Consider the following 110,126-nt stretch of genomic DNA (forward strand, 5'->3'; position numbering starts at 1 on the left):
CTCATGTTTCAACATGATAATGCATGGCCCCATGTCGCAAGGATCTGTACACAATTCCTGGAAGCTGAAAATGTTCCAGTTCTTCCATGGCCTGCATACTCACCAGACATGTCACCCATTGAGCAAGTTTGGTATGTTCTGGATTGACGTGTACGACAGTGTGTTCCAGTTCACACCAATGTCCAGCAACTTCCCACAGCCATTGAAGAGGAGTGGGACAACATTCCGCAGGCCACAATCAACAGGAGATGTGTCACGCTGCACGAGGCAAATGGTGGTCACATCAGATAATGACTGGTTTTCTGATCCCGCCCCTACCTTTATTTTTAACGTACTGTATCTGTGACCAACAAAGGTATATTTGTATACCCAGTCATGTGAAATCCATAGATTTGGGCCTAATGAATTTATTTCAATTGACTGATTTCTTTAAATAAACTTCAACTCAGTAAAATCTTTAAATTGTAGAAGCGGTGCTCCTAGTGGCCGGAGACTTTAAAACTGGCAAACTTTTACCTCAACAATCATTTTACCTCATTTCTATCAGCATGTCACATGTGCAACCAGAGGGAAAAAAAACTCTAGAAAAACTTTACTCTGCACACAGAGACACGTACAAAGTTATCCCTCATCCTCCATTTGACAAATCTGACCATAATTCTATCCTCTTGATTCCTGCGTACAAGCAAAAACTAAAGCAGGAAGTACCAGTGACTCACTCAATACGGAAGTGGTCAGATGTCTTCACTAACATTTTCAACCTCTCCCTGACCAAGTCTGTAACACCTACAAGTTTAAAGCAGACCACCATAGTCCCTGTGTCCAAGAAGCCAAGGTGACTCTGCTTAAATGACTACCGCCCCGTAGCACGCACGTCTGTAGCCATGAAGTGCATTGAAAGGCCAACACCAACATCCCGTTAACCCTAGACCCACTCCAATTTGCATACCGCCCCAACAGATCCACAGATGTCGCAATCTCAATTGCACTCCATGAGGCCCTTCCCAACCAAAAAGAAACACCTACGTGAGAATAGTGTTCATTGACTACAGCTCAGAGTTCAACTACATAGTGCCCACAAAGCTCATCACTAAGCTAAGGATCCTGGGACTAAACACCTCCCTCCAACAACTGGATCCAAGCGGTACCATTGCATCAAGTCTGGAACCAACATGACCATGAACAGCTTTTATCTCCAAGCCATAAGACTCCTAAATAGTTAGTCCAGGTAGTTATTGGTTAACTTTTTATCTGCATTGACCCTTTTTGCACTAACTCTTGTGACTCATCCCATATTCTGCTTGCTGTTTATTGTCTATCCTATAGCCTAGTCACTATATGTTATTTTACATTTTTCAATTATTCCATTTTTTTCTCTCTGCACTGTTGGGAAGGGCACGTAAATATGCATTTCATTGTTAGTCTACACCTGCTGTTTACAAAACACTATCCCTGTCTGCCACTTCTCACCACTCCAATGGGGCAACAAGTGAAATCACCCAGTAAAATACTACTCGGGTTATAGTCTAAAAGTATTTGGATTTAAATATGCTTCAGTATCAAAAGTAAATGTAATTGCTAAAATATACTTAAGCATTAAAAATATAAATCATTTCACGTTCCTTATATTAAGCAAACCAGACAACACAATTATATTGTTTTTATTTTATTTACAGATAGCCAGGGGCACACTCAAACACTCAGACATAATTTACAAATGAACTATTTGTGTTTGCCCACCAGATCAGAGGCAGTAGGGATGACCAGGGATGTTCTCTTGATCAGTGTGTGATTTGGACCATTTTCCTGTCCTGCTAAGCATTAGAAGTACTTTTGGGTGTCAGTTAAAATGTATGGAGTAGAAAGTACTGTATATTATTTTGTTTAAGAATGTAGTGTAGTAAAAGTTATACAAAATATATAAATAGTAAAGAACTTACCCGCAAAACTACTTAAGTAGTACTTTAAAGTATTTTAACTCACTGTAAGTACTTTACACCACTGATCATAGTGAGGATATTAATAATGAGATGTGCAGTACCATTTTGTTCCAATATTTGATTTATTTAAAAACATTTCATGAAATAACTAAAAAAGTGAAAACTTCATTGTTAGTTTGCCTAAGCATGACCATCATCCACATACCAATTGTTGTACCAAACTTTCTTTGTGTCAGCAATTGGACATTGTTTTTAGTGGGGGGGCTAGTTACCCCACATGTTACTAAGAGTGATTTGTACAGCAGTAGATATATTAGAGTGGGTTATGTCAATAATCCAGTATATAAATAAATATATGGTGTGTATAAACAGTGTAACTAAAACCCAATGTATGGTAGTAGAAATATTGCAATGAGCTATGCCGAGAATACAGTACTAAAATACGTAGAACAAAACCCCATGGCAAAATGGATAGAATTACAGGGAATTAGCTTCTGGACCATAGTACGGAATATAAATAATATGTATGTGAATGGTGTGTAGAGACAGTATAGACCGTATGTGAATATAAAAGCAGTAGTTATATAGGATGAGTTATGACTACAGTAGAATACAGTATATACATATTAAGTGGGTAAAACAGTATGTAAACATTATTAAAGTGACCAGTCTCTAAGGTGCAGGGTAGAGGTGCACGGTAGAGTACCGGTAGGCTAGTAACAGTGACTAAGTGTACTGGGCAGAGGCCGGCTAGTGATGACTGTTTAACAGTCTGATGGCTTGGAGATAGAAGCTGTTCATCAGTCTCTCATGCCCAGCTTTGATGCACTTGTACTTTCTCTGCCTTCTAAATGGTAACGGGGTGAACAGGCTGTGGCTCGAGTGGCTGAGGTCCTTGATTAACTACTTGGCCTCCCTGTGACACTTTGTTTGTAATTACAGGTAGATGACAGTGTAAAAATCCAATATGAATTACCGTGACCTTCAAAGCAGTGCATTCCAAATAGTTTAATCAAAGGGTTGTGCGTGTTTGAGGATAAATGATATGTGCACTGGCATGCAAGTATTACACAAATTGAAGAGTACTGTTTTTTTTAATCAATCAACATCAGGATATATCTATAGATGGGCAGATGAGGATTTCTTTCAATCATTAATACAAGGATTTGTCTGGACATTCTTATTGATCTCTGTGTGGTAACACTAATGATTTTTCTAGTCATGTTGTTTGAGATCATTTATATGAATACTACCCATAACCTACATTGGCAGCCAGCCAGCCAGCATGCCACACACACACACACACACACACACACACACACACACACACACACACACACACACACACACTGCATAGTCCTACTGACACACTCACTTTGACAATATTCATTGACAAAGAAGACATCAAATGTGAATCATTATGTCCTGCTAATGTAGTCTATAGTCTCCATACAACATAATCCATTTAATGTGGAGGTGGAACTGTTAATGACAACGTGCTGCAGCCCTATTTTCTTGAGCGCAGTTGATTTTGGCGGAAGAAGACACGTCCGCTGAGTACGCTGGAATGAAACAAAACGGAGTTGAGCCGGAGTTGAGCCCGTGGAGGCGGTACTTAGTCTAGCGCCATCAGTAAACTCATGTCAGTAGTAGGCTATTCAGCCGTTAGTCACTTGGCTGGAAGAAGGGAATACTACATGACAGAAGAAAGACACCTCTGCCCAATTCTATTGGAACAGTCGTTGGTTTTATTGGGGAAAAATATGCGACCTTCACGACTTAAAAGAACGTGATGGGGAAAGGAATACATTTTTTAAAAGAGTATTGTAACTCGACGTCCATTGGAGGAAACCAGTTACTGTCTTTAGGCTTACTACTAGTTCTGTGTTTTATCAGATCAACGTTAGGTTTTCATGGAGCATGTTCTTTATTATTAGCCTACCTGTACAGGTCTAATGTCTTAGTTAAAGACATTTAGCTGTAGGTAGGTAAGCTGCCTTGACGGGCACAGGCTAGATGGGATTCAAGGTTTTTCAAAAAAATGTGATGGGAGTCCTTCTCAAGGAGGGTAACGTTAACATGTTTATCTCGGGTATCAGATACGATAATTGTGGATACATTTTCAGCAAAACCCGACGTCATTGACTTGTTTTCTTTATCGGCAAAAGTTGTGTCTGTTTAATTAAATCAACCACATGAGCGGCGTCTAAATTAAGGACGCGTTCGGAGGGGTGAAAGGCGACGCGAAGAACATTTCCCGACAACGAGAAAATACAGTTTAATTCAAATTCTCTGGAATTGTCGCTGTCCAACACAAGGAAATGGAAAGTGAGGTTTTTACGCCATTGTTGGAACAATTTCTGCTCACGCCATTGGTCGCCTGGGTAAGGCACCCTAATTAACCATTCTATGGGAATTTGAGCAAAGCAATTAATCAGGGTATCCAAAATAAATGCCCTGTTTAACAAGTGATTTGGTTTTGCTGACAGGTTTGGTGTGTATTGTCATATTTTTCAGGTTAAGGCGGCTGGGCATTCATCAGGAAACGATGGCACCAAACTATCGGAATACATTGAATTGTTGGATGGCATTTATTTAAACGAGATCATGCTTGAGATGTAAGTAGTAGCCTGTCTGTCATTTATGGGTGCTCTCTGTCTTTCATGAATGAATGGCCACGCATGCTTCTGATCCATTGGCCACTCTCATCAAGTTTTGCCCAGCACTGTAGGTTACGGTGGATTCATGACACAAATTCAGGACAAAACATGTTAAACGAGTTCCACAGACACATTTCACTAGTGAAGTATGTCAGCCATCGATGCAACTAGATTAGGTGGTCTAATCAGAATGAGTTGTAGGTATTTTGAAGCAGACCGTTTCACGAGTTCTGTATTGATGGCGGAGTCTGCAGCAGGTCATCTTCCACTCGAGCAGTCAGTCACTGACATGTCAGAATGTGAATTGCAATCTGCAGCCTGCTGAAGACCTCCTCTCCCGGGCGCTTGCTCTTCTTGCCTGCTAGAATAATACAGAGGGCAGCTATTCTACCTCACTCACCCAGCCTACCCCTTGAGGAGAAGTAGAAATGAGGAATCCATCCATCTCTGCCATGACCACTGACACGCACTATACAAAAGAAGCTGGTTTCCACCCATGCTTTTGTCTGGGCTAGGTTTGCATTAAAAGGTAGCCTATGTCAACTTTGGCCTACTTATCCTGTATGAGTAGAATGAACCCTAACCCAAGTTATTTATTATGGGCATTATCACTCTGGATTCAAAATCAGATGGCAGACATCAAATAAATTCATTTTTTGTTATTGCAGAGCACTTTCTTCTCACACTATGAGCTTGTTACTTCTCACACATTCTATTAACAGGTCTAATCTCTACTGGCCCAGAGTATCAGTTAGCTCACAGTTTCCAGGTACTAGCTGTGCTCATGCTGCCTTGGCAACACTCATCAGGCCTCAAATCTTACTAGGTTGCCAATGACCTTGCAAACTCTACTCGGGTGTGTGTTTTTTTTTTTTTTTTTTTTTTTTTTTTTGGCAAATTTGGTATTGTATTCATATCCATTACTCCAGTCATACCAGTAGGCCTTGTTTATAATTGCCAATATAATCAGTCAAAGACTAATATTTGGATTTGTTGATTTTCATCCCAAGAGCAGTTTTCAGTTTAAATGAACTGTAGTTTAGCTTTGCTTGTCTGGCCAGCAGGGTGTTGGGGCTGGCCAGTCACTTCATCCTAGCTCTTTGTGTGTGTGTGTGTGCGTGCGTGCGTGCACGCGTGCACAGTCAGTTTTGGGCAGCTGTTGGCACTCGTCTGCCCAGCAAGACTCCCACACAGAAGGCACATTGTCAAAATCTGTTGGGAAGCAGGTCTTTGTCTCACTCTCCGTTTCGTCAAGGCTACATATTCATCTTCCGTTGGCTGGTTTAAGATATTCACTGGTAAATATTTACCTTGTGCTGGATGAAGTTATTATTATTCCCCCCCATGTTTGTCCTTGGTTTAGTTGATTCGGCCATATCAAAACTCAGACTTCCAGTTTATTTAGTGAAGTTGTACAAAAGTGTAGATTTAGTTCATGTTAACCATGTTACAGCTCATATGACTTCAGTTTATTCAACATGCCATTTCTACTAAACTTAATGTTGTCTGCAGTGACGCTGAGTTTGTATGCAGAGTGGAGAGCTGCGTTAAGTGATGAAAAAGATTAACTGCCCAGCGGGTCTGTAAAGTTGATGGCTTTGCCCAACAATACGCACTCTCACTGCCCAAGTCTGTGTTGAAACTCCTGCCGAGTGCTGTTATCGTGGGTGTAACGGTAGGCATACTTGGTATTGACCTGCCTATGATCAATGTAGCCTCGTAAAGGGGTGCTCAGTCTTGTCCATGAGCAGCCATTAGAAAGATAAATGGATGTCTGATAGATCAAACAATCCATTTAAAACCACATTTCTACTAGGCGTACAGGCATCATCCATCTAGCACAGAGCTGTGTAGACCTTCAGATTCGCATGCTTTGAAGTAGAGGGTGTATCATGTACTGCATAAAATGAACATGTAACGAGTTGCAGTGCTTGATGTACAAATAGTGAGTTTGGCTTACTACCATTTGAATCTTCTCGTGTTGAATACTGTATGTGTGTGGTTCATCATGTACTGTACACAGATAAGGGCTCCAAATGATTTAAGCATCTGTATGTTTATTTTGTAGTATCTCTCCAAGCTGTTGACAGGGAGGCAGGCAGACTTAAGTTGTCCAGGAAGCACAGAGGCCCTGCTGGATTATCTAACGGCTAGTTGGACTCACAGATGGCATGGTGTCACTGTCCTGCGCCTCAGTCACTACTGCCCAGCCAATTAGACCACCTTTCAGCAATGTACTGTAGGTCTGTTTTCTTGTGTGGAGCACAGACTGGACAGAAGTGAAATTTCTCTCTTCTCATTGCATTGGTCAAAAAGCAGGTTCTTATTTTTTCTGGTTGTACTGGCATACATTACAATGGTTCAGGTCCACTGTTGTAATAAGGTGAATGGCTGCATTTTCAGTGTCTGGGATGGTTGACCTCAAGGCCAAATTGTAGCACAATTTAGAGCTAAACCTGTTTTTGAAGCTAAATTTATGTATCAAGGGTAACTACATCCCCCTCAATTCTGGAAGTGATATTGTTAGTGTGCTGTTTTCCACTTCAGTGCTCAAATACATCACCCCAGTCCATGAAACTCAGATAAATGAGACTAATGAGCATGTGACACACACACACACACGTTAATTCCACCTGAAGCTGTGCAGCAGCTGTAGGGAAACCAAATGCTCATTGTTCCTGAGCCTCTCCCTCAACACCTCCAGTCAGGACAAAATCACAGACGAGTGCGGCCCACTTCCAACGCGACATGGCCACTTAACGCAGTGGTGCAGCAGTTTAGAGGAAGCTCTGTTGAAGGACAACAGTTGAATTAACTTAATCCATATAGGATTAAAATCTCCAGCAGCTCCCCAATTCACACAAAGAGGTTGTTGTTTTTTTTCAACTGGAAAAAAAACGGGTGATAAGACAGGACGGCATCACAACCACCACCTCTGCAACACTGCTGAACCACAACACGTCTCCATGCACGCTGTCTCCCTGTGTTTTCACTGAGCAGCATGCTTCCTGCTTTTGTTTTCTCTCCTGCTTAGGAAGACTGGGTATAGTTTGGATTCTTGCTGGACGGCTGGTGTATATTTGTTGAATTTCCCTAAGCTAGGTTATTTTTCCTTTGGAGATCAAAGGCTTCAGTCATAGGCTACCACTGACAGCCAGCAAGACAGACATCCCACACCATGCTGCTTTCCCGTTATCTGCCACAGACCAAACATTAATGACCATCCTCCCTGCGTCGCATCTCCCACTCTTCCGGGCCGACATTCCGTTTATCTGCCTGAACCAAGACCTCTCCGTGTCTACCTATGGTTGGTGTGAACACAACAGAGCTCGTGGTTCTGTTTTTGGATGGTAATGTAAACAGTGGGCATTTATTATTATGCCTGATGTCTTGTGCTTCACTCACATGGTCACTAGACTACGGTATTGAAGGAGGATGTTATAAGCTGGAAAAAAGCCCTGTGAGTCAGACATGCAGGAAGCAGCTGTTGTGACCTTGAAAGGGTACTGCTTTAACAAGGCCATGCAGAGACTCACAGGAATAGGAACGAACGGCCCTATGGAAATGTACATGAATGACACACAGCTTCATACAGAACCAAACTACCTGTTAAAGCACAAGGCCACGAAAATAAGGCCGAGGTGCAGAACCTACTGCAGCTGTTCCCTCTCCCTGGATATTATAACGTGTGCTGTACTGTAGAAAGAGTATGTTACAGTAGATTGCCGTGATACCGGTTGTGGCTTTCAGGAGCTTTGAGCTGAAAAATGGAAATGATTGGGCAACACTATAGCAGCTCCATGAGACACACACACACTGTCATCCTGCCTGCATAGTTCTGAACACCGCCTCACCATAGTGGGACAACTGTAGTCATCATCCACATTCCTCTCTGGTGATTCCCCCAGCTAGCCCTCCATGTGCCTGGGAAGTAATCACTCCTCCCCACTAGTGTGTTTGGACTGAGAGGCTCACTGGCTCTGTCCTCCTCGTGCTGGGCAGCCTGCCCCTGCTCTACTCTCTGCTCCCGTTGACTTTGATGCCGCATGTCAGAAGTAGGTTATTTCCCAATGCAACGCAGGAGCGCCCTGGGCAGTACTGTGCTCTGCATTGACTATTGACTTGTATGTTGACTCCCCATTGTCTGAAGCCTATATGATCATCGTGGTACATTATTTGGGTTTTGTCTACCTCACAAAGTGCCCTATTCAGGTTCCTGCAGTCACTAACACTGGGGGTGATGTAGTCCAATGAGGGAGGAGGAGTAGAGAAGGCCTCGGCCTAAAAAAACTGAGCCACGGCGGGATTGGGTTTTGTGTTTTCAAGGCACATTGAATTGGCTGTGTTTCTGGCTCTGTGATGTATAGAGAAGTTAGTTACTAAATTAGCATCCTCCTTCCCAGCTCCCTATGTGCAGCCAATGCTCGGCTTGAAAGGATTTCAGCTCCCTCCATGCTATTTAATTAGGGGTTAAGATGACCCCACCCCCAAAGTGCTCCTCTAGAGAGGCTCTGAGTGAGCGGTGGGGTCATGTGGCCAGTGCTATTCAAAGTGCCCTTAAAGTGGACCCTGTCTTTCTGATTTGCAAGACTGAGGGGACAGTGTGTGTGTGTGGGAGCATAGCTGATCAAAATGCCTATTGACACCCGCTCCCCTTCTCAGGACAGTTGCTTTCATAAAAAATCATGAATGTTGTCATTTTATTTATCATAGTTCAATGATAGCTCTCTGGTCTTATGAAGTGCCATTCAAATTTTTATAGGCCAACTGCTAAGTCTTAACAATACAGGGGGTTTCAGGAAGATGCTGGAAACTCTGTTTATTCTATTTTATCAGTTGCTTGGCAACGGGCCTATTTTTCCATTATGAGTATTATGACCGAGGCGCATTAAAGAGGTTCATTTTATCCCTCACCGAGTGTTCTAATTCCATGGAAGCCAAATCTAGAACAGAGTTAATGGTGAGGGGAGAAATTGTGCAAGGTTCATTTGAAATTAGCCGTGTACACATGAGGTTGTGTTAGACATGAATGCTGAAAGCTTGGATCACAGATGCAGGCATGTATGACTGCACGCACATGCTACACATGTACATGCACTCATGCAGGTAAACACACAACCCTGTTTACAATAGATTTAACCTCTCTGGGATATGTGGGACGGTAGGGTCCCACCTTGCCAACAGCCAGTGAAATTGCAGGGCGCCAAATTCAAAACAACAGAAATCCCATAATTAAAATTCCTCAAACATACACGTATTTTACACCATTTTAAAGATACACTTGTTGTAAATCCAGCCACAGTGTCCGATTTTCAAAAAGGCTTTACGACGAAAGCACAGCAAACGATTATGTTAGGTTAGTACCTAGTCACAGAAAAACACAGCCATTTTTCCAGCCAAAGAGAGGAGTCACAAAAAGCAGAAATAGAGAAAATTAATCACTAACCTTTGATCTTCATCAGATGACATTCATACGACTTCATGTTACACAATTCATGTATGTTTTGTTCGATTAAGTTCATATTTATATCCAAAAATCTCAGTTTACATTGGCGCGTTAGGTTCAATAATGTCTTGCTTCCAAAGTATCCGGTGATTTTGCAGAGAGCCACATCAATTTACAGAAATACTCATCATAAATGTTGATGACAATACAAGTGTTATGCATGGAATTATAGATACACTTCTCCTTAATGCAACCGCTGTGTCAGATTTCAAAAAAGCTTTACCAAAAAAGCACACCATGCAATAATCTGAGTACAGCGCTCCGACAACAAAATAAAGCCTTACAGATATCCGCCATGTTGTGGAGTCAACATAAGTCAGAAATAGCATTATAAATATTCACTTACCTTTGATCTTCATCAGAATGCACTCCCAGGAATCCCAGTTCCACAATAAATGTTTGATTTGTTCGATAAAGTCCATCTATGTCCAAGTACCTCCTTTTTGTTTGCACGTTTAGTACACAATCCAAACTCACGAGGCGCGGGCAAGTCCAGGCATACGTTCAGACAAAGTCCTATTACAGTTCTTAGAAACATGTCAAATTATGTATAGAATCAATAGGATGTTGAGGATGTTGAGGATGTTTAGGATGTTTTTAACATAAATCTTCAATAATGTTCCAACCGGAGAATTCCTTTGTCTGTAGAAATGCGATGGAACGCAGGTTGCTCTCACGTGAGAGCACGTGATCAGCTCATGGCACTCTGCCGAGACCCCTCACTCAATCAGCTCTCATTCCCCCCCTCCTTCACAGTAGAAGCCTCAAACAACATTCTGAAGACTGTTGACATTTGGTGGAAGCCTTAGGAAGTGCAATAGGACCCCATTGACACTGTATATTCGATAAGCAATGACATGGAAAAACTACAAACCTCAGATTTCCCACTTCCTGATTTTCTCAGGTTTTTGCCTGCCATATGAGTTCTGTTGTACTCACAGACATCATTCAAACAGTTTTAGAAACTTCAGTGTTTTCTATCCAAATCTACTAATAATATGCATATATTAGCAACTGGGCCTGAGTAGCAGGCAGTTTACTCTGGGCACCTTATTCATCCAAGCTACTCAATACTGCCCCCCAGTCCCAAAGAAGTTAATGAACATGCCATGCCATTTGGGTTTAATGGCCATACAACAAATTTAGAGATTTTGTTGTCAAAAATAATTGTCCCATCCTCCAACATTGGGAGATCATTCGCTTTATCAGCGACGCTTTTAAATCTCCAGACCAGTAGATCATTGGAACGCTGCATGGACGCACCATCAGATTGGCTTCAGTAAGAAATGAGGTCAGAGGAGAGCATCCAGAGACTGAACTGAAGCCATCTGGCCAGTGAAGGAGCCCAGTGGAGGCCTGCGTGTGTTTAATCTCTGAGCTTGTAAACCATGTTGGTCCAAAACCTTTTGGTTGATGATCATCAAAGCACAGCTCTGAACTAACAGACAGTAGATGAGAGGGACTCAGAAATTGGGTCAACCTTGGTGGTCTGTGAGGACAGATGAGGGGAAATTCCTCTGCTTTTGTCCTGTCAGTGTTCAAGAATTCAATTCAATACCCCTTTTTTTTGAATTTCAGGTAGTTTCATAATGTATTCCTCATAAAGTGTAATGAATGTAGTTTTGAAAATAATAATGCTAAATGATTTAGAATGCATGATTAATGACTAAAATGTTGATTCATTAAAGGCAGATTGTTGGAATTGCATTGACATTTTTTACATTTTAGTCATTTAGCAGACACTCTTATCCAGGGTGACTTACAAGAGCAATCGGAGTTAAGTGCCTTGCTCAAGGGCACATCGGCAGGTATTTCACCTAGTCGGCTAGTAGAATGTCATGCATTCCTCATACACTCAGAGCAAGGAAAATACGTATTGTTCTGAAGTTCCACACCCATGCTTAGTATGTCTGGAATGTCTGTTAATGCAGGTTGACACTCCTGATAACAGTTACGCTCCTAGCCCTGGGGCAGCACATCTCAATAGTACTCCTTGACTATACTAGAATGCACTCCCTCTGTGATTCTCACACCAGACTCTCGAGTAATAGTTAAGTGAGTTGTTTTCACTACAAACTGTCCTGGAACACAGACAAACGTTCCAAAGTTTAGACCAGGGCTCTCCAACCCTGTTCCTGGAGAGCTACTGTCCTGTAGGTTTTCGCTCCAACTGTAATCTAGTGTACCTGATTTGTTATAATTAGCTGGTTGATCAGCTGAATCAGGTTTGTTACAACTGGGGTTGGATTGAACATCTACAGGAAGGTAGCTCACCTGGAACAGGGTTGGAGAGTCCTGGTTTAGTTTTAGCTCTGTTCGTACTGGGGTCATCAACACAACCATGAGAAATGTCAAACACTGATTTAACACTGTACTGCTAATGCAGCATTTTACTGACTGACTGAAAGGCAGAAAGACAATTTACAAACGGATTTGTCTACTCTGCTCTTATTCTCATCTATTTTTTCCCCACAGAAATCCAAAAGCCACTGTTCAAAGAACCAACAAGAAAGTGAACAATGACTCAACACTGCGCATACAAAACCTCTCCATCCTGATCCGGCAGATAAAGTCGTACTACCAGGTGAGTGGGCAGTTAACCCTAAAGCTCTAATGGAAAAATGATACAGATTACATCTGGTGCTGAGGTCTGGTTCATTGTGCTGATCTGTTAAAGCCATTAGCTTCTTTGCTCTTTGGGATCAATGACATTTTCTACCCTGAGGTTTGTCAGCAAGACACGTTTCAGTGGAGACTGCCTTGTGTGTACACACACACACACACACACACACGTGCACAAAATCAAGTTTAAACTAGCCTATAAACAAATACACACACATTGGAAAATAAGTATAAACACACACATATTTGAAGATGTCTGTGGCTGGTGTGATGTGGCAAGGGGACCTCCATCCAGATGTCACGGAGGCTTCTATAAATGGAAGGGAACTGCATGCAGACATGTTAGACATTTTTGGAGCTGAAACGCAGCACACTAATGTGGTTCTCCGTCTCACGCTTTGACTAATGAAGATCTGGGATGTATTTTGGTTTCAGTTTTGTGAGCGCTCAGAACAGTATTAAAACGGACACACTATGAGGAGTTACTTACCCACTATAGTAACTTTAAAAGCTGTCTGCCAGTAGTGTTTCAGTTTCGCTGCTTGGCTGATGTTTTCACTGCATTAGATCATATCAGGTTACCCAGCAGAACAGTCTGACACAGCCATGGGAAATCCTCTCCTCAATCCGGACAGAGATGTTCCCTCCAGTCGGCCACCATCGATCTTCCTATCGTCATCTGCAAGTCTCAAAGCAGAAATTACGCAGTCACATCCCATAAGCCCAATGCTCATCAACATACCATATTGTAGAGTAGGATGATGACCAGGACTCTGGACACTGCTATTACATGCTTGGCTAAGCGACCTTCCTGGAACATCTCACTACGCAGGGCCATTGTTTATCGACATTAATGTCATAAGCCTTGAAAGCTCTGCTAGGCCCTCTCAAAATGTCTTTCAAAATAATCTGTCACAAAGCCAAGAGTCTTAATACCCTTATTAGCCGCTTGGGTTAAGTAAGAACATCAACTCTCCAAGTGGCCATGTCAAGCTGAAAGCATTAGCCTTAGATGCACAATGAATGCTTCTACGGTGGGTGTCATCAATCTTTTCCTAGCCTTTCCTGCCTTTGTGCTAACCTCATGTTTTATATATTGTCAATCCAGTGAAGCCACCACTGTTTGTAGCAAGTCTCTCAATTGTCGTTGTGGCTTTACCACCCACAATCAACTACTCTGTTAACTGGAAACGCCATGCTATTTTCCTTTCATGTGGACGGCAGTGATTCTTGTGGTGTTTTGTGTAGACCTGCGTAGTCCGTTTGACTTGTTTGAAATCCACTTGATTACCTCATTCACATTCATCAAGGGTTGAGATTTGATGGAGGGCTGGCCTTTGGTGTGAATGACAACTACTTGACTGAGATCAGTGGACCAGCTGCCAGCAAACACTGCTTGGCTTTTTTTTACGTTTCTTTCGTGACTTTCAGCAATTATAATATTATATATATATTAGCTGATTAGTGAACACAAGTAATTGCTCCACTGAAACAAGAACAGCCCAGTCTTATGATATTGGTTAATGTGTAAGAATGATTTCAGATTAAAGGTCTGGTCAACAGACACCTTGATTTTATTGAGGTCTTGAATTGAAGCGTCCTCCAGCACACTACTCCTTATTCCTAGGCTCTGGATTGCCTACTATCCAGCCTTAAGTTGCTATATCTGCCCTGTCTAAGGTTCACCCTGGTGCTTCAGTGCTGCTGGTTATAGACCTCTATGACTGGCCTGCCTGGCTGATCCTAAACTAGGCTAGTGGAAAACAGGCCAGCGGGCCCCAACCATTCACCACTGGGGCTGATCAAAGTCTAGAGAGAGGCACTTTGACATTGAACAATGTCTTTGCTTTTCTTTGCTGTGGTCCCAGTTGTTCCTGCTTTTTAATTCATCCCTTTTTAATCTTACGTGTTCTAGATGGAAATGTAATCAATTCTCTAGGTTTTCAACTAATGGAGTTAACATCATACTAAAGTGGGCACGTAGACGCTGCAGGGCTCATTTGGCATATAGGGTGGTTATGTTGGCAGCTCTACCATCCTTTTGTCTGTCGATTCTGCACTGTAGCTTCACTCTTGAATCTCGGGAGGAGGAACATTATTAAGCTACTGATCGTGCTGACTCCGCTCAAAGTTTCCTGCAACTGAACAAATGTAATACTTAAGCTAACACTCCTCTTCAGAGCTCCGGTGTCAGACTACAGACCTCCATTCCTCTGGGATCCCATATATCCATCCACCCATCCTATTAGTGCACCAGTGTCTTGGGACATGTGGAAAATGACTTTGTGCAGAGGTTGTTAAAGTGGAGTGGCCTATAGTTCCATAATGTCTTTCATATATATTTTAATTTATTTATTCAGTCCGCTCTCATCGGCATGCATAATATGCATTTTGTCATGTTTCTGCTATTGCACTTATCTGCTTAAATATTTGTAGTCGCTCATTGAGTGCTATTGCTGTTGTCATGGATACTGTGTTACTACGGTATGACACTGTATTGCGGCTGGGTTTTGTAGGAAGGAACAATGCTCATGACTTGTTTCTGTCAGAAGGAATGATTGATTAGAACCAACGCTTTCCTAGTTCTGACTTTTTATTACACTAGGAGTGCACAAGATTTTCATTTAAAGAATGGCATCTCCTTTTATTTACGAAGTAGGCTATTGATTCTTTGTCATGTTCTTTCAGGATCCTCATTACTCAACTGCACGTAATACCTTCCTTAGCTAGGCTTTGGTCATAAGGATCAGGGCCTGTGGTAATCATTGGTGGCTGCATCGCTCCCAGGTACTTCGTAGTCCACTGAATTCAACTGTGAGGAGTGCTTTCCAAATACTCAACAGTTCACTGAGTACTACCTGGTGATTCAGAGTCCAGAGTCCAGAAGGTGGTTTTGAGATCTAACTTATTAACTCTATTTCACACTGGAAATGGTAATTTTACATTTTTCCGAACATTTTAAGTGCATTCCTAGTAATGATATTTGGGTTTGCCAGTATTGTTGATTGGTCATATGAAGGTTTCTCTTCTTGGTTACTCAATCCAAATGATTGTTAGGCCTATTTATTTGGTGGTCTCTGTTTGGCATGCATGCAGATTTTTCTGGAGCTCTTGCCAGCCAAACAAATTCCATGTGCGTAGCTTCACGTCAAGTAAAAAAATAAAAAGATGACTTAGCCCTACACTTTTCAGTACCGATGTGAATTGAAGAGTGGACCTGCTGTGTAACATCACCCTTTAGCACTGCTTTGCTTTGGGGTGTGTTAAGGCAGTAGCTCGTTTTGTTTTCACTGCATTAAAGGGAACAGCGCTCCATTCACACACAGGGCCTGGTCCTCAGGGCACTGAGCCTAATGTATCTTTTGACCTCACCCCTACCCCATGCCCATTTTAGAAGCCATTTAAAGATGAGTTGGCACACTCACAGCTCACATCCTCTCTGCTATCATCCAAATGCTAAATAATCCTCCACATATGACACTTTAATGCTGTATGTCTCTATCTATCCCCGGAGTAGTGGACCTTGTTTTGGAGGCTCCAGGGGACTGAGTTCCCCTAGCGGCTGAGGCTTGCTGACCTACACAAAGACAGTCTGTTAGTGGGCCAGAGGGCTGAGATGGCGAGAGCAGAGCATAGGATGGATGTTGTTGTTTTTGTCTTGGACTTCATCATGGAAATATTTAAGTGTGTGTTAATATGGGAAAGGTTCAAGCCAGAGGTTCTTTTGCTTTCTTTGAATCATCGGCAATTCACAACATTTATTTAATTTTGGAACTGCGTATGCCTGATCCCTAAGGGATTTCTTTCATGGCCTTTGCATTTGAAACATGAGCAGATCAGTTTATTAGGGCATGTAGGCTACTTGTAGCTCGGGGCTAAATGCATCTACTCATGCAATCTCACATGCTAAGCCTAAATGTCCTGTTGATGTCAGAGCTGTGCCGATAGCTGGTACATGCACATCATCGCCAGTCTTTCTTTGCAGGGTTGTCATTTTGTTGGTTTATTTTTTTATTTGGCAGATGCAATATAGATTGAGGCCAGAATTCAATTCATAGCACAGCACGCTGGACAGCTGACATTGCAGCTTTTAATGGCCTTTCCCCTGACTTTCGCAGAGATCACATTCACGGTAAAGGCCGTCACGTCAGCTCCATCAGAAATTAGCGCAGATCTAACGTGGATCGGATCAAACCAAGCCTTTATCTAGATTCTGCATTGCTGTGTAGCCAATGCCCCTAAAGCCACACGGGAGCAAAGTATAATAGAGAATAGCATCATGACTATCTATACAAAAAAAGATTGTCAGTGACCTCGCCGTGTTCAGAGAAATTATAATTGGATGAGTACTGCCCCTGTCTTAATATAGCTTAATGAGAGGTTTTTAATTCATGAAAGCGTATTCCGCAGAAGAGCTTGGCGAGTGTTCTATTAAGCCTCGACCAAGGTTGATAATTGGTGCAATCACCCCTCTGTGGCCTCCTCATAGATCATATAAAGGGGGATGTCTGCCTGAGGACATCCCTGTGACAGAGTAAAAGATCTGTCACCATGACCTGCTTTAGTACAGAAATACGAGAGTTCGGTACTCTCGCACCTTGAGTTACACCACTCTTTCTATCTATAGTAAGTATTGTCATGATATTACAGTACAGACACTCCAGCAGGTGCACTTCTCCATAGTCAAATTACACTGTAGTTGTCTTAATGAGCATGTGTAAAAGAACAGCACATTTCAAGATGAATTTAGATTAAAGTAGAAAGAAAAGAGCCTGATCTGTAGGAGAGACAGGGCAGTGTTGGTACCTGCCACCAGATGCTAGTCTCTTGAGTGGTGGCAGTGTGGGCCAAGGCTGTCCTCGTGGAGGTGCCTCTATCTTGGTCATGAGCAACAGCAGCATCCCCAGGGGGCTATATTAAAACCACTCTAACTGATAGCTCTGGAAACAAAGGGAGGACAGGACTAATAGCTATGTACTCTCCTCCTTCGCATGCATGAAGTCTGTCCATCTGACTGGGTCCTTCGGTTTCTCGTTTGGCCTCGCTAACAAGGGTCATTGACAGTCTGACTCGTGGGGTAGTTTGATCAGTTGGTGGTGGTACTACTGACTGTGACCGCTGGTATTATAACATGGATGCGTTGATGAGATGTTTGTCATGTATCCAAATCAGCGCTAAAGCTATGAAATTTGGTATGTGTACAGTCATTTACGGCCAGAGGATTTGATTCTGACCTACATTACAGCACATCTGATATAACCAAGCACATTAGAGACCATGTTTTATGCCACTATTCACACAGGGAGGTATTCTGAAATCTTTGCCCTGAACTCATTAAATTAGAGATTAATTTATGTGAAAGTCCCACTTGTGCACGCTTATCTCAGCTCTGAATTGGACCTACAATCCTGTCTAAAGGTTTATTGTTCTCCAGCTTTTCTTGAAATACTCAACAATAGGAGCGCTTTCCTTGTCTGTCACATGTGGTGAGAGACTGGTGTGTTACAGTGTGAGAGAGGAAGCCTGCTGTGGTGCAGCTCGTTTCCATGTAGCTGCTCCCGCTCTTACCTCTCTCCTGCTTTTCTCTCTCCTCTCTGCATGTCCTCTTCTCCTTCTGCTATCTGACCAGCTTAAGCCTGTCTACATATTCGTAATCACATCACGTTTGCACTGCACCGTAGAGGAGTTAAGTCTGCACTGCCTTCTCCAGAAGTGTGTGCATGCGCATGTGTGTGCGAGCGAGACGCCCAGGGAAGATTCACCAGGCTGGGGAGAATAAACTCCATCGATGTTGCTAAGGCAACCCACTGTGTGCAGAACAGTTGTGATTCAAGCATTGAGTTGGTAAGCAAGCAAGCCACCATCCACCCCTTCCCCAACTCTCACGCTACTGCACACTTTCCCCCGTTTGAGAGGTGCCGGTAGTGGAACCTGGGGAGTTGGGGGTAGTGAGCTGCTTAAACAGACTGGGTTCCTGTGAGAAACACAGCCGTCTCAGAGCAAACCTCACCTTTCTCCTTCCCTCCCTTCCTGTGAGGAAGAGAAGGGAGGAGGGAAATCTGCATTCTGCATACGGCAGCAGAATACTGTATTAGGGAGAGGCTAGTATATCAGCAAGCATGGTTTGTCAGCAGAGCACACTGTCTCATAAGTATACTCCAGTCTATCGGGATAAAGAACACTGTCTAGTTGGCATACAGTGTCAACAGGATCCACATACTGGCATAATGAGGGTTGTGGTTATTTTTGAGCAACTGCATTTTTTTTAACACCTTGTTATTGCAAAAAATGTTCTGTTTTGATGCACTGTGAGAACACGGTTTCATCTCAGCAATACATAGTACTACAGAACTGAAAGTGTAGCACTTCAGTAACACCCTATCTGATTGTAATGTGACCCAGTCTTGAAGAGCAATGAACTCTGAGCTGATCTATAATTCAGGAGTACACAGTGTGATGAGGAAGTGTAAGCTAATCACAGCATACTGTAACTTTCTCTCTCTCCACACTGGCACATCTGCCTAAACTGCTTTACAGATGGACTATTTTCTCACCATGAATATTAAGTTGCAGATGTGAGAAGTAAAACAAATCACAAGACAGGCATGTACCGAGTGCTGTTTTTGTTGCCCTCCTGCCTGGCACCATGGAGCGTGCCACTGGATGATGGAGGCTTTTCCATTTCAAAGAGGAGTATGTATTCCTGCCACCACATGCTCAGTGTCTCCCCTATATGCATCGCAGCTGCTAAATTGTGGATGCCACTGTAAAAATAAAGAATTTTAAAAAACAATGTCAAATTATAGACGGGTTGGTTGTTTAGCAACAAAACCGACACGTGGGCAACTGGGGCAACAGACTGGTTTGGCTTAGATTGTTGACATGTAAACTGTATGTAGTTTCCAAATGTTTATTGAAAATCAGCGGTTAAAGCAAGGCGGTTCGGTAAAATAAATAGTGGGGTATGCCGTCGAGGTTGACCGATTAATCGGAATGGCCCATTTTTCAAGTTTTCATAACAATCGGAAATCTTTATTTTTGGACACCGATTTGGCCCCCCAATTAAAAAAAATACATTTTATTTATTTATTTTTTACACCTTTATTTAACTAGGCAAGTCAGTTAACACATTCTTATTTTCAATGATGGCCTAGGAACGGTGGGTTAACTGCCCTGTTCAGGGGCAGAACGACAGATTTTTACCGTGTCAGCTCGGGGATTCAATCTTGCAACCTTACCGTTACTAGTCCAACGCTCTAACCACCTGCCTTACATTGCACTCCACGAGGAGTCTGCCTGTTACACGAATGCAGCAAGAAGCCAAGGTAAGTTGCTAGCTAGCATTAAACTTATCTTATAAAAAACAATCAATCATAATCACTAGTTAACTACACATGGTAGATGATATTACTAGTTTATCTAGCGTGTCCTGCTTTGCATATAACCGATGCGGTGCGCATTCGCAAAAAAGGACTGTCTTTGCTCCAACGTGTACCTAACCATAAACATCAATGCCTTTCTTAAAATCAATACACAAGTGTATATATTTTTAAACCTGCATATTTAGTTAATATTGCATGAACATTAATTTGTGTCACTTCTCTTGCAACAAAGTCAGGGTATATGCAGCAGTTTGGGCCACCTGGCTCGTTGCGAACTCTGAAGACTTTCTTCCTAACAAAGACAGCCAACTTCGCCAAACGGGATGATTTAACAAAAGCCCATTTGCGAAAAAAGCACAATCGTTGAACGACTGTACCTAACCATAAACGTCAATGCCTTTCTTAAAATAAATACACAGAGGTATATCTTTTTAAACCTGCATATTTAGCTAAAATAAATCCAGGTTAGCAAGCAATATTTACCAGGTGAAATTGTGTCACTTCTCTTGCGTTCATTGCACGCAGTCAGAGTATATGCAACAGTTTGGGCCGCCTGGCTCGTTGCAAACTAATTTGCCAGAATTTTACGTAACTATGACATAACATTGAAGGTTGTGCAATGTAACAAGAATATTTAGACTTAGGCATGCCACCCGTTAGATAAAATACAGAACGGTTCCGTATTTCACTGAAAGACTAAATGTTTTGTTTTCGAGATGATAGTTTCTGGATTCAACCATATTAATGACCTAAGGCTCGTATTTCTGTGTGTTACTATGTTATAATGAAGTCTATGATTTGATAGAGCAGTCTTACTGAGCGATGGCAGGCTCGTAAGCATTAAGTGCGTTTTGCCAGCAGCTCTTCGCAATGCTGTTTATGACTTCAAGCCTATCAACTCCCAAGATTAGGCTGGTGGAACCAATGTGAAATGGCTAGCTAGTTAGCGGGGTGTGCGCTAATAGCATTTAAAACGTCACTCGCTCTGAGACTTGGAGTAGTTGTTCCCCTTGCTCTGCAAGGTCCGCGGCTTTTGTGGAGCGATGGGTAACGCTGCTTCGAGGGTGGCTGTTGTCGACGTGTTCCTGGTTCGAGCCCAGGTAGGAGCGAGGAGAGGGAAGGACGCTATACTGTTACACTGGCAATACTAAAGTGCTTCTAAGAACACCGAATAGTCAAAGGTTAATGAAATACAAATGGTATAGAGGGAAATAGTCCTATAATTCCTATAATAACTACAACCTAAAACTTCTTACCTGGGAATATTGAAGGAACCACCAGCTTTCATATGTTCTCATGTTCTGAGCAAGGAACTTAAACGTTAGCTTTCTTACATGGCACATATTGTACTTTTACTTCTCCAACACTTTGTTTTTGCATTATTTAAACCAAATTGAACATGTTTCATTATTTATTTGAGGCTAAAATGATTTTATTGATGTATAATACTAAGTTAAAATAAGTGTTCATTCAGTATTGTTGTAATTGTCATTATTACAAATACATTTAAAAAATCGGCCAATTTAATCGGTATCGGCTTTTTTTGGTCCTCCAATTATTGGTATCGGTGTAAAAATCATAATCTGTCGACCTCTAGTATGCCGTACCAGTAAAACATGAGCCTATCACAAGAACTGCAGGCTATTGCACCACTATTTACCATCACTGAATGTTGAGGCATGAAAGATGAGCGAATGGGCTTAAACGGGTGGTAGGCCTATAGCTTACCCTCCAAAATGTGATGTGGTTCGACGAGAACACTGATATTTTGCCTAGGCAGAGATGAGTGGCCGACACTGAGACGCGCGGACAGCAGTGGAGCAATTAATTCTGTCGCCAAAATTGTAACCGATGTCTCTTTCCATTCACCACTGGTTGGTGTCTGGAAATGTGTTGCGAGTGGATCAACGTGCATGAGTAGTCTAGTGAAGGAGCCCTTTGAAGTGATTTTGACAATCATATAAAAACATGACTGGTTGTGTTTATGCCACAGCATATATACAGTTAACTCATTTTTTTAACCACTCCACAAATTTCTTGTTAACAAACTATAGTTTTGGCAAGTCGGTTAGGACATCTACATTGTGCACGAGGCAAGTAATTTTCCCAACAATTGTTTACAGACAGATTATTTCACTTATAATTCACTATCACAATTCCAGTGGGTCAGAAGTTGACTACTTTTTAAACCGCTTGGAAAATTCCAGATAGTTGTCATGACTTTAGAAGTTTCTGATAGACTAAATGACGTCAATTGGAGGTGTACCTGTGGATGTATTTCAAGGCCTACCTTCAAACTCAGTGCCTCTTTGCTTGACATCATGGGAAAATCGAAAGAAATCAGCCAAGACCTCAGGATTTTTTTTTGTAGATCACAAGTCTGGTTCATCCTTGGGAGCAATTTCCAAATGCTTTAAGGTACCACATTCATCTGTACAAACAACAGTTCGCAAGTATAAACACCATACCACGCAGCCATCATACCGCAATGGAAGGAGATGCTTTCTGTCTCCTAGAGATGAATGTACTTTGGTGAGAGAAATGCAAATCAATCCCAGAACAACAGCAAAGGACCTTGTGGAGATGCTGGAGGAAACGGGTACAAATGTATCTATATCCACAGTAAAACAAGTCCTATATCGACAACCTGAATGGCCGCTCAGCATGGAAGAAGCCACTGTTCCAAAACCACCATAAAAAAGCCTGACTATTGTTTGCAACTGCACATGGGGACAAAGATCGTTCTTTTTAGAGAAATGTCCTCTTGTCTAATGATACAAAAATAGAACTGTTTGGCCATAATGACCATTGTTATGTTTAGAGGAAAATGGAGGCTTGCAAGCTGAAGAAACACCATTCCAACCGTGAAGCACAGGGGTGGCTGTATCATGTTGTGGGGGTGCTTTGCTGCAGGAGGGACTGGTGCACTTCACAAAATAGATGGCATCATGAGGGAGGAAAAGTCTGGATTTATTGAAGCTAAAGTCGGGTATTTAAATCTTGGTCGAAAATGGGTCTTCCAAGTGTACAATGACCCCAAGCATACTTACAAAGTTGTGGCAAAATGGCTTAAGGACAACAAAGTGAAGGTATTGGAGTGGCCATCACAAAGACCTGACTTCAATCCCATAGAAAATTTGTGGGCAGAACTGAAAAAGCGTGTAGGAGCAAGGATGCCTACCAACCTGACTCAGTTACACCAGCTTTGTCAGGAGGAATGGGCCAAAATTCACCCAACTTATTGTGGGAAGCTTGTGGAAGGCTACCCTAAACGTTTGACCAAAGTTAACCAATTTAAAGGCAATGCTACCAAATACGAATTGAGTGTATGTAAACTTCTCACCCAATGGGAATGTGATGAAAGAAATGAAAGCTAAAATAAATAATTCTCTCCACTATTATTCTGACATTTCACATTCTTAAAATAAAGTGGTGATCCTAACTGACCTAAGACAGGGAATTTTTACTAGGATTAAATGTCAGGAACTGTGAAACAGAGTTTTTAAATGTATACTTGTGTATGTAAACTTCTGACTTCAACTGTATTTTTTAAAATGTAAAATGTATCCTTTTATTTAACTAGGCAAATCGGGTTAAGAATAAATTCTTATTTACGATGACGGCTTATACCGGCGAAACCCGGACGATGGCACAATTTTGCACCTCCCAATGGGACTCCCAATCATGGCCGGTTGTGACAGCCTGGATTCGAACCAGGGTGTCTGTAGTGATGCCTGTAGCACTAAGATTCACCACTCGGGAGCCCCAATTAAGGTAATACATTTTAAAAGTTAAATGACAAATCTTTGACTAGAGATGCTTTTGAATTAATAGGGATTATAAATATAAATCCAGGATTAGGCAGCTGCCTGGAGCGGCGGTTTGACAAGGGCGGCATTTTTCTAGCTCAACTGACCAAAACGCACATCCAACACCTCACATTATTCTTTCCATAAACAATATCTTCTCTCACTCAGTGACATGAAGGCTATTTAGGTGAGTGCTGATGCCGCCCCATGATAAGCAATGCCCACTTTGCCAAAGGCAGTGCTGCAAAATATTTATATTTTCCATGCCCAGCGTTCCTCTCCAGGGTGCTGATGGAGAAACGCAGCGCTGCGGCTCTCCACCAACGCTCCATCAAATTAATTTAACATAAATTAGATCTATGTAGCCTGCAGTAGAAAGAGTAGTAGCCTATGGGGTTTTTCTGTAGCCCTAGACTGGAGACCAAATGTATTGCAATGTCATGAGACAGACACTTTTTAAATCATTAACTTATTAATGAGGAGAGAGAGTGTGCAGGAACAAAAAGAGTGCGGTCAACAAGAATTGCAAGCGGGCAGACATCAGCTATGGAGCGGCTGAGGCATAAACAGAGGTGGACAGCAAATGGTGCTGAAAGTAATTTCATTTTTTTTTATTTGACTGAACACCAAAAGGCCATTGTTGGAGCCCATTTATTCCAATCTATCTAAAAAATAAAAAAAATGTAAGCCCTTCAAAGTTGCTTTTAACCGTATAGAAGCAGAAAGGGGGCATTAACCAGACATACTGTATGTTTCTCAGTTCACCATGTAACAATTCACTGCCTCCCTCTTCACAAGTTCTGTGCCAGGAACACCAGCCTATTGACAGTTTCAGGCTTCAAAGTTGCCCTCTGGCTTGTGACCAAATTGCCCCCATTGCTAAATGCTCTCTGAGGGCTTGTGGCAGGGATGCATAAGTATTTCTTTGTCAGACAACTCACTTGTGGGAAGTTGGATGCGTGAACTCGCCACCACTTCTAAGGATCAGCCTCACTGTCTGCTGCCATCATCAGAGTGTAGCTGTCCAGCTCTTGCTCGGTGGCTGATCTCTGGGTTCTTAAGGTAGGTGCACTGCTGGTTTTCTTTTAAAGATGCTCCCAAGGCTCTTCTTGGACTTCTTTGCTGATTGTGGAGCAGTGGCAGCTTCTTTCTCACTCTGGTCCTCTTCAAGAGAGAAGTCTCCCATGGCTGTGTTCCCTACCAGGAGGGCTTCTGTCTCGGGCAGCTCTCACCTTCACCTCCACCAGCTTCTCAGTGGTCATGTAGGTGGTCTTGAACCTTGGGTGCAGAAATGTAGCCATGGTGAGCAGCTCATCTGTTTCAGGGTTGGTGCATTTGTCATTCAGGTAATTGAGGACATTCATAATCTCTTGGGTCAGTTTGGCTTCGCCCTCCATTTGATTTTTAGAACCTCCGTCTTGAACAAATTGAGGATCGGCTTCAGATAGTACACACTCATGTATTTCTTTCCTGACAGGGCATCTGTGAAATCCTGGAGGGGCTGCAGTGATGGATTTAAAGGCATCAATGTCTTGCCCGGAGGGTGCAAGGTGCTGTTTTTTTAACCTGCTGCCAGAACTTGTGTGATGGCCTTTTCCTGCACCTTGACTCTTCCCATCATCTGCAGTCGAGATCCCCACTTTGTCGGGGATTCTGTGATGAGTTTGTGGAGGGTCAGGCTCTGTTTACCCTGTGCACTTGTCTGGGCCTTCTGCTTCTTTTAACTTTAGGAAAATGTGCTGACCACTTTCTTGCACACTCCAGTGGCCCAGGAAACCAGAGGTTTGTTTTGGACACTCCTCTCTGAAAAAATAAAAAGGTGAAAATTATTCAATAGAAATAACATTGCATCTGCTATAATTAAAGCATGGACACTGGACATGATTACAAATGTAATCCATTTATAGATTTACAACTGTGATTAAGAGACCTATGTTGCATTAGAAAACAGGATAGCCTTCTCAATAAAGTATTACTGAAAGAAAGAGGATAGATGCATATATTGAAACCATAGGCAATTGTATCAATTATAATTAAGCAAGTTAATCCATGTAATGTTGGGTTATTGCACACGTGAACAAATGACAAATGTTATAGATTTGCGTAGCTGTATATATTCAGTGTAACATATAAGAAAGATCAGACCGTGTAGTCAGCTATAACTTTAAATAGAGAACTTAACTATAGTTCTGCATTTTTTTTCTTTATTTTTAAGTTATGTAATTGTTCTACCTAGCTCTGTGTTTTGGACATTTTTAAACTTACCAATAGCAATGTATAGCCTGTGTCCGGAATACCCTAGTCTTGTCCATTTGTTTAGCTCCAATGCTTTGACCATGTTCGATCCGCTGTCTGTAGTCCTACATACTTGACGTGACTCTTTCAGGCCCCAGGAAGAAAGTGCCTCCCTCAGCCCAGCTGCAATTCTTTCTCCGGTGTGAACATCTGGGAAATAAGAGGTTTGAAGGAATTGGCTTTGCAGCTTCCAGTTGTCGTCAATGTAATGAATCGTGAGGTTAATGTATGGCTCTGTGTATGGCTTGATCATAAGTCGGCAGTGGTAAAGAAGAATGCAGCGTTAGGGATTTCGTTGTCAGGACAGCGTTGCCATTCTGTGTAGAGTTCTGGCTGACATGTTTTGTGATGCTCGGGATCTCGTATCTTGGGTCTTGCATTCAAATCAACTTTCTGAAACTGTCTTTCGCCACAGTTGAATTGGTTCCATGGCTTTCGCTATGTGATACTTAACTGCATTTGTTATCTCATTCCACTTCTTCTTGCTCTTCTTGTCCTAGGGAGTACCACTAATGAATGATGCCTTGAGTTATAGCTGAGTGCAGGTCTGACTTGAAGATGTCTTGAGACTTGCTCCGGGTGTTTGTTGCAAGCATTCTGCTAGATTCTTCATATTCGCGCTAGAGGTTGACCGATTTATGATTTTTCAATGCTGATACCGATTATTGGAGGACCCAAAAAAGCTGATGCCGTATATTTTTTTTTGTATATATATATATATATATATATATATATATATATATATATATATATATATATATATATATATATATATATATATATATATATATATATATATATATATATATATTTGTAATGACAATTACAACAATACTGAATTAACACTTATTTTAACTTAATATAATACATCAATAAAATCAATTTAGCCAAATAAATAATGAAACGTGTTCAATTTGATTTAAATAATGCAAAAACAGTGTTGGAGAAGAAAGTAAAAATGCCATATGTGCCAGGTAAAAAAAGCTAACGTTTAAGTTCCTTGCTCAGAACATATGAAAACTGGTGGTTCAATATTCCCAGTTAAGACGTTTTAGGATGTAGTTATTATAGGAATTATGACGGGTCGACTATTTCTCTCTCTACCATTTTGTATTTCATATACCTTTGACTATTGGATGTTCTAATAGGCACTTTAGTATTGACCGCCTAATCTCAGGATTTGATAGGCTTGAAGTCATAAACAACACTGTGCTTCAAGCATTGCTAAGAGCTGCTGTCAAACGCAGTAAAGTTTCAATGAATGCTTATGAGCCTGCTGCTGCCTACCACCGCTCAGTCAGACTGTTATATCAAGTCATAGACTTAATTATAATATAATAAACACAAATACGAGCCTTTGGTAATTTAATATGGTCAAATCCGGAAACTATAATTTCCAAAACAAAACGTTTTCTCTTTCAGGGAAATACGGAACTGTTCCGTATTTTATCAAACGGGTGGCAACCTTAAGTCTAAATATTTCTGTTACATTGCACAAACTTCAGCCGAGTGATAGAGATACTCTCAATGATCGGCTATGAAAAGCCAACTGACATTTTACTCCCGAGGTGCTGACCTCTGTGGCACCCTCGACAACTACTGTGATTATTATTATTATTTGACCATGCTGGTCATTTATGAACATTTTGGCCATGTTCTGTTATAATCTCCACCCGGCACAGCCAGAAGAGGACTGGCCACCCCTCATAGCCTGGTTCCTCTCGGTTTCTTCCTAGGTTTTGGCCTTTTCTAGGGAGTTTTTCCTAGCCACTGTGCTTCTACACCTGCATTGCTTGCTGTTTGGGGTTTTAGGCTGGGTTTCTGTACAGCACTTTGAGATATCAGCTGATGTAAGAAGGGCTATATAAATACATTTGATTGAAGTTATGTCATAGTTATGTAATATTTTAGCATATTAGTTCCCAACGTCCCAGGCGCCCCAAACTGCTGCATATACCCTGACTCTGCTTGCACTGGAACGCAAGCGAAGTGACACAATTTCCCTAGTTAATATTGCCTGCTAACATGAATTTCTTATAACTACATATGCAGGTTAAAAAATATACTTGTGTATTGATTTTAAGAAAGGCATTGATGTTTATGGTTAGGTTCATTGGTGAAACGATTTTGCTTTTTTTCGCGGATGGGCTTTTGCTAAATCATCACCCGTTTAGTGAAGTAAACTGTGATTCGATAAATTAACAGGCACCGCACTGCATTGGTTATATGCAACGCAGGACAAGCTAGTTAACCTAGTAATATCATCAACCATGTGTAGTTAACTAGTAATTATGTGAAGTTTTTTTATAAGATACGTTTAATGCTAGCTAGCAACTTACATTGGCTCCTTGCTGCACTTGCGTAAAAGGTGGTCAGCCTGCCACGCAGTCTCCTCACGGATTGCAATATAATTGGCGTCCAAAAATGCAGATTACCGATTGATATGAACTTGAAATCGGCCCTAATTATTCGGCCATGCCGATTTTAATCGGTTGACCTCTAATTCGCGCACACATTCAGTGTTTTCAGGTAGTGAAATATATTGCTTGTGTTTCCACCTCTGGCTAGCATAATGCATTGACACAACTGGTTATCTTAAAGCGAAACCAGTTCCAAACCACAGAGGCCCCCTTTTACTTTTTTTATTTTCTAACCAATTCTTCGTCCTGCAAATCAACCTCAACTGTTATTTTCCTTGTCTTCGGTCATCCTCAATGCTTGCCTACACGTTTACACTTTTGCTAACGAAAGGAGTTTACTTCACTAAATGTTTGCGTACTCTGCAGTTGTGCATACTTGTTTGTAAACTTTGATTGGTAGGCAGATTGCGTGTAACATCCATGCTTCTAGTTTTTTTTTCTTTGCTAAAAAAGGCTATGTTTTTAGTAAAAGAGAAACAATTTGAGGCCGTAACACATGCCTGAAATCTTGAATGAAACAACGGCTTATTTTATTAATTCATCATGACATGCACGACATGGCAAAATCCATATCATGGCAAAACGTCATACCGGTATTCGTGTTCATCCCGCTATACCGCCCACCCCTACAAAGGATGTGACGCTGATGCTTATGGGGATATGTTATTTGTATCTGAAATTCTGATGCTGCCTTGAATTTTGAGGAGACACAAAATGGACCTATTCTGTCCCTAATTAATTGAGCTTTTCACTTTCTGACAAGATGTTAAAAACCAGGAAGCTTTTAGGGAAGCCCTTCTCTTGGGTTAAGCTACGGATGAGTAGCCCAGAGTTGAAGCTTATATTTTTCTGCATCAGGTGAGCAGCCTCTGTCAGGGTGGATGAGTAACTTTTGAGTGTCATGTTTAGATTCATACGGATGTCTAATATTATTGAATTATTTGCAAACCGCAACCGTTTCATTGGAAATAAAACACTTGGGATTGACATTGGAGAAATATGGTAAGAATGCCTATTTCGCTGTCTATTCTTCCCTGAAACTTATATTTTCATTATCCACCTTTTTTGAGACTTTTGCAGAGCGACATTTTCTCTTGATTGCAAGCTGTTTTTCCTCAATCAATGCACCAAGAAATATATATAAAAAAACAAGATTTTTAGCAGTGTAATCAGATTGAAAATATTAGGATATATTATTGACATTGAACTGATTTATATAGCCTACTAACCAGATGTTAATTGTTTAATTTGTAGCAAAGGCCTATGAATTGAGCTGCTATTATGTTCTGCCGACTTAGCTGAGAAAATATGGTCCTAAGTACAAACCGTAACAAATTACGGCTTCCAGTCACATCGTTGTGCACGTAACATTTGTGACATTGTTAGCCAACCCGTCTATAGATGTAGGCCCCAGGAAGACCCTCCCCCCTGCGCTAGACCCCATTCACATGGCGCAGCACAGCTCCCAGAATATCAGCTTTCAAACTGGATTTCGTAGCTAAGCTAAAACGCTAATTGTGCTCATAGATTATGCATGTGTGAACTACACATTGAGACATGCATCCGAAAGTGGGAGGTTTAAAAAATATTTAATAGTCCTAAATTTCCAGAGCATGTCTTTAATATGCTAACCTTGTTTTAGCAGCGACTCATTCAGCCTTTTAATTTAGCAATTAGTCCTATGCTGCTTGTTTTGCTTTGCCTAATCAAGCGTCCATAATGAAACATCATGGAGTTTATCATTCATTGGCCAATCTGTGCACCTCCCACTGCTCTATTTAGAATCCAACCCCCCCCCCCACTTCAAGCATTTATTCAGGGATTTAAATAGTGAGATTTCATAAACCAAACAAAGGAATACACTTGAGGTCGTTTTAGCCTGGATCTGAGGCTTTCCATTCCCTGTGTTTTCTCTCTTTGCAATAGCAGATAGTTCATCTTCTTAACCTAAATAGAGAGAGGTGACAGCCAGTCCACCAACCTTATCTCCTCTCTAACATACACTCAGGCTTTTGACTCAGTGCCTGACAGTGCTACAGTATGTGATTGCATTACAAACGTGTCTGTTGTAAGGGACAGGTGTGTGTGTGTGTGTGTGTGTGTCGGGCAGGTGAGGCAGCAGCTAGAAGGGACGTGTGTGTGTGGTGGAGAGAAGGGTGTTTGTATTTATTCCTCTTTGGGTTTAGTGGCGCCAGAGAAGATGGCTGCAGTTAACTAATTGTTCAGTTTAAAAAATAAATCATTATTTGTAGCTTTTGTACATAATGTTTATGTCTCTTATGATCAAAAGAGCTTCTGGATATCAGAACAGCAATTACTCACCTCATTTTTTCTTTAACGAGTCCTACGCAAAGAATTTACTTCAGACACTGGACAGCTCCCAAATCCCCATCATTCGCATGAAGAAGAGACAGATGTAGGTTGTTGTGCCTGGTAATTAATCAGATGGCGACTGGATAACCCGCATCTGCCATCAGTCTTGTTAGCCAACGTGCAATAATTGGATAATAAACTGGATGAGCTCCGATCAAGACTATCCTACCAAAAGGACATTTTTAAAAACGAATCTTATGTTTCACCGAGACGTGGCTGAACTACAACATGGATAACATACAGCTGGCTGGGTTTTCCGTGCATCGGCAAGATAGAACAGCTGCCTCCGATGAGACAAGGGGTGGCGGTCTGTCTATTTGTCAATAACAGCTGGTGCACGAAATCTAATATTATTGAAGTCTCAAGGTTTTGCTCACCTGAGGTAGAGTATCTCATGATAAGCTGTAAACCACACTATTTACCACGAGTTTTCATCATATATATTTTTCGGAAGCTGTCTATTTACCACCACAAACAGATGCTGGCACTAAGACCCAACTCAACGAGCTGTATAAAACCATAAGCAAACGAGAATGCTTATCCAAATGTGGCGCTCTGGGTGGCCAGGGACTTTAATGCAGGGAAACTTAAATCCGTTTTACTTAATTTCTACCAGCATGTCACGTGCAACCAGAGGGGAAAATAACTCTAGACCACCTTTACACCACACACAGAGATGTGTACAAATCTCTCTCTTGCCCTCCAGTTAGCACATCTGACCATAACTCTATCCTCCTGATTCCTGCTTACAAGCAAAAACTAAAGCAGGAAGCACCAGTGACTCACTCAGTATGGAAGTGGTCAGATGACGCGTATGCTAAGCTACAGGACTGTTTTTCTAGCACATACTGGAATATGTTCCGGGATTCTTCGGATGATATGGTGTACTCCTCAATGCCAGTCACAGGCTTCATCAATAAGTGCATCGATGACGTCGTCCCCACAGTCACCGTACATACATGCCCCAACCAGAAGCCATGGATTACAGGCAACATCTGTACTGAGCTAAAGGATAGAGCTGCCGCTTTCAAGGAGCGGGACTCTAACCCTGACGCTTGTAATAAATCCCGCTATTCTCTCCAACAAACCATCAAACGGGCAAGCGTTAACACAGGACTAAGCTTGAATCCTACTACACCAGCTCCGACTCGCATCGGATGTGGCAGGGCTTGCAAACTATTACGGACTACAAAGGGAAGCACAGCCACGAGCTGCCAAGTGACACGCGCTAAACAGACAAGCTAAATTACTTCTATGCTCGCTTCGAGGTAAGCAACACTGAAGCCTACATGAGAGGACTAGCTGTTCTGGAAGAATGTGTGATCGCTCTCCGTAGCCGATATGAGTAAGACATTTTAAACAGGTCAACATTCACAAGGCCATGGCCAGACTGATTACCAGAACATGTACTCCGAGCATGCGTTGACCAACTGACTGTCTTCACTGACATTTTCAACCTGTCCTTGACCGAGGCAGTATTATACCAAGATTTTCAAGCAGACCACCCTGTGCCCAAGAACACCAAGGTAATCTGCCTAAATGACTACTGACCCGTAAGCACTCATTTGTAGTCATGAAGTACTTTGAAACGCTTGTCATGGCTCACATCAACACCATTATCCCCAAAACCTAGACCCACTCCAAACCTAGACCCACTCCAAAAACCTAGACCCACTTGCATACCGCCCCAACAGATCCACAGATGACGCAATCTCGATTGCACTCCAAGGACAAAAGGAACACCTACATGAGAATTAGAGGTGAAACGGTTCACAAAACTCATGGTACAATACGGTACAGAGGTGTCACGGTTCGGTATGGTTTCTATGATATATCGACAAAATAAATGCCTGAGAAATGTGATTTGTATTTAAATTTTCCATTTTATTATAATAGTAAACATGGGTAGCTTGAAAACAAAGGGACTACAAAAAACAGCAGTGGCTGCCGTATAACATAACATGAAATTAAATTTAAAACAGAACTTCAACAAGAGTGCATAGTCCAGCAGCATATATCAAAATTAAGTGCCTTAAACAAAATAGGACTACTTGAGATTGGTTACTCAATCTGATAAAAATGATTTAACTTTTTTCCCAAGTTTTTCTTTAAGAAGATTAGTCTATCTACATTTTCTGGAATGAGCACAGATCGGCTTGCTGTGACAATGTCAGCCTCTGTGGAGAATACCCTCTCGCGAGGGACAGAGGTCCCAGGCACAGCCAGGTAGCACCTTGCTAATATGGCAACATGACGATATATTAACTCCTTGGTCTTCCACCATGTAAGTGGATCAGCATCCAGGGGAATACAGTCCACTTCCCTGTATGAGGTCACCACCTCCTCGATGACCTTGACCTTTGACTTGGTTCCCTGCTCCTGGGTTGGGAACAACTCCCCCAAAAAGCCCAGCCATGACAGACTTCTTTTCTGGAGGAGAATGCCTGTCATCTGCCGTCTCTGGAGAGGGGTTGGCGCCTGTGGTATCTGTGGCTTGACCCTGCAGAATTCAATTATATGAACATCTCTGAAGTGGCTTGAAGATATGATTTGTTGTTTGAAATGTATATTAGACACAAGACTTTAATAGTTAACTTACTAATAAGCTAAATGTCACATTAACAAAATAAATACAATACCTGTTGTATATTGGTCACATTCTCTGCTGTGAGTTCATTGTAGACTCTGACGAGCAGCAGCATCCAGGTGTAACAGGGACTTGATCTGGGGGTCCAAAGCGGTGCTCTTGTGTAAGAAGTCTTGGACACCAGGGTCAGCATATCTAGGCTCCAGGTTAACTCTGATAGCAGTCTTGACATCCCTTACTGCGAGTTCATCTTCATCAGATGCCACTATTGATTTCAGGATCATTGTTTACATAGGACCATGGAAACTGACGGAATGCTTGCAGTGCATCTCAGTGTTGTGACTGTTTTGAGAGGTTTGCACACTTTGATAACTTCCTCTGCTAGTCTTATGTCATTTTCAGACAGTCACAATATCTTTTGACATTCTTCCTCACGGCTTGACACCGCAACTTTCTGCTCAAGGTATCTCTCAACCATGTCATGGCTTGAATTCCATCTAGCAGGGACATCTTGGATTAGTTTGTGGTTTGGCAGCTCCAGCATCTCTTGTTTTGTCTTGAAAACATGTGCAGGAGTTGTGCTTTTATGAAAGAAGGATACCACCTTCCTGATCTTTGCTAGGAGGCGAGAGATTGGATTCACTGACATTGCTTTTTGAGATGCTATATTAAGGATGCTTTGCTCACATTACATCTGTGGCCCCAATCCAGCTAGTGCAACTGCTTTTACAATATTTCTAGCGTTGTTAGTGGTCACAGGAATCGTTACATTATCCCCCTCCAACTTCCACAAGGCAACTACTACCCTTAGCTCTTACCCCAAGTTTACACTGTTGTGACTACTCTCATGGGGACGTCCAGGTTTTCTTAACAGCTTTTACCCCCAAGCCATAAGACTCCTGAACAGCTAACCAAATGGCTTCGTGGACTATTTGCGTTGACTGTTATTTTATTGTTGCGCTATAATTATTATTATTTCTTTTTTCATTTGTATTTATTTGTTTACTTCAGTTTATTTAGTAAATACTTTCTTAACACGTATTAGTAAGCATTTCATTGTATTCAGCGTATGTGACAAATAACATTTTATTTGGTAGTTATCCAAGGCCATAGTTTCTGTCTTGGGATCTGACTCAGCAGTCAGCACCTTATGCCACAAAATGATTGTGGTGGGATAGCATTTGATGGCAAATCACATGTTATTCCATTCGATCTATTCTATTCTGGAAGCATGGGGGAAAAAATGTGAAGGTACTCCCTTCCTGTGGTGTTAGCCGTATAATTATCCATCCACCCTTCACCAGCATAGCAGCAGTACAGGGTGGAGCAGCAGCTTGACACTCATCCTGACTGACACACAAAACCATGGCAACCGTGTAAAATTCTCACCTTGTAACCCCTGGAAACGAATGACCTTGAGCCCTTTGTCCCCTGGCGCTCGTTAGTGTGACCGGCATCTACCACACGTCTGAGGTTAGGGGGTGCTGTGGATAGGGAGAGTGTGTCTGGTGGCTGAAGCATCAGTATTTTGTCCACTCTTGTCTGTTTTTCCTCGTGCCATGTTATACACATCATATAGGGCTACAACTGTAAATCTCTCTCAAAAGACGACCCTATTATTGACCAGATGTGACCAATGGACAAAATAATTTCCACCTTGGGCCTCCCGAGTGGCGCACCGGTCTAAGGCAGTCCTAGCGGCGTCTCTACAGATCCGGGTCCGATCCCGGAATGTGTCGCCGTAGGCTGCGACCGGGAGGCAGCGCACAGCTGACCCTGCGTCTTCTGGGTTTGTGGATGGTTTGGCCGGCTTGGATGTCCTTGTTCCATCGCACTTTAGCACTGTTCTTAGCTTTGCACACTCTCTGCATTCAAGATGTCATCAAGGGGTGACTATTTGAAGAATCTCTAATATATAAAATATATTTAGATTTGTTTAACACTTTTTTTTTTTTTTTGTGACTACATGATTCCATAGTTTTGTTTAAACTATTATTCTACAATGTAAAAAATTAAGAAAAACCCTGGACTGAGTAGGTCTCCAGACTTTTGACTGTGAAATGTCAGAATAAAGTGACTTACTTACATTCTTAAAATAAAGTAGTGATCCTAACGTAAGACAGGGAATTTTTACTAGGATTGAATGTCCGGAATTGTGAAACTGAGTTTAAATGTATTTGGCTAAGGTGTATGTAAACTTCCAACTTCAACTGGATGTATATATATGTGTGTGTGTGTGTGTGTATACACATACATACATACATACATACATACATACAGTGGGGCAAAAAAGGGCAAGGGCATTGAAGATGAAACGTGGCTGGGTCTTTCAGCATGACAATGATCCCAAACACACCGCCCGGGCAACGAAGGAGTGGCTTCGTAAGAAGCATTTCAAGGTCCTGGAGTGGCCTAGCCAGTCTCCAGATCTCAACCCCATAGAAAATCTTTGGAGGGAGTTGAAAGTCCGTGTTGCCCAGCAACAGCCCCAAAACATCACTGCTCTAGAGGAGATCTGCATGGAGGAATGGGCCAAAATACCAGCAACAGTGTGTGTGAAAACCTTGTGAAGACTCACAGAAAATGTTTCACCTCTGTCATTGCCAACAAAGGGTATATAACAAAGTATTGAGAAACTTGTGTTATTGACCAAATATTTATTTTCCACCATAATTTGCAAATACATTCATTAAAAATCCTACACTGTGATTTTCTGGATTTTCTTTCTTCTCATTTTGTCTGTCATAGTTGAAATGTACTTATGCTGAAAATTACAGTCCTCATCTTTTTAAGTGGGAGAACTTGCACAATTGGTGGCTGACTAAATACTTTTTTGCCCCACTGTACACACACAGAGAAATGCATATATACACTCTCGCTCGCTCCACCGGTCAAAAGTTTTAAAACACCTACTCATTCAAGAATTGTTTTATTTTATTTTTGCTCGCTGGACAAATGACAAGGTCAGGCCACCGTCCCACATTCTTTAATGTTTACTTTGGGTTGGAGTTCTTCGGCTCAAGTCCCGACATAGGCTTTAATTACTATTAATTATGCTTACACCGTAAGCAAGTTCATTATCCAAGGTTATTTTCCAAACGGAGGCCAGTCAGTCTGGCAGTCTGTTAGAGATTACACAGGCCCTAGAACAGCACTGCCCACGCGTCTCATTCCAGTCCCACCAGTTCAACAGACTTCTTCACTACTGAATCAATAGTTAAAGCTGTTTAATGGAAGGTCTCCCTCATTTAGTGAGTACTTGGCTTTTTATATAATAGATGACATAATAGATGAAGACGTGTGTGTGCCGACCTCGGACAAACAAATGTTTGTTTCTCTGTAATACTACTAGCCACCTAGCTAAAGCCAACTTTATAACATTGCTAACTCGGATAGGTTCCCAACCTCGACTAATTACCAAGAAGCCATTTCAGGCTATCAATCAAGTTTGAGTAGCTAGGTTTGTGGACTTAACTAAATGTACTGAATAGGACTCACATTTTAAAATATTTTACCCAGATTTTAGCAGAGATGGAGAAGCACATTTAGTTTATTTAAAAATATATATTTTTTAAAAGAACCACTAGTCTGGAGGATTCAGACTGCAAGGGATACATGCGGGCCCCGACAGAGCATTGCGGCGTGGTCTGCATTTTTCAGGCTGCGGTTGGGAGCAGTCGGTCAGATCAGATGCAAGTTGTCCTGCTCCTTAAAGGTAGGCTATAACATGTATCTCGAAAGTGCAAGTGTCCACTCTGCACTCTTCAAACTACATCTTGCCTATTTGTTGATATAGCCCAAGAATACCTACCGATAGCCTAATTATAATGGGCCCAGTGAGAATCTCTGGTAATTTAACCTATTTCTTAGGTTATTTTTGTGCATTTTGATATTGACTATAGGGTGCAATGTTGCTGTCAAGTGAGCTTTGTCGTCACATAGTTCTAAAATAACATAGCGAGACTGCGGTTGAGTTCCAGACCATTTCTTGCGGTAGCAGGTGGGAGTCGGACACAGACAGCAGGTGTGGGCGGGGGCAGGCGGGAGCGAGATGAATAAATCTGTGTAAATCCGCACAGACCTCTAATACAGAAAGCTGAAGAGGTATGCTTAGAAGTGCATAACATTTTACATTGAATGTAAGCATAATGATTATGGCTCTCGATTGCAGGAACAGGATTTTGGGTGTTTGAAAAATGCTAAATTATCCAACTTTGGGGAATGGCAGTCAGTGAAAACAATATGTACACTTGTCAGGATGTATAAAATCCCGTGAACATCTGTAATAACTGATACTGTAATAAGTATTTTATGTTTTGTTCTTCCAGGAGACCCTCCAGCAGCTGGTGGCGATGCCTCTCCCCAACGTGCTGGTGCTGGGCAGGAACCCTCTCAGTGGTACGTCCTTCATCTGACTGACCTGCCAACAATGCAAACTGTTACAGACTGTTGCATGTCATGGCTGATCAGTGTGTAATACACATTCTGTTACACTGGGATATGATGTGCTTTTTAAACCCTTTATAACTTCATTATTATGCAACGTACGTGTAGGTTGTTTGCATTTCACATTCCCCTTTTATCTTGAAATCAGTTTTCCTTGTGTGTAGATTTGATTTCCCCCAGCTAGAATTTAGTTTATTGAATCTTGAATCGTTCTGCTACTGTGAAATCTAGCTAGTATCTGCGTCTAGAGTGAAGACCTAGACAACACAGCCATGAAATTCAATACTCCTATGTGCAAAGTATTATCAGACCAACTCAAAGTCCTGAACCAAAACATGTGGCATTCCAGTCTCTTTCCAATGACCTTTGACCCTGGTGGTGTGCAGCAGTGCTGGTATCTGGAGCCATCTGAAAGTGATTGACCATGTGGCTTTTATTATGCAGTCATTAAGGCTCAATGGGGTATGGGCCTATTATCAGTACTATGGGAATCCACCCCAGGCTCTGATTATTAACCCACTCTGTGCTCAACACCACAAAACCCCACTCCTCTGAGCCCACTAACTAACTCATCTGGTCGTCCCCACCCCAGACTGTCTGACTTCCACACTGAATATCACTTCGATTCAGTCTGATCCAGCTTCAAAATGGAAAGCACTTTGACCAGCTAGAACACAATGTGCTCTTAAAGGCTCATCTCCTGTTCAATGTGGACAGTCATGCCTTGTCTGTGTCTTTCTAGTGAAACCACTTCTACTTGGGTGCAACGATCAAGCCTTTATTTCAGAGACTGGACACGGGTGTCCGTTGCCTGCCACGTGGAGAGCAGTTTGTACCTACTTTGTATTGCTGACATTGTTCGATTCTATTGTGGTCGTTTAGATGCCAGAGGAGTGTCTCTCTTCAGGAACAATGGCAACCGTATGGAGATATGTGCTCTCCAGGTGGAGGCAGGGCAGAGTGGCAGTCATCAGCAACGCTGTGTGGGGTTGTGGGAAGGTCAGGAAACCTGAAGTCACATTTAGAAACCTGAAGATAGTTAGAGCACCTGGGGCCTCATTTATAACCGTTACATAAATTGAACACTAAATATCTGTGTGTGCCATTTCTGAAAAGACTGCAAAAATATTGAGATTGATAAACCTGGCGCACGCCATACATGCGTTTATACATCATACCTGCCGTAAAAGAAAGTGCAAGCGTGAACAAGCATTATAACTGCATCTGAAAAATGCCCATCATTCACCTTTTATGGGGACAATAACACCCTTATTTGTTCTATGGTTTGGAAGTATTGGAAATAGGCCAAGATGGTATCTAAAGGAAAATTTAATGGCAAACTTGATCAAATGTCTTTGGAGGGGTTAGCAGACTGCGTGTTTCATTTTTGCAGTGACATTTGCTTTATCTGACTGTTTCTGAAGGTCAAAAACAATAGCAAATTGTTGTGGACCAGTAAACAGATGGTTTGAATGCAATCATGTTTTGCTTTCACTTTTTCCCGAACCTAAATATTCTGCACTGCCCACAAATTCTGAAACATTGTCTACTCTGGGGGGAAAAAATAAACAACAGTAGACCTACGTACAGTGGTAGCCTATACATTTCAACGCAAAATATTAACATCATGTTCACCTGTTAATCTTATGAACTGTGCTCCCTGTCGGATGCAAAGAGCAAAAACTTGAAATGACAGAAGTCTATCTAATAGGCCCAATTTAAATTAGATGCGTGCATGGTAATTTGTTGTGTAGCCACGTCGGGAATATGAGCTCCACTGTCTCAGCACAAGGATACTACTTTTGCCTGCAATGTAATACTTCAACCAATAGAAACTGTGTACACGTGGTCTAAAGTTTGCGGGAGGATAAGCACATTCTCACTTCAAGCTCAGTTTTTATAAATGGCAAGTTTTGCGTGATCTGGGCACACGCATACGCACAAAATATGCTATGTTTATAAATGAGGCCCTTGGGGAAATAAGTGATTTATAAAATCAGTTTCAGTTGGAAGTGAAATTAGCAAAAGTATGGTATTTTATCAGAGGAACCATGAGTAGTCCCTGACTCACGTTATAGACATATATAATGAATAACAATTATTGGGCCAATTGACAAAATACACTGACTGTACAAAACATTAGTAACACCTGCTCTTTCCATGACATAGACTGACCAGGTGAAAGCTATGATCCCTTATTGATGTCACTTGTTAAAGAAAGGTTTTTAAGCCTCGAGTCAATTGAGACATGGATTGTGTATGTGTGCCTTTCAGAGGGTGAATTGGCAAGACAAAAGATTCAAGTGCCTTTGAATGGGGTGTGGTAGTAGGTGCTGGGCGCACTGGTTTGAGTGTGTCAAGAACTGTGACGCTGCTGGGTTTTTCACCTGTATGCCCCAGTGTCACTGAGGCCTTGTGCCCCTGCTCCCTGTGAACAATGGCTGGGCAGGAAGGGTTGCAGCAATGAGGGGTAAGTCACTGTCTGTGCGCCCCTGTGAGTTTCCTGCCAGGAAGAGCGGAGTGTAGCGACCGAGGGAAGGAGCCACACTAGGCGCATACAGCACTATCATAACAAAGCCTGCAGAGCCAGGGCTTCTGAAGGGAAATTTCCATCTATTTTTAAACCACCCCCTCTCTCCTCTTGCTCTCTTTCTAATTCTCTCGCCACATCTTGCTCTCTCCCCCATCTCTCTCTTTCTCTCGCATGCTTGCTCGCCATGCTTGGTTCAGTCAGCTTCTTAAATTATTCATCCTGCGCCTGCCTGCTCCTTTATCTTCAGCGCTCAAGAAGATTTGCCTTTCTAAATCACTGTACATGCTTCTGTGTGTAGGCTCTACTGTGTGTGTGTATGAATCCTTCTTAAGGCTTTCAGTTTGAAGAAAAAGCATTTAGAAGGCATTCGCAACAGCTGGCCTTGTGTACTCAGAATAGAATCCAGAACGGACTACTCTCATATTCCCTAAAGGACCACACATACCACACAGATTGTGGATCTGCCGCTTGTTCGGTGTGGTGTGTTAGATACCACCCGCTGATGAACATCCCGACTGCCAACATTTTTGCGCAATTCTACATGAAGAATGGTTGGCAAATTATGGCCTGCAATCTGTTCAGAGGTGCTAAGTACTCTTGGCCGACAAAAGCTATTGTATGTCCTAGCCTTTATAGATGTTGTTTAGCTTTGATGGGCCTCAACATTTTCAAATCGTCGTCCATTCCGTCCATATCCTATCTATCAGAATATTATCTTGAGTTATTCATTGCGACCTTAACACTTTTTTTATATGAATAGACTTGGGCATTTTGACATGTCCCTCTGTCACTGTCTAGGAAGATATTTAACCCAAACATTTCTCCCTAGTTATTTTGTTACTTTGACAGTCATTTCTGAATATTATTTTGTGTGATTTTAATTTCAAGGTCAACCCTGTTACTTAACTCTTGTTTTAATATGGTGAATTTATATATATTTTTCCCCTAAAGAAACATTGAACATCATACTGTAAGGTTGTGAATATAGGCCAGTAGTTATTTTTCTTACTGATGGTGCTTCAGTCTGGGCCACAAACATTGTTAGTTTAGCTGAGACCTGTGTTTTGATCCTCTGGATGTCCTGTGTGGACATCTGTAAGGATTCCAGATGGCATAGGGGGAATCGGGTCTTCAAGGATGGTGTCATTAGGATGAGTGAAACACTGATGTCATAATGAGTTGTTTATTAGCCACAGATATAAGCCAGCTCAGCTGAAGTGTTACAGGTCATCATTTTTATCATGGCTTTTATAATCAGTTGACTTGACACTATAGCAGTACATTTAACACCAAATGCCCCTTAGAAGCATTATTGCGTTGTATACGGTGCATTTAGAAAGTATTCAGACCACTTGGCTTCTTCCACATGTTATAGTCTTATTCTAAAATTAATTAAATTGTCCCCCCCCTCATCAATTTACACACACTACCCCATAATGACCAAGCAAAACTGAAATATCACAATTACATACATACACAGACCCTTTACTCAGTACTTTGTTGAAGCACCTTTTGGCAGCGATTACAGCCTCAAGTCTTCTTGGGTATGACACTACCGTACAAGCTTTGCACACCTGTATTTGGGGAGTTTCTTCCATTCTTCTCTGGAGATCCTCTCAAGCTCTGTCAGGTTGGATGGGATGTGTCGCTGCACAGCTATTTTCAGGTATCTCCAGAGATGTTAGATCGGATTTAATTCCGGGCTCTGGCTGGGCCATTCAAGGACAGACTTGTCCCGAAGCCACTCCTGCATTGTCTTGGCTGTGTGCCTAGGGTCGTTGTCCTGTTGGTAGGTGAACCTTCGCCCCAGTCTGATGTGCTGAGCTCTCTGGAGCAAGTTTTCATCAAGAATCTCTCTGTACTGCGCTCCATTTATCTTTCCTTCGATCCTGCAGCTGAAAAATAATCCCCAGCATGCTGCTGCCACCACCATGCTTCACCATAGGGATGGTGCCAGGTTTCCTCCAAACGTGAATCTTGGCATTCAGGCCAAAGAGTTCAATCTTGGTTTCATCAGACCAGAGAATCTTGTTTCTCATGGTCTGGGATAGAGGTCGACCGATTGATCAGAATTGCTGATTAATTAGGGGTGATTTCAAGTTCTCATAACAATCGGTAATCTGCATTTTTGGACACCGATTGTGGCTGATTTTTAAAATAAAAATGTAGTATTTTTTTATTTTCTTTTACACCTTTATTTAACTAGGCAAATTAGTTGAGAACACATTCTTATTTTCAATGACGGCCTAGGAACAGTGGGTTAACTGCCTCGTTCAGGGGCAGAACGACAGATTTTTACCTTGTCAGCTCGGGGATTTGATCTTGCAATCTTCTGGTTACTAGTCCAACGCTCTAACCACCTGCCTTACATTGCACTCCACGAGGAGCCTGCGTGGCAGGCTGACTACCTGTTACGTGAGTGCAGCAAGAAGCCAAGGTAAGTTGCTTGCTAGCATTAAACTTATCTTATAAAAAAAACTATCAGCCGTAACATAATCACTAGTTAACTACACATGGTTGATGATATTACTAGTTTATCTAGCGTGTCCTGCGTTGCATATAATCGATGCTGTGCCTGTTAATTTCTCATCGAATCACAGCCTACTTTAACACGCTCATTTGCGAAAAAAGCACTGTCGTTGCACCAATGTGTACCTAACCATAAACATCAATGCCTTTCTTTAAAATCAATACACAAGTATATATTTTTAAACCTGCATATTTAGTTAAGATTTCCTGCTAACATGACTTTCTTTTAACTAGGGAAAATGTGTCACTTCTCTTGCGTTCAGTGCAAGCAGAGTCAGGGTATATGCAGCAGTTTAGGCTGCCTGGCTGCCTCGTTGTGAACTGTGTGAAGACCATTTATTCCTAACAAAGCCTGTAATTAATTTGCCAGAATTGTACATAATTATGACATAACAGTGAAGGTTGTACAATGTAACAGCAATATTTAGACTTAGGGATGCCACCCGTTATGTAAAATACGGAACGGTTCCGTATTTCACTGAAAGAATAAACATTTTGGTTTCGAAATGATAGTTTCCGGATTTTACCATATTAATGACCTAAGGCTCGTATTTCTGTGTGTTATTAAGTCTGATTTGATAGAGCAGTCTGAGTGGTTGTAGGCAGCAGCAGGCTCGTAAACATTCATTCAAACAGCACTTTCGTGCGTTTGCCAGCAGCTCTTCGCTGTGCTTCAAGTATTGAGCTGTTTATGACTTCAAGCCTATCAACTCCTGAGATTAGGCTTGTGTAACCGATGTGAAATGGTTAGCGTGGTGCGCGCTAATAGCGTTTCAATTGGTGACAGCACTCGCTCTGAGACCTTGAAGTAGTTGTTCCCCTTGCTCTGCAAGGGCCGCGGCATTTGTGGAGCAATGGATAACAATGCTTCGAGTGTGGCTGTTTTTGACCTGTTCCTGGTTCGAGCCCAGGTAGGGGCGAGGAGAGGGATGGAAGCTATACTGTTACACTGGCAATACTAAAGTGCCTATAAGAACATCCAATAGTCAAAGGTATATGAAATACAAATGGTATAGAGAGAAATAGTCCTATTATTCCTATAATAACCTCAACCTAAAACTTCTTACCAGGGAATATTGAAGACTCATGTTAAAAGGAACCACCAGCTTTCATATGTTCTCATGTTCTGAGCAAGGAACTTAAACGTTAGCTTTTTTTACATGGCACATATTGCACTTTTACTTCTCCAACACTTTGTTTTTGCATTATTTAAACCAAATTGAACATGTTTCATTATTTATTTGAGGCTAAATTGATTTTATTGATGTATTATACTAAGTTAAAATAAGTGTTCATTCAGTATTGTTGTAATTGTCATTATTACAAATAAATACATAGAAATTGTCCGATTTAAATCGGAATCGGCTTTTTTTGGTTCTCAAATAATCGGTCGATCTCTAGTCTGGGAGTCTTTAGGTTCCTTTTGGCAAACTCCAAGCGGACTGTCGTGCCATTTTACTTAGGAGTTGCTTCCGTCTGGCCACTCTACCATAAAGGTCTGATTGGTGGAGTGCTGCAGAGATGGTTGTCCTTCTGGAAGGTTTATCCCATCTCCCCAGAGGAACCTTGGAGCTCTGTCAAAGTGACCATTGTGTTCTTGGTCACCTCCCTGACCAAGACCCTTCTCCCCTGATTGCTCAATTTTGCCCCTGGCCAGCTCAAGGAAGAGTATTGTTGGTTCCAAACTTGTTCCATATCAGATTGATGGATGCCACTGTGTTCTTGGGGACCTTCAATATTGCAGACATGTTTTGTTACCTTTCCCCAGATCTGTGCCTCAACACAATCCTGTCTCGGAGCTCAACGAACAATTCCTTCAACCTCATGGGTTGGTTTTTGCTCTGACATGCACTGTCAACTGTGGGACCTTATAGACAGGTGTGTGCCTTTCCAAATCATGTCAAATAATTTGAATTTACCAAAGGTGGACTCCAATCATGTTGTGGAAACATCTCAAGGATGATCAATGGAAACCGAATGCACCTGAGCTCAATTTCGATTCTAATCGTAAAGGGTCAGATTACTTATGTAAGGTGTTTCTTTTATTTTTTTTATTTTGTATGCATTTGCAAAAAAATGACTGTTTTTGCTTTGTCATTATGTGGTATTGTGTGTGTGTGTGTGTGGATTTGAGATGGGGAAAACAATTTGATCTATGGCTGTAACGTAACATCATGTGGAAAAAGTCAAGTGTTCTGATTACTTTCCGAATGCACTGGAGGCTACATCCAATAGTTCAACCTTCCAAACCCTCTACCTCTGTCACTACACACCCACATGGAGGAAACGAATGCACCATAACATACACTAAGAACAAAATATTGCCATTTGATATTATGGCTGTCCATGAAGATGTTGTTCCTACTGGTGGGGATTTACAGTAGTTGTTATTGCTGTGTGGCCCTTTTTTTCTGAATAGACATGCCTTGTTGTCAAAGCCTGTTAGTAATCTGTGTTTATGTCCTTGGGGCTGATGAGCTGGCTTCACGCACGCAGGCTGGCTGGCTGGCTGGCTGGCTGGCTGGCTGGCTGGCTGGCTGGCTGGCTGGCTGGCTGGCTGGCTGGCTGGCTGGCTATTTTACAATTGTACAGATTACCTCAACCTTGTTGAGCTTCCTACCAGCTGTGTAATCATTTCCTCTACATGTGGCTTGGCATCATACCATACCTAGCTGATTGGATGCTGAAAATTACAGTACAATCTTTTTGGTTAAGGACCTCACATTATAAGCATGCGATAGTAGGTTTGCATGTATGTAATAGGGTTACTTGAATGGCTCATCTCAGTGCTGTAGTAAGTATCCTATCTGTGTGACCGGGCTGGGGGGCAGATATTTTTTTGCAAAATGATACAGCAAAAGCTTATGGAATTTGGTTGTGATTTATGAAATGAATTTGAAACGAGGCAAAATGCCAGGGACAAGAACTACAGTCAATGAAAATATGTATGGTAGTAAAATCAATGGTAGTAAAACACTATTTGACAATCTGTCTGCAGAGCAAGGTCTGGAGGAGATGAGGAAGCTGTTGTTGCTGTTGCTTGGCTGTGCTGTCCAGGTAAGTCCTACTGTACACATCATCCCCTTAATCATCTACTGTCAATAGTCTACCATTTACCATTTCCTGTAGGATTAACACTCACTCTTCTATTGATTTGAGTAGCTCTTACTCACTAGTTCCTGACCATCAATAACCTTCGGCTCTATTGTTCAGATGAGTGTTAACACAACTACAGTTGTATGAGTAAAATGAGTCATTCTCACTCAGACTAGCATTCACTTCCTCTTCCTCAGCAGAGTTGGCACTATGACAGGTGGTCTGTCTTCTGTCCTGGCAGCAGGCCAGAGAAGGGTCAGAGGGTGTGTCTGCTCAATGGGAGGCTCTGTATGCCCTGACCCGACCCTTGTCTCTGTCTTTGCCCTGGGCCTGGCTGGAGTAGCACTGATGATGCGTCATACTTAACCCCTGGCCAGAGAGACGCTAACCTCAGTCATTCTCGTGCACACTTAGCTCACTGTTTTAGGGAGTTCTGACCTAGGATACTTCTTCAAGGACTCCTGATAGGGAAATATGTGTGAAGTCAGTGTTGATTTAAATGTTTTTTTCTAGATCATAATTGTTAGGTGACACTGTTCTATTACAGGGTAACTTTTTTGTTTTGCAAAAAAACTTTGGTGGGGAAGTCCGTTGCGGGTCGGTTATGGCCTGCGGGCCACCTGTTGCTGACCCCTGATCTACATATTCCTTCACAGGCATTTTTCCTCAAAGCCAACCAATTAGAACCCAGGCCATTATCCTGTTAAGACCATATAATAATTCAATGCTGAAGCATTCAAAAATAAACTAATGGGACCGGCGCCATTGATAACTACTGCGCCATTGATAACTACTAGTGCCGTTGCTAACTAGTCAAGCTAGTTCCATGAATTGTAAAGAGTTATGAGATATTAGAACCCTGTTGTCTTTACCTTGTAATCTTCAACCTCAACGTTGGCTAGCTGGCTAGATGTCTTTTTTTCTGGCATTCGCTTAAAATGCATTTTTCACCATCCTGATATCTGTTTCAGAATGCTTGCCTTCTGCCTAGGCAGCGTAGCTACAATATTTTAGCTGCTCCCATGGTTGATTCAGAGTGGTAGAACCTCTGTATTGTGACGCTGGTGTCTTCAGCTTCCCATCTTCAACCTAGCCTGTGTTTAGGGAGCTGACCTCGCAAAGACCTCTCTAATTCCACTCTCCAGACTGTCATCCAACCCCCAAACTGCCTCCTTTTGTTTGCAGTGTGAGAAGAAAGAAGAGTACATCGAGAGGATCCAGACCCTAGACTTTGACACAAAAGCTGCCATAGCATCTCACATCCAAGAGGTATGAGAGACAGATGTATAGAAGATATATCTATATATCTCATTTTGTGAAGGCATCCAGTTCAAACATAAACCCTTGCGTCTCGTGTGTCTGTTTTGGGCCAGCTTTTAGTAAAAAGGAAACTTTAGTTATTGTAGGACGGATCTGTGAGCTTTTCAGCCACATTTATGTCACTGCCCTCCACAGCAGTTTGAGTCAAAGTAAATTAGTTTGCTTCCCATTGCTTTCAACACATTTGTTCTGTGTATTGACTGGCAGAGTGTGACGCCGCTAATGCTGTTGTTTTAAAGGTGACCCACAACCAGGAGAATGTTGTGGACCTACAGTGGCTGGAGGGGGGTGACCTGCCCCCAGAGGACCTGGACTCCTTCTCCAGGAACATGGCCTTCCATCTCAAACGCCTGGTGGACGAGAGAGACGACCAGCTGGAGGTACATGTCTGAAACTGGGCACATTGGTACCTTTTTAACTCCACTCAAGTGGTTAGAGCGTTGGGCCAGTAACCAAAAGGTTGCTAGATCGAATCCCAGAGCTGACAAGGTAAAAATTTGTTCTGCTCCTGAACAAGTCAGTTAACCCATTGTTCCTAGGCCGTCATTGTAAATAAGAATTTGTTCTTAACTGACTTGCCTAGTTAAATAAAGGTAAAATAAAATGCATAAAATGTTGTCTCAATGAGTTAACGGCCTGTAGAGAGTCTGTATGGTGCTATGGTGTCTGCATTTGTATGGCGTGTGCGTCAGTTTGTGTGTATGGTTGGGGTATGTGTGAATTGAACCCAGAGCAGTCTGATTAAGGACAGCCCACCCGTACAGTTGCCAAAGCCTGGTAGAGCAGCAGTCCCAGCATCCTATGGGCTAGAGGGGCAGGGAGAAGGAGGTGGGATTATAAGGATCTCCACTGGAGGCTAGACGTTCTTCATTAAAAGCCCATTTCATTGTGTAGCCACTGGGTTATGAACGGACGATGAGAGAGAGAGGAGGGATGATATGTTGTCACAGACCATTTTAAACCAATGCCCTTTTGCTACTATTATCTCCAAACCCAGCCTAATATACCTTTGTTGTGTGCCGATACTTGAGCCTTAACTGCATTAGTACTGGACTTTTCATTATGTTTGGGCTTTCCATTTAAGTGACTGATCCTGGTGGCTAGGTGCTGCTTCTCCTCCTTTGAGGTCCGTCCTAATCAGTCATCTCCCTAAGCTCACACCTCCCAGACTGAGCAGACAGAACAGCAGGGGAGCCTGACGCAAATAGGTGCTACTGTTCAATAACAAGGTGTCACGGTAGACAATATATAGACTGCAATCCACACTGTCAGTATACTCAATCTTCAATACCCTGTCTGACAACTGCTTTGTCTTTCATTGTGATCAATGATCTAACACTGTTGAAAGCAATTTGATGAGAGCCTTGTTTTCACCCATCCAAATCTGTTAAGATTACTTGGGCTGATCATTTCAAGTAAGTAAGGAGGGAGGGATACATGTGTTAAATATAGAAGATGAGTGCAGGATACATGATCAGGGTCCTGGTCTGTGAGTTGTCTACAGGGATGCAAGCTTGTTCCTTTTTGGCAATATTTGCCATTTTGATCTTAAATTATTGAGATCATTGAGGGGTGTGAAAAGAGCTTCTCTCTGTGTGATCACTAAATAATGGTGTATGTTTCTCATATTGAAATTGACTGAGCACAGAATGCATGCATAACACTTTGTATTCAGGATATTTCTGGGCAATTTTACTGTAGTGCCTTATTTTAAACAGGATGCATGTTTTGGAGTATTTGTATTCTGTACAGGTGCCTTTCTTTTCACTCTCTCAATTAGGTTAGTATTGTGGAGTAATTACAATGTTGATCCGTCCTCAGTTTGCCTCTAACCCTGTGTGGTATCACGATACTACTCTGTTTTATGAAACTTGGCCATCGTTAGTAATATTTTGGTGTAGTGACAACCCCACTCTGAAAATAGTCCGTTTACACAGAGAATGTTTTGTCACCACCTTGGGCCTTCACCAGTTTGGTCTAACTGTTATGGTGTTGCGTGTCCTTCCAGACCATTGTGGAGCTGACCCAGGAGAGGGACTGTGGACTGTACTCTCCTCCGCCCCTCTTTGCCCAGTCGCCCAACGACTCTCCTAGCTTGCGCCGCACAGAGAGCCGCCAGCACCTGTCTGTGGAGCTGGCCGACGCCAAGGCCAAGATCAGACGCCTGCGCCAGGAGCTGTAAGTACCCTCATTTGGCCTTTCTCCAGCTCCATTGGCCCTTTTTAGTAAGTCTGTGGTAGACTGCAAACACTGTTGGACCTCCCAGGATCTCTTAACACATCATTGGTTCTCACAAGTTCTATAAGCTTTGTACAAGTATCCTAAGAGTACTGTTGGTGCCTCGTGTAGTCTAGCAGAGTGTCTCTAAATGTGACACTCTGCATTCATCTACTGCTGTCTCGTGACTGCCTAGTAATGGAAAACAACCCAGTACGGTGTGTCATTGGAGCTAGGAACCGTGACTCAGCTCTGTCTTTGAGTATCCCATTCTCTGTTCACCAGTTCATGGAGCACTCTAATACTGACCGGAGAGAACCGCAAAAGCAGGACGCTAATTACGGAACTTAAAGTTTTATGTCAGCGATTATTGTTAAAGAAGAATACATTTCCTCTTGCCTCTCAGTAGGAAACAAATGGTTCTACACTACTGTTCTGATGCCGTAGTGCTAGACCTTCATTGTTGTCATAAATAATGGAACTTCCTCTTCAGAGTCCATTAACCCTGGGCAGAGACAAAGGCCAGTGGTCAGTTTATCAAAGGGAGGGGTTTTTAACGAGAAGCATTCTCTGTTTCAGACGGAAGTGTTTTCTAGGATGCAAAAAACTGAGGTGCTGACTCTGGAATCTCTTAATCAAGTCCATCATAACATTGATGTGGTTTGTCCAGTGATACGGTTGGGGTTTTGTAATGCAGGCTTCTTAGTGCTGGGTCAAAACGGTTTTGAGGTACACTACATTAACAAGAGTATGTCATACCTTCCCCAAACTGTTGCACAGATTTGTCTAGAATTTCTTTGTTTGCTGTAGCTTTAAGACTGCCCTTCACTAGAACTAAGGGGCCACCAAACTTTACAGTTGCGACTATGAATTGGGGCAGGTCTTCGTCTGACATCCACCAAATGTCCGTTGGACTGCCAGATGGTGAAGTATGATTCATCACTCCAGAGATCTTGTTTCCGCTGTGCTAGAGTCCAATGGTGGCGTGCTTTACACCACTCCAACACCTGGCATTGTGCATGGTGATCTTAGGCTTGTGTGCGGCTGCTTGGCCATGGAAACCCATTTCATGATGCTCCCGACAAACAGTTCTTGTGCTGACGTTGCTTCCAGGGGCAGTTTGGAACTCAATTTTTACACGCCTCAGCGGTCCCGTTCTGTGAGATTGTGAGGCATACCACTTTGCGGCTGAGCTGTTGTTGCTCCTAGATGTTTCTACTTCACAATAACAGTACTTACAGTTGACTGGGGCAGCTCTAGCATGGCAGAAATCTGACGAACTGATTTGGATGGGTGGCATCCTATGACTGTGCCATGTTGCAAGTCACGGAGCTCTTCAGTAATGCCATTCTACTGCCAATGTTTGTCTATGGCGACTGTGTGCTCGATTTTATACACCTGTCAGCAACGGTCAAAAGTTTGGGGTCACTTAGAAATGTCCTTGTTTTTGAAACAAAAAACACTTTTAGTTTTTGTTCCATTTTAAAACAAGACACTAAAGTACTTGTTCTCTTGCTCAGTTGTGCACATGGGCCTCCCACTCCTCTTTCTATTCTGGTTAGGGACAGTTTGCACTGTTCTGTGAAGGCAGTAGTACACAGCGTTGTTCGAGATCTTCAGTTTCTTGGCAATTTCTCACATGGAATAAATAGCCTTCAAGTCTCAGAACAAGAATAGACTGACAAATTTCAGAAGAAAGTGCTTTGTTTCTGGCCATTTTGAGCCTGTGATCGAACCCACAAATGCTGATGCTCCAGATACTCAACTAGTCTAAAGAAGGCCAGTTTTATTGCTTCTTTAATTGGCACAACAGTTTTCAGCTGTGCTAACATAATTGCAAAAGGGTTTTCTAATGATCAATTAGTCTTTTAAAAAGAAGCTTGGATTAGCTAACACAACGTGCCATTGGCACACAGGAGAGATAGTTGTTGATAATGGGCCTCTGTACACCTATGTGTATATATTCCATAAAAAATCCAGCTACAATAGTAATTTACAACATTAACAATGTCTACGCTGTATTTCTGATCAGTTTGATGATATTTTAATGGACAAAAACAAGGACATTTCTAATTTTATTTAATTTATTTCCCCTTTATTTAACCAGGTAGGCTAGTTGAGAACAAGTTCTCATTTGCAACTGCGACCTGGCCAAGATAAAGCATAGCAGTGTGAACAAACAACGACACAGAGTTACACATGGAGTAAACAATAAACAAGTCAATAACATAGTAGAAAAAAATAATCTATATACATTGTGTGCAAAAGGTATGAGGTAGGCAGGCAATAAGGAGGTAGGCAATAAATAGGCCATAGGAGTGAATAATTACAATTTAGCAGATTAACACTGGAGTGATAAATGATCAGATGAACATGTGCAGGTAGAGATAATGGTGTGCAAAAGAGCAGAAAAATAAATAAAATAAAAACAGTATTTATTTTATTTTACCTTTATTTAACCAGGTAGGCAAGTTGAGAACAAGTTCTCATTTACAATTGCGACCTGGCCAAGATAAAGCAAAGCAGTTCGACAGATACAACGACACAGAGTTACACATGGAGTAAAACAAACATACAGTCAATAATACAGTATAAACAAGTCTATATACAATGTGAGCAAATGAGGTGAGAAGGGAGGTAAAGGCAAAAAATGCCATGGTGGCAAGGTAAATACAATATAGCAAGTAAAACACTGGAATGGTAGTTTTGCAATGGAAGAATGTGCAAAGTAGAAATAAAAATAATGGGGTGCAAAGGAGCAAAATAAATAAATTAAATACAGTTGGGAAAGAGGTAGTTGTTTGGGCTAAATTATAGGTGGGCTATGTACAGGTGCAGTAATCTGTGAGCTGCTCTGACAGTTGGTGCTTAAAGCTAGTGAGGGAGATAAGTGTTTCCAGTTTCAGAGATTTTTGTAGCTCGTTCCAGTCATTGGCAGCAGAGAACTGGAAAGAGAGGCGGCCAAAGAAATAATTGGTTTTGGGGGTGACTAGAGAGATATACCTGCTGGAGCGTGTGCTACAGGTGGGAGATGCTATGGTGACCAACGAGCTGAGATAAGGGGGGACTTTACCTAGCAGGGTCTTGTAGATGACATGGAGCCAGTGGGTTTGGCGACGAGTATGAAGCGAGGGCCAGCCAACGAGAGCGTACAGGTCGCAATGGTGGGTAGTATATGGGGCTTTGGTGACAAAACGGATTGCACTGTGATAGACTGCATCCAATTTGTTGAGTAGGGTATTGGAGGCTATTTTGTAAATGACATCGCCAAAGTCGAGGATTGGTAGGATGGTCAGTTTTACAAGGGTATGTTTGGCAGCATGAGTGAAGGATGCTTTGTTGCGAAATAGGAAGCCAATTCTAGATTTAACTTTGGATTGGAGATGTTTGATATGGGTCTGGAAGGAGAGTTTACAGTCTAACCAGACACCTAAGTATTTGTAGTTGTCCACGTATTCTAAGTCAGAGCCGTCCAGAGTAGTGATGTTGGACAGGCGGGTAGGTGCAGGTAGCGATCGGTTGAAGAGCATGCATTTAGTTTTACTTGTATTTAAGAGCAATTGGAGGCCACGGAAGGAGAGTTGTATGGCATTGAAGCTTGCCTGGAGGGTTGTTAACACAGTGTCCAAAGGAGGGCCGGAAGTATACAGAATGGTGTCGTCTGCGTAGAGGTGGATCAGAGACTCACCAGCAGCAAGAGCGACCTCATTGATGTATACAGAGAAGAGAGTCGGTCCAGGAATTGAACCCTGTGGCACCCCCATAGAGACTGCCAGAGGTCCGGACAACAGACCCTCCGATTTGACACACTGAACTCTATCAGAGAAGTAGTTGGTGAACCAGGCGAGGCAATCATTTGAGAAACCAAGGCTGTTGAGTCTGCCGATGAGGATGTGGTGATTGACAGAGTCGAAAGCCTTGGCCAGATCAATGAATACAGCTGCACAGTAATGTTTCTTATCGATGGCGGTTAAGATATCGTTTAGGACCTTGAGCGTGGCTGAGGTGCACCCATGACCAGCTCTGAAACCAGATTGCATAGCAGAGAAGGTATGGTGAGATTCGAAATGGTCGGTAATCTGTTTGTTGACTTGGCTTTCGAAGACCTTAGAAAGGCATGGTAGGATAGATATAGGTCTGTAGCAGTTTGGGTCATGAGTGTCCCCCCCCTTTGAAGAGGGGGATGACCGCAGCTGCTTTCCAATCTTTGGGAATCTCAGACGACACGAAAGAGAGGTTGAACAGGCTATTAATGGGGGTGGCAACAATTTCGGCAGATAATTTTAGAAAGAAAGGGTCCAGATTGTCTAGCCCGGCTGATTTATAGGGGTCCAGACTTTGCAGCTCTTTCAGAACATCAGCTGAATGGATTTGGGAGAAGGAGAAATGGGGAAGGCTTGGGCGAGTTGCTGTTGGGGGTGCAGTGCTGTTGACAGGGGTAGGAGTAGCCAGGTGGGTATGGGGATGAGGTAGGTAAATTGGGTGGGCTATATACCGATGGACTATGTACAGCTGCAGCGATCGGTTTGCTGCTCAGATAGCAAATGTTTAAAGTTGGTTAGGGAGATAAAAGATAAAAACCCCAAACTTTTGAACTGTAGTATGTATGTATGTATATTTGTTTTATATATATCACACAAGCACGCACAATACCATTCAAAAGTTGGGACACCTACTCATTCATGAGTTGTCTTTATTTTTACTATTTTCTCTTTTATAGAATAATAGTTTAGACATCAAAACTATGAAATAACATTTAGAATCATGTAGTCACCAATAAAGCGTTAACCTCTCTGGGATATTTGGGAAGGTAGCGTCCCACCAAGCCAACAGCCAGTGAATGTGCAGGGCGCCAAAATTCAAATCAACAAAAATCTCATAATTAAAATTCCTCAAGCATACAAGTATTTTACACCATTTTAAAGATACAATTCTTGTTAATCCAGCTACAGTGTTTGATTTCAAAAAGGCTTTACAGCGAAAGCACCACAAACGATTGTTAGGTCACCACCAAGTCACAGAAAAACACAGCCATTTTTCCAGCCAAAGAGAGGAGTCACAAAAAGCAGAAATATAGATTAAATGAATCACTAACCTTTGATCTTCATCAGATGACACTCATAGGACTTCATGTTACACAATACATGTATGTTTTGTTCAATAAAGTGCATATTTATATTCAAAAATCTCATTTTACATTGGCGCGTAACGTTCAGTAGTTCCAAAACATGCGGTGATTTTGCGGAGAGCCACATCAATTCACAGAAATACTCATAATAAACATTGATAAAAGATACAGCTATTATACATGGAACTTAAGATCAACTTCTCCTTAATGCAACCGCTGTGTCAGATTTTAAAAAATGTTTACGGAAAAAGCACACTGCAATTATCCGAGTACGGCGCTCAGAGACAGCCAAAGAGATCCCTCATGTTGTGTGGTCAACATTAGTCAGAAATAGCATTATAAATATTCACTTACCTTTGATCTTAATCCGAATGCACTCCCAGGAATCCCAGTTCCACAATAAATGTTTGATTTGTTTGATAAAGTTCATCATTTATGTCCAAATACCTTCCGTTGTTAGGGTGTTTGGTGAACAAAGCCAAACGCGCGTGCAAGTCCAGACGAAAGGTCGGACGAAAAGTCCAAAAAGTTATATTACAGGTTGTAGAAACATGTCAAACGAAGTATAGAATCAATCTTTAGGATGTTTTTAACATATATCTTCAATAATGTTCCAACCGGAGAATTCCTTTGTCTGTAGAAAAGCAATGGAACGCAAGCTAACTTTCAATTCGACCATGAATGCCTGATTTCACAGTCTCCTCTGAACAGTTGATATTGATGTGTCTGTTACTTGAACTCTGTTACTTGAATGTGTCTATTACTTGCAGCACACTTTATTTGGGCTGCAATTTCTGAGGTGCAGTAAACTCTAATGAACCTGTCCTCTGCAGCAGATGTAACTCTGGGTATTCCTTTCCTGTGGTGGTCCTCATGAGAACCAGTTTCATCATAGCACTTGATGGTTTTTGCAACTGCACTTAAAGAAACATTCAAAGTTATCGAAATGTTCTGTATTGACTGACCTTCATGTTTTAAAGTAATGGACTGTTGTTTCTCTTTTCTTATTTGAGCTGTTTTTGCCTTAATATGGATTTGGTCTTTTACCAAATAGGGCTGTCTTTTGTATACCACCCCTACCTTGTCACAACAGAACTGATTTGCTCAAACGCATTAAGAAGGAAAGAAATATTAACAAGGCACACCTATTACTTGGAATGCATTCCAGGTGACTACATCATGAAGCTTGGTTGAGAGAATGCCAAGAGTGTGCAAAGCTGTCATCGAGGCAAAGGGTGGCTACTTTGAAGAATCTCAAATATTAAATACATTTTGATTTGTTTAATACTTTTTTGTTTACTACATTATTCCATATGTGTTATTTCATAGTTTTAAATGTCTTCACTGTTATTCTACAATGTAGAAAATAGTAAAAATAAGGAAACCCTTTCACTGGTACTGTATGTATGTGCTGTGTATCTTTTTTTATGGTGATCATAATTCCAGAAGATATCCAGAATATAAGAGTGACGCGGCAGACTACTTCTCTACAGGAGTGCGAGTGCATATACTGTAGTCTTGTGTATGTGTGTGGAGATGTTATTGCCGTAGATGGCCACAGACCCCTCCAGTCACCCAGTCCTGATGCTGGGTCAGATGTCTGAGGATTTGACCCAGATGTGATGATGCCGTGCAGAGGCATGTTCTTTTTTTAAATGTGTTTTTGACCTACTTACGCAGTTCCTATTGAATTCCACTTGCTTTCTTCCGATTTCTGGCCGTTGTTGACTCTGGCGCACCAACACTAGAGGGAAGGGGAGCTAGCCATTCTCCGCCAAAGGCATGCTTTAAAACACAAATAGAGATTTAGTTCTACTGAAGGTCCATTTGAGGGCACAGTAAAGTGACCATGTTGACCATACATACTGCAGAATGTCTTAATGATCATGTTTTTTTTAAAGCTTAAATATGAAACCTGGTGTTAAGAGGAATAGAATAGGAATAGATTGTGTAGAAATAGATTATGATATAGCCCCTAAAGACCCAATCTCAATCCTGTCAGGTTCTGTGGAACTACAGTTAGGTGCATTTTCTATTGTGAATGTTAGACTGTAAAATGCAGGTAGACCATGGTACCATGGTTGTCAGTGTGACTCAGCTGCTGCAGGCTCAGTGCTGTCACCCACAGTGGATGAGCAGCTTTCTGTTCGGCCTAGGCTGTCAACTACTCTCTTTGTTAGGGCCTTAATGAAACGTGGAATACAGTGAAAGGTGTGTTGCTGCTGAGGCTGAATGTCTGATGACAGTATCTATGGTGGGATGAGATGAAAGGACTCCAAACACAAGAGGTACACACTTGGAGTGTGTGCTCACCAAAAGCAGCTGAAGTAACAGCAGCGTAACGTGAGTTTTATTCCATGCTCGAAGCTAGCTGCTCAAGCCTCTGATTTCTACAAGCACATCACAGGAAGCATATAACCCTGATGATAATACCTACAAGCAGCCAAGCCAGTACAGATCACTAATCTAGCAGGCCGTCGTAAGTTATGTTCAGTGGACCAAGGAGACTGGAAAGCATCTCCACTCATCTGAAGAATGTACAGGTCTCTTCAAAGCTGTGTGTGCCACATTCTTAATTCCTCACCGACCAGGAGCTTGCAGGACTGGCCTCCCTCAGCCTCATCAAGTCCCAACCTTTATTTTGGTTGCATTGCCTGTCTAATGTAGTGTCACAATCACGCAAACCCATTAACTGTTGAATATGCTGTTGTCAGATGAGCTCTATATGCTGCTAATGCTGGGTTGAGGGGGTTTGAAGTCCGTCTAGTCAGAGACTGAGCGAGGAGAGGAATCTGTTGGCCTGTTGCTCACTTAACATCTGGTTATCTGGATTTGCTCTGTTACAAAGAGCTGGTGGAACTAAAGCAAAGCAGCACGACAGTTAGAGATTTGCATGTCATAGGGGAGCTTATTGTGAGGTCATTTGTAGGTTGTGTTTCTGGTCCTACTTTGTATATTTTCAGTTGAGCTATGTTTGTTATCCTGAGGAAATGGTTGTTCTGTTGAAGTTGTAAAATAACACACAGGCGTTTTTGTTTTTTCCACTCAAGATCATTGACTTGCCTCTGAAGGAAAATGTATGCTTGGTTCTTTTCTTCCAAGTACAAATCAGGTTTTCATATGATCAAAAAGACAGAAGATGTACTCACACACTATCATTTCAATTGTTCATTACACATATAAAGTAATTATCCTCACCTGCAGAGTCTGAATAGCTCCTAATAATGTCAAATATAATCCACTATGGACTGTATCATTTGGTAATTAACCACACCCCCAACCCACACAGGCAGAAGTCAACAAGCTGACTTGACCCGGTAAGGACAGAGGTCTGTGGATTCCTATCTGCTGGGTAAACATCTTGGTTTGTACTAACCAATGAGTTACATGGCCCAAGTAAAAATTCCAGTTTTTCAAGACTACTTTAGAGAAAACAGAAATAAATATAGCTGTGAACAGCAATAAACAGGATTCATAGGATGACACAAAGCAAGCACTTTAGTTCCTAGATGATATATTCCTTTATGTGCAATCAGTGAAGGCATTACCATGTGTATCTCTCATTGTTGAGGTTTACTTTATTGAAGTCAAAAGCATATTTAGAATAGTGTTGGAGCACAATCCATTGTACAGCAAACCTATTCACACACTATAGCAATTGATTTATTCAAGACATTCACAGCAATTTAGAATAAAATGTTGGTATTTGTTCATTTTCACACACTAGCAATAAACTAATATACAGTACATTCAGAAAGTATTCCATACCCCTTGACTTTTTCCCCATTTTGTTACATTACAGCCTCATTCTAAAACATATTAAATGTTTTCCTCATCCGTCTACACACCAATACCCCATAATGACAGTGAAAACAGAAAACAGTCACAGAAATGTGACTAACTGGAATAATGTGTCCCTGAACAAAGGGGGGTGTCAAAATCCAAAGTAACAGTCAGTATTTGGTGTGGCCACCAGCTGCATTAAGTACTGCAGTGCATCTCCTCCTCATGGACTGCACCAGGTTTTCCAGTTCTTGCTGTGAGATAGTATGGCTGGTGGCATTGTCATGCTGGAGGGTCATGTCAGGATGGGATGAGCCTGCAGGAAGGGTACCACATGAGAGGGGAGGATGTCTTCCCTGCAATGACGACAAGTTCAGTCCGATGATGCTGTGACACACCTCCCCAGACCATGACTGACACTCCACCTCCAAATCGATCCTGCTCCAGAGTACATGCCTCGGTGTAACGCTCATTCCTTCGACGATAAACGCAAATCCAGCTATCACCCCTGGTGAGACAAAAGCGCGACTCGTCAGTGAAGAGCACTTTTTGCCAGTCCTGTCTGGTCCAGCGACGGTGGGTTTGTACCCGTAGACAACGTTGTTGCCGGCAATGTCTGGTGAGGACCTGCCTTACAACAGGCCTACAAGCCCCTCAGCCTATTGCGGACAGTCTGAGTACTGATGGAGGGAACTTGCGTTCCTGGTGTATCTAGGGCAGTTGTTGTAGCCGCCTGTCCGCAGGTGTGATGTTCGGATGTACTGATCCTGTGCAGGTGTTGTTACACGTGGTCTGCCACTGCGAGGACCATCAGCTGTCCGTCCTGTCTCCCTGTAGCGCTGTCTTAGGCGTCTCACAGTATGGACATTGCAATTTATTTCTCTAGCAACATCTGCAGTCCTCATGCCCACCTTGCAGCATGCCGAAGGCACATTCACGTTGATGAGCAGGCACCCTGGGCATCTTTCTTTTGGTGTTTTTCCAGAGTCAGTAGAAAGGCCTCTTTAGTGTCCTAAGTTTTCATAACTGTGACCTTAATTACCTACCGTTTGGAAGCTGTTAGTGTCTTAACGACCGCTCCACGGGTGCATGTTCATTAATAGTTTATGGTTTATTGAACCATGGGAAACGGTGTTTAAACACCTTTACAATGAAGATCTGTGAAGTTATTTGGATTTTTACAAATTATCTTTGAAAGACAGGGTCCTGAAATAGGGACATTTCTTTTTTTGCTGAGTTTAGTTACTCCACAATACTAAGCTAATTGACAGAGTGTAAAGGAAGCCTGTACAGAATAAAAATATTCCAAAACATGAATCCTGTATGGCACTCTAGTAAATTTGCAAAAAATGTTGCAAATAATTTAAATGTTTATCCTGAATACAAAGCGTAATGTTTTGGGGCAAATCCAACACACATCATTGAGTACCACTCTTCATATTTTCGAGCATGGTGGTGGCTTCATCATGTTATGGGTATGCTTGTCATTGACAAGGACAAGGGAGTTTTTTAGTGGATAGAAAGAATCGGAATAAAGCTAAGCACAGGCAAATTCCTAGAGGAAAACCTGATTGTCTACTTTCCAACAGACACTAGGAGACAAATTCACCTTTCAGCAGGACAAACTAGAACACAAGGCCAATTATACACTGGAGTGGCTTACCAAGACGACATTGAATGCTCCTGAGTGGCCTAGTTACAGTTTGACCTAAATTGGCTTGAAAATGGCTGTCTAGTAATTATCAACAACCAACTTGGAAAAGCGTGCAGAATTTGAAAAAGAATAGCAAATATTGTACAATCCCAGGTGTGCAAAGCTCTCATAGCTGTAATTGCTGCCAAAGGTGATTTTATATAAATGAGAGATTTCTGTGTTCGTCAGTACATTTTTAATTCAGGCTCTAACACAACAAAATGTGGAATAAGGGGTATGAATACTTTTCTGAAGGCACTGCATGTAATGTAATAGAATGAACAGTACCTGTGAAATAAATACAAATCAAACAAACCACTTCCATCTTCAGCTCTTATTTATTTCTGTGTGTCAGTAGAGTCACTCCCCATTCTCCACCATCGAGCTCTGCTTTCCAGTCTTATAAAAGGCAGACTGTTGAATCTCCCTCCAGTACCATGGACACTTGGGCTAGGCAGTAGATATTTTCCTGCCACTCCAGGAAAGCCGGTATGTGTTGGAGGGCTGTTAGGGCCTTTCAGTGGCTGGTGGCAGAACTTGTACAGACGGCCGGCGGTATCCACTCGCTTCTGGATATCCCTGTGGTTCTTGGCCAGTAGCCCATCAATAGCCATTGGCCGTGGCCTTGGTCCAGGACGAACTGCTGTCTTGTTGCCGCCCAGGGAGAAGCTTTCAGGGGCAGGCGTGGCGTGGCGTGGCTGGCAGAAGTCTGTGCTGCTGGGGCCGGATCGTTTTCAGCAGGGAGGAGAGAAGAGAGTCATGCATGTCCGTCCTCTCCTGAAATAGACAAAGAATTACCTTAAGTGATAATAATCGCACAGCTAAACTACATGAGTGGTGGAGAGGTAACTGTGTGATCATGTCGCTATGCTTTTTTTTGCGTTCAGTCACTAGGCACATGGAGCTTTTTTACGTTGTCTTTTTGTAAACGTTTAACTTGCTTTATCGTGTCTGTTAGTAATGCACGGTTTGACTCAAGAGAAAACAATGCATTAAAAATGAAGTATGAGGACACCGCTTCAAATCAGCGGATTTGAGTATTTCAGCCACACCTGTTGCTGACAGGTGTATAAAATTGAGCACACAGCCATGTAATCTCCCTAGACAAACATTGGCAGTAGAATGGCCTGTAGTGAAGAGCTCAGTGACTTTCAACGTGGCACCGTCATAGGATGCCACCTTTCCAACAAGTCAGTTTGTCACATTTCTGCATGCTCGAGCTGCCCCGGTCTACTGTGTTTTGTTATTGTGAATTAGAAACATCTAGGAGCAACAATGGCTAAGCCGCAAAGTTGTAGGCCACACAAGCTCACAGGACGGGGCCGCCGAGAGCTGAAGAACGCTATAGTAATAGCCATGATTTTGGAATGAGATGTTCGACGAGCAGATACTTTTGGCCATGTAGTATAGAATTTTTGTACAATTCATATTAAGGTACATGTATATATATTTTATATCTGGCGTTAGTGCGTAATCATAATCTTTAGGGCCTAAGTGTACGAGCACCAATGCATGCCAATTACCAAATGCTTTTGGGAACTTGGGCAGAAATAGTTTACATCGATCCACTGAGGCAAAAGCCGAGATAAAGGCACTTTACCGATGTCAACTAGATTCAAGCATTCATTCTATCGATGTATGACATATATTTTCTGGTGAGCAAGGGTTTATTTAGTCTTCTAGGGCAACAGGTAATGACAGAAGAAAACCTGCATGTACTGTATCTGAATATATTTGCAAATCGTATGTGTGATTTTGTGACTGCGTCAACCTGACCTTGTAGGACATTCAGTGATTAGCTTTGGCATCAAATACTATCAAAAGTACAGTAAAAGGATATTAAACATTCAGATCTGGATTGACAAGGAGGCTAAATCGTGTGAAGTTACAATCTCTAGGGCTTAGTCTACACAAGTTGAATAAAGGATGCAAGTGTGTAAGCACCTCTTAACCATTTGTGGTTCTTGCATGTTATTGTTCAACGCGAACAACAGTTGGGAATTGAAACGATTGATCTGTTTCTCAGTAATCCTGTTAATAATGCAACCAGGTGTATCTCATCTGATTGAGGATTGCTGACGATATCCATGTCTATCTGCATCGTTCCTACATTGCGTATCATGTGTTTCCCAAAACACCACGTAGCGTGAATCGTCTCTGTGCGTCATTGGAGCATGTGTTGATACTGACAGGATGGAAAGAAAGGCAGAACTGCTCTCGGTTTCAGCTTTCTCCATTCAAACCGTACCCCAACATTATAATTATCTCGCAATACTGACGACGGATCAGCTCCTAGAGAGATATTGCCACCTACAGCTGCAAATTGTGAGGCGGCTTATTCTAATGCTTACCCAATAAAAGTAATTGCGCACATGTTAGGCTACACATCATGAAATATGAGACAAATTACAGACAGTAGCCTAGCTAGCCTACAAGGAGCAAAATATAACTCATTTGATTGCACATTAAATGTAAATTGATGGGGTTGAAATAGGCCTATAGCCTACTGTATTTATATTTTAATGTAGTCATCTGTTTTCATTTGAAGCATGTTTTATACGTCACTTGTTTGTACCAATGTACCAAGAACATTGGCAACTTTGTAGTCAACTTTGTTCTGGAGTTATCAGCTGCCACAGAGAGACTGATAAACCATGTGATTCTGTGTTTAGCAGAGCTCTTCTGTGTATAAAGTGACGCGGGAGGGCAAAAAAGCATCTAACGACGCACTTATATGGTCTACGAGTGGTCTGAGGCAGGCATTAGATTATGATCGTTTTCAAGTGCAACGTTAATAATGATGGTTTTGGGAAACAGCTTGGATTTATTGACGCGCCTACAAAGGATCTAACGATTAGCTTAGCCTTAAAGACATGCGGCAGTACATTGACGTCTAAGAAAGTATTTTATAAAACTCCTGCATTGGCTGGATGTTTAGTTCACACATGCAGAATTACTGTCTAACTCAATTAGACACAAAATTCCTAGTTTGAAACTACTATTTTCTTGAAGCTGTGCCATGCCATTTCCCCGCACGTGGGTCAGCCCCATAGCAATTTGAGTTCTAGCCAATGAGCTTCAACCCCTTGCATTTGAGTGACAGCTAGCAAGAGGCCTAACCAGCATTTGTCAATGAGCGCGAGAGAGAGACACTTTTCGGGGACACTTTTTTTGGCTCATTAGTGCTACTTTCAGAACTACTAGCTAAAATGTACATGGCCCTCCATCTGCGTGAATGTGTGGGGTGTCTCTTTAATGTTAATTTAACCATTTTCAGACCAATGAATAACAGAAGAGTAGGGTGGTGACTTTCATTCAGTTATACTGTACCCCATATCAACCAACTAGCTAGTAGTGACAAGCCTACTTTGTCATTCAGTATTGCTGTAACGTAACTGTAGACTACTACTGTACCCCACCCACATCAGCCAAGTAGTTAGTGATAATAGCTAGTTATCTATAAAGAAACAATAAATGACATCGACAGATGTATAAAATAGAATACTGGATATGCAATATCTCGCCATCTCCCAACCCAGAAAGCAAAAAATAAATAAGTTTGTAAAATAACAAACATTCACTAAGTTGGTTTATATTTAGAAGTGTTTTACACCTTTGTCATTAGATAATTTATTTGAACTTATTTCCATATTTTACATGTGATAATACCACAGAGGGACAGACACCTGTAATAATCTGAAGTACTCAAAAGTGCCACTTAATGTCTTGTGATAGATCAAATCCTTGAAAGATACCAAAATGCTGGTAGTTTACTGGTAAATATTAAACATTACCAGTAATATACCCTCCGTTTGAAACCCTAACCATGAGTCTACAAAACTTTGGACTTATGGTTAATGAGAAGTTTTTCAATAATTTTCCAAAATGGAGGACAATGTATCCTGGCAGACCTTATGGATCCTTGAGGCCGATTTTGTTCAGCATGATGAAATACGCCTACATACCGAGTTTCAAGTCTCTAGGTCAAACAGACGGCGATATGAGGGTTTAAGTGAGACTGCTTATAACAGCGCCACCTATAGGCCAATCGGTGTTACTCATGGCCTCTAGTTTCTGTGCCAAATTAAAAAAATGTCAAGAAAAAATATTTATTCTAAGAATAACAACTGTGTGGGACAGTTATGGTGTTTGTGAGGAAGGATTTTTTTATGTGTTTTAAAAAAAAAAGTGTGATTGAAGACATTTCTCTCTCTCCCTTTCGCTCTCTGCCTCTTTCGCTCGCTCTCTCTCTTTCAGGGAGGAGAAGAGTGAGCAGCTGCTGGACTGTAGACAGGAGCTGGACAATATGGAGACTGAGAACAAGAGGATTCAGCAAGAGGTACTGGACAAAACAAACCTAGCTACTACAGCACAAATAAATATAGAACAGATTTCCAACTCTGCATTAGAAAGATGAAACTAGCACAACATATAGCCCAACATAACACATTACCGTCCAAACCCAGAGCAGACTGAGACCTCACTAGGTGTGGCACAGAATAGGTCAACACAGCTGAGTAATCACCGGGAGTCAATTACAGTCAGAGCTCCCGGTCCACGTCACATTACACAATTTAGCACCAGCATGACTCCACTTAATGCACGAATACACAGTCTGCCTTGGACCAACATGTCTCTTCTGATCTCCAGCTACACACTTTCACACACAAACTACGCACTGACCATGCTGCTGAGCTGTGCTAGGCATCAATCCAGATTTACAGGCCTGTCACACAGAGCTTGCCCGCCGACAACTGGACAAAAGCTCCACCTATAAGACACGTCGCCTGTTGTGCCCTGACTGCTCTCAAGGTTATACAACACATCAAACCATCTCCACCACCTCCTATTTGACATTCTTAATCATGAGGTTAATGCCTTTAACCAATTAGTGGCTGAGCTATCTATAGTTTGGCGATCTCCTTAGAAGTAGGCAAAGATGTTCTTTTATTTATAGTCTTTGCTGTAAACATGATTCGCAGCGCTAGAAAGTAGGGACCACAGCAACAGCATGGCAGAGGTGCTTGTTGTGTGTGTGTGTGTGGGGTCATTTCAAATCCCCTTTCCAGAGAAGATTACTGGCTAATGACCCTATTGACTAAGAGGAGCTTTAGTCTGTGTGTGTGTGTGTGTGTGTGTGTGTGTGTGTGTGTGTGTGTGCGCGCGCGCACGTCTACCTACTCAATCTATGGTGTGTTTGTTTACCAATATTAATTATGCCTGTGCGCAATGCATGTACATTGAGTGTATAAAACATTAGGAACACCTGCTCTTTCCATGACATAGCTTTCACCTAGTCAGTCTATGATCCCTTATTGATGTCACCTGTTAAATCTACTTCAATCAGTGTAGATGAAGGGGAGACAGGTTGCGTAAGGATTTTTAAGCCTTGAGATATGGATTGTGTATGTGTGCCTTTGAGGGTGAACGGGCAAGACAAAAGATCCAAGTGCCTTTGAATGAGGTATGAGGTAGGTGCCGGGCGCATCGGTTTGAGTCAAGAACTGCAACGCTGCTTTGTTTTTCACGCTCAAAAGTGTCCCATGTGTATCAAGAATGGTTCACCACCCAAAGGACTTCCAGCCAACTTGACCCAACTGTGAGAAGCATTGAGTCAACATGGGCCAGCATCCCTGTGGAACGCTTTCAACACCTTGTAGAGTCTATTCCCCGGCGAATTGAGGCTGTTCTGAGGTCAAAAGGGGGTGCAACTCAATATTAGGAAGGTGTTTTGTACGCTCAAGGGAAATGAGTCTGTGAAAACAAATATATTGTATGTGTGTGACACTGACATGAAGTGTTTTGTTTGTCCCCTCCAGAGCTTGCAGTTGTTGTCAGACGCGCGTGCTGCCAGGGCCTATCGTGACGAGCTGGACGTTCTGAGAGAGAAGGCCATCAGAGTGGACAAGCTGGAAAGTGAAGTGGGACGCTACAAGGAGAGGCTCCATGACATTGAGTTCTACAAAGCTAGAGTGGAGGTATGCCTTAACAAGTAAATAGCAGTTCAGCACCCAACAAGCTTGACGTGTCAATGAAGCTTCCATTGGGTGTAACATAAATCGACTTGTTTCCCCAATGTTTGTTTAATGTTGTGAGTCCTGTGTATTAGAAGTGATAGGGCTGCTGATGTTGATCTCTGCTGGGCCCTACAGGAGCTGAAGGAGGACAACCAGGTTCTGCTGGAGACCAAGGCCATGCTTGAGGACCAGCTAGAAGGAACCAGGGCTCGCTCTGACAAACTCCACGAACTGGAGAAAGAGAGCCTGCAGCTCAAATCCAAGATCCACGACATGGAAATGGTGAGGGAAAGATTGAGAATGAGAGACAGTGTTTTGTGTGGGATTAAAGTTAACAGACATGCTGGTATGTTTGTATATTTTCTCTTTATGGAACCATTTTGTAGGTTCTCTCTGAATAAAATCCCATATACTGTACTGAATAGGTTCTCACTGTAAAAGCCAATTTATGCTTGATCCTGAAATGTGATCCAGAGGCTCTGTATGGAGGGTGTGATGCAATTGCGGGGGCTTGCGGAGGCCAAAAGCAAGCTACGTACCCTACATTGTCGTGCGCCTCCCAAATTTTGTAACAATACGGAGGGCTGCGTATAGCTCTGCATTGACATGATTGGTTGACGATAGATGGGGGCGGTAGGTCCTGTATAAACACAAACTCACTTCCTTGACAACTTCCTTTACAACAGCTCTACGAAGCACAAGAAGTATGAATGCCTTGACTTCTACAGAGGCTGCATCGCAGTAAATGCTGTACTGTCAATGCAAACGCTGGAATTACCTTAAATCGGCTTTAAGGTTTAGCTAACTGTATAGCCATCCTGACAGTACGTTGTGTGTTTCTGTGTGCATCAGGAGCGGGACATGGACAGGAAGCGTATTGAGGAGCTGCTAGAGGAGAACCTGGTGCTAGAAATGGCCCAGAAACAGAGCATGGACGAGTCTCTCCACCTGGGCTGGGAGCTGGAGCAGCTCTCCAAGACCCCTGATCTGACAGAAGGTGAGCATCAGTAGGCCTACTGGGGCTCTGGCTTCAACCCCGGCCTTGGCCGACCATATATATATATATATATATATATATATATATATATATATATACACACACACACACACACACACACACCAGATTGGACAGGGTTTATTTACACATGATTAGCTCCTGTAATTAATATTTAATGAATCCGAGACCCAGATTAGCAACGGGCCTGGATTTGGAATGTTTAACTGGTCTTGGATCAGGATAAACCCTGTGTGTTTCCTCAGTAACTACAGTACTGATGTAGATCTACATTTAGGGATGTCCCATACTTCCTCTTCCCCTTGGGAAGTTCCCCAACACTATATCAGTACCTTTCTAAAATATCAAATCAGATTTTATTGGTCACATACACATGTTTAGCAGATATTATTGCAGATGCTTCTAGTTCTGACATTGCAGCAATATCTAACAAGTAATATCTAACAATTTCACAACATATACCCAATACAAACAAATCAAAAATCTAAGTAAAGGAATGGAATTCAGAATATATAAATATATGGACGGGACGAGCAATGTGGTAGCGGCATAGACCCAGTAGAGACAGTAGAATAGTATAGAATACAGTATATACATATGAGATCAGTAATGCAAGAGATGTAAACATTATTAAAGTGACTAGGCTTCCATTTATTAAAGTGGCCAATGATTTCAAGTCTGTGTATATAGGCAGCAGCCTCTCTGTGCTAGTGATGGCTGTTTTCAGTCTCTCGGTGCAGTATGTTGTGTGTTTGACATAGTTGGTTTCATTTTGTAGTGCCTCAGAAGTCTCTGGGCCACGAGGTGAATGAACTGACGTCCAGCCGCCTGCTGAAGCTGGAGAAGGAGAACCAGGCCCTGCTGAGAACCGTGGAGGAGCTGAGGGGCTCTGCCAGCGAGGACGCCCCTGCACACCGCCTCAAGGCCGACAAGGAGGACCAGAGGCTCACCCAGAGGGTCAGAGCAGCTTTTACACTTGTCCCATACGTCTTCACACTTGCTGCCTAAACATGGACCCTCATCTGCCCATCAATCATCTGCCCACTCCACATTGGCTCCTTATTGCATCAACAACATAATAATGGCTGCCTGCTCTGTAACCCTACAGTACACTAGCATCTTTCTCCAGCCCCCTATATTTCACCCCAGGACTTGGCTTTCAGGACTCATAGATCCATGACAACAGAGGGAGTTGAAAGGACTGAGTAAATCCTGAAGTCCATTTCCTATTATTTCTCAGACTTGACACTTGAAGGTTTCTCTAAGCTAACTCTCTCAGGCTATTTTCAGACACGCCTTCTCTGTGCACTCCACATAAAATGCATGAAATGTGCATTTCTCAAGCGAAACAGAGTTGGCAACAGCACTCGGTCTGTAAAAAAGCCCATTTAGAAGTGAATCCAAGCAGGAGCAATAAGAAGGCAATTTTGAGTTAAGCTGCTTTGACGTAATGAAGTGCTTGTGAGTATATATATCTATGATATGATTAGTAATAATCCGCCTGCTTTTTGAAGAACGGTGTGTGTGTGTGTGTGTGTGTATACAGTGCACTTGTAGTTGCTGTTGGTGCCACAGTGTTTGTGCGTCATGCGGTGAGCAGAAAGGACAGAAGGAGAGAACAGACCGAGGATGAAGCGGCTGCAGTGAAAAGCTTTTATTTGTAGATAATTCAGCCCTTCCCTTTGTAGAGGGTGTGAGTGACATGAGTGGTAATTACCCAGTGCAGTCTGACAGCATCCTCCGGAGGGGAGAGGAGACAACAGAGATTGGAGCCGGTGTTCATGGGAAGGGCTCTATATGGAGTCGCTTTTGCTTCTCTTTAATATAGGACGTGCATCACAACACGGAGCCACTGTAATTAGAGAAATATAAATGTCCGTGTATCATAGTCAATTCAGTTTTATTTTGGCCAATCAGGAAATTAAATTGAATAGTGGGTTCTTCAATTTCATTGACCGGATTACAATGTAATTGAGTCCAATTGTGATGGGTAATGATGTGGTACTGCATAGTGTCATTGTCTGTGATCTAAGTGACTGGGTGCCATGGTAACAGTGCGTCCTCTGTGTGTGCCTGCAGCTGGGGCAGCTGGAGAGTGAGCTGAACACAGGCAGGGAACGTCTGTGCAGTGCAGAGAGCCTCAGCACTGACCTGATGAAGGAGAAGGCTCTGTTGGAGAAAACCCTGGAGACACTGAGAGAGAACGCAGATAGACAGGTACACACACACACACACACACACACAGGCATGCATACATGTCCATGTTCAAGACACAAACAGCCTTTCATTTTAGGCTGGTCAAAGGACTGATTTGACCTTGTTCTGGTCTTGTTCCAAGAAACTCAAAACGACATTGCTACTTAATCATTATGGATCTGGATTGAGTTTTCTTAAAAGAGCGTAGTCTTTGTGCTTGCATTCTCCCAGTGAGTTTGAAGAGCTCTGTGTGACTTGGGGGGGGGGTGTAATGAAAGTAATGAAAGCCGACAGAATCTAATGAGGCCCCAGACACAGGGAGTTAAGATTGATGAGGTTTACAGTAGAATAACAGATCTCTGGTGAACCTACACTACAGGGTTCAGAGCTAGGGCCAGGAACTTCTCATGACCACTCGACCTGATTTAGGACAAATTCAGGACCCTAGGGTATTATAAGAGCAAAGAGTTTTTCTAGGGCTCTGTTCATATTAACACCATACTGAAGCATGACTCGAGTTGAAGCTGTCCCATAGCGCCACTCAGACGTCCTCCATGTTCCAGGTGAAAAGCCTGGAGCAGGAGAACGAGCATCTGACCCAGACTGTCTCGTCGCTGAGGCAGCGCTCCCAGGTGGGTGCTGAGGCGCGGGTCAAAGACGTGGAGAAGGAGAACCGCGTGCTGCACGAGTCCATCCGGGAGACCAGCTCCAAGCTCAACAAGCTGGAGTTTGAGCGCAAACAGCTGCGTAAGGACCTTGAGATGTACAAGGAGAAAGGCGAGAGGGCTGAGGAGCTGGAGGTGGAGGCGCAGCGGCTGGAGAGGGAGAACGAGGCCCTGCAGAAACGAGTAGCCAGTCTGGGCATCACCTGTGACAAGGTCGGCCCCTGCGTGCATTGGTGGCTGTAAACTTCACTTAGTTGTCGGTGTACCTGGTGTCTATTGTGTGCCAAATGAGTCACTTATTACTTTGTTGTGCAGCTCCTATTGTATAAAGCAGATGGGAGTTTGAATGAGGAAAAGTACTTTGTTGATAAATGTTCCCATATTCTCCCAAATCCTCAGGTGGTGTCTCTGGAGAAGGAGAACTCCGAGCTGGAGGTAGAAGGCCGACGTTTAAAGAAGGTGGTGGATGGCCTGCGGAGCACATCCTTCCAGTTAGAGGCCCTGGAGAAGGAGAACTCCCAGCTGGACGAGGAGAACCTGGAGCTTCGCAGGACTGCTGAGGTGCTCCGCTCGGCAGGGAACAAGGCGGCTCAGCTGGAGCTGGAGAACCTTGAGCTGGAGAGTGAGAGGAGCCAGCTGAAAAGGAGCCTGGAGCTGCTCAAGGCCTCCTCCAAGAAAACTGAGAGGCTCGAGGTGAGCAACCAGGGCCTGGATACGGAAAACCAGCGGCTGCAGAAGGCCCTGGACAACAGCAGCCGCAAGATGCAGCAGTTGGAGGGGGAGCTGCAGGATGTAGAGCAGGAGAACCAGAGCCTGCAGAGGAGCCTGGAGGAACTGAAGATCTCCAGCAAACGTCTGGAGCAGCTGGAGCAGGAAAATAAGACTCTGGAGCAGGAGAGCTCTCAGCTGGAGAAGGACAAGAAGCACCTGGAGAAGGACAACAAGAGGCTGAGACAGCAGGCGGAGATCAGGGACTCCAAGATGGACGAGGACAACCTTAAGATCAGCCACCTGGAGAAGGACAACCGTTCGCTGGGCAAGGAGATGACCTCCTTCAAGGACTCCTGCAACCGCCTCAAAGATCTGGAGAAGGAGAACAAGGAGCTGGTCAAACAGGCCACCATCGATAAGAAGACACTAGTCACTCTACGAGAGGTAATGATGTAGCGACTACCTTAGAGATGCATGTTGTAATGCTAGTGTATATATATTGTAATGGTAATGCATGGGGTGAATGCTCACAAGTCTTCAAATGTACATTTTAGAATATTCAGCTATAATCATTGCACCTGCATTATGCAAGAAGTAATTAAACCAGACCACTATGCCAACACTTTTTTCAACTTGGAACTCAACTATGTTCCATTAAGTACATTAAGATTGTATTATTCATTAATAAAGGATTACATTCTAGAGATTGAATGTAGAGTGACTCTGGATTGGCGTTTTATGTTTCAGGAACTGGTGAGTGAGAAACTGCGGACTCAGCAGATGAACAATGACCTGGAGAAACTGACCCACGAGCTGGAGAAGATAGGCCTCAACAAGGAGAGGCTGCTGCAGGACAAGCAGAGCTTTGACAACGACAGGTAATACACACACACAAACCATTATGCTGCTGCTCAAAGGTACCCATCCCCCCCCATGAATAATTGTGACCACATCACATAGTAGACACTCTGCCAACAATACGGTGTCAAGACATTGAATTCTATCCGCAAAATATCTTTGGTCTTTTAATGATTGTCAATGTCCCTTATGTGCAGGTACAAGCTGCTGGAGTTCAAGCTAGAGTCCACTCTCAAATCTACTCTGGAGATCAAGGAGGAGAAGATAGCAGCCTTGGAGGCCAGACTGCAGGAGTCCTCCAACCTCAACCAACAACTGCGCCAGGAGCTCAAAACTGTGAGTCCTAAACAATATAGAACAGCAGCCCAATGAACATCTGCACAAAAAAGAATTATCCCAGAGAGGTCCTGTGGTTATGCTTCTTTAACACGTGACACAGAGAAACACAATTCATTATTTATTCATTCCTTTTCCATTGTGTTATCTATTTATGAGCCACCAGGAGCCTAGAAAACCCAGAGAATAATTTCCGCAGCACATGTTTAACTCTGTGACAAAAACTAGAACCACTGGGGTGCCAGAACAGAGATGGAACTCATTAGCATGGGCATATTTTGGGGGATGGAGGTTTAACCCTTTCACCTTTGACCTCTCCAGGTAAAGAAGAACTATGAGGCCCTGCGACAGAGGGAGGAGGAGGAGAGGATGGTGCAGAACTCACCCCCCAGAAGAGGGGACAGGGAGGACTCTCAGGCGGTCAACAAGTGGGAGAAGGAGAGCCACGAGACCACCCGGGAACTGCTCAAGGTCAAAGACCGCCTCATCGAGGTGGAGAGAAACGTAAATAAACTCAATCTAATCAAGGTGGTCAAAATAGCCATCTTCGATACGATATGTGAAGGGCCTCTGTATATAATTAATGCATGCGTTAATCTTGTGTGTGTGTGTCTCATTTTCAGAATGCCACCCTACAAGCAGAGAAGCAGGCCCTGCATACCAATCTGAAGCAGCTGGAGACCCAGAGCAGTAACCTGCAGGCTCAGATTCTGGCTCTACAGAGACAGACTGCATCTCTACAGGAGAACAATACCACCCTACAGACCCAGAATGCCAAACTACAAGTAAGGGAAAGGAGGAAACCTAGTCAGTTGTACAACTGAATGCATTCAACTGAAATGTGTCTTCCGCATTTAACCCAACCCCTAAATCAGAGAGGTGCGGGGGGCTGCCATAATCGACATCCACGTCTTCGGCGCACGGGGAACAGTGGGTTAACTGCTGTCTCGGGCAGAACGACAGATTTTTACCTTGTCAGCTTGGGGCTTAGATCCAGCAACCTTTTCGGTTACTGTCCCAACTCTAACCACTAAGCCCTGGTTCCCTCTGTTGTTCCTTCACTGCTGTGCTCTGCACCCTATACGCTGGCCTTGTCTACACTGCATTGATAGCTTATATTGTAGTTTAAACCCTACCCAAGCTCTCCACTGCCATGTGGCTAGAGAGAATTCCCCTCTCATAAGCCACATCTATTTTGATATATTTTATGGCAGCGGTTCAACAAAATCTTTGGTCGTAAAATCTACATCTGAACAGGAATCGGATGCATTCTGCTGCATGTCAAATCTAACTTTGAACACGTCTGTGCTTGGGAATTTGTACTTTCAAAAAACATTTGACCACTGATGTATATCCAAATTGGACAAGAACATGCGACGTCTCAACCGTTAGTGTTTACTGGATGGACACATTGCCGCCTATTGCTCAGAACTGACACCTACACAAATTGTTTTGTGAGGTTATCGCCCTGCTTTTTTCCACACATAACTGGAGAATCTAATCCAATGCAATGCCTAGAAGGACATGACACAAGCCTTGAAAAAACAGACATAGTTAAGGGCATTTCTGAGCAACTGAGTTCAGATGGCACAGATGTCCAATCAGATGTCTTGTTTCCCCTTTAGGTGGAGAACTCCACCCTGAACTCCCAGAGCGGCACTCTCATGGCCCAGAATGCCCAGCTTGCGACACAGCAGTCCAGCACGGAGAACGAGAAGGAGGGGGCGATGAGGGAGAGGGAGGACCTGAGGTCCACCTATGAGATGCTACTGAGGGACCATGAGAAGTTGGCTGCCCTGCATGAGAGGCAGGCCTCAGAGTATGAGGGCCTCATTAGCAAACATGGAGGCCTGAAAAGTGCCCACAAGAGCCTGGAATCACAGCACAGAGACCTGGAGGACAGGTGGGGTTTCAACTGGTGCTGTTATGTGCCTACAGCATACTCTAGCACAGCTGGCATTGATCACACACTTAACCACACATTGCCAAATACACATGCATGACAGTCTTAGTATGCACTGAGTTCCACACTACCATTACACAGTGCTTAAGTCAGAGACACATACAGTTGAAGTCAGAAGTTTACATACACCTTAGCCAAATACATTTAAACTCAGTTTTTCACAATTCCTGACATTTAATCCTAATAACAATTCCCTGTTTTAGGTCAGGTAAGACCACTACTTTATTTTAAGAATGTGAAATGTCAGAAATAATAGTACAGTGATTTATTTCAGCTTTTATTTCTTTCATCACATTCCCAGTGGGTCAGAAGTTTACATGCACTCAATTAGTATTTGGTAGCATTGCCTTTAAATTGTTTAACTTGGGTCAAATGTTTCGGGTAGCCTTCCACAAGCGTCCCACAATAAGTTGGGTGAATTTTGGCCCATTCCTCCTGACAGAGCTGGTGTAACTGAGTCAGGTTTGTAGGCCTCCTTGCTCATACACGCTTTTTCAGTTCTGCCCACACATTTTCTATAGGATTGAGGTCAGGGCTTTGTGATGGCCACTCCAATACCTTGACTTTGTTGTCCTTAAGCCATTTTGCCACAACTTTGGAAGGATGCTTGGGGTCATTGTCCATTTGGTAGACCATTTTTGACCAAGCTTTAACTTCCTTACTGATGACTTTAGATGTTGCTTCAATATATCCACATAATTTTCCTTCCGCATGATGCCATCTATTTTGTGAAGTTCACCAGACCCTCCTGCAGCAAAGCACCCCCACAACATGATGGTGCCACCCCCGTGCTTCACGGTTGGGATGGTGTTCTTCGGCTTGCAAGCCTCCCCTTTCTCCATTATGTTTGGAGGTCATTATGGCCAAACGGTTCTATTTTTGTTTCATCAGACCAGAGGACATTCTCCAAAAAGTACAATCTTTGTCCCCATGTGCAGTTGCAAACCGTAGTCTGGCTTTTTTATGGCGGTTTTGGAGCAGTGGCTTCTTCCTTGCTGAGCGGCCTTTCAGGTTATGTCGATATAGGACTCATTTTACTGTGAATATAGATACTTTTGTACCGGTTTCCTCCAGCATCTTCATAAGATCCTTTACCGTTGTTCTGGGATTGATTTGCACTTTTCACACCAAAGTACGTTCATCTCTAGGAGACAAAATGCGTCTCCTTCCTGAGCGGTATGACGGCTGCGTGGTCCCATGGTGTTTATACTTGCGTACTATTGTTTGTACAGATGAACCTTCAAGCGTTTGGAAATTGCTCCCAAGGATGAACCGGACTTGTGGTCTACAATTCTGAGGTCTTGGCTGATTTCTTTTGATTTTCCCATGTCAAGCAAAGAGTTACTGAGTTTGAAGGTAGGCCTTGAAATACATCCACAGGTACACCTCCAATTGACTCAAATTATGTCAATTAGCTTATCAGAAGCTTCTAAAGCCATTACATAATTTTCTGGAATTTTCCAAGCTGTTTAAAGGCACAGTTAACTTAGTCTATGTAAACTTCTGACCCACTGGAATTGTGATACAGTCAATTATAAGTGAAATAATCTGTCTGTAAACAATTGCTTGAAAAATGACTTGTCGTGCACAAAGTAGATGTCCTAACCAACTTGCCAAAACTTTAGTTTGTTTAACAAGAAATTTGTGGAGTTGTTGAAAAACTAGTTTTAATGACTCAAACCTAAGTGTATGTAAAAATTTGACTTCAACTGTATATATACACACAGCTGCCATCCACTAACCAACCGGTGGTAATGTGTTGCAGGTATAATCAGCTGCTGAGGCAGAAGGATCAGCTGGAGGAGCTGGAGAAACAGCTGAAGGCAGAGCAGGAGAAGATGCTGTCTGAGAACAAGAGCCACGAGGCCACGGCTATAGACTACCACAAACTGAAAGAGGAGAATGAAAGGTGAGTGTTTCAGGGTTAAGCTGAGGTCTGTGTGTGTTTGTATGAGGGGGGGGGGGGGGGGGGGGGGAATTTACCCTGAGGGTTACTTTGAGGTGCAAGGGAACATCCTTAAGCTGTCAATCCAGGTACAGAGAAATCTGTGCATCAAGGTTTTTAGAGAGAGGGGGAAATAAAATAAGCATGTTTTGAGTGGCAATATGCAGACATTTTTAAGTGGTTGCAATTAGAGAACTAACCAGGGGGCTATGAGTAAAGAATGTGCTGTTTAAAACACATGACGTCTGTGTGTAGGCTGAACATGGCACACCGCCAGCTGGTGAAGGATAATGAGGGCCTGCAGGTTGACCATAAGAACCTGAAGAGCCAGATGAACGGTGCCAAGCTGGAACAGACCCGCCTGGAGGCAGAGTTCTCCAAACTCAAAGAGCAGTACCAGCAGCTGGACATCACCTCCACCAAGCTCACCAACCAGTGTGAGGTACGGTTACACACCCCTCAGTCCCCTTTCACTCCCACTCACTAACCAGTGTGAGGTACTACAATATCTGTACCGCCTACCCATAAACCAACCATTAGATTATAATTATTATGTTCCGCATATTTTCAAACTCTATCACAGGTAACTCTTGGTAAATGTAGTCCTATGTTATGTAAGTGTTCAAAGCTGATATGTGGCCTCGGTCCAGACATGACTATGTTTGCCTGACATCTGTCTGTTGGAAAGGAAGGCTGATAGCTGGTTTCTCAATACTATGCTCTTTAAGGCTTAACAAGTGTCTGACCTGTATTCACCCACTGTGAAGGGAAGGCACAGCCCACGTGTAATATATACAACCATGTGAAAGCAACTTGGACACTAACAACTTTGCTCAAATAATAGTCTATTTCTCTCACCCTAGTTGCTGAGTCAGTTGAAGGGGAACCTGGAGGAGGAGAACCGTCACCTGCTGGACCAGATCCAGACCCTGATGCTGCAGAACCGCACCCTGCTAGAACAGACCATGGAGAGCAAGGACCTGTTCCACGTAGAACAGAGACAGTACATGTGAGAGATGACCCCACTATTACATTTTGTAACCAGTGTTCAAGTTAACGTTTCAATAAGAGAGAGATGTCTGTTTCTTGGCTATGTAGATAGATGTCATTTGTTCCTGTGCCTAACTGGTCTTTCCCTCCTTCAGTGACAAGCTGAACGAGTTGAGGAGACAGAAGGAGAAGCTTGAAGAGAAGATCATGGACCAGTACAAGTTTTATGACCCCTCTCCTCCACGGAGGTAAGTAGCTAGGAGGAAGTCCACTGCTATCCTTGTGGTTGGTGCTTTGACCATATCAGCCTCTGTCGTAGTAAACAGCTGACTGAGACAAAGCTGACATCCCCCAAATGAAAATGAAATGTAGAACTGCGGTGGATTGCTGCAGTTGTCTGGTTATGGTTAATTCCATTGCATAACCAACTGCCCTGGATCGTATGTGCTTAACCATTCAGTTCTGATTCATTTCCATGCCTGTCTTAATGCATATGGTTTACGTCTGAACCTAACCAACTCCTGCATATGGTTCAAATTAACCAAGAAGCTCTGGTTCATCTTTATGCCTAACCACCATCATCATAACTGACTCTGGGGAATTGGGAGGCTGTGGTTTACAAGAACACCCCGGATGCTGGTTCAATAAGGCACAAAATGGGAATACATCCTTTAATTTAAAAAGTTTTCCGCTCTTTTTGTGCCTACTGAACACTACCCAGAGTCAAATAATTTACCCTAATTACAAAACCCTCTCTCTCTCATCTCAGACGAGAGAATTGGATCACCCTGAAGATGAAGAAGCTGATCAAGCCGAGGAGTCGGGAGCGGATGCGTTCCCTGACACTGACTCCCACGCGCTCCGAGTCCAGCGAGGGCTTCCTGGGGCTTCCTCTGGACAGCCAGGACTCTTCCTCCATAGGCTCTGGCTCCAACTCCCTGGACGACACACTGACACAAAAGAGGAACAGCAGTGAGTAGAAGCTCTCTGACCTGCATGGAAAACACCCTACTGATCAGATCAAATCGAGCCTTATTTCAAGTGCATTAAAACACATCAATATACTTTACGGTAAAATAGACACAATAGAAGGAAGTAATAGACCTATATTTTGAAAGAGAGTCCGCTCCAGACCAGAAAAGAGTCTAGGACTAGGTCTTCCTCTCACTCAATATGTCCCTTCCTCTGATCAGAAGGACTAACAGACGGGAAGAAAGACTAGATCACATATTAGTTAAATAAGACACTGGGAGCAGAGCGTATGTCAATAAATACATGCGGTTTAAACACAGGAAATGCATGGTCAGACAGAGGCAGATACTTGTAATATGATGCACGCAGACAGAGAAACCGAAGTACACTGGGTCAGACAGAAAAGTACATGCTGGCACAGACATTAGAACATGAGCAGGGCTCAGTTGTAGACAGGGAGGTATGCAGGTCAGGAGACACCAGGACAGTAGCCCCTTGTTGCTGTGTGGTGGCTGGTTGTGTGAACCTAATGCTTCCTGTGCTTGTTTTTCCCTCTCTATGCGATAGGGAAGAAAGACTCTCAGAGAGTGCAGCACTCCCATGTGCAGAGTAACCAGGGTAACCAAGGTTCCTCTAATGGTATGCTGAGAGGGGAGGGCTGGGCGGGGCTTGTAGTCAAGCTGTCGTGTCACTCAAGGCACGTCAACATGTCGTGTCTCATCCTTCAGTCAATGGTCGCGTTCCCCTACTTAGACGTTGCATGCATCAACCAATGTTTGCGTGCCACATCATCGGCTGTGTCATTGACTGATACATTGCTATAACATATGTGATTAGCTGATACATAAAATACCTATCCAGGTGTTGTAAGATCTGGCAGGTGTCAGCAATGCCTGGGCAGAGGAACGCACCCACATTCCATACCTATTAAACGGTGTAGTGCATTATATGTAACCTGTGCTCAATGCACCAGCTATGTATGTATGTGTGTGTATATATGGGTTTCTTAATTTTTTACTATTTTCTACATTGTTATATTGAAGACATCAAAACTATGAAATAACACATATGGAATCATGTAGTAACCAAAAAAGTGTAAAAATATATTTTATATGTCAGATTCGTCAAAGTAGTCAACCTTTTGCCTTGATGACAGCTTTGCACACTCTTGGCATTCTCTCAACCAGCTTCAAGAGGTAGTCACCAGGAATGCATTTAAATTAACTGGTGTGCCTTGTTAAATTGTTAATTTCTTACCTCAATGCGTTTGAGCAAATCAGTTGTGTTGTGACAAGGTAGGGGTGCTATACAGAAAATAGCCCTATTTGGTAAAAGACCAAGTCCATATTTATGGTAGGGCAGCTCAAATGAGCAAAGAGAAACGACAATCCATCATTACTTTAATCCGGAAAATGTCAAGAACTTTGAAGGTTCCTTCAAGTGCAGTCACAAAAACCATGAAGCGCTATGATGAAACTGGCTCTCACGAGGACCGCCACAGGAAAGGAAGACCCAGAGTTACCTCTGCTGCAGAGGATATGTTCATTAGAGTTACCAGCCTCAGACATTGCAGCCCAAATAAATGCTTCACAGAGTTCAGGTAAACGACACAACATCAACTGTTCAGAGGAGACTGCGTGAATCAGGCCTTCATGGTCGAATTGCTGCAAAGAACCCACCACTAAAGGACAGCAATAAGAAGACTTGCTTGGGCCAAGAAACACAAGCAATGAACATTAGACTGGTGGAAATATGTTCTTTAATCTGATGAGTCCAAAAGTTAGATTTTTGGTTCGAGCCGCCGTGTCTTTGTGAGATGCAGAGTAAGTGAACAAATTATCTCCGCATGTGTGGTTCCGCATGTGTGCTGCATCAGATGACCTGGCCTCCACATTCACCTGACCTCAACCCAATTGAGATGGTTTAAGGTGAGTTGGAACGCAGAGTGAAGGAAAAGCAGTCAACAAGTGCTCAGCATATGTGGGAACTCCTTCAAGACTGTTGGAGAAGCATTCCATGTGAAGCTGGTTGAGAGAATGCCAAGAGTGTGCAAAGCTGTCATCAAGACAAAAGGTGGCTACTTTGAACAATCTCATAAATGTATTTTGATTGTTATTTTATAGTTTTGATGTCTTCTCTATTATTCTACAATGTTGAAAAGAGTCAAAATAAAGACAAACCCTTGAATGAGTAGGTGTGTCCAAACTTTTGACTGGGATTGTATATGGATATACAGTGCCTTGCGAAAGTATTCGGCCCCCTTGAACTTTGCGACCTTTTGCCACATTTCAGGCTTCAAACATAAAGATATAAAACTGTATTTTTTTGTGAAGAATCAACAACAAGTGGGACACAATCATGAAGTGGAACGACATTTATTGGATATTTCAAACTTTTTTAACAAATCAAAAACTGAAAAATTGGGCGTGCAAAATTATTCAGCCCCTTTACTTTCAGTGCAGCAAACTCTCTCCAGAAGTTCAGTGAGGATCTCTGAATGATCCAATGTTGACCTAAATGACTAATGATGATAAATACAATCCACCTGTGTGTAATCAAGTCTCTGTGTAAATGCACCTGCACTGTGATAGTCTCAGAGGTCCGTTAAAAGCGCAGAGAGCATCATGAAGAACAAGGAACACACCAGGCAGGTCCGAGATACTGTTGTGAAGAAGTTTAAAGCCGGATTTGGATACAAAAAGATTTCCCAAGCTTTAAACATCCCAAGGAGCACTGTGCAAGCGATAATATTGAAATGGAAGGAGTATCAGACTTTCAGCTCATACAAGGAGAAGACTGATCAGAGATGCAGCCAAGAGGCCCATGATCACTCTGGATGAACTGCAGAGATCTACAGCTGAGGTGGGAGACTCTGTCCATAGGACAACAATCAGTCATATATTGCACAAATCTGGCCTTTATGGAAGAGTGGCAAGAAAGCCATTTCTTAAAGATATCCATAAAAAGTGTCGTTTTAAAGTTTGCCACAAGCCACCTGGGAGACACACCAAACATGTGGAAGAAGGTGCTCTGGTCAGATGAAACCAAAATTGAACTTTTTGGCAACAATGCAAAACGTTATGTTTGGCATAAAAAAAACACAGCTGAACACACCATCCCCACTGTCAACATAGTGGTGGCAGCATCATGGTTTGGGCCTGCTTTTCTTCAGCAGGGACAGGGAAGATAAAATTAATTAAAATTGATGGGAAGATGGATGGAGCCAAATACAGGACCATTCTGGAAGAAAACCTGATGGAGTCTGCAAAAGACCTGAGACTGGGACGGAGATTTGTTTTCCAACAAGACAATGATCCAAAACATAAAGCAAAATCTACAATGGAATGGTTCAAAAATAAACATATCCAGGTGTTAGAATGGCCAAGTCAAAGAATCTGAATCCAATCGAGAATCTGTGGAAAGAACTGAAAACTGCTGTTCACAAATGCTCTCCATCCAACCTCACTGAGCTCGAGCTGTTTTACAAGGAGGAATGGGAAAAAAATGTCAGTCTCTCGATGTGCAAAACTGATAGAAACATACCCCAAGCGACTTACAGCTGTAATCGCAGCAAAAGGTGGCGCTACAAAGTATTAACTTAAGTGGGCTGAATAATTTTGCACGCCCAATTTTTCATGTTTTGATTTGTTAAAAAAGTTTGAAATATCCAATAAATGTCGTTCCACTTCATGATTGTGTCCCACTTGTTGTTGATTCTTCACAAAAAATACAGTTTTATATCTTTATGTTTGAAGCCTGAAATGTGGCAAAAGGTCGCAAAGTTCAAGGGGGCCGAATACTTTTGCAAGGCACTGTATATATAGATAGATCTGTCTCTCTCTCTCTCTCTCTCTCGATATATGTCTATCTCAAACAGACGCACACAAACATCAACATCACACCTGCCCAGACCCTATCTCCAGTGTCTGCACTACTTTCTCCCACATCCTCAAATCGCACCATTTTGTTCCTTTCTGTCACCCACACTCTTTCAATATTTAGATAATGAAGCATATGATTTTTCCATAGACTTAACGATGGAGGATTGGTTGATGTCCGGTTTTTAAGTATAAGCTTTTTCAAGATAATTCACAAGAAAAGTATCATCCAACCCTTCAGGTACCTCTCTGCCCCCTCATATGACATGTCTTGATATATGCAGACAGATGGATTAGAAGTACATTGTAATACTTCTGACAATAATTTTTAGCTATACTAAAGGCAATATTTGATGTAACTATGTTTCTTTTGTCTTTTAATAGCTATACTAAAGAACCTTTTACATAAAACACACACACTATGTATGCATTTACAGAAATCTATAGAACACATGGAGGTGTCTGTGGAGCTGGAAATCTAAAATGGTCTCTCTATATAGTGTCCCAGGATCTACTATTTTTTTTGCGTTAGTAATGGGATCCCTGTGGCCATTCCTTCCACTGCAGTGCCGTTCCCCTGGTGTCACTGTTGTACTCTCTTAATTGCACCCTTTAATAAATGTCACCCTATGTGTGGTGTTTTGTGTGTGGTATTCTATGTGGCAACCCCCTTCACAGCCATCCCACTTTGCTGTGTGCTTGGCGTTTTGTTTGAACAGTGAGTGAGTGAGCGTTTGTGTGTGTGCGCACGTGTCTGTTTGCATACATATCAGTATTTGCCCCGATATCTATGTCTGATATCTATTTATTACCAGTTGAGTCTTCAGAACGGTACACTGGTTCTCAACGTTAACAACCATCTTTTTTTTTTCTCCTTTTCCTCTCCATCTCCCCTGGTATTTCTGTTTCTCCCCCCTCTGCTTTGGCTGTAAACTGACAGCTGTGAAATGGTTGCCCTTTATGAGGAACAGATCGAAGGAGAAAGACAAAGCGAAGGACATCTACCGCCGGTCCATGTGTAAGACCTCCGACAGCCTGGCGTCCTACCACCTCCGTCCACCTCCTCTGGCCTGCGCCTTCCTGCTTCCCTCACCTAGCTTCTCTTCTCATAGCTTCTAGCTGGTTTCTATTCTTCCTTTCTAGGAATAAACAAAACTCATGCTCTAATTTATCACCAATAGTAGATACATCTATCTTAACAACAAATTTTGTTCGGTTAGATTTGTGTACAGTCGAAGTAATGACATACAAGAACTAACAAATGTAGATATTAGTACAAACTAACACTCTTCAATGATTGACAACACTTATGTGAAGTAATGTGAGTGGTAGTAGTGGTGTTCTGTAGTTCTTTTTCTGTAGTTTTATGTTGTGGTATCTGTAGATGCACTCTAGGTTAGTCTTAGTCTAGGTTATACATTTTGTTTTGGGGGGGGGGGGGGTTAATCGGCGTCTAAACTTACTGTTGCGAGTTACAATAATAGAATACACAAGGTGCATTTAAAAAAAAAAATGTCTGCATCAGCAGTTATCCTCTTGTTAAGTCAGTCAATTAGTCCATGTCAGCAACAACAAGAATGTGGATTGCTATTTATCGGCCAGCTATCTAAACTTGTTATCATGGTCGATTTACCAGCCGGGGGGGCCCCAATGATTTTATTAGTCAGTCTCACTCAGATATTATATTAACAAATTCAAATATTTCTCTCTACTCCATGGCAAAATGTGTAGAACTCCACAAAATGAACTCTATAACATAAAAAATGTTCTCTCCGCTGTCAAAATGTCTTGCTCGCAAAGTGGCCAACTGCTGCCTCATGATGAGTTCAGATTTTTTGTGGCCCCCACCCCCATCAGTTGCCCATCGCTGGTCTAGGTCAAGACGATGTACAGTTGAAGTCGGAAGTTTACATACACTTAGGTTGGAATCATTAACTCGTTTTTCAACCACTCCACAAATTTCTTGTTAACAAACTATAGTTTTGGCAAGTCGATTAGTCGATTAGGAAGTCATTTTTCCAACAATTGTTTACAGAAAGATTATTTCACTTCTAATTCATGTATCACAATTCCAGTCAGAAGTTTACATACACTAAGTTGGCTATGCCTTTCAACAGCTTGAAAAACTCCAGAAACTGATGTCATGGCTTTAGAAGCTTCTGATAAGCTAATTGACATAATTTGAGTCAATTGGAGGTGTACCTGTGGATGTATTTCAAGGCCTACCTTCAAACTCACTGTCTCTTTGCTTGACATCATGGAAAAATCTAAAGAAATCATCCAAGACCTCTAGGAAATTGTAGACCACAAGTCTGGTTCATTCTTGGGAGCAATTTCCAAACGCCTGAAGGTACCACGTTCATCTGTACAAACAATAGTACGCAAGTATAAACACCATGGGACCACGCAGCCGTCATTCCCCTCAGGAAAAACACGCATTCTGACTCCTAGAGAAGAACGTACTTTGGTGCGAAAAGTGCAAATAAATCCCAGAACAACTGCAAAGGACCTTGAAGATGAAGTGAGGAAACCGGTACAAAAGTATCTATATCCACAGTAAAATTAGTCCTATATCGACATAACCTGAAAGGCCGCTCAGCAAGGAAGAAGCCACTGCTCCAAAACCGCCATAAAAAAGTCAGACTGCGGTTTGCAACTGCACATGGGGACAAAGATCGTACTTTTCGGAGTAATGTCCTCTGGTCTGATGAAACAAAAATAGAACTGTTTGGCCATAATGACCATTGTTATGTTTGGAGGAAAAAGGGGGAGGCTTACAAGCCAAAGAACACCATCACAACCGTGAAGCATAGGGGTGGCAGTATCATGTTGTGGGGGTGCTTTGCAGCAGGAAGGACTGGTGCACTTCACAAAATAGATGGCATCATGAGGGAGGGAAAGTATGTGGATATATTGAAGCAACATCTCAAGACATCAGTCAGGAAGTTAAAGCTGGGTCGCAAATGGGTTTTCCAAATGGACAATGACCCCAAGCATACTTCTAAAGTTGTGGCAAGTACTTAAGGACAACAAAGTGAACAAACCCTTGACCTCAATCCTATAGAAAATGTGTGGGCAGAACTGAAAAAGCGTGTGCGAGCAAGGAGGCCTACAAACCTGACTCGGCTTACATGCTCTGTCAGGAGGAATGGGCTAAAATTCACCCAACTTATTGTGGGAAGCTTGTGGAAGGCTACCCAAAACGCTTGACCCAAGTTAAACAATTTAAAAGCAATGCTACCAAATACTAATTGAGTATATGTAAGCTTCTGACCCACTGGGAATGTGATGAAAGAAATTAAAGCTGAAATAACTAATTCTCTCTACTATTATTCTGACATTTCACATTCTTAAAATAAAGTGGTGATCCTAACTGACCTAAGATTGGGAATTTTTACTAGACTTAAATGTCAGGAATTGTGAAACTGAGTTTAAATGTATTTGGCTACGGTGTATGTAAACTTCCGACTTCAACTGTATGTGTGATAGTGCAGTCGGGAGGTACTGTATGCCATTCTACTGTACCGTACTGTGTAAGGTGGTGCTGTCTCTAGGTGTGTGTGTGGCCTGCACATTGACTCTGGCCCCATCCATCCATCTACATACTGTATCTCTGCCTGTCTGCCTGTGGTGTGAGCGCAGCCTGTCATCCTCCTCACTCCTCTCTCACTACAGAGCCGGCATGACTTTGCAGAACCTCACTGCTCTCTTTCTCTTTCTCTCGCCACCTCTCACTCACAGCCACCATGTAGGAATTGAAGTGGAGCCTTACAGTGCTTTTTTCTCTCTTTTTCTTTCACGCTGCTGTTTTTATTGAGTCTTTCAGTTTGGCTGCATTTCAGCTCTTGTGCATGCCTTGCCGACATGGGCTTACCCACACTGACTGTGGCACATCTCTGAATTCTGCTGCTTTGACTTAGCAGCCACTGCATGCCTAGCCTAGCTCTGCTCCCTGTGTCCTCGGCTAATTTATCTCCATCTCCACCCCAGCCATGAATGACCTGCTGCAGACCATTGCCCTGGCAGGGGGCCAGTGGGCGGGCAGCACAGAGAACCTGGAGGGGCCCGTGGAGGCCAACGGGGGCAGCCGAAGTCGGCACATGAAGGAGCTGGGTTCCATGGCCTACTCCACTAACGCTATCAACTACACCACCCTCACTTTGCCCTCTGGCAACAGGGCCAAGAGGAGCTTGAAGATCAAAGGTAGAGACTACAGGACCGCTAGTCGATCCCCCCTTGGTGGTGTGGTAACTATCATCTAGGATGTATGTGTATTTACTATAAGTCTCATTGTGTTTCAGAAGCAAGTCATTGTTTAATCCATCGTAAATGTCATTTTTCTTTCATCTCCATTTTTCCTTTTTGATTTGGACACTGGTGAATGCCTACCATCATACTCTAGCTTTCAGAAGATTGTCTGCCACATATTTTGTTTCCTTCATAGGCCCTATTCTCTGGTAGTTTCTCCATCCCTCCAGCCATAACTCATATTTCCACATCTTTGTCTCCTCCAGACAACGCTTCCTGTGAAGACGTTCCAGCATCCTCAGACGACCCCATTGGGTTCAGTGGTCAAGGTAAGAGAACTGTTGACCTTTAGGACAAACTCCCATTACTATTATTTAACCACAGGGCTTTACACCAGTTTATTACTGGGAGACAAAGGAATGAAATATCAAATGGCAAAAACATAGGCAATGTTTTAAAGCCTTACAGTAAGTGTAAATGTCGTGCCACTGGAAGCTTGGTCCATATCTCTACATTTGAGTTTGCTACCATTAGAGCAGGGTTCTCCAAACTTGTTCCTGTAATGCTACTCTACTGTAAGTTTTCGCTCCAGCCCCAGTTGTAACTAACCTGATGCAGCTGATCAACCAGCTAATTGAAATCAGGTGTGCTAGATTAGGGTTGGAAAGAAAACATACAGGACGGTCCAGGAACAGGGTTTTAAAGCCCTACGCAGGGCTTTTCTGCCTAAATGACTAGATTCAGCATGCTATCATTAACAGTAAACTCTGCTTAACAAATAGTCATGAGCAGCATTCCTCCATTAGCTAGTAGATCGGGCTGTCTGCCTACTCGATTCTCCCACACACACACACACACATGTATCACAATTCGTGTCCATTATCTCCATTTTCTGTGCGGTCTTGGCTAGCTAAAATGTCCTCCCACTGTCATGTACGTTGTATTATACAGTAATGTACCTCTTATTGCATGAACTTTTCCACAACTGTTTTTTTGCACTTTGTTATGATGTGCTGTAATGTTGGTGAGTTAATTAATATAATAACCTAGTACAATGCATTATATCCTAAACTGAGCCAAACTACCAGTAGCTATATAAGTGTATATATAAGTATAAGTGAACTGCACCACTGTAGCCCAGTGTAGTGTTTAACAACTGTGGTAGCAGGTTAACCCAGTTAGCTGTGTGTGTTGAATGTGCCAGGCCTACAGGTCTTTAGCAGTGCTCAGGCTATGTCGCCCTCTGCTCTCGACCCGTCCGCTATGTGCAGAGTCCCCTGTAGCATCTGTTGTAAGTGACACACCTGTGTACATCTGTCTAAGACCACTAACAGTACCACTTAACACAAGCCCGCCACTGCTATCAATGATTACCACCCACTACCTGCGGACATCGCTTCCCCAGTACGACTACTGTACCAGCCACACCAAACCTGAACCAAACTGAAGACCACTAATAACAGCAACAACATTGTATCAATTTGCATCCCACACATTCACATACAGCCCACCTATCCTTTGGTACATTCCTCTACCCCGGGTCTCCTCCATTCCCTACTCCTCTCAATTACCGGAGTCCCTCCTGTGTTGGTCTCTGGGTCATGTCAATCACAAGGCCCCTCTCCTTTCCTCCAATCAGGTTTTACAACAGGTTCTTCCTCGTGAATGATTCCTCCTGTCGTGTTTGTGTGGCCCCTCCCTCTCCACTCCCTTTGTGTGATTGGGCATGTTGGTGTTGCATGGCACTGTGCCACCCCTCCTGCCTGCACCATCTGCTGACCCGTGTGACGTGTCCTCAATCTGTGTCCTCTTATCCCTTTCCAGCCTCACGAGCCTCCAGCCTCCATAGTATCAAGACCATCAGCAGTAATACCTCCCACTCCACTCCGCTCGAGGCCAAAGGTACATTCTCATCACTAAGGAGAACGCCCCCTCTCTCCCACACTCCTGCATATGACACCTCCTTCATTGTACTCTCTGTTGATTCTCTCATACACACACGTTGGATAAAAAGGAGAGAAAAAAAATGACACTTTTGTAATCTATTAACATTGATACTGTAAGTCTCTTCCTCTCTCTGTGTGAGATATGTTCTGGAAGGGTCCGGGCTAGGTTCTGGCATGTTTATTATTTATTTTATTTATTTGCGTTCTCACAAATAAGCAGGTTTCTGAGCTATGCTGGTTTAAATCTAGTGCCTGTCATCACCTTAGGGTGATACTCGTATGTTAGTACCTGAGTTAGTCGTACACTGTTAGAGCAGAACTGGCCTACAGTAGTGTGTTTCTCTTCAGGCACGTTGAACGGAAACCTCAGCAGGCCCCACAGTGAGAGCAGTGGGGAGTTCAGCCTCAGTCTGGATCAGGAGGAGTGGTCCAGCGGGAGCAGCCCTGTCCAGCAGCCCCTGTCCCACTCCTCTCACCAGAGCTCCATGCTGCTGCAGAGGTCCCTGGACCCCCAGGCCACACAGGCCAAGAAGAAAAATGGCAGCGCCAGCGAGGTGCTCTCTCTACAGCAGTTCCTAGAGGAGCACATCGACCCTGCAGAGGTGACAGCCTGGAACACACCGGAACACTAGATTAAAAATTTACTGTACTATTTTTAGATAGGAGTACTGTTTTAGGCCTTCAGATGTGTTATGATAAGAAAGGAGTAGAAGTTATTTCACCACTCAAGTCTGCTATAAAAACCCAGGTATTATGGTATGGTAACTTTAATGTCTCTTCTCCATCAATAGTCTCAGTCAGATTCTCTTGGCTGCCAGTCTCCCCGCCTTTCCGGAGGCGCTGAGCATGTGCAGAGAGACCGGGCCAAGCGAGGCTCCACCGGCACTAAGGGGCGGGGCATCCTGCGCTCAGCCAGTGGGAAGGCAGCGTCAGTGAACTCCGATGGCCGCCCCACCAGGGGTGGCCAACCAGGTCATCCCAGCTTACGAAAGGCAGAGAGTACGCGTGTGAAGGGCATGGTCCTGCCACGGGTCAGCCTCTCCTCCCAGAGTAAAGCCGTGTCTGTGTCTGAGCGTCTGGACATCTCCTCCTCCATGCTGCCCCGGGCCAGCAGCGTCATATCCACAGCCGAGGGCTCCACACGTCGGACCAGCATCCATGATCTGCTGTCCAAAGACACCCGGCAGCCCGTGTCTGTGGACCCCTCACCCTCCTCAAAGGCCTTGCCTCGCGCCTACACCACGCCCAGTGAGTACCCCCCAACCAACAACCCCACTCAGTCCCAACATCCCACCCACCAGTCCATCCCCCTAGCCCCAGCCCCCATGCCCCTGTCCCTGCTGAAGTCAGTCAGTATGCCCTGCACAGTCAGTCAGCAGCCCCTCAGTTGTAAGGAAACTGACCTCTCCAGCCTCAAGTCTTTCTTTGACTCGTCCTTCACAGTGGAGTCAGTGTTTATGGACTCCATCTTCAGCGAGCCAGACTTCACAGGGTGCAGTAGCAAGAGCCACACCTTCCTTTCCCTCAACACCTCCCTGGTCAGTAACATCAGCGGCCCCCCAGGCAAAACCCACCTCCGGCCCAACCCTGCCCAAACCGCCCAGAACCAACCAAATGGGCTAAAGCCCAGCCCACCTGACCAGAATGGGGAACATGTCATTGACACCAATCATGTGCTTGATGCTGACCCATCTCCACCCCTTAGCCCAGAGGACCAACAATCGTTGTGGTATGAGTATGGCTGTGTCTGAATGTGTGGCGCCCTGGTCAGCTACTGATCGGGGACCTGCTTAAGGACCGGTGATGGTCGGGGAGAAAGAAGGAACTCTGCATGCATTATCAAAGCCCTATGTTTTCCTTTGAGCTTTTATGTTTGTTTTTTCATGGCTGATTTGTAAATCCCTTTTCATCACTCCTGGTTTGGTATTTCCCTCCGTCTTATGGAAGTGGGGTTCTCTGGATGTCTTTGCTTCAGAGGTCTGTTCACACTGTATTCATTAATCAAACCTCTGTTTGGCTCACATTATAAAGCTATTACATGATTGCTTAATGGGGGACATCAATAGCTGTTCTAGTTATTTTATTCATTATTTGCTATTTCTTTTCTAATCACAAATACATCTCCAGAAAACATGCTGCAAAGCTACATTAACTATCATTTGGATGTTCAGTGCATCTTTAAAACATCATGTCAGAAGTCCTCCAGAATTAGAATGGAGCTCTGTTTAATAATAAAGCAATGAGGCTTGTAGAACACGTCCCATGATAGGCTGACTGAGGAACACATTAACTGCCAATAAGCGCTATTTATGGAGTCATTATGTAATCTAGCCCTTCAGAGGAAAGCAGTTTCACATCTATTAAAATTAGATTATCTATCTATCTTATTGGGTGTTTGGTATGTGGGAGAACTCTGTCCTCTCTAAAGTACTGTCACATTGCATTATCAATCTCAATGCATATTCACTGAACTGCATGGCTTTATTCTGTCTTGGTTTGTTCTGATGCTCTGCGTTTTGTTTTTTTGTTTTGTGCATATGACATTTTTCTGTTCCATTTCTTTTTCTGATCAAACCCCTCTCAATGTGGGGATTCAGATTGGGTGAATTGGGGTTAAGGGATTGTTTTTGAGGAAACGTAATTCACAAAATGAGCTGAGAGCAATGTTAAGCATTTGAGAGAGAGCGTTTTAAAGATAGTTGAGTCTTGTGTTTTTGTTGCTCTGAGACAGTATACATAATGGTGAGAGAAATTTGCAATTGAGACAAATATGATGGCCAGATTATTTTGTGAATGAAGATTCCTCTACTCTTGGTTGTCATGGTATTGGATCTGGGTAAACTCTTGAATGCTCATGGCCACAATACAAATTCCAATTGCACAATAACACATTTTAGGTTATGAATTATTGTAGACTGACTACACCTTGTACAAACATTATTTTTTTTAAATATGAAGTTATATTCAAGGACAGAAAGCACTCGTGTATGCACAAGCAGTAGTAATGTTAGTTAGATTTTTATTTCTGCTTTATGTATTTGCCATTTGAAAAAGTTTTATTGTATTTATCTTGTGTATAAACTAACTTCGGCCTTTATTCCGATGTAATATGACATGCCTTTGTTCTGCAGATGTGGAAGTGTTACAAGAGCGCAGAAAGTCAAAAAGCAGTGGGGAGCAACAAAGCTCCTAAACATTACTCATCGGCTACCGTTATGAGCTCAAGTGGTGAGTGCTGCTCTGAGTCCAGTGGGAGGGGGGTGCTCCATGGTAACCCGGTGGCTTAACAGATGTCCCATCCTGTTCATGCTTGCTTATGCTATGCTGGTGTTGTAAAGGGCACATGAATGGAGCCTGGTCTGCATGGCGTCCCTAATAACAGGAGGTCCTGACCTGCTACACTCCCTCCCTGTTCCTCAGTGTAACGTGTTTATAGCTGGCTTTTCTTTTACTTTTCTCTGCTGGTATTCAGGAAAAACACTGGTGGCTCTATAGGAGGTTGTGATCCCTTTGTGAGCTTATCTGCAGTGCTGCATGGATTGTGGGTCAAGCAGCTGAAACCCCTCCCTGTCAATGCATGTAGACTGCTTTCCAGTGCGCCCATATATATGTTCATCCTCTTCTCTGATGTCATCTGCCGCTAACCTCGTTTTCTGTCCTCTTCTCTCTTCACTCTTCTGCCTGCCTCCAACTCAGAGAGAAAAGTGACCTTCAAGCTGTTTGTCTGACTCTGAAGCCATTTAAAAGTTGATCTACTGAGATGGTCTTCAGTGTGAAAAAAGATGTGTCTTTATATATTCTTTTTTTTTTAACAAAAAATCAATGCTTCAATAAAGAAAAGTAAACATATTTTTTTCTCCTTGAATCAAGGAAATAAAACTTAAGACGCAGCATGTGGCAACAATAGTTTTTCTATAACTGACTTTCTGGTAAATTACACTGCTATGGTGTGACAGACTGCTAACATGCACTCTACACGGACATACTGTTAGTGCCAATGTTCACGCAAAGCCAAATGGGTGAACTTAAACTAGACCCTGAAGACTCCTTGTCCTCTGTGTGACTTTGAATCAGCTGGATTTTTTCTGTCTGCCAATTGATGCTAATTATACTTTTTTTTGTAAATGAGCATACACATGCAGCATCTTTCTGAGGAACAACTGATGTCTACATTCAACAATCTGCACAGAAGGGAAAAAAATGCATGTGGGCACAGAACAAGGTCAACCACAATGTGCATGGAGCAATCAACATGCTTTTCTTCCAATCAGAATGGATGATTGTTTTAAGTTGTGTTCCTCTGAAATGCCAAAATGACTCGTGGGAAGCCATGCCAACTGTGATTGGATTGTATGTCAATCATGAAGGTTGTGTGAGCTGAATGGCACAGCTTTGTATAGGTCTACAGTATGTATGTGGCTACTATCAGATTTATGTCTGTGATGATGACCTAGTGTTCATTTCCTTTTCCACTTTTACATAAATCCATTTGTGATAAAAATTCCAGAAGAATCTTGTGTCATTTCATCTTCATCATATAAAGGACTGTGACCCTCAAGTCATCTATTCTTCCCCTGATGAATGATTGATTTTTGTCTGTGTTTATGGAATCAGGAAATCTCACCAGCTAAAGTTGTTGGGATATTGGACCAAAGCAATGTCATGATTTCTATGGACAGACGAATGCAAGGCGCTTAAAATCATCTTCAAATTAATCTTGTATTACTTTTATATAATGAATAGAAATATCCCAGATGTCCATTTACTGGATCGACAAAGCTTGAGTTATCCATTAGCCTACATAAAACGGATACTTTGGCAACTCAATGGTGTAGTCTGTGCGATGAGGTATACACCAGAGTATAACCACGTTTTTTTTTTGGGGGGGGGGGGGAGATATGAGTGGATAATCAATATTCCGTGTCTGCAGTAATTGTGTCAAAGGTGTAAATGACTAGATCTTGCGGAGGGAGATACGAGGATGCAACCACCATAATCACTACTACATTGTCTATCAACCATCCACATATAACCAACAATCAAGACTGCTCTCTTGCCCATAGAAAATAAGGACTCTCCAGACCTTATTCTGTCCCAAAAGTTAGGTGAAAATTGTAACAATGCCCATTTCTCTAAGGTTAAAAGGCACAAAGGTAAATAACTTTGAAATAAATCCTTGTACCAAGACAAAACACAGTCTGCCAGAATAGTGTGTTAATTTCAAGGTATTTAAAGCTCTGAAGAACTGGTTCATGTCCTGTGTCCTTTAAAAATGTCAGATCCTCTAGCTTTAGTCCCATAATGGAAGCATTGGTAATAGGATGAACGTGCACGCTCATGGCCTATGTTGACCAGGTCGTTGACCAGGTCGCTGTCCAGGACAATTTGACGCTCTGGTCCTTGTCACAGAATAGTTCCAGGGCAGTGGCACAGCCTTGGCCCAACTTTTAGTTTTTCCACCATAGCGTAGCACAGGTTGCCACTGCCCAATCCTAGATTCTTAGCCAGGCTGTTAAGGTTGACCAGACGATCACTAGTTACAGGCCCTTGTCTATCAGGAAGAGGTTATTGATGACTTCTCCACTCTTGAGGTCTTTTTTCTGTTGTTGTACTTTTTACCCCTTTTTCTACAATTTGTAGTTAGTCTTGGCCCATTGTTGCAACACCCGTACGGACTCGGGAGAGGCCATGGTCGAAAGCTATGCATCCTCCAAAACACGACCCTGCCAAGCAGCACCTGCTTCTTGACACATTGCTTGCTTAACCTGGAAGCCAGCCGCAGCAATGTGTTGGAGCAAACACTGTCCAATTGGCGACCGTGTCAGTGTGCACTGCGCCCGCCCCGCCACAGGAGTCGATAGAGAGCAATGAACAAGGACATCCCGGCCAGCCAAACTCTCCCCTAACCCGGACGGCGCCGGGCAAATTGTGCGCCGGCTCATGGGTCTCCCGGTCGCAGGCGGCTGCGACACAGCCTGACCTCGAACCTGGATCTGTAGCGACACCTCTAGCACTGCGGTGCCTTAGACCGCTGCGCCACTCGGGAGGCCCGGCATCATCTCTTTCAGGGTGAATACCTAAGGGAGAAAAATACATTTACACCAGGTCAGAGGACATATGTTACTCTGATATCTCAAGTCTAAAATGGCTTCATCTCCTTTTCTTGTTTCATCTGCACTGCAATGTAAAATAATATTCCCAGTTGGCATCTATCCTACTGCTTTCACCTAGACTGTTTATAGATCAGCACAGGAGAGGCCACTTTAGACACAAAAAAATGTAATGCAACCCTATCATAAATCAGAGGGAACAATGAACTGAAGCCAAATATAAGAGATGTGAGGGAACATATGATAAATGTATGAAATTGAAGATTTGATTCTCTGACATGCAGGATAATTATATTTTCCACCTTAAACCCAGGGGTGGTTCCAGGCGTAAGCGACATAAGCGGTCACTTCAGGCCCCCAACCAAATGTTGTATATTTTTTTAGTGGAACTCAGTCTGGGTCTCAAAAAATGGTTTTGCATCAGCAGTTTGCTCTTATGTCAGTCGCTGACAGTCACTCAATTAGCCATGCCAGCTAACAATTGTTTGTTTGGTTGTTCATGTAGCCCAGGGGACCTCCATTCATTGATTGTTTGTCATTCTCACTCATATCATATTGTGACATAAGTCATTACAAATGTGCAAAATCGCAGGAATTTAGCTTTAATACTGCAAAAATGTCTCCACCCCATGGCTAAATGGGTAGAATTGCAGGTAATTAGCTGGAAAACTGAAACTTTCTACACATTGAAAAAGCACAAATTCTAACATGATCCCGGATTGATCATAGATTTTTATATAGGATGAGTGACTGAATTATATAGGCCATTCACACATTGTTTTGTATGGTTTTTCTGAACTCTGGTGCATTTACCCCAATAGTTTGGTTCGTTTGGAACGGTGTGTACACTATCCGCACTCGGGAGAGCATTAAACAGCGCACCGCGGTTCGCTCAAAAGGGTGGTCTCGGTCAGATTCAATTCATTTCGTGGTGTGGTTTTGCTGCAGGTGACAACAGTCTGGATCAAACACAGGAAAAGAACAAAAGTCGCGCATATTGGTTATTCAACTGCAAGCATTTGATGAAGTGCAAGCAGCATCATAACTTGAGATCTCAAACATTCTGTGAGTAGCAGTGAATTTATGAGCGCATTCTATGCGGATGGCTGCTGATTGTAGTCTATTCACATCGCAGTTAGAGCGGCTTTTTTGCAACGTTTCCTAACCACATTTTGCTGGAAGACCAAAGCGAAAGTAATATCAATTTTTTGGTCTCATACACATATTTAGCAGATGTTATTGCGGGTGTAGCGAAATGCGTGTGTTCCGAGCTCCAACAGTGCAACAGTGAGGGGTACCTTTTCCAATTTTCATACTTGAGTAAAAGTAAAGATGCCTTAATAGAAAATGACTCAAGTAAAAATGAGTCACCCAGTAAAATACTAGAGTAAAAGTCTAAAAATATGGTTTTAAATATACTTATATCAAAAGTACAAGTACTAGACAGCACCATTGGATTTTTTTATTTGTGGAAAGCCAGGGACACGCTCCAACACTCAGACATAATTTACAAAGGAAGCATGTGTTTAGAGAGTCCACCAGATGAGGCAGTAGTGACTACCAGGGATGTTCTCTTGAGCATTCAAAATGTAACGAGTACTTTTGGGTGTCAGGGAAAATCTATGGAGTAAAAGGTAAACCATTTTCTTTAGGAATGTAGTGAAGTAAAAGTTGTCAAAAATATAAATAGTAAAGTACAGATACCCCCAAAATGACTTAAGTAGTAGTTTATAAAGTATTTTTACTTAAGCACTTTACACCACTGCAGTGCAGTAATATCTAACAATACACATCTAAAATGTAAAAGAATGGAATTAAGAAATATTGAAATATTAGGACGAGCAAATGTCCGGTGTGTGCATATATATGCACTACATAACCAAAAGTATGTGTACACCTGTCCGTGGAACATCTCATTCCAAATTCATGGGCATTAATATGGAGTCGGTCCCCCCCCCCTTCTCCATTCACCTTGCTTTGTGCACAGGGGCATTGTCATGCTGAAACAGGAAAGGGCCTACCCCAAACTTATTTATTTATGAACATTATAATTTTTTTAATTAAGGGGGTAGATCAGCTTTTGTAGCTTCCATCAATGTAAATGTCTGTTCACTTCCAATCCCCTATGTCTATTTTTTGCAAATATACACACACACACAAATACATAGCTTGCATTTATTTATATATATACACATGTCCTTGATTACCCTCCAACCCTACCACCCCTCCCCCCCAATTGGAGCAACCTACTGAACAACAACACTTGGGCCTGTATTTCCAGCTTATACATACAATGCCTTGCGAAAGTATTCGGCCCACTTGAACTTTGCGACCTTTTGCCACATTTCAGGCTTTAAACATAAAGACATAAAACTGTATTTTTTTGTGAAGAATCAACAACAAGTGGGACACAATCATGAAGTGGAACGACATTTATTGGATATTTCAAACTTTTTTAACAAATCAAAAACTGAAAAATTGGGCGTGCAAAATTATTCAGCCCCTTTACTTTCAGTGCAGCAAACTCTCTCCAGAAGTTCAGTGAGGATCTCTGAATGATCCAATGTTGACCTAAATGACTAATGATGATAAATACAATCCACCTGTGTGTAATCAAGTCTCCGTATAAATGCATCTGCACTGTGATAGTCGCAGAGGTCCGTTAAAAGCGCAGAGAGCATCATGAAGAACAAGGAACACACCAGGCAGGTCCGAGATACTGTTGTGAAGAAGTTTAAAGCCGGATTTGGATACAAAAAGATTTCCCAAGCTTTAAACATCCCAAGGAGCACTGTGCAAGCGATAATATTGAAATGGAAGGAGTATCAGACCACTGCAAATCTACCAAGACCTGACCGTCCCTCTAAACTTTCAGCTCATACAAGGAGAAGACTGATCAGAGATGCAGCCAAGAGGCCCGTGATCACTCTGGATGAACTGCAGAGATCTACAGCTGAGGTGGGAGACTCTGTCCATAGGACAACAATCAGTCGTATATTGCACAAATATGGCCTTTATGGAAGAGTGGCAAGAAGAAAGCCATTTCTTAAAGATATCCATAAAAAGTGTTGTTTAAAGTTTGCCACAAGACACCTGGAAGACACACCAAACATGTGGAAGAAGGTGCTCTGGTCAGATGAAACCAAAATTGAACTTTTTGGCAACAATGCAAAACGTTATGTTTGGCGTAAAAGCAACACAGCTGAACACACCATCCCCACTGTCAAACATGGTGGTGGCAGCATCATGGTTTGGGCCTGCTTTTCTTCAGCAGGGACTGGGAAGATGGTTAAAATTGATGGGAAGATGGATGGAGCCAATGTAACAGTACAAATTGACCGTCCCCTCGCCCATACCCGGGCGCGAACTAGGGACCTTCTGCACACATCAACAGTCACCCTCGAAGCATCGTTACCCATCGCTCCACAAAAGCCGCGGCCCTTGCAGAGCAAGGGGAACTACTACTTCAAGGTCTCAGAGCAAGTGACGTCACTGATTGAAACGCTATTTAGCGCCCACGCTAACTAAGCTAGCCGTTTCACATCCGTTACACTCACCCCCCTTTTGACCTTCCTCCTTTTTCCGCAGCAACTAGTAATCCGGGTCAACAGCATCAATGTAACAGTACAAATTTAAACCGTCCCCTCGCCCATACCCGGGCGCGAACTAGGGACCTTCTGCACACATCAACAGTCACCCTCGAAGCATCGTTACCCATCGCGCCACAAAAGCCGCGGCCCTTGCAGAGCAAGGGGAACTACTACTTCAAGGTCTCAGAGCAAGTGACGTCACTGATTGAAGCGCCCACGCTAACTAAGCTAGCCGTTTCACATCCGTTACACTCACCCCCCTTTTGACCTTCCTCCTTTTTTTTTCACAGCAACCAGTAATCCGGGTCAACAGCATCAATGTAACAGTACAAATTTAAACCGTCCCCTCGCCCATACCCGGGCGCGAACTAGGGACCTTCTGCACACATCAACAGTCACCCTCGAAGCATCGTTACCCATCGCGCCACAAAAGCCGCGGCCCTTGCAGAGCAAGGGGAACTACTACTTCAAGGTCTCAGAGCAAGTGACGTCACTGATTGAAGCGCCCACGCTAACTAAGCTAGCCGTTTCACATCCGTTACACCAAATACAGGACCATTCTGGAAGAAAACCTGATGGAGTCTGCAAAAGACCTGAGACTGGGACGGAGATTTGTCTTCCAACAAGACAATGATCCAAAACATAAAGCAAAATCTACAATGGAATGGTTCAAAAATAAACATATCCAGGTGTTAGAATGGCCAAGTCAAAGTCCAGACCTGAATCCAATCGAGAATCTGTGGAAAGAACTGAAAACTGCTGTTCACAAATGCTCTCCATCAAACCTCACCGTGCTCTAGCTGTTTTGCAAGGAGGAATGGGAAAAAATGTCAGTCTCTGGATGTGCAAAACTGATAGACATACCCCAAGCGACTTACAGCTGTAATCGCAGCAAAAGGTGGCGCTACAAAGTATTAACTTAAGGGGGCTGAATAATTTTGCACGCCCAATTTTTCAGTTTTTGATTTGTTAAAAAAGTTTGAAATATCCAATAAATGTCGTTCCACTTCATGATGGTGTCCCACTTGTTGTTGATTCTTCACAAAAAAATACAGTTTTATATCTTTATGTTTGAAGCCTGAAATGTGGCAAAAGGTCGCAAAGTTCAAGGGGGCCGAATACTTTCGCAAGGCACTGTACCAACTGTTGCCACAACGTTGGAAGCACAGAATCGCCTAGAATATAGAAAAATAAACAACTCTGCATCTCTGCCCAGCCTGGCAAGAGTGGCCAAAAAAGTGTTGAGCATCCCCAGTGGCTCTGCAAGTGTGGAGAGGGTATTCTCCCCTGCTGGCCTGCTCCCCATCGCATGAGCCTGAAGGCACAGACCAAACTTGTGTTTCTAAAAATGAATTCTTAAAATGAATTCAAAGGCACTAATGAGTCATTGTTCGTTTAATTTGTATTAGTTCCAAGTCACAGCCTATATGCACAATTTATAGACTAATTATTTAATACAACGAAATGTTTAAATGACAAGGGCTTTATGTCGCTACCAGCGTAGTGTGTTGCACTCGCAAATGCTTCATAATGTATTTCTTTGTAGACTATAGCCTTGAAATGATTCATTTTCGTTCCTTCTTACATGCTCACCACACTGCTTGCATCGCAAAATAAATGTACACATTAACGTTATTCAATCAGTGCACCCACACTACTCACGAGCGTCAATGAGCGTTTGTTTGCGTTGCCAGGCGCGAAAATAGAAGTTGCTTCTATTTGTGGCCTAGAACACACTTAGAAGCATATGGCCACATGCCATCTCTTCATTGGTTATACCCACGTGGGTTATTACAAGATGAACTGAGGTCGGTTGTGGTAATAGTCTAGTCTCCCTATTGTTATTTTACTGCTGCTCTTTAAATTACTTGTTACTTTTATTTCTTATCCGTATTTTTTTAAACGGCATTGTTGGTTACGGCTCGTAAGTAAGCATTTCACTGTAAGGTCTACCTACAACTGTTGTATTCGGCGCATGTGACTAACAACATTTTATTTGATAATACACCTTATGAAAGTTAGTTGCCAATCGCCATATTAAATCTAAATAAGAAAAAGACTGGAAGGAGGAGAGATTACGATAAATTATTTGGTTGACCGTTTTATGTGTGGATTAATTGTCGGAGTAGAGGACCTTGTATTTCAGGTAAAATAACTGTGTATATCCCAGGACAAATTAGCTAGCAATCTAAATAGGACAAATTAGTTGACAACTGCAAGCTAGTTAAATTGGCATAAATGTTTCATGCTTTTCGACCTGTCCACCAAATTAATATATTTGGTTCAGAGTTTGTTTGGATATTCCAACCTGCATGTCATGAACGCTTCTGTTGTGGGGGGACAAAATCAATTTGCGAGCGCGTCAGTTTTGGGCATGGTGTTAGGCTCCCTGTCTGGCTCCTGACCTATTTAGTTTTTTTTGCCGTTTAATGACATGTAACCTATTTGAAAAAAACATTTAATCATCTCTTACCTTGCTTGATGACTGGGCATGTTTAGCTTTTTGTTGTTCTAAATAGACACGGCTAGAAGGGTCATGTTAGATTGGGTAAAAATGCAGGACATTAGCTTTAGATGCCCTCCAAAAAACTACTAAAACCGAAGTTGCGCCCTTGCCCTTATCACTCATCAGCCAGAAAGAATCTTTCAAATAAAAACGATACATTAAATGTAGCAGTTTTTTCACAGCTCCATCCAGCTATGCCTCCAACGAAGCTACACTTACACACACAGGTGTTCGGAGCATGCTCGATAGCTAATTAGCACAGGTGCTCGTCTCGTGTTTTCCGTAAACAAGCGCTGTTACATCGAGATATGACCGTGTGGGAACACTAACCCAATGTAGTGTAACTTTGTCTTAATTAAGGGCTAGGTTCTCTCCAGACAGCGCTTTCAATTCAGGCCAGAGTTCAATTTCTCATTAAACCAATATTTTGCCTTATGCGGTCTTTCACATGTCTTTTTCCTCTGGAGTGGCTTCTGTCTGGCCACTCTCCCATAAAGCCCAGATTGGTGAAGTGCTGTTGTAACTTTACGTTCTGGCTGGTTTCAACCACCTCAGCACTGTCAAGAGCGTGTATGGGGTTCTTGGTCACCTCCCTGACCAAGGTCATTCTTGCCCAATTTGGTAAGCTCTATGCAATCTTGGTATTTCCATATTTTTTTCAGTTTCCCAGGGATAAACTTTTAATCTAGAAATTGTTTTATACCCTTCCCCAGATACACCCCATCACAATTCTGAGAACTGAGTTTCATTGTATAGTTTCTGCTCTGACATGCACTGTCAACATTGGGACATTTATACAGGTGTTCCTTTCTAAATCATGTCCAATGAAGTTGTAACAACATCAAGGACAATCAAATTGGATGCGCCAGAGTTCAATTTATTGTGTCATAGCAAAAGGATGTTAATACTTATATTACATGTTTGCAGATGTAATTTACATTTTTTTTTACAAATACTGCCAATTGTGCATCGCCCACTCATGGCTGGTTGTGTTGCAGCATGTAATCGAACCAGGGTTTGTAGTGACACCTCTTGCACAGATGCAGTGCTGTCGGCCCCTTCACCCATTGTGGGTTGTGAATACTTTCTGAAGTCACTGTACTTCAGAAAGAACAAAGTTCGGTTCAAAAACAACCACTGGGCAGTAGGTAGCCCAGTGGTTAGGAGCGTTGGGCCAGTAACTGATAGGTTGCTAGATCAAATCCCCGAGCTGACAAGGTAAATATCTGGCATTCTGCCCCTGAACAACGCACTGTTTCCCGGTAGGCCATCATTGTAAATACAAACTTATTTAACTAAGCAAGTCAGTTAAGAAAAGGTTCAATTTAAAATAGGCCCACACCAAGACCATATTTAGAAAATGCTAATGCTTAAACCAATGACTACTTGTAACCCTGGTAATAATAATCCTCCGGAAATGTGATATTGGTTACCCATCTCATTCATATCCAGTGTGAAAAAAATAGGAATCAAGCCCTCGGTGATTGATGAAACATTTTATTTAGTCCATTCCATTGGTTTACTTGTCCTCTGGCTTGTTGAAGCAGTAAGTGAGGCAGCACTTGCCACAATAGTGCCTATCGAAGTGGCTGGCCATGAACACACCAGCACCACACTCTTCAGCTGGACACTCACGACGCAGACGGTGGATCTTGCCATTTTCATCAACCTGAAGATACACCATGGAAGCCATAAGTATAGCAACACACACAAATGAGACAGTGGCTGCTGTGTTCAGTAGAGCACAACAGCAAATGTTTTGCAACAGAAAACCAATTATATCTTAATGAGGTGTGATGACAAGGAATTTGACACCACAGTAAGTCTGAATATTCTTTTTAAAATTAGCTTTGTTTATGCCTAATAAACATGGCCTATGTACATAAGATTTTTTATATGGCTTCTGGAGCCATTAACAAATGTCTACAAAACAAATGCTGGCTCCATTCACTAGACCAAGGATTTTTAAACAAATGGGTCAGGACTGGAGGTCGACCAATTATGATTTTTCAAAGCCGATACCGATTATTGATGGACCAAAAAAAGCCGATACCGATTAATGGGACAATTAAAAAAAAAAATGCATTTGTAATAATGACAATTACAACAATACTGAATGAACTTATTTTAACTTAATATAATACAACAATAAAATCAATTTAGCCTCAAATAAATAATGAAACATGTTCAATTTGGTTTAAATAACACGAGAAGAAAGTAAAAGTGCCATGTAAGAAAGCTAACGTTTAAGTTCCTTGCTCAGAACATGGGAACATATGAAAGCTGGTGGTTCCTTTTAACATGAGCCTTCAATATTCCCAGGTAAGAAGTTTTAGGTTGTAGTTATTATAGGAATTATAGGACTATTTCCCGCTATACCGTTTGTATTTCATTAACCTTTGACTATTGGATGTTCTTATAGGCACTTTAGTATTGCCAGTGTAACAGTATAGCATCCGTCCCTCTTCTCACTCCTCCCTGGGCTCGAACCAGGAACACAACGACAACAGCCACCCTCGAAGCAACGTTACCCATGCAGAGCAAGGGGAACAACTACTCCAAGTCTCAGAGCGAGTGACATTTGAAACGCTATTAGCGCGCACCCTGCTAACTAGCTAGCCATTTCACATCAGTTACACGAGCCGAATCTCGGGAGTTGATAGGCTTGAAGTCATAAACAATGCAATGCTTGACGCACAACGACGAGCTGCTGGCAAAACGCACGAAAGTGCTGGCTGAATGAATGCTTACGGGCCTGCTGCTGCCTACCACCGCTCAGTCAGATACTTGTGTGCTCAGTCAGATTATATGCAACGCAGGACACGCTAGACAAACTAGTAATATCATCAACCATGTGTGTAGTTAGTGATTATGATTGATTTTTATAAGTTAAGGTTAATGCTAGCTAACAACTTACCTTACTGCATTCGTAACAGGCTCCTTGTGGAGTGCAACGAGGCAGGTGGTTATAGCGTTGGACTAGTTAAATGTAAGGTTGTAAGATTGAATCCCCCGAGCTGACACGGTGAGAAACTGTCGTTCTGCCTCTGAACGAGGCAGTTAACCCACCGTTCCTAGGCCGTCATTGAAAATAAGAATGTTTTCTTAACTAACTTGCCTAGTTAAATAAAGATTAAATACCGGTTTCCAATTGTTATGAAAACTTGAAATCGGCCCTAATTAACCTCTTGTAACAACGGGGCAGTATTTTCATTTTTGGAAAAATACCATTCCCAAAGTAAACGGGCTATTTTGTCAGGACAAGATGCTAGAATATGCATAAAATTGACAGCTTAGGATAGAAAACACTAAAGTTTCCAAAACTAAAAATATTGTCTGAGTATAACAGAACTGATATTGCAGGCGAAAGCCTGAGAAAAATCCAATCCGGAAGTGACTCGTGTTTTGAAAGCTCTGCATTCCGATGCGTCCCTATTGAGCAGTGAATGGGCTATCAACCAGATTACTTTTTCTACGTATTCCCCAAGGTGTCTACAGCATTGTGACGTAGTTTTACGCCTTTATGTTGAAGAATAAGCGTAAGCGGCTACATTGTGTAAGTGGTCACCTGATGGCTCTGAGTGATTCTCGCGTAAAATACAGAGGTAGCCATTTTTCCTTTCGCTCCTACTGAAAAAACAATTGTCCCGGTGGATTTATTATCGAATAGATATTTGAAAAACACCTTGAGGATTGATTATAAACAACGTTTGCCATGTTTCGGTCGATATTATGGAGCTAATTTGGAATTTTTCGCCGTTTTCATGACCTCAATTTCAGGTCGATTTCTCAGCCAAACGTGATGAACAAACGGAGCTATTTTGCCTACAAAAACAATATTTTTGCTATCTAACAGAGTCCCGTGAGTGAAAACATCCAAAGCTCATCAAAGGTAAACGATTTAATTTGATTGCTTTTCTGATTTGTGACCAAGTTACCTGCTGCTAGCTGAACATGCTAGCTGAGCATGCTTGTCTTGCTTTGGCTGTAAAGCATATTTTGAAAATCTGAGATGACAGGGTGATTAACAAAAGGCTAAGCTGTGTTTCAATATATTTCACTTGTGATTTTCATGAATAGGAATATTTTCTAGTAATATTTATGTGCGTGGCGTTATGCTAATTAGGGTCAGTTGATGATTACTCTCCCGGGCCCGGGATGAGGTATAACAACAGGTTAATCGGCCGTGTAATGGCCGACCTCTAGTCAGGACCCAAAGTGTGCCCTGGGCATGCGAGGTGGGTCGAGTTATGAAAATGAATCTTATAATAGTACTTAATTTAGGCCAAAGGAAAATATGGGCCACGAGAGGCCGGTCAATTTCTAATTTGGGTCTCTAGCTGAAAAAGTTTAAGATCCACTGCACTAGAGACTAGTGGCAGTAGACAGCCAAATTGGCATACCAGACTTTTTTGTTATCTACTAGACTAGTTATCAGCAATCAAGGAAATGGGTCAGGTTGTGATCCAGCGCATTTACCTTGTAGTACTTGAGCACTGCGAGCTTGACCTTCTTCCTCTTGTGCTTGTTCTTTTTGGGAGTGGTGTAGGACTTCTTCTTCCTCTTTTTGGCACCCCCACGGAGTCTCAGCACCAAATGCAGAGTGGACTCCTGCAAGAAAAAGCAATTCAGTTCAGCCAGAAAGACCAACAAACGGCTATGGCTTCAGTGGTCAATGCGGCATATGACAATCTAAGAATAAATACTTATTTGGGCTGTATGATTGTAGTGAGAAATTCAAATATAAACCTAAGGAGTATTCACAGCTGTCCCAGAATGAACTAAAATACAGAGAAAATAGCAATACAATGAGTCGGCAGGTAGCCTAGCGGTTAAGAGCGTTGGGCCAGTAACCAAAGCCATCTATGTGAAAAATGGCAATGTGCCCTTGAGTAAGGCACTTAACCATAATAGCTCCGGATAAGAGCATCTGCTAAAAAACTAAAACGTCAAATTAAACACTGCTGAAAAACAATGGTGTCTGTATCTAATTTTTTTTATTTTTATTTTTATTTTACCTTTATTTAACCAGGCAAGTCAGTTAAGAACAAATTCTTATTTTCAATGACGGCCTGGGAACAGTGGGTTAACTGCCTGTTCAGGGGCAGAACGACAGATTTGTACCTTGTCAGCTCGGGGGTTTGAACTCGCAACCTTCCGGTTACTAGTCCAACGCTCTAACCACTAGGCTACCCTGCCGCCCCAATGTGCTAATCTACCAAACAATTATTTCTGATGGCAATATATGTTACATTAAAACATTCTGAAATGTCATATTTTGACCAAAATTCAGCATGCATTACTTTTAGATATGATCGGAAACATTTTAAGATAAAAGCAAGGCTGAGAACCCCTTGTCTACAGGAATGGTGTTGTGGACTTCAGTGGTGTATTCTATTTCCTGCAACACATTTACTAAAATGTAGTATTGTCAAATGTTTACCAAGGTGAAAATGTCAGCTCACCTTCTGAATGTTGTAGTCGGACAGTGTGCGTCCATCCTCCAGCTGCTTACCAGCAAAGATCAACCTCTGCTGATCGGGAGGGATACCTGGAGAGACGAGAGGGTGAGTTCAATCTTTCATGCAACCACTTCAAGCAATTCCAAGGATGACGAGGATAAAAAATAAAAAGTGCAATTACCTTCTTTGTCTTGGATTTTGGCCTTGACATTTTCAATGGTGTCTGAAGGCTCAACCTGCATATAATATTAGAAAAATAGGTAGCTAACATGGCTAGCAAGAAGACTAAACAGTTCCAAGACGACTCATTCCCAGGGTATTGATGCCTGTATTGATACCAGCCAAATGGCAATAAATGACTCATCTACATTAAAGCAGACGATGTTATTAGATAACTAAGATAAAGTTGCCGAGCTGTACCGGTCATTTACACGTGTATACGCAGGGCCATGCTACTAAAATGTAGTTAGCTACTGGTAGCCAACTAGCTAGCAGTTCAGAATAAAAGACCGGTTACCATGTCGGCAAGTTCTGGTAGGCTATTAACAACTACTGTCCAATAAAGATGGGGAAACTTGCAAAGGTGTTTATATCTGGTGAATTGCTACAACGCACTATAGGCTGATTTAAGTATTACCTAGCCAGCTAGTTTGCTAAAGAATGCATGCGCCGCTATTAGAGGCAGGAGGCGCTACACCAAATCCGAAGTACCCACCTCGAGGGTTATAGTCTTCCCCGTGAGGGTTTTGACGAAAATCTGCATCTTGGCGATCAATCCACCTGCACACAAGAACGACAGTGTTGTAAGTACAAATATATCAGCTAAAACACGATCTACAATGTCGTTATTGTGGTAAATAATTGCTTAAAATAGAGAGCACGATCTTACCACCGGTCTCCTACTAATGGCGGATCATGAGAAGAGGGCTTTCCAAGCCTGCGACGGGGTTTTCTCGGCTCATCTGCAGGGAGTAGGCGTCAAATAAAATGCCTGTTCAAAAACACCCCTCAGAAAAATGCATAATACATCAATCACACTTTACACGAGGTGCATACCCCAAACCAGATCAGTTTTTTTCTGAAAATATCAAATCCGTTTGGCTACTTTTTTAGATATACAGATATTGTGGGAGAAATCCCCCACCTAAAAAAAAAGAAGTGATTTTAAAATAAGGTGACCAGATTTCTGAAATGAAAACCGGAGACATTTCCAGTTCGGCGGTCAATATATAATTAAAATATCCAATGTTATTATCTATGAAGTATAATGGGGGACAATTCTGATTTCATGTATTTAGTCTAACAGGCACACTGTGATAGACAAAGAAAACAACTATATTACAGAAACACTACAGACAAGACAAAACTGTCCGATCTGAACAGCCATTCATTCAGTGGTCCTGGTAGAATGAGAGCAGAAGAGAACATGAGCAAAATTCAAAAAACAGACAATAGTATATGTGAAATAGTTAACATAATAAAGAAATAAGATGCTGATGAGATTGGTAACTACATAATATATTTATACCAACCTCATTGGTATATTTCTCAGAAGAATGTATTTTTTTCAGGATTGCTCTGTCTCTGGCCAGCTTCTCCATGAACTCCTGGCAGGGGAGGTTGAAGTTTGTCTTCACAATAAGCATGGCCTTGATGGTAGAAACAGTGAACCTATTTCTTACTGCTGTCCATAGATCATTCATTTGGGAGAACACTCTCTCGACTGGTGCATTACTTCCAGGTAAGAACATGACAACAAACACTAATCTAGCCAGGTGTGGGATGTCATTCTCTTTGAAGTGGGTAACCACCATGCTCCATCTGTGACTAAGAAGTGTCTCAGATGTTTTCCATTCTTTAAGCGATCCCCCCTTTAGTAACTCTTGCAGGCCAGTAACCTCGTCACACAATGCATCCTCATTGATGGTCACATTGGGGCATAAATCCTGCAGTGTGCCTGCTGCCTTCTGGATCTCTTCACGCAGAGGTTGCCTTTTTAAAAGGAGATAATGTAAATCTTTTAGATTATCTGTGTGCTTTCCCCATGCTTGCAAGTAGTTCACAGCCGTAGTGAAGAATGATTGGGATGTTTTGAGAAAGCTCTCTTTAGACATGGCTCCATTTTCCTCTAGTTCTCTCAGAAGTCCTCTGACCAAAACTGGAATGAAGTTGTCATCACGTCTTGTAGTCAATTTTTCCTCAACGTTTCTCAGAATTGCAGCGGACTCCACAGCATAGTGGCCCTGGCCTCCAAGCATCTTGATCGTGTCACTGAATACGGTCAAGTTTCCATGGACAAAGGCCAGCCAAAGTTTAGTCAGTGGATCTTCGAAGATTGTTCACAGGACAACAGAGCATTTGTCTTCAGAAATAAAAAAGGATTTCAAAATACATTTTCAGCACTCTTTCTAGAGCAGGGAGCATGGACATCCAGCGAACATTGCTGTGTCCTAAAATGTTATGGTACTCCTGGCCAACAAACTCAATAAAGCCCTTCGGTTTTTCAACTCTAAAGGTGAAAATCATGGACCTCCCGGTCGCGGCCTGCTGCGACAGAGCCTGGGCTCGAACCCAGAGTCTCTGGTAGCACAGCTAGCAGTGCCCTAGACCACTGTGCCGCCCTGCAGAGCATTTTTAACTTTGGTATGGACATTGACCCTCCCCAGCCTATTCAGTCCTCCAAAGTTGGTATTTGTAGTCAGCAGAGAATGTTTTCCAGGTTACATTTTTGGATGACCACCAGGACCTCAGCTGTAATTTCATCTGCTCCATTCAATTCAACAAAATCAAGCAGTTTTGTTTCCACAGATGTGCTGCCATCATATATTTTACATATCTGACTACTATTGGCAGCAGCTTTACATGTCCATGATTGGACGCATCAATGGACAGGGACACAAATTCAACCTGGTCTACATCCTGTATTACCAAAGTAGTTGCCCATGTTGCTAACACGTTACTCACTATGGCGTCACATTTTGTCCTAGGACATGTAAGCTTTGGCTCATAAAGCTTCCGTGTTAGTTGTGCTGTGCAGTCCATAGATCTGTATGTGGTATGCAAAGACACCCTCCTGCACAGCTAAATCATATTCTTCTTGGGAAGGCTCTACCTTCTTGAAGAATGTGGTGACAGAGGGCATACCAACACGGGCAAACAGAGAGGCTTTATGCTTTTTCGTCTGCTGATGTTCTACCACTGCAGTTCTTCTCCAGCTGCCAATTGAAAGAGAGGAATTACAAAGGGTGCAGTGAACAATTCGATTGTCTTGACCTGAGCGTATAAATGGAAATTTTTTCATCATGTTTCATAAAAAGTGCATTTCTGTTTCTTGGAAAGAGTCATTGTATCTCCTCTGTCTGTTCTTCTTGACTCTCCCTGGGTCACTCTTCTTACGCTCTCAACTTTTTCTTCTCCTCCTCTTTTCTTCACTCGTCTTCCTTTCCTTCTCTTCACCTTTCCACCTCACTCTTCCACACTCTCCTTGCTTCACTCTTTTTACTCCCTTAATTGTTCCTTCTCCTTCCTCTCCAATCTGTATTAATAAATAGCATACTATTAGATAAAACACTGGTTAACAGATTCCCATTGCTTGCCTCATTTTTGTATTTTATCTTAAAAATATTGTTTGGAATAATAAATTGGCAGGCTCTGTAACCATATCTTTACCTTTCCTCCTCTGTCTCCTTCACTCTTCCTATCCAGTCTTCCTCCTCTCCACTGCTAATGTTATCCATGAACATTTCTAAATATATTTTCACACTACTTATTATAATGCCAAACCATTAAAATTGTAATCTACAAAAATATTCTCAGAATTATTTGTGCATTCATTTAATATAATCATATTTTCAAAATAGCCCGCCCACTGCATGTTTACATGTGAACGTTTTTTAACCTACCATAACAGTAGCTAACTTAGCTAGCATAACCTATTTAAACCCTTATAGAGTAGATCATCTATCTATATAATACATTGTGACAGTATAACATAACTAGTATCTAAAACGATTGTAACTTACCTGGCTTGAAAATACGTTTGTGGTGATGTTGTGGATTCACTTGATACTTTCTAGCTTCTGGCCGAGTTGTCCACGGCAGTTTTCTCTAAAACTATCGCGAGCAAGTAGTTAGTAGAAGAAGAGCGAATGAAGCTGCTATAGCGAGCAGCCCCCTCTGCTGGACGAAACAAGCACAACGCGACTGAGACGTCAACCGGTAGGCTCTGCTGCCGGGTCTTTCTTGCCAAGTAAAATATTTCACTTTGCCGTCTGTTTTTAACGCACAGTTAAAAACGAGGACATTTCCGGGGACAGCTCCAGCCGAGGACAGGCCACCAAAAACGGGAACGTCTGGTCACCCTATTTTTAAAAAAACTA

The 110,126-nt window shown here is 42.5% G+C and overlaps 2 protein-coding genes across 10 annotated transcripts; one reads left to right on the forward strand and one right to left on the reverse strand.

Annotated features, from left to right (window-relative positions):
* The first annotated feature begins 3,566 nt into the window (after positions 1-3,566).
* Positions 3,567-91,867, forward strand: LOC110502565 (girdin). Of its 7 annotated transcripts, XM_021580698.2 has the most exons (36): positions 3,567-4,324; positions 4,458-4,558; positions 12,582-12,690; positions 37,923-37,992; positions 46,101-46,159; positions 47,384-47,467; positions 47,758-47,898; positions 49,527-49,696; positions 64,597-64,678; positions 66,159-66,317; positions 66,492-66,638; positions 67,209-67,353; positions 68,150-68,328; positions 69,451-69,588; positions 70,131-70,445; positions 70,632-71,387; positions 71,691-71,821; positions 71,999-72,137; positions 72,459-72,641; positions 72,761-72,922; positions 73,763-74,040; positions 75,866-76,009; positions 76,301-76,487; positions 76,909-77,054; positions 77,191-77,283; positions 77,805-78,007; positions 78,575-78,646; positions 82,826-82,903; positions 85,876-86,088; positions 86,400-86,462; positions 87,338-87,424; positions 87,958-88,035; positions 88,428-88,681; positions 88,871-89,327; positions 91,211-91,307; positions 91,776-91,867. In XM_021580698.2, exons 1-35 carry the CDS (start codon positions 4,262-4,264, stop codon positions 91,270-91,272), a joined length of 5,748 nt encoding a protein of 1,915 aa, XP_021436373.2. In that variant the 5' UTR covers positions 3,567-4,261; the 3' UTR covers positions 91,273-91,307; positions 91,776-91,867. The 7 variants fall into 7 exon arrangements, with proteins under 7 accessions (XP_021436373.2, XP_036816045.1, XP_036816046.1 ...); XM_036960150.1 differs by having other exon boundaries at positions 91,211-91,867; XM_036960151.1 differs by lacking the exon at positions 78,575-78,646 and having other exon boundaries at positions 91,211-91,867.
* Positions 91,868-101,765: 9,898 nt separating this feature from the next.
* LOC110502567 (ubiquitin-40S ribosomal protein S27a) lies at positions 101,766-109,907 on the reverse strand. 3 transcript variants are annotated; one of them, XM_036960158.1, is made up of 7 exons: positions 109,770-109,847; positions 106,637-106,709; positions 106,463-106,527; positions 105,929-105,983; positions 105,751-105,836; positions 104,765-104,896; positions 101,766-101,954 (listed from the first exon to the last, which is right to left on the reverse strand). In XM_036960158.1, the coding sequence occupies exons 3-7, from the start codon at positions 106,508-106,510 to the stop codon at positions 101,805-101,807; spliced, it is 471 nt and encodes a 156-aa protein (XP_036816053.1). In that variant the 5' UTR covers positions 106,511-106,527; positions 106,637-106,709; positions 109,770-109,847; the 3' UTR covers positions 101,766-101,804. The 3 variants fall into 3 exon arrangements, with proteins under 3 accessions (XP_036816053.1, XP_021436374.1, XP_036816052.1); XM_021580699.2 differs by lacking the exon at positions 109,770-109,847 and adding an exon at positions 107,280-107,333; XM_036960157.1 differs by lacking the exons at positions 101,766-101,954; positions 104,765-104,896; positions 105,751-105,836; positions 105,929-105,983; positions 106,463-106,527 and adding an exon at positions 107,280-108,962 and having other exon boundaries at positions 106,634-106,709; positions 109,770-109,907.
* Positions 109,908-110,126: the final 219 nt, after the last annotated feature.

This window comes from Oncorhynchus mykiss, chromosome 23, assembly GCF_013265735.2.
Source record: "Oncorhynchus mykiss isolate Arlee chromosome 23, USDA_OmykA_1.1, whole genome shotgun sequence".
Classification (NCBI taxonomy): domain Eukaryota; kingdom Metazoa; phylum Chordata; class Actinopteri; order Salmoniformes; family Salmonidae; genus Oncorhynchus; species Oncorhynchus mykiss.

What these genes read in the sequence shown, in the direction of transcription:
- LOC110502565 (XM_036960150.1), top strand. Translation starts at nt 4,262, where the DNA reads ATGGAAAGTGAGGTTTTTACGCCATTGTTGGAACAATTTCTGCTCACG. An exon ending in TCATCGAGGTGGAGAGAAAC is followed by an intron (nt 72,642 to 72,760) that starts GTAAATAAACTC and finishes TCTCATTTTCAG; the next exon opens with AATGCCACCCTACAAGCAGA. An exon ending in AGTCCCCTGTAGCATCTGTT is followed by an intron (nt 87,425 to 87,957) that starts GTAAGTGACACA and finishes ATCCCTTTCCAG; the next exon opens with CCTCACGAGCCTCCAGCCTC.
- LOC110502567 (XM_036960157.1), bottom strand. Translation starts at nt 108,005, where the DNA reads ATGCTTGGAGGCCAGGGCCACTATGCTGTGGAGTCCGCTGCAATTCTG. An exon ending in CTGAGAAATATACCAATGAG is followed by an intron (nt 106,710 to 107,279) that starts GTTGGTATAAAT and finishes TACTCCCTGCAG; the next exon opens with ATGAGCCGAGAAAACCCCGT.